At 41.0% G+C, this 141,532-nt stretch overlaps 16 protein-coding genes across 16 annotated transcripts in view; 8 read left to right on the forward strand and 8 right to left on the reverse strand.

Moving 5' to 3' along the window:
* The window catches only part of LOC106708517, a 36,699-nt gene extending 26,796 nt beyond the window's left edge, over positions 1-9,903 (forward strand). The window contains exons 3-13 of the mRNA XM_045686300.1: positions 3,792-3,922; positions 4,079-4,259; positions 4,412-4,542; positions 4,718-4,816; positions 4,998-5,089; positions 5,413-5,516; positions 6,018-6,761; positions 9,040-9,142; positions 9,298-9,406; positions 9,598-9,715; positions 9,831-9,903. Coding sequence (XP_045542256.1) covers positions 3,792-3,922; positions 4,079-4,259; positions 4,412-4,542; positions 4,718-4,816; positions 4,998-5,089; positions 5,413-5,516; positions 6,018-6,761; positions 9,040-9,142; positions 9,298-9,406; positions 9,598-9,715; positions 9,831-9,834 — 1,816 coding nt within the window. The 3' untranslated portion in view covers positions 9,835-9,903. The remainder of the gene's footprint in view (positions 1-3,791; positions 3,923-4,078; positions 4,260-4,411; positions 4,543-4,717; positions 4,817-4,997; positions 5,090-5,412; positions 5,517-6,017; positions 6,762-9,039; positions 9,143-9,297; positions 9,407-9,597; positions 9,716-9,830) is intronic.
* A 3,153-nt stretch (positions 9,904-13,056) lies between these two features.
* On the reverse strand, positions 13,057-41,970 carry LOC106708036 (protein crumbs). Its single transcript, XM_045686659.1, has 44 exons — positions 41,747-41,970; positions 32,498-32,683; positions 30,352-30,563; positions 29,905-30,094; positions 29,716-29,812; positions 29,477-29,628; positions 29,269-29,388; positions 29,058-29,189; positions 28,823-28,965; positions 28,502-28,733; positions 28,348-28,419; positions 28,097-28,225; positions 27,376-27,497; positions 27,258-27,317; positions 27,108-27,182; positions 26,811-26,952; positions 22,825-22,932; positions 22,627-22,749; positions 22,402-22,550; positions 21,957-22,152; positions 21,626-21,815; positions 21,244-21,423; positions 20,924-21,146; positions 20,612-20,854; positions 20,287-20,499; positions 19,793-20,208; positions 19,570-19,711; positions 19,402-19,494; positions 18,899-19,192; positions 18,622-18,815; positions 18,429-18,533; positions 18,197-18,331; positions 17,922-18,115; positions 17,666-17,844; positions 17,437-17,520; positions 17,231-17,346; positions 16,846-16,990; positions 16,629-16,735; positions 16,353-16,546; positions 16,143-16,264; positions 15,890-16,055; positions 14,045-14,144; positions 13,725-13,953; positions 13,057-13,643 (listed from the first exon to the last, which is right to left on the reverse strand). The coding sequence occupies exons 1-44, from the start codon at positions 41,796-41,798 to the stop codon at positions 13,395-13,397; spliced, it is 7,005 nt and encodes a 2,334-aa protein (XP_045542615.1). The 5' UTR covers positions 41,799-41,970; the 3' UTR covers positions 13,057-13,394.
* Positions 23,423-26,134, forward strand: LOC106708481 (nitric oxide-associated protein 1). The gene is made up of 4 exons (XM_045686542.1): positions 23,423-23,471; positions 23,607-24,422; positions 24,656-24,773; positions 24,930-26,134. The coding sequence occupies exons 1-4, from the start codon at positions 23,434-23,436 to the stop codon at positions 26,112-26,114; spliced, it is 2,157 nt and encodes a 718-aa protein (XP_045542498.1). The 5' UTR covers positions 23,423-23,433; the 3' UTR covers positions 26,115-26,134.
* A 1,080-nt stretch (positions 41,971-43,050) lies between the features above and the next one.
* LOC106708118 (ubiquitin carboxyl-terminal hydrolase MINDY-3 homolog) lies at positions 43,051-45,576 on the forward strand. Its single transcript, XM_014499587.2, has 2 exons — positions 43,051-43,217; positions 43,355-45,576. The coding sequence occupies exon 2, from the start codon at positions 43,442-43,444 to the stop codon at positions 44,738-44,740; it is 1,299 nt and encodes a 432-aa protein (XP_014355073.1). The 5' UTR covers positions 43,051-43,217; positions 43,355-43,441; the 3' UTR covers positions 44,741-45,576.
* A 1,141-nt stretch (positions 45,577-46,717) lies between these two features.
* On the forward strand, positions 46,718-47,725 carry LOC106708182 (U11/U12 small nuclear ribonucleoprotein 35 kDa protein). Its single transcript, XM_045686388.1, has 4 exons — positions 46,718-46,869; positions 46,993-47,123; positions 47,204-47,553; positions 47,635-47,725. The coding sequence occupies exons 1-4, from the start codon at positions 46,797-46,799 to the stop codon at positions 47,654-47,656; spliced, it is 576 nt and encodes a 191-aa protein (XP_045542344.1). The 5' UTR covers positions 46,718-46,796; the 3' UTR covers positions 47,657-47,725.
* Positions 47,682-49,039, forward strand: LOC106708046 (CLIP domain-containing serine protease 14D). Its single transcript, XM_045686389.1, has 2 exons — positions 47,682-48,572; positions 48,692-49,039. Exons 1-2 carry the CDS (start codon positions 47,761-47,763, stop codon positions 49,020-49,022), a joined length of 1,143 nt encoding a protein of 380 aa, XP_045542345.1. The 5' UTR covers positions 47,682-47,760; the 3' UTR covers positions 49,023-49,039.
* Positions 49,040-51,542: 2,503 nt separating this feature from the next.
* LOC106708056 lies at positions 51,543-68,853 on the reverse strand. The gene is made up of 27 exons (XM_045686684.1): positions 68,499-68,853; positions 65,261-68,043; positions 64,733-65,067; positions 64,534-64,569; positions 61,552-61,725; positions 61,263-61,427; positions 61,039-61,132; positions 60,275-60,346; positions 59,692-59,791; positions 59,450-59,603; positions 59,090-59,359; positions 59,024-59,054; positions 58,894-58,911; positions 58,688-58,764; positions 58,435-58,604; positions 58,244-58,349; positions 57,857-58,125; positions 57,601-57,752; positions 57,382-57,517; positions 57,156-57,209; positions 56,764-57,075; positions 54,489-54,623; positions 54,149-54,328; positions 53,461-53,579; positions 53,314-53,381; positions 53,047-53,192; positions 51,543-51,629 (listed from the first exon to the last, which is right to left on the reverse strand). The coding sequence occupies exons 1-27, from the start codon at positions 68,571-68,573 to the stop codon at positions 51,585-51,587; spliced, it is 6,276 nt and encodes a 2,091-aa protein (XP_045542640.1). The 5' UTR covers positions 68,574-68,853; the 3' UTR covers positions 51,543-51,584.
* An 825-nt stretch (positions 68,854-69,678) lies between these two features.
* LOC106708438 lies at positions 69,679-70,457 on the forward strand. The gene is made up of 3 exons (XM_014499951.2): positions 69,679-69,884; positions 70,088-70,240; positions 70,317-70,457. The coding sequence occupies exons 1-3, from the start codon at positions 69,768-69,770 to the stop codon at positions 70,455-70,457; spliced, it is 411 nt and encodes a 136-aa protein (XP_014355437.2). The 5' UTR covers positions 69,679-69,767.
* A 474-nt stretch (positions 70,458-70,931) lies between these two features.
* Positions 70,932-72,385, forward strand: LOC106708502 (apoptosis regulatory protein Siva-like). Its single transcript, XM_014500036.2, has 5 exons — positions 70,932-70,955; positions 71,069-71,227; positions 71,486-71,634; positions 71,722-71,873; positions 72,196-72,385. Exons 2-5 carry the CDS (start codon positions 71,116-71,118, stop codon positions 72,233-72,235), a joined length of 453 nt encoding a protein of 150 aa, XP_014355522.2. The 5' UTR covers positions 70,932-70,955; positions 71,069-71,115; the 3' UTR covers positions 72,236-72,385.
* A 1,567-nt stretch (positions 72,386-73,952) lies between these two features.
* Positions 73,953-80,408, reverse strand: LOC106708510 (cytochrome b5). The gene is made up of 4 exons (XM_014500047.2): positions 80,148-80,408; positions 76,734-76,822; positions 76,207-76,317; positions 73,953-74,343 (listed from the first exon to the last, which is right to left on the reverse strand). The coding sequence occupies exons 1-4, from the start codon at positions 80,262-80,264 to the stop codon at positions 74,268-74,270; spliced, it is 393 nt and encodes a 130-aa protein (XP_014355533.1). The 5' UTR covers positions 80,265-80,408; the 3' UTR covers positions 73,953-74,267.
* Positions 80,409-81,084: 676 nt separating this feature from the next.
* LOC106708137 (CDGSH iron-sulfur domain-containing protein 3, mitochondrial) lies at positions 81,085-82,136 on the reverse strand. The gene is made up of 3 exons (XM_014499608.2): positions 81,913-82,136; positions 81,371-81,606; positions 81,085-81,287 (listed from the first exon to the last, which is right to left on the reverse strand). The coding sequence occupies exons 1-3, from the start codon at positions 81,967-81,969 to the stop codon at positions 81,155-81,157; spliced, it is 426 nt and encodes a 141-aa protein (XP_014355094.2). The 5' UTR covers positions 81,970-82,136; the 3' UTR covers positions 81,085-81,154.
* Positions 82,137-82,471: 335 nt separating this feature from the next.
* Positions 82,472-90,782, forward strand: LOC106708066 (cell division cycle 7-related protein kinase). Its single transcript, XM_045686660.1, has 10 exons — positions 82,472-82,697; positions 82,839-83,064; positions 88,021-88,114; positions 88,499-88,641; positions 88,726-88,870; positions 88,997-89,134; positions 89,225-89,433; positions 89,523-89,620; positions 89,704-89,894; positions 90,042-90,782. The coding sequence occupies exons 1-10, from the start codon at positions 82,556-82,558 to the stop codon at positions 90,198-90,200; spliced, it is 1,545 nt and encodes a 514-aa protein (XP_045542616.1). The 5' UTR covers positions 82,472-82,555; the 3' UTR covers positions 90,201-90,782.
* A 295-nt stretch (positions 90,783-91,077) lies between these two features.
* LOC106708288 (protein OPI10 homolog) lies at positions 91,078-93,068 on the reverse strand. Its single transcript, XM_014499771.2, has 4 exons — positions 92,887-93,068; positions 92,430-92,682; positions 92,113-92,222; positions 91,078-91,898 (listed from the first exon to the last, which is right to left on the reverse strand). The coding sequence occupies exons 1-4, from the start codon at positions 92,923-92,925 to the stop codon at positions 91,698-91,700; spliced, it is 603 nt and encodes a 200-aa protein (XP_014355257.1). The 5' UTR covers positions 92,926-93,068; the 3' UTR covers positions 91,078-91,697.
* Positions 93,069-94,956: 1,888 nt separating this feature from the next.
* On the reverse strand, positions 94,957-97,677 carry LOC106708528 (delta-1-pyrroline-5-carboxylate dehydrogenase, mitochondrial). The gene has a single exon (XM_014500066.2). The coding sequence runs from the start codon at positions 97,253-97,255 to the stop codon at positions 95,552-95,554; it is 1,704 nt and encodes a 567-aa protein (XP_014355552.2). The 5' UTR covers positions 97,256-97,677; the 3' UTR covers positions 94,957-95,551.
* Positions 97,678-100,451: 2,774 nt separating this feature from the next.
* On the reverse strand, positions 100,452-120,046 carry LOC106708076 (serine/arginine repetitive matrix protein 1). Its single transcript, XM_014499552.2, has 7 exons — positions 119,645-120,046; positions 118,593-118,668; positions 116,129-117,555; positions 105,367-105,549; positions 105,061-105,247; positions 101,104-101,184; positions 100,452-100,633 (listed from the first exon to the last, which is right to left on the reverse strand). The coding sequence occupies exons 2-7, from the start codon at positions 118,630-118,632 to the stop codon at positions 100,452-100,454; spliced, it is 2,100 nt and encodes a 699-aa protein (XP_014355038.2). The 5' UTR covers positions 118,633-118,668; positions 119,645-120,046.
* Positions 120,047-124,579: 4,533 nt separating this feature from the next.
* On the reverse strand, positions 124,580-125,895 carry LOC106708255 (3-oxoacyl-[acyl-carrier-protein] reductase FabG). Its single transcript, XM_014499738.2, has one exon. The coding sequence runs from the start codon at positions 125,835-125,837 to the stop codon at positions 125,085-125,087; it is 753 nt and encodes a 250-aa protein (XP_014355224.2). The 5' UTR covers positions 125,838-125,895; the 3' UTR covers positions 124,580-125,084.
* Between the last annotated feature and the right edge of the window lie 15,637 nt (positions 125,896-141,532).

Here is a 141,532-nt window from a genome sequence, read left to right on the forward strand (position 1 = left end):
CCGGCTCATTAGTGCTTTAATGGGCAATTAGCGCGCTTCACTAAGAACGTCTTGCAGAAAGTGAATGAGTTTTCGCCGAGCGAAAGTACTCCCGACGTACTTCCTCCGCGCCACCGGCCGCCCCTGCCCGCCGACTGTGCACTCTAATACGCCATACATTGGGAAACGATTACCTTGTAGTGTAGTGCCGGCAACACGTGCGATGGATTTATGTGACTGATAATAAAAAGCAAAGCTATAATGTGCGATGCGGAAGTGACGCAATCAGGAACTGTAGCTTTTCATTCTTCTCTAACACTAAGTCATTTACGACAGTATTGTCATTTGGAAGACGTGGAGTGTTATATTTTATTTATAACTATCTTTTGTCCGCGACTTTTTCTGCGCGGAATTAAAAATGTTACTTAGTGATGATGAAGCTTTTTATGACGAAATATTTTTTTTAAAACAGTTCAGTAGTTTTTGAGTTTATTAGTTATGTATACATACAAAAATACAGATCATTCCACTTTATAATAATAATGATGATGATGATGATGATGTAATCCCGGCCGATATCGGCCACGGCGACTGTCTTCAGCTCCGGTTTTGACGTTATAATAATAATAATCTTTACAGCATAGAAAAAACTGAGTTTTATTTTCTTCTGATGTATTGCAAAGTGTCCAATCACATAGCAATATATCAGAGAAGTCAGCAGCTAGCGGTGCAGCAGTGCGCTGTGCTCGTCAATCTGCATGCGCCGGTTGTCGCCCGCAGCGCCGGACTCGGCATGTGTGCGGCTCGTTAATTGATGGCCTCTATAACTTGAATGTAAGGTATATTGTATACCATATAATATACCTATGTCTCTAATAGCCTTCTAACAGTACTACAATAGTTTTTTTTAATATATTTATATGTTATAAATTTGATAAGCCTTATTTAATTAAAGTAAATCGTATTTACGATCTCCAACTTCCTAAGTTAGCAAACTCTTTCTAAAAGTTCGCTAATCCATCAAAACGGACCACGATCTATACTTAAATACTCAGGTTCCTGTTATTTTTCTTTCAAAGAAAATTGAAGTATAACGTTAATCGAAGTGCAACTTTGTGTCATTTTCATTTCAAAAATATAAAAGCAAATAAACGAGAACTTGTCATTAGATTAGTGTTATCGTGTCATAGCGGTATATGTAAAAAACTGTGTCCTCATTACGAGCTACAGTGACATGGCGGAGTGTCAGTATGTCCGGTTGTACAGGCTACACATTGCTGTCGCCGACTTCATTGTTTTTTGTCTAGTTCTAGTTCGGAACTTATACAAAAACTTTCCTCATGTCACTTTGAACCGGTTTAAACATATAACCTACAAAAATATCTATGTGCAATCACAATATTGGTGGTTTATTTCAAAGCTACTACTAAAAGTCGAATTAAAAACATGAAAACAGCGGGTTGATGGCATCGTCACAACGGCATTCCGGTTCAGGCGACGGGTGGCAGGTTTGAACCCGGCTCTCCGGCACATCACCTATCTACCCCCAATCGCCGCGCTCTCTACCCCACTAGTGCATTCAGCCATAAAACAACACGCACATATACCTACCATATATAAATGGCACGGCCGCTCTTACGACAAGTTTGACCAACAACTGGTTGTTGCCCGCTCTTGTTGTTGCTGTTGGAATGTGGAAACGGCGGCGCACTGATTACGCTTGCACGCATGTCTTGAGTAATTGTTACTTGTTTCATATTGAAATTAAATTACCTACAGTAATAAATACTAGTGAAAATGTTGTAGCTTTAAATTAAATAGTTATTCATCGGATGCAAATGCTTTCCTATCAGTCGGATGCTGCACGTCGCGTTAGCGCCGGCGCCGGTCGCTGGCTTCTGTATATGTGAGTGTCAATGTGTTACTTTAAAAGATTGTGTAAATACCATTACGACGTTTATCATTGCTGAAATTTAAATGACAACATCCCTGATCGTCTTTTTAAAATTTATTAAAAACTAGCTTTTACCCGCGACTCCGTCCGCGCGGAATAAAAAAAATAGAAAACGGGGTAAAAATTATCCTATGTCCGTTTCCTGGTTCTAAGCTACCTGCCCACCAATTTTCAGTCAAATCGATTCAGCCGTTCTTGAGTTATAAATGGTGTAACTAACACGACTTTCTTTTATATATATAGAAGATATAGATGAAGAGATTCAATTCATGACTTGCCAATAGTTGCAATTTTCGCATGACTAAATAAATTATGTGCAAAATATGATGTGAGAATGATGCATAGTGCGTGGGCCGCCAAAGGCCACGGCCCACGGGCAGCGCTTCACAACGCTTGTGAATGCGGCACGACGCGGCGCACTTGTCACAACATGAGCAATAAATAAAAAATAGAAACACTTAACAAACACAAAGAAAACAGAATTTTTTTAATAACCACTGCTTACCCTTCCTTGTGTTAGTTGTTTTACAATTTTATACTATTGTTATGTATATGCATAAATCTTTTACTATTACTATAATATAGTTTAATAGCAAGTTAAATTTATCACAACGATGTCATCTACACGTGTATTTCCAGAAAATGGAGTTTTAAGCGTCTTTAAAAGGTTCTCAGTGATATTTAAATGTTGAAGCTTTTAATTCGGTCATACACTTAGTTTAATAGAATACACGTTGTTGTGCATCGAATCGAAACCGATAACAATTGTACAATAAATACTTTATACAGGAACACGACTGAATTATATTTTATTTAAATTTCCACGATAACAAGACCCGCTGATAACCCAATAATGAAAATAGGGCAGGGTTTATCGGTCATTCGGCTTCATTAGGCAACGGAAGTGCGTGCCGCGGCCTCCGCGTACCAACACGCTATCGACCGGCCAAAACCCAGGCCGTCGGTTGATCTAACTGACAGACAATACAATGTCATACATTTGTATTTATCAATAAAAAAATATCGGTAAATAATGCTATGATTTTTTGAATAGCACGAGTAATATATCCACGTGAATATAATTGTAGCTAAGTGAATTTGCAAGGAATTTGATTAAAGGCAATTTTGAAGTAAACGATATAAAGTACAAACCGAAAAGTACTACTCTGCCCGCGACATTTATCATACAGCTGCTGAATTTCCTTACGCCCTTGGGGCTTTTCTTATATCCATAAAAACAAACTTAGTTCAGATTCGGTTATGTATATGATATCTCCTGGTTTCAAATTAACTATACGTTATTTTCCGCATTACTTTATTACGATGTGAGTCGTGAATGAAGACCTTTTGGTATTTTACGTGTAGCGGACGAGTGGGAAGATCGGAGGAAGGGGAGGGGCTGGTATAGGTCGCCACCTGACCTCACTACCCGCTACTGGGGACGATCTCAAAGTTAAATTGAGAGCATCAATGGAACATATGTTACGAGAGCATATTTATATATAGAGCACTAGTTCTACAAGCAAAAGTTTTACCACGGTCGGTCGGTCGGTCGGCATCAGAGGCGGGTTAATGGAAAGTGGCAGCGCATCCGCGACAGATTTAGTGGCCGGCGAGCGAATTCCTTTCCCAATATATTTCCCGTTACAACTGTTGCATCATTCTAATACATTTTCACTTTTTTAAACGTTCCACAGCCAACTTTATCATAGTAAATCACTTATTTTATTGTAATCGCTTTCGTCTTAGAAACGATAGGTGTAAATTTAAGATGCCATGGTAATGCGGAAACAAGAGTAAAATAGCCGGGAGGTACACTTAATGCAATGATAAGCATAAGATTGTGTGTGCGTTACAGGGAGGAGGTGTGCAACCATTCGGTGCGGTGGAACGCGCAGTTCTCCTTCGTTTGCAAGATGTGCGCCAACGCCAACACCGGCGTCCTCGAGCCGGCCCTGCTGCGAGTCTCCGTGCGTAAGGAGTGCAAGGGTACGCCACACTACGTCATCATCTCTCATATAATATCAAATGAATTACTTCCAGACTTAAATATTAAAATTCCCTCCAGAGTATTACTTAGTATGTAGCGCGTTGTTAAGTGTGATGTATAGGTTGAGGTGACGTGGGAAAGTGTTATATGTGCAGGCGGGCGGTCGTACCAGAAGCTGGGCTTCTGCGACGTGAACCTGGCGGAACTGGCGGGCGCGGGCGAGGCGACGCGACACTGCCTGCTCGAGGGCTACGATCCTCGCCGCCGCCAAGACAACTCGGTGCTCCGCTTGCGCATCAAGATGAACATGATCTCCGGCGATCCTCTCTTTAAAGTGTAAGTAACGAACTCTTGTAAATGCTGACCTTGAAAATAAATGTGAAACCCGAAGTCTGTGCCATCTGAGTCCGAAAGAATTGTGGTCAGAGATGAAGCATTGTCAGCATTATGAATTTGTATTTATGTAGAATCCTATATGTGATGTGCAGGCCGGAGCGCAAGCAAGAGGCGGCGGAAGGCGGCGACAGCGGCGCGGAGAGCGCGGCGCCGCCCGACGACGACTGCGCCTGCTCCACCAACAGTTCCGGCTTCGGCTCGCTCACCGGCGCCAAGCCCCACGGTGAGCCCTCGCCCATATCAGATCATCATATCAGATGATGTCACTTTACAGTCCAATAAGAAGGTTTGCAAGGTATTGCAATAGTATATAGACTTAATTGAATAATACTGTGTCGTCGAATACACTTGTTTTAATTACTCGAATGGAAAATAATAAATGAATCGATCGGTAACAGTTCCAGTGTCGGAAGGCGTGACGCCGCCGACGATAGCCGCGCTGGCGGCCTGCGAGCCGCCGCCCGACCAAGAGGACCCGCCCGCGCCCGAACATGCGGGTATGTCACACACAAACTGTACATATGTATAGTATAATATTATACTTTGTTGTATTGTTTCACATAACCTTTGAGAATACAAGTCTGGATCATCGACTTCTGCTGTATATTAAGGAATAAACTACATGCATCGATAGTCGATATAATGTAAAGTTAATTAGTACCATTTGTGTATTCCCAGCGGTGTCAGGGGGCGTTGCGCCGTGCGCATCGTGCCAGCAGCACACGCATTCGCGCAACTCATCCAACACGTCGGGCGACATGAGCAGCAAGGTGCGCTCAACTTCTTATTGTTTTGCACTCTACGCCCAGCAGACGATCTGGCATCTAGAGCACGAGTTTCTCCTAACTATTATTCCACTTTCTTCGAAATCTGTGGCGACAGTCACTATACATAGAAGGTGCAGTGAGCCTAGCATGAATATTTGTGACAATCGCCATCGCGACTACATCGATGAAATTCGTAATAAAATGTGCCTGTGATCTGAATACCATCTGTAAATATAGATATATATGTTTTAATTTAACTCGCACACGTTTCCGTTAATGGCTCGGTCCTTCGAGTCGGATAAAATAAATATAATAATAATATGCAGGCTTCGGGATACGGCAGCTCGGTGTCTGCGGCGTCTGCGCACTCGCGACAGAGCTCGGAGGGCGAGTGCGCGCCTGACTCCCGCGACACTCGGCACCACAACAGGTGCGTTGTCTGACATCACACAACTCACACGCATACAAACAAGCGCAGGGTACAGCTGCTGTAGCATCCTCGGCAATGAATACAACATATCACGTTTTACCCTTTCATTTTGAGGACAAGTAGCTATTAGAATGTAAGGTGAAATACTCTGTGCTATGTTTTTTATTTAGTTATTATTTATTTTCCCAGGATACTTTTAAGTTTATGTATAAATTATTTTCTTTATAATGTATTTAAAAATGATGTGTTGTAATAAGCTATGGGATGTAAATGGGGCTGCAGGGCAGGGCAGAGCAGGGCGGGGCGGGGCGGGCGGTCTGTAGAGCGACCGTTGGCGGACATTGGTCGAGCGGAGGACGCAGCCTGTGCACACATCTTATGCTTCTTTCTCGGTCTTCGTCTTGCGCGTGACTAACGAGAGCCCCGGCTGTGACAGCTTTATTAATTTATTTTGATTTCCCCCCCTCCCCCCTCCACGCGCTCCCCGCACCGATCCCGTAGCGTACGCGTCGAGCGCACCTGCACCACCAGCACGAGCTGCACGAGCAGCAGCACGCTGCACGTTCCCGCGCCCTCCGGCAGGCACTCGGGCCGCGCGCTCGCCAAGCTGCTGCTCGAGAAGACGCTCGTCAGCGAGACCTCAGACCTCTACCTGACGCCCAACACCACGCTCACCGGACCCCCCGACGTGATCCCGCGACACGCGCTGCACTCCGCCAGCCCCGCCAGCGAGGAGTACCGCACGCCTGACTCCACCCTGCTCGAGGAGAACACCTTCGCCATGCCCACATACTTCGACCACAAGCGGAAGGCGGCGGCGGTGGTGAGCGCGGCGGTCGAGCCGCTCGCAAACTTTCACATCTTCAAGCAGAAGTCGCTCAACACCATTCCCGCGCTGCTCGAGAGGAACAAGAAGAACGAGGAGCTGTTCACTAACTTCCCCTTCCTCACGCCCCTCGCCCACCGAAAGAACTCGCTGGTGTCCAACGCGAACAGACTGTCGGGGTGCATCGAGGACGAGTTCTACTGCATCCCCTCGGACCCCGAGGGCGACGCCGAACTCGTGGACCGCATTGACGTGCGCCATCGCTTCCGCAGCCTCTCCAACCAGGCCCTCGACGACGACGTCCACACTTCCACGCCGAAGAACGATAGTAACGCAGAGGTTTTGCAAAGGAATAGCTTCGCGTCGCAGAGAGGTCGAAAAGTGGAGGTTCTACGGCACAGCTATACGGACTACACGAGGTGAGTTCCGCCTCGTGCTGCTCTCCTCACCCCCTCCCCCCTCCCCCTCCGCCTCGAGTAATGTCCGCCGCGTACTAATATACAGGTTATGGGTGTAACTTCATCTTTATGTTCTTTTTTTCTGTTTGTTTTTGCGTCTTTTCTTGTTTGTTATGAATTTTTTTCCTACTTCTATTGAATATGTTCTACAAGTATCATGGTGGTGGTTTGAGAAATGGTTTTTTGTATATGTGTAAAATTTATTTTTATTAATTTTATCTGTTTGCAAAAAATATACTTAAATAATGATATTTTGATACAGGTTTATAACTATATAAAAGCGATTATATGTTTATAAAAAATCCGTCGTTGTTCGGTTCAAGTTTCGCAAACAGTAGAACATTTTGTTGCAAATTGTCAAATAAATGTTATGTCAGGGTCCGTTAGCACAGACTGGACCGGAGAGGTGAGCAGATTTTTATCGCAAATTAGAGAAATACACGATTGAGATAAGGTTTAACTTCGCATTTTGTGACTTTTTTATCAAGAGCAAGCGTAATCTGTAGTAAGAGACAAACAATAAGAAAAGCCGACCGAGTGCCTTTGATAACGTATACTTCCGCGTCCGCGCAAACGACCGGATCCGATTGCGTGCTTTTTTTGCACTTGCGCAGTCGACCGGCCTCGATCGCTTCCTCTTCCCTCATCGCGGACACCGCATCCGCTGACAGCCGCCATTTCACTGCGCGGTATTAATCGTAAACCGCTTTCGAAGAGCACCTGTTCGACTCCGTCGGGCTTCGAGCTGGTCCGCTTCAAACAGTGCTCTTCCTGGTCTGTGTGAAACGAATCGGTCGGTTGTAAGTGGATAATTCGCGCCGGTCTTTGCGAAAAGACCAGCTCCGGCCCGGTCTGTGTGAAGGGACCCTTACGAGACATGTGTATGTACACTGTGCGCGCGCACGCCGCTCGCCGGGTGCGGGGGGCGGCGTGCGGTGCGCGTGGCGTGTAACGTGACGAGTGCGTGCGCGCAGGCGGGAGGCGGGCGAGTGCGCGGCGTGCGGCGCGCGACGTGACAACTCTCTGCCGCGCCGCACCCACACTGCGCGGTCAGTCGCCGCTACCACACAGCATCCTCACTCACCACACACATACACATCTGTAGTCACTGTCACATTTATCTCTCGTTTTACCAAACATAAAATACATATAACAAACAAGAAACATTGATTACAATACAATATGTTACAGTTACTATTGTTCTATTGTCAGGATGCACTGAAACAACTCCTACAAATATATATTATATTAGTTTTTTCTCATTAACATATGTGAGATATATCCAATTCAAATGCATCAATACCACGTACACGCACAGTATTTTGTATATACATAGCCGTGCAGCCCACACACACACAAACACACACGCACACACTTTGCCCACGTTTGTCATAGATGTTGTTCGTGCCCACGTCGCTTCTCGCCTTTCAGACGTTTTGTTGTTGTCGCTATTAGCCGCCATATTATTAATTATTATTATTATTTAGATTTATTTTGACATTTCCAGCGATTCTATTTTTCGTTGCGGCTTAGATATTCTGTACTAGTATACTCTCACTTGTTTCACCGGCTGTTTGCCTGCAATGTGGTGTGCGATGTGGTGCAGCCTCCCCGGCTCATTCAAATATCTGAAATATATTACTTTATTAATCCAAAACAAAAGAGAAAATCACACCTTAATGTAGTCAAGAGTCTTTTTGACAATTTGCATTTTTATATTGCATATTATGAAGCTGCATGTTGCTCTCTACTTCATATAATGTGACAAATTAAATAACATTTTAATTATTTATTTGCATGCGCTTTGCTGAATTTTGAATCTGTGTGCATGTGTTTATTTTTATCTGTTTATATTATATATGTTTATTACAATAATTATATTATTTTAGGTATGACTTATAATCTCATTGTAAATAATTGTAGTATAATTAGATTAAGAGAAATAACACTGGTCTGGAAAAAAATATATTTTAGATAAAGTGCTCTTAAACCGAATTATTAATTAATTGAAAAAAGGAATGTCACTAAAATCTAATAACAAAGTATTTTGTGACAGATCAGTGTAATTTGAAGAACTGAAAATATACTGGACAAGTGACAAAAACACAAGAATATTAGTCTTAAGTTGCTTATGTTAGTTGTGTTTGTGATCTTCGGTGGTTGTTTTTGTTGTTATAGTTGACGCTATAGATGTGTATAAGTGAGAGGACAATTGTACGAGACAGAGGTAATCCTACAGGAACCCGTCCTCCGGCTCCCTCACCGCCTCCGCCTCAGAGAGCGGCTCGCTGGAGCGCGCCCGCGCCCGCCGCCAGCGTGCGCCACCGCAGCCCCCCACACACGCCGCACACACCACGCACGTCACACACGCCCCGCCCGCTGACGACGTGCAGGTACTACATACATATACATATATTCTGCTGATGATTTATTTCAACAGTCGACCGATGTCATTATATAGAGTACTGTATGTGTGTGCGTGTGTTTGTGTGTTCAGCACGCGGTGTCGTGTCGTGTGGAGAACACGCGCGTCAACCCCGACTCCCTGATCGACGAGCTGCTCGCCGCCACGGACCTCAAGCACGCCGTCGACGACGCCGCTGAGAGTACGTACACCCCCCACACACCTCCACACCCCCCACACCCCCACATCTCTCACGCAATCACATGTAAATGTGTTCAACACCGTGATGAAGAAAAGAATCAAACACAAATCCTACATTTACTTTATTACTATTCGAAGCTCTGTACTGTGGTGAGTGTCATCTGTATGTATGTATGTATATATGTGTTGCAGCGTCAGGTCTGCAGCTGTTCATAACGCGCGACGGCACCGCCGAGCTGGGCAGCAGGCAGCGCCAGCAGCTCGCGCGTCGCGACTACCAGCGTGTTGTGCTGCATCCGCACGATAACAGGCACGTTCACCTTCTTCTTGTTTTATTTTAAAAAATCTAAGATAGATTCTCATTATGACAACCCATATTGTACAATAAAAAAGATTTTAGATTTTATTAGGAAATTTCGTTACAGGTAGCCAATGGCGTGGGAGAGCGGCGTCGGGCGTGAGGCCGCGCGGCGCCGCCTGCCCAGCTAGCCGCCCCGCCCCCAGGCTCGCCTCGCCCCGCCCCCAGGCTCGCCTCGCCCCGCCCCCAGGCCGGCCTCGCCCCGCCCCCAGGCCGGCCCCGCCCCGCCCCTACGCGCTATGGACTTGTTGAAGGCACGTCGCGCGCCGCCAGCGCACGACCGAGCAATGCATATTTATTATTTCTATTTAAAATTATGCCATAAAATGTTTTACAATTTGTAAATTGAATGTTGTTTTTATATAGCACTCGTGTAGCGTCTGAAAGAATGGTTGTGTCTTCCGACTGGTCCTCTCCCACACCAGACCTCGCCCCAGTGTCTCGGCCGCGCCGCTCACTAAAATATTTCTTAGACTACCAGTGAATAGGTCGCGGATGTTAATTCCCTTTAATTAATTCGATGTCATTTAAAAGATCGAATTTTCTTATGAATGTAAAGGTGGACTTGTGAGTCGCCGGGACGTCTCCTTCCATACTACAACGGTACTTCCCGAACACTCCATTTATTTACTTTAGTCCTAATGTCTAATAAGTGTAACGAGGCGCCAACGAGCCGCAATATGTGAGTGTTGAATGCAGCTTTTGCTCTGAAAATTATATAAAATAGATTATCAATTTGTGAAGTATTTTTTCAAAGTATATGTCTATAAGATTTTAAAAAATGCTTGCGCTTGTCGATCCTCCAGACTGTGTACAGTGTCACTGTTGCGAGAAACGTTTGGATCTTTGTTGGACACTGGAAGTTGTATCTTATGTAATGTTTAGTGCAAAATGTTTTGGCACTCGCAGTGTCAGGTGTCAGGGCTCGCCGGCGGTGCAGCACAGTGCGAGGGGCGGGGCCAAGCCCTAGCGCGCCGCCCCCGAGCCGAGGCGACGCCCCCGTGCGGCCGACACTCCTCGACGACGTATTTATTATAGCGTATGGCGCGTTGTTGTGTATCATAGTCACGTTATGTATCAGCCTGTACAGTATTCAACGGACGTGTTAGAGTTAAGCTCTGTTGTTTTATTTATGAATAATTAAACTTGTGACCTGTATCAAGTTGTTTTATTTCACAAAATCATGTTTACCTGAAATTCAATATAATTGTTGAAATAAAACAGCGATTAGAGTGGGACGTATATTTATTGAGTAAATGCCAATAAGCTGCCAGTGGGGGGCGGGGCGGGGCGGGTTTGGGGGCGTGGCGATGTCGGCCCCGCCCCGCCCGTATGTGCACAACTCGACTTCATCGTAACATGGACACTAATATATTTTTATAATAGTTGTTTATATAATCTAAAATAAGTACATTGTAAAGTGTGTTATGTCACTTTGATTCACTATTAAGTAATAACTTTAGGTTAAGTTTATTGTTTCGATCTAATTAAGATAGGATTACAACCGCGGGGTCTGTGTCGAGTGCGGCAGATAGTCATATCAGTTCATGTGACTACATCAAAGCATCTCAGTCCTAAGTGTATACAATAAAAACAAGGGTCAAAGTTATGTGGACGTGTGTAGAGAGAATAAATAGCGTTAGCCTAAGTGCGCGGTCAGCTGCGAGCTCGCACACACAAATATATAACATTACTCGTTAAGAATATCACAATATCAAAATCCATGAAATAAGTACAAAGATATGTCCTCGGGGGACTGTCTCACCGGGAACTGAATGCGGAGGCAAAACATTGAGCAAACGAGTCGAATGTAAAATACTGTATGTGGTAAAAAGTTAAGTACACTTCGCTACTCCTCGATGTAAAGTTACAACTACACTAAATGTACTTAGAGCTATAGAAGGCACGGGCGGGCGGCGCTCGCGGCGCTCTGCGGGACTCCGCCTTCACTTACATCTAATTTAGAATCTTGCACGCTTTCGTTTTTTTTATATTTATTACAAAACTTACTTAACACTAATCGCCGACGTGCATCGAAACCCCGACCTCGCAATGTTACATCTCATTTGTCAGTTCACAAACTGTCGGGGTGCGGGGGGGCGTGCGGGGCGGGGCGGGGGGGAGGGGAGGGGGCGGACACTCGCCGCGACACAATACATATAAAAAGGAGTTACAAATATAAAAGAGTAAAGTTATAGTTTCGAAAATATAAAATAAATTCGTTAGTTTACAATGTTCACACCGAGTTAGTTGTAAAATGTAAGATGTGTCCGGCGAGCGGCCGCCGCACACAGACAGACAGACAATATGACAATCTTATATTTATATATTTATTTACAATTTATATTAATTTAAATATAACATTTTATATCTAGTCAACGTGATGTCGACGTCGCCGCTGTGGGAATAAATTCACTTTGGTCCTAGAATTATTATTCTAAAGCAACCAATTTATACAAATTTATCATAATTTACAATACAAATGGTAAATTTCAGTTATATACAAATACATAAACTTAACTAAATACATTGAGTGTGGAAACAACATTAAATTCAATGTGACTCCACAAAAATATACTTATTATCTAATCTTCAGGTGAATAAAATCTAAATTAGATTAACTTGATAAATGAAATTGTTCACTTCCATTCACATTCCACGAGCCATGTACATAAGCTTCCTCATATACAGTTTAGTTTTCTTAATTTTATATTAATTTATTTAAATATTTAGTATTCCATATATTTATTAATGATTTAATATTCTTAATGTCAAATAAAAGATCTTCCATTAATGATGTGAGGCGAGAAATGTGGGAGGGGTTCGGAAAAAAACACGAAATATCACAAGACAAAAATAACCTGCAACATTGATGTCTGTCTGGACATTTTTATCACGATGTTTACTTTTTTAAAATTTAATCAGATTATATTTGTCGTGGTAATGGGTTATATTACAATTGGGGTTAAAATAAAATTTTATCAAATATCACAAACAGAGTGAGCGGGTTAAAATTTACTAAAAACCTCACGTTATTAATGGACGACCTCTGAGATGTAAAGTGATGCGGGGTAAAGGGAGCAACACTTTACATCTTGCAACTGAATTATAATAACTTAGATTTATATTTTATTTAGACACAGGTACTTAGATCATAACATCAAGTTCCTTCACATAAATATACTTTCGATTCACTTATGATTACAATAAAATTAATTAGTCAAATGGAATCTGGCCAACCAGTGCACGGGACAGGCTGACGTCTTATATAAATTAAACGACCCCCTTTTTTGTTCACAAATCATACGTAACGAGTAATATCTATGAACATGTCCATTACATCATATAAAAAGGTACGAGAGGTGGAGCAAAGCGCGCGCGGGGCGGAGTCAGCCGACACCGCCCACTGCTGTACAACACACGCTTATTGGTAAAGGCTCAGCAGAAAAAACGCAAACTAATTAATACATTGTTAGGGTGTTTTTTTACATCATATCGACCACAAATCTCAAGAAAAGTCCACTTTAATACACTATGAGTTCTTCTTAGCGTCAAAGTAATTCTGATTGTCACTGCGTTATTCGACACAATTGACTACAAATAAATGTGTGTGAGAGGCGGCGCGGTGTAACTATATGAGCCGTTCCTCGGGCGGCGGCTTCAGCGCGTGGTGCATCATCTCCGCGCGAGGGTTGCAGTACTCCTGGCCGGAGGGCGAGTACGTGCCGCGCGTGGCCCGCTTGCGGCGCGCCTGAGCCGCCAGCGCAGCCCCCGCGCCCGCAGCCAGCGCCAGCGCCAGCAGCGCGCCCCCCACGCCCAGCGCCACGCGCGCCGCGCCCCCGCCCCCGCCGCCGCCCTCGAGACCCTCCTCGTCCAGCGCCTGCGGACAACACCACATCATCCTCCACATTGAGTACGAGAAATTCGGTATTATGTGGAGCGATGTGAAACGACAACGCACCTGCTGCGTACAGTTCTTGCCCGCCCAGCCCGCGCTGCAGTAGCACGTGTAGTCCACGTGCGCCCCGCAGCGCTGCTCGCATCGCCCGCCGTTCTCACACGGCCCCGCCGCGCCCGTCTCGCTCCTCGTCGACTCGTTGCCCGCCGCGCCCTCCGCGCCCTCCCATCTCGTATAGCACGGGTCGGGCAACTTGCACTCGTCGCCGCACAGACCCGGCGAGCACTCGCATCTGAACACATGACCAAACATCGCAGGTAGAGTTTGTGAAGCAGTGTGTGTGTGGGGGGGAGGAGGGGGGCGAGTGGGTCGCGGAGACTCACGTGTAGGAGCCGGGCAGGTTGCGGCAGCGGCCAGGCTCGCAGCGCACCAGGCCGGCCGCGCACTCGTCCACGTCCGTCTCGCAGCGCGCGCCCGTCCATCCTGCGAACACACAACATCACACTCAGCTCTCGCGCTTTGCTTTGCTTCATTACTTATACACGATGAAGTATATACGTCGAGTGACATTCATTTTATTTCATTAATTGTACATAAATAACATCAACAAATGAGTCACTTGACCCTCATTCTATACAATTACTGTAAAAACATGACTATAACTTAAAACCATGATAAACTTATTTTTATAACAAGTTATGTCCTGTGACTGCGGGCAGAATAAAAAAACTCAGTATACTTACTATACTAGACTACTGTTTATGTGTTATTTCAGACTAAGTTTACATCTGTGTCAAATTTGATAGGAACCATTGAGTCATTCCGGAGATACCTTTTAAGGATGTATGTTATCCATCTAAACTTTCGCATTTAAATTAGTAAGATAGTCATAACTGAGGTAACGATGTCAAATCGATATAAATACAATTTAACTGCAAGGAATTCGGAAGTGGGTTAGAACACAAAAACGGTTAAAAAAAATATCGTCTGCTGCGGCTCGTGACGGCGACACTCCAACGTCAGTGACGTGACAAAAACTATGACATTGTGTATGAAACGTAAACAAGGACACGATTTATTTAATACAAGATAACGTAATCACTGAACACCTTCACTTGTCTTAAATATTTAAACATATCACTTGTACACATTGTATGTATATTGTACATCGGACAGCGGTATCTAGTAATATCTATAAAACAACACACCAAATTAATAAAGCACCTGAAAAATAATTTAATTGAACCTGTGCATTCTTATGTAAGAATGTGAAAATTGAAATAAAAGAAATTAAAAAAAATGTAAAAAATCAAAGTAATCGGTCGGCGCGTACCCAGCAGCAGGAGGAGGGCGACGGCGTGTCGCATGCCGCCGACACCCTCACACGGACCTCACGCGCACTCACTGCGCACTCACTGCGCACACTGCGCACTCACTGCACAATACACACTAAGACACTTGGCACTTGCCGCGCTGCGCAGACTACACTGGGCGCGCCCTCGCCGCAGCAAGCAGCCACTCGCCGCCGGCCAGTGATTCACCAACCGCGAGGATATTTGTGTCGGCCGTTTCCTCGAGCTCCCCCCCCCCCAAGTGTCGCACACAATGAGATCACTCTCGTTGAATTATTAGAGAATAGATCAGGTCGCGGCATCGCTAAACTATTATCCTTTGTAAGAAACTGCCGACGTCAGCGTGTGTCATCTCACCAATAATCAGTCATCCATTATTATATGTAGCGACTACTTTCAAACGAATCAAAACCGTTGATAACTACAAAAACTGAACCACAGTCGAATAATGGAAACTTAAAAGATTCAACATGACATCTATTGTAATAACAGAAAACATAAAAACACTTGAATGGCCATTAAATATAAACAACGCGGGTCAAATATCAATAATGTGTAAGAGGTAGATTTATAACACAACATATTTTAATAAAATATAATAAAGCATCAAGTTTGAGCAGCACTGGCGGCGATATCTCGCTATCAGCTGATTGCGCGCGATATCGCCGCCGCCGCTCTCTTATCGCACGATACGCTATTGATGTCCTCGACGTCACATAACTTATTTTTACTTTCTCACCGACAATGTTTGTTGTCAGCTTGTATGTAATTTTTCCCACGTTTTAGTAAATGGACAAAACGAATAAATATTAACTCTTTAAACGTAGAAATAATACAGCTATTAAAAAATGATGATGTATGTATGTATGTACAGACCGGTGCCGGTGCAGTCGCAGAGGAAGTGTCCGCGGCGGTCGAGACAGCGCCCGTTGTGCAAACAGGCCCCGCCCACACCCCCACCTGCCCCGCCCGCCCCGCACTCATCCCGCGCAGTCTCGCACAGCCTCCCGCTGTACCCCTCCTCGCACTCGCAGTACGGCGGCTGTACGACATACACACACACAAACATGCAGTCAAACAGAGAATACATTGAGTGAGGTCTATGCGGAACTACTGCAGCGAGTGTTACATTGGCCTCGACGAGGCAGCGTCCGTGTCGGCAGGACTCCACCTCGCAGAAGGCCAGCTCGCAGTGCACGCCCTGGTAGCCCTCGAAGCAGTCGCAGGTGTAGTTGTTGCCCGTCGGCGGGTCTGCGGACAGAGGGCGCAGGGCGCGGGTCATTCGCCGGCCGGACGCGGCGGGGGGCGGGGGGTGGGTGTGCGCATGAGGGGTGCTCACCGGGCGGCAGGTCGCGGCAGGCGGCGCGCGCGGGGGCGCAGGGGGCGTGCGCACAGCCGCGCTCGCGGGGGGTGTGACAGCGCACGCCGCGCCACTCCGCGCCGCACTCGCACTGGAAGGCGCCGGGCAGGTCCAGACACGTGCCGCCGTTCTCACACGGCGAGGACGAGCACTCGTCCACGTCCACAGAGCACCTGCACGACAACGCCGCGTCAGAAGGCGGGGGGGAGTGGGGGGGATATGGCAGATACAATACGAGTGAAGGCGCATGCTCACAGTTCGCCCTCGAAGCCCTCGGGACAGAGGCAGGTGTATGAGGCCACGCCGTCCTTGCACGTGGCGCCGTTCTGACACTGGTGCGTCTCACACTCGTCCACGTCGATCTGTCACAACTCTCACATCATTACACTCCGCTAATAAAGTCTACTTGAAATACAATAACCAAATTTGTATTACAAAAATAGTTAATATATGAGTGGTACGACGTCGTTACCTCGCAGTAGTCGCCGGCGTACCCTGGCGGGCAGGCGCAGGCGTAGGAGCTGCGCACGTCTGCGCAGTGTCCGCCGCGCTGACAGTCCTGCTCCAGACACAGCACGCAGCCCACGCCCTGCGCCGCGCCCCACGCACGACCAGACCTACAGCGACATGACATTACACATCGTGTACATTACAAATAGACACCATGAACGAAAATATACATTTTGGCTCGCAAGTTATGGCCGAGTAGGTCTTTAACTTAAATATGTACCTACTGATTATGTGCCTAAATGAGAATTTATTTTGTGGCGATTACTTTTATTATTATACCAAAGTGTTTGTGAGTGTGAGTGTGGTGGAGAATGGGGGGGGGGGGTGGTGGGCGTGTTGGTACTCACAGCAAGGCGTAGTACGGCTGGCGCGCTAGCAACGAGGCGGCCGCGCCCACGAACAACTCCTCCTCGCTGAAGAAGGGCAACAGCAGCTCCCCCACGTGCACCGCGCCCAGGCAGCCCTACACACACACATACACGCACATTTTAGTACATATAATTAAGTAACATTTATCATTAAAAATATTCAAATAATCAACAATCGAGCTCACTTTGAAGTACTCGCCGACGAGGTTGTCTACGATGAGGTCATCACCCTCCGCGTACTCCCACACAGCCTCTGTACCGCTCTCCGCCTGCACCGCACAATGTCAGCGTGAGTCATACAATTATATTACATTGTGCTTTGTTATTGAAAGCGTTTCATTAACTGATAACATTTCATTTCAATTTTCTCCACGTATACAACAAATGTTATAAATGTAGAAAGAAGGCGCTCACTAGTGCAGTGGTGGAGGTGGGAGTGGTGGGCGAGGCGAGGGCGGCGGAGGGCGCGGCTCGCGTGCGGCGCACCCCGCCCAGCTGCAGCTCGCCCTCCAGCATGAGCCGCTGCCACGCCGCAACGTCTATCGGCGCCGAGAACCCGACCTCCTCCTCTCCCTCGGTTTCCAAGAACGCACCTGCAGACGGAAACCTTCAGAAGCGTCCGGTCGACCACAACGATAGTACCTCAAGTTGGTCAAAGTGGAGAACGTACCGGTGATGTGTCCGTCGGCGAGGCGCAGACGCAGCGTGCCCCACTGCAGGTGGTTCCGGCGCGCGCGCATGCGGCGCAGCGCCGGCAGCCCGCCGCCCAGCCGCCACTGCACCGCCACCTGCTCCTTGAACGCGCCCACGCTGAACCACGACTCCCCCAGCTCGGCGTGGAACAACGTGCCGCCCGTCTTGCTCCTGACATCACACAAAGGTACAGCGTGCGAGTGTCGCGAGCGGCGGAGTGCAGCAGCTCGCGGCTGGGGGTGAGCGACGTACCTGTAGGTGATGGTGAGGGAGCGCGGCGGTGCGGGGTGCTCCGCGGCGCGCTCGGGGAATGCGGGCGGGACGCGCAGCCGGTAGCTCAGCGTCGTGTTGGCGCCGTCGAAGGTCGCGTTGGACACGCACTCGTACCTGCGACCACACATACACACACGCGATCACAATCGAACGACGGTACAAAGAATACGCGTTCTTTGCGTGAATGTTTTGCGTCAAAGCGACCACTTACCCGCCATCGAGGTTGCGGCAGTGCGAGTTGAGCGGACAGCCCTGCAGCTGACAGAACTCCACCTCCGCGCACTGCTTGCCCTTGTAGCCGCGGGGACACGCGCACCTGTCATCGCACACCTCACCAGTTAGAGTGTTGCCGGGGGGCAGTGGGGCGGGGCAGTGGGGCGGGGCGGTGGGGCGGGGGCACTCACGTGTAGTCGTTCCATGTGAGGGAGCAGGAGGCGTTGTGCAGACAAGGGCGCGAGGCGCACGCGTCGTCCGACACCACGCCACGCATCACCCCGCTGCCCGAGAACGACACCTCGCCGAAGGAGGGCGGCAGCTGCAGACCCTCCGCCTTCAGCGGGAAGAACTCCACCACCCACACGCTCTCGCCGTTGGACACCTGCACCACACACACGAATACAACACGACCGCGTGATGCTTTCTGTGAGTTTATGTGAATATAATGTATAAGTAATATCCTACCTGAACATCTTGTATGACGCCTTTGAAGTAATCTGGGTCATCGTCCTGCTGAGGGAGGGTCGGAGGCTCCGAGCTGGAGGGGGTGGGCGGCGGCGGGGAGGAGGGCGGGGCGGGCGGGGCGCCGGGGCCGGGCGGACTGTCGCCGGGCGCCGCGAGGGTGGGGCCGGGGGCGGGCGCTGCGGACGAGGGCAGCGGTGAGATGGGCGCAGCCACGAGCGCAGCTGCCACGGGCGGCGCGGGGGTCGTATCCGCTACCGGCTGCGGCAGGGGCGGTGGCCCGCCCAGGTACAGCACCTGTGCAAAGGAAATCACCGATGATTGTAGTTCAATGTGACTCGACATATTTTTATCTCAGCCTTTTCAGAGAAAACGAGAGAGACGACAATATGTTTTCTTATGAAAGTGTCGGAGACGGAAAGCCACGGTTACGCATTCTTCATCAGGTTACTGAGTGAAATAAACGCGTCGGGTCAACTTGTGATGTGAGAGCGCGAGGTACCGACCTGCGCGTCGAGCTGCCGTGCGGCCGAGATCGACTTGCGGAAGTACTCGGTGCCGTTCAACTTCACCTGCACCAACGTGGAGTTCCTCACCACCTGCACGAAAAGGCACAAGTTTTAACAAACTATCAGTGTTTTTGCATCAGCATCACTTGGATGACGAGCGCCGACCTCGATGAGATGCAGGTAGCCGTTGTCCAGGCGCGTGCCGCCCACCGTGTAGTTCTCCGGCGTGAGGTTGAAGCGCAGGTGCAGCAGCAGCTCGCCGCCGTTCAGCGACGCGCCCACCCGCGTCTCCTCCGGCTGCCCGTCCCTGGGACGCCGCATTCGGTTAAAATAAATACTACGTACGGATGTATCGTAACAAAAAGAAAGCACAGTGAAAGTCGGTCACCTGGGCACGGAGCCGAGGTAGAAGATCTGTCCGGTGGGCTTACGCGTGCGAATGAACATGGAGATGTCGAGGGCCGCGCGCACAGCTCGGCGCGCGGCGGGGGAGACGCGCACGCGCACGGTCTCGCGGCGCGGCGCCGCCTCGTGCGCGAAGGTGGCGGGCGTGAAGGCGTACTGGCAGGTGGCGCCGAGGTGCGGGCGCGGGCAGGTGCACACGAAGCTGCTCCACGCGTCCTCGCACGCGCCGCCCGACTGGCACGGGTTGGGCTCGCACTGCGCCACGCGCGGGCACGACGCCAGCACGCCGTGCAGCTCGGCGCGCGCGCCCTCCTCCTCCTCCTCCTCCTCCCCGCCCGCGACCTGCGTCTCCTCGGTCGTCGCCTCCGAAGACGTGGCGTTGGAATCCTCCGGTAGCACCTACAAAGCAGACGGAGAGTAAAGCGGTGTGCTTGCGGTCGGGCGCGAGACGAGGCGGAGGTGAGGAAAGCGGCGCACCCACTGCCCGTTGACGACGACGTCCTGGAAGCAGCCGACGAAGTAGTTGGGGCCGTGCGTGAGCGTGGCGTAGGAGGAGCCGGCGGTGCCGAGCCGCGTCGACGGGAACGAGGTGACGGACGCGTTGAACGCCTCGTTCTGGCTGATGGGGTAGATGGTCTGCTCCTCGTTGGCGGCCAGCACCAGGTGAGACGAGTTGATGGTCACGAACACCTGCGCGCACACGATATGCCCATGTCTTTATACATTGCACTGATTACGCTCGAGTGCAGCTCCAGGAGACATACGAGATATCGTAACGACTGTAATGAGATGTATCGGCCACCTTTTGCCAGTTGCTGTCGTTGAGGCCGGAGCCGATGAAGACTCCCTCCCACTTGTTGAGCAGCGAGGAGTGCAGGTTGAGGCGGCCGCTGGACAGCTCGAGGAAGAAGTAGGTGAGGCCGCGGCCCATGGCCAGCAGCCCGTTGCCCAGCGTGGTCTTGAAGCGGAACGAGATGTCGTAGCCCTCCTCGCGCGACGTGTGCACCTCCGCGTAGCTGCTGTTCTCCAGCGACATGGTGGTTATCTGCACAAAGACACGACACTGGTATTCCGGGCCCGAAGCGGAGACGTGTGCGGGTGGAGGGTGGCGGACCTTCTCGCAGGTGGTGCCGTAGTGTCCGGGCGTGCAGGAGCAGTTGAAGCGGTGCTCGGTCTCGCGGCGCAGCCAGGGCAGGCAGGTGCCGTGGTTGCGACAGGGCTGGTCTCGGCAGCCCTCCAGCACCACGGAGCAGTTGCGGCCGCCCCAGCCCGCGTCGCAGGCGCAGTAGTAGGAGGCGCGCAGGTCGTAGCAGCGCCCGTGCGCGCACGGCTTGTACCTGCGCCCACGCAATCCACGTTATAGTAGCACGGCTGCGTGTGCCGCGTGTGCCGCGTGCCTCGCCGAGAGAGCGAGCGGTGTCCGGTGTCCCGTACCTGAGGCACTCGTCGATCTCCTGGTCGCAGTGCACGCCCTCGAAGCCGGGCGAGCAGAGGCAGCTGTAGCCGCCGACGCCGTCCAGACACTTGCCGTGGCGACAGGGCGAGGAGGCGCACTCGTCCACGTTCACCTCGCAGCGTGCTCCCTCAGTGCCCGCCACGCACACGCACTCGAACCTGCGACATTACCCACCTCTATACTACATGATCACAAATTACAGTACCATTTTGACGCTAACTTTTTCACAATATACTAAATCTTTTACTAACTACGAGTTAATTGATACACACTTAATATTATCTGAGATAATATTAAGTGTATTATTTGAAGAAAAATAAAGGGCCAAGACGAGCGAAGCGAAAGAAATTGGTCGGGTACCCGCTGGCGTTGTCGAAGGAGAAGGGCTGGTAGAAGTGGTCGGGCAGCAGCATGTGGGGCTGCGGGCCCAGCAGCAGCGGCGGGGCGTCGGGGGCCCGGTACAGGCTGGCGTTGCTGCGCTCCAGGCAGATCCCCTCGTACTTGCACGGCTCGCCCTCGCACTCGTTTATGTCCACCTCGCAGTTCTTGCCTGAACATGGAAACCTCTATTGCACACTTCTAACCAGCATACCACCTTAACTTAAATATGGAGAACTGCGGTCGGCCCTCGCACTTTGAGGCACCTTCACAACACAAATACGCATGCATGCGGTGTTCGTGCGACACAAACCGGTGTATCCAGCATGGCAGGCGCAATGGTAGTCGTTGAGGTCGTCGAGACAGGTGCCGCCATTGCGACATGGCTGCTGCGCGCACTCGTCGATGTTGAGCTCGCAGTCGGCGCCCTCGTATCCGGTGCCGGCGCACTCGCACGTGTAGTGGTTGAGGGCGTCGGCGCAGCGCCCGCCGTGCTGACAAGGCTGCGACTGCAACACGCACGGACCTTCGCTAAAAGACTCTACCAGAATATCTTCCCCGACAACTCTACAACTGTAACGGTCGCTCAATCATCTGAAGTAGGCACGGGACGCAGGTAGACAACGATGGGAAATTAAAATCCGGATAACTTGCAATTAACAGGAGCATGCAGTACTTCCATCTATGTCTCTAATGTAATATTAAAATGTTATAAATGTGTATAATGTATATAATGTTTAAAAAAAAAAGTACAGTACCTTACAATCGTCGATATCAATTTCACAATTGGGTCCGGTGAGGCCGTCTTGACAGACGCACGAGTAACTGGCGACGCCATCGACACAAGTGGACCCGGCAGCGCAAGGGTTATTCTCACATTCGTTTATATTTATTGAACAATCTTTGCCTGAAATTTAAAATTATTTTTAGCATTTACTTTTCTACAACTATTTAAATGCAGACAATGAAATATTATGACTTACCATCGAAGCCGTCCATACAAGTGCATTCGTAATTATTCTCTAAGTTCTGACAAGTGCCGCCGTTCTTACAAGGCGAGGAAAGACATTCATCGATATCTTGTTCGCAACTATCACCAGTGTATCCTTAAATTTACGATTATAATTAAAATAACATTTTCATTAGAGTCTAACAACTTAAATAACAGTGACATGAATTACCTGGCTTACAATAACACTGATATGATCCCGGAACATTTACACAAACACCGTTGTTACATATCTTAGGCATCAGTGAACATTCATCCTTATCCGATTCACAGAACCTTCCTAAAAATAAAATACAACATTTATTTATTTAATAAACCATATTTAATTAACAAACTTTCAGACCAATTAACGAAACAGACCGTTAATTAAAACAAATAAAAATATATTCAATAAATTATGCATCGGTATAATATTAACAGTACTGGATAAACGAAGAGGCTTAATTACAAAAATAAAAACCATTGAAGTTAATATTAGTCACACCGCATAACACATCGTTTGCACAAGTGATTTAAATCCGCTAGTGTACTTGTGTTATTGTATACTAATTATATTTTATCGCTTTGAAGCGAAACGTGAGTAAAGTTACAAAATTTATGAATAGTATGCCACCTAATTATCGTTATTTGTTGAAAAATATGCGAATAGATAAATTAAATAAAACGACACTTCATTTACATTAAAAGAATTTGCAACCGGAAAAACCGGCAACACAGTCACGAGTCACGTTACACAATGACACGGACATCACTATAAACGTCACGCCAACGCCAAGACATCATGCGTCAAAGTCAAAACTATTTGTGTAATAACAAAAAGTAACAATAAAATGTTTATCGATTTATTTTCTCTTAATTATAAATGTAAACGAAAGTAAATGAAGTGAATAAAGATTAAATACAAGTTTTTAAGAAAACTTAAAGTATGACGTATACGATGCGGAAATTTTTTAGGTTATACCAAAATCAAAGTGTTATAAGAATTCGCGTAAATCAGTTTGTGAGAAAAAGAAGTGCTAAAGTTAATGAAGAAATTGAAAAAACTGTATCAAGTTCAAGTTTTAATAATCTTCTCGTAGAATATAGGGATAAAATAAAATTCAATTCTTATCTGGAAAGAGAGAAATTAGATTTAGGTTATTACAGATTTTACGTGAAATCGTTAAAAAAAGCAGAGCAGATTGCAGCTAAAAACTTTAAAGAAAAGTCATTGCCGCCCCTACCCGTATCATTAAAGTATATCGATAATAATAAATTATTGTGTGATAATATTGAAGTGGATGCTTCCACAGAAGAAAAAACATTTCAACTCCCTTTCTCAAATCTGACAAATATAAACATTTCCCCAGATAATCAAGACACTACTAAACAAACTCGAATCAATTCAAAAAATGAGTTAACAAAAGATTTTGATCGCTCAAATATAAATAGATGGATGACCAATTATGAACATTTTGATGATAGTAAACTGAATGCCGTTGAAGACTTAGAGGATGATGACATAGATGGATTAGAGTGGTGTAAGAACTACGGAACTCCCGACCCAAAGGTAGGCATTAGTCGAGTGCCATGTGGAGGCTGTGGGGCTCTGTTGCACTGCAGTGACCCTGCCATACCAGGATATTTGCCCAGTGAGATCATTAAAGGCCGTACAGATGAAGATTTAAAAAACATAGAGTGTCAACGATGTCACTTCCTAAAAGAGTATAACATAGCATTAGATGTGACTGTACAGCCTGAGGAATATGAAAATCTTCTACAAAATATTAGGTAAGAGGCTGAACATTTTTTAACTCATAAACTAATTGTTATTTAATAATTATTTCTAGGTACTGTTGTATCGAGAGGTTCTAATTCTAATGATGATTTGTGAGCATATGATATTATATCCTAAAAATTAAAGCTGTTAACAAATTATTTTGATATTTGGGCTTTTATCAAACATGTACGATAACCAAATTAATAATTTCATACAATATTCTTGAATAATATTTTGTGTGCAGAAATGTCAAATCCTTAGTCCTGCTGATGGTGGATCTGCTGGACTTCCCATGCTCCATCTGGCCGGGTATTGTTGACATCATTGGCACTCAGAGACCTCTCATTGTTGTCGCTAACAAGGTATCAAACTATACTATACCTATATATCCTTTTATTGACGTTTTCATTTTAAAAGAACTTTTTATGTTATTAGATAGTTGTAATAACTACTATCTTAATAAATATTTCATTTTTTTACACTATATATTTTTACGAAATGTATAAATTTTTTTATAGGTTGATCTCCTGCCTGGTGATAGTGTGGGCTATCTCAAGCGAGTCAAAGAATGTCTTATGAGGGAACTTAACAAAACAACATTAAGCAATGCCAACATCAAACACATCAGTCTTATTTCTGCAAAGACGGGCTACGGAGTTGAGGAGTTGATATCAGCCATGTTCAAACTATGGATGTATAAGGGTGATGTGTTCCTCGTGGGCTGCACCAACGTTGGCAAAAGTACGCTGTTCAATGCCCTTCTGCAGTCTGATTACTGCAAGGTACATGCTGTGGATATTGTAAAAAGAGCTACTGTCAGCAGGTGGCCGGGGACTACATTGAATTTGTTGAAATTTCCTATAAATAGACCTTCCGGATGGAAAATACAACAAAGATATCAGAGGTTAAAGGCTGAAGCTAAAGCTCTTAAACTTGAAAATGAAATAAGGAGGGGCCAAGTGAAAGGTAAAATATTTAATGAAGCACCATCACTGATTGGTCACATCGGAAGAACCTTTGCTATGCCATTGACAGATGACAGCATTGACCAAAAACAACCCATTGACATCCTGGATGATAAGCATGAGCTATTTGTTAACAGCAAATGGTTCTATGACACACCTGGTGTAATACATCCAGATCAGGTGCTATCTCTGCTGAGCACTGAAGAATTATTGATGACAATACCAAAGAGTATAGTAAGACCTCAAACTTACTACCTGCATCCGGGCTATACTTTGTTCATAGCCGGTCTGGCACGCATGGACTTTGTAGATTGCTCCGAGCCCTGTAGATTCACCATATTCTGTTCGGAACACCTTCCAATAACAGTTGTAAAGACTGAAGATGCAGATGAATTGTATGAGAAATTTTTAGGTACAGATTTATTTGCCGTACCCACAGGTGGTACAGAAAGAATAAAAAACTGGCCCGGTTTGAAAATGGGAAAAGATATCCTGGAATTTACAGGACAAGGACCAAAATTGTGTTGCGGAGACATAGTTTTGTCTTCAATTGGATGGATTTCTATAACTGGCAAGTACAAGTCAGTATGTAAAGTTGCTGGCTGGACGCCCGGCGCACGAGGTATATACAAGCGGGAACCCTCACTGTTGCCTTACTCGATCAATTTGAAAGGCAAACGAATCCGCGACACACCCGCTTACAAAGTAGGAAAGGTATACTCTGATGAAAATAGTTAATAGATTTATTTCAGGCAAACAATGAATATTTGCATTTAATTAATAAAGTAATACAAATAAAGATTTTAGTTTTACTTAATTGTTCAAACGACATGATATTTTGACTATTATTTTGTGTTATTTGTGAAGGCATTGCATTTATTCTTGTGAAATTGTTAGACAAATTTCATATAATTGAAAAATATTATATTATCAATTTGTAATCCCATTTTTATTTTATTATTTGCAAAAATAAAAGGACCATCAATTCTATAAAAACATCTCACTGATCTCTCGTGTTGTTATTCACGGTTTTACATAAACTACATTCTAGAATGTGAGGTCCGAGGTATAACGATACCAAAATTGTGGATCGATTATTATTAAAATCCAGTTTTGACACGGGTTATTGAAATCACGTCTTATTTATACCTATAGTAAAAATTCTGCCTTGAACAGCATTTATAAAAGGTTAACTTTTATTTTTTTATAGCAAATAATTAAAATAATACCAAAATGTACTTATATATTTAAAAATACACCAATCAAATATTACTGCGTACATTGATTTGAATTTTTTCAGACAAGCCTTGCTATATAAATTCTTAAAACATGTATTATGCCTAATTGTGATTTTGGGTTCTATATTACAATTAAATCCTGTGTCGGGAAGAAACGGAAAATCTTTCCGAATCACTTACTTCATGTGGTACTAACCTGTGTAGCCGGCGGGGCACTGGCAGCTGAAGAGGCCGGTGTCCAGCGCCAGGCAGGTGCCGTTGTGGCAGGGGGAGGAGGCGCACGCGGACTCCGCCCCCGGCGCCGCGCAGCGCCACGCCCCGCCCTGCTCCACGCACTCCTGCACAAGCGCACCGCCTCTCAGTCTGACCCTCGCGTGCCCACACTTTCACTACTTCACTTCGACATATTTATATTACTGTGTCTCAAAACTTGATGGAATGTTTACACGTTACAAATGAGATGAATTTAAAAGTAATATGTAGGTACCTGTGCGGAGCGGTGCGGGCAGCCGAGCGCGCGGCAGTCCAGAGGCAGGTCGCACTGCGCCCCGCCGTACCCGGGCCGGCACTCGCAGCCCGAGGGGGGCACGCAGCTGCCTCCGTTGAGGCAGGCCCGAGTGCACTCCCCCGCCCCCGCCCCCACCTGCACGTCACAGCGCGCCCCGCCCCACCCCGCCTCGCACTCGCACCGGAACCCGCCCGGCTGATGTCACACAGTACATACTTAGTACATACACCGGAAAGCGGCCATTCTGTATTGCTAAGATAATGCTTACCAGGTCCCTGCAGGCGGTGGCGTGGGCGCAGGGCGCCGAGACGCAGCGCTCCGCCTTCAGCTCCGAGAGCGCCTTGCCCGCCGCCGTCGCCAGCTCGCAGTACACGCCTGCGCACACGCAACTCACACGCGTTATCATCTCTGTATTGTATCGCATTGTATAGTAACGACAAACTAAATACACCGACATTCGACAACATCTAATGCATTACACGGACGATTCCACTCAAATAAATAACTAATATATTACTAAAACTATCTGCTAACAAATACATTCATTATTACGTTTCAAAGTCATTCCATGAAGATATTACGATGATTAAAGTGGGTAACAAAAACACGGACAAAGAAAGCTCAACATCGATCCAGCGACAGAGAAAAACGAAGACATGCCAAAATGACTCAATCGATCGATCTATTTGCACATCAATATAAATTGTATTTCAAAACAATGAAAGCGGTACATCTGAGAGGCAAACACTGCAATGCAATATGCCGCACTAACTATTGTGCTCTGCGGCCGCCGCTCCCAAAACAAAAAAAATACTTCAACCCCTTTGCTGTTACACCCTCTGCAAAAGGAATACATTTATTTATATATTTAACTAGGATTTGACACATGTTTAAGTATTAATGTTTTGATTACGTCTGTTTGATCAGTACTGTGCCTGCGTGTGTGTGTGTGTGTGTGGGGGGGGGAGAGTTACCTTTGTACCCCGGGGCGCAGGTGCAGTTGATGCGGTCTGCGAGACGCGTGCAGGTGGCGCCGTTGAGACATACGCCCGCCTCGCACGCGCCCGCCGCCGCCGTGCAGTTGGGCGCGCGCCCCGGCAAACCTGCGCACAAGCCTCTCATATTATACCGCTCTCTACATACACTCTCTACACGTTATAAAGTATTATAAAAGTACATCTGTCTATAATTCAGCATTCAATTGAAACGTAGAGTGAATATGTACCGTAGTATCCGAGATCGCAGACGCAGATGACCTGCTTGGTGACCATCACTCCCGCCACCATGCCGGGTAGACCTGTGTTTCGAGTCATAAGTAAGCATCAATATGTTACTCGTTAACTTGGACCAGCAAAAAGTATGACATATATATGATATACCCAGGGAGTGGGCGTCGCGGCAGTGCGAGTGTGGCGGGCACTGGAGGTCGGCGCAGGCGGGGGGCTGCGGGGCCGGGGCGGGCGCGGCGGGCGGCGGCGTGCTGGCGGCCAGCGGCGCGTCACACAGCGGCGGCGCCCAGCCCCGCGCGCACACGCATCTGTACCCCGCCCCGCCGCTCTCCTCCACGCACGCGCCGCCCGCACCGCACGGCCCGGATGCGCACGCAGACATCTGCACAAAGGAAACATTTGCTCAGTTATCCATCCGGCTACAAGTTCACAAACGTTTAAAAAAGAAAACAGGTGGAAACACGTTCGGACCTTCTGGCACTGGTCGCCGGTGTATCCGGGCAGACAGGCGCACACGTAGCTGCCGTACGTGTCGTAGCACACGCCGTGTCCGCACACGCCGCGCTCCTCCTCGCACTCGTTCACGTTCACCTCGCACCGCGGCCCGCCGTACCCTGTCGATCATAAATTCATTATAACATTTTGAAACTGTTCCGGAAGCATACAGGTGCGGTCGTTGCATCGAGCGAGGGTGCGCGAGACAGACCGGTGCCGCTGCAGTCGCAGGTGTAGTCGTCGACGGCGTCGAGACAGCGGCCGCCGTTGAGGCAGGCGACGCCGGCGACGCCCGCGGCCGCGCACTCGTCCACGTCCGTCTCGCAGTTGCGGCCCGTGTACCCTGCGCAAAGTGCGACACATGCGTCATTAGTGAACCCGGAGCTGGATGTGGGGGGGTCAGTGTGAGCGCGGGCAGGTACCGGGCGGGCAGGCGCACACGTAGACGTCGGCGCCGGGCGGCACGCTGCAGCTGCCGTTGTTGCGGCACGGGCCCGCCACGCACTGCGGGTCCAGCGACACCTCCAGCTCGCAATACTTTCCTGTGTAACGATCGCATATTTTGTGTATAAAATAAAGAACTAATGCAGATTATTGACTAAAATGTATTAGACAATGTGTGGGGCTGACCGTGGTATCCGGGCGTGCAGAGACACATGTAGTCGCCGCGCGCGTCCTCCAGACAGCGCGCGGCGTGCCGGCAGGGCGCCGAGGCGCACGGGTCGCCCGCGTCCACCTCGCAGTTGTTGCCCGTGTAGCGCGCGCTGCAGTGACACTCGTACCTGCACAAACACACATACACACACCGAGTAAATACCACGAGATAAAACATTTTAAGCTATCACTATGCATATTATACTGAAAGAGACCTGTCGTGGCGAGAGATGCAGGTGCCGTGGCGCATACAGGGCTCGTTATAGCAGTGATCTTTGGGCGGAATGCGCAGCACATCTTTCCTGTCGATGCCTGCAACAATAATATAAATATAATTAAGAGGGAAACCAAGAAAAATAACATAAAAAATTGTATAAGATTATTATTGCGCGTTTTTGTGTTACATTGGTCGGTGGTGAGGGGGCAGTTTCCGAAGAGCACGTTGTGGTCCTGCGCGTGCTGCGCGTGGAACTCGAGCTGCGGCCCCTCGTGCATGCATCCGCTGAACAGGTTGCCCACGAGCAGCACGGCGCCGCCCGCCTCCAGCGCGCCCGGGCTCAGCAGCTCCGGGTTCCACGTCACGTTCGATATCACCTGCCACAGCGAGGCGGAGTCATGATGACGTCACAATGTCGCTACGACTACATTGAGATTCAATTAAAGGATATCACGGTATCTTAATGAGTCAACGTAATCTTATACCGCTCGACTGGACAACAACAAAGGTCTATTGAATCTGCATCGATTTAAATTTGTGATAGTTTTTTAAAGGGTAATGATTGTAAAGACTACTTTTTCTTGACGAATTTTAAAGATTAATTTTTAAAGACCAATGGACCGGCTCGAGTCACCTGTGTGTCCTTATCGACCTCGAGAAGGAGGGACAGAGGCTCGGGGCGGTAGCGCAGCGCGACCCAGTGCCAGCGGTTGTCGAGCGTCTCCTGCGGCAGGCCCACTTCGCGCTGCGGCTGACCCGGCCGCGCCCACGACACCACCACCTGCTCGAACAGCGCCGTCACGTGCAGCGTGTACCCCTCGAACCGTTGCGAAAACAGCTCCCCGCCTGCAACGCGACACACCGCTGCTGAACCTCGCCTCACTTTGTCATTAATGATAGTTACAATATCATGCTCTAAAGGAAGCTGGCACTACTACACCATACCGATTTTATTTTCGTTACCCATATTATGAGTGCTCGCGTGGAAACGTCACCGATTTATCTTAACGAGTTATGAAATCCATAAAAATAACATTGTTTCACTTTTTTTTTTAATTTTTGAAACATTGCAGCGAACATTTGTGACAATCTACATCTACTAAATTTGTATTAAATATCGGGCGTAAATTAAACCTAAATTCTCTTACTAATCTTACTAATTATATAAATGCGAAGGTTTAGATAGATGGATGAATGTTTTTTTAGATAGTATCTCCGGAACAGCTCAATGGATCTTGGTGTAATTAGAGCTCAGATGTAAAACATAGTCTGTTAATTCCAAGCGGACCGAGTCGCGGGCGACAGCTAGTATTGACATAAATGGCGATACGTAGGCGCTTTTGTTAGCTGCATGTGTTTACATGATACGACCGAATCAATGATTTGTAAATAAACAAGCAACAAGTTATTGCAACAGGCAGGGGTGGGAGCTTGTCTCAACACATTTGGGATCGTAAAGGTTTAAAGGTGGTACGCATATTACATACACTTTAAAACTGAATCAGAAAAAGATTTGCATCCTTTTCTCTTGATTTGTTAATCAAAATGTATAAGAAAGTGTTGAGCAGTAATAAAAAAAACTAAATGAGTCGCCGCGGTGCTTACGGTCGCGCCGGGCATCGGGAGCAGGCTCGGCCCCCAAAAACCCGTGACGGCCGGCACATGCGCGCTGCCGCCGACGCCGCGCTGTCACCGCCGCCGCCGCCCCACAGTCTCGTGACCGTTGCTCACTGTTGCTACATGACTTTATATATGCATTCGGAGTCGACGCTTTTTTTTCTTTTTTGTCATCGTCTACTATGAGTTTTTGAAGTTAAGACGACAGCTATCCATAATTATAAGAAATGTCTTTTAAATAACTGTTACAATTTAGTTATGAATTAATTCAACCTACAACTTGAGTAAATGAATGGCATGCGGCTAATAATTGACAAACATTCCGATAAAAAATGAAAGTTTTAGCCTTGTATTACAACGGTTATGGATAGCGTCTAATCACTGATTGATGTTTATTTGATGACGTGTTCATTAACGGTAAACCTTGTTATCTGCATATACACAATACCGGGAATCAAACTGAACACAATTGTTAACTATTTTGTTTGCGAGCAGCAGGCGGTAGCTGCGGCGGCGGCGGCGGTGCACTGAGTCACTGACCTGCCGCAATCGCACACACGCGGCGGCGGCGGCGGCGGCGGCACAGCAGACAGAAGACATCAGCGAGAGCGCGCCGGCCGCCGGGCGCAGTCAGGCCGAGTGCAATCAATACTCTCGTCCTCGGCAATCAATCGTCCGTGCAATGCGCTTTACTTTTGTGTAATATTTACAAGTACGGTCATCTATGCAAACCTCGCCTCTTGCGTCTCGTAATTCGAGTGATACAAGATAGACGAATAGACTAAATATTCGCAACGTCAACGCAAGTGTCGACGCAAATGTGTCATTAAATGTAATTACAATCCTTCACTGAACAGTGACCGGCCGGCGGCGGCGGCGGCGGACGCTCGGTATGTCTCGCGAATACGACTCAATCATTCATCATGAATAATAATCATTAATAGTGATTCAAACGCAGAAAAATCATTGAGCGTGTAATATACCGCATGTTATGTTATCAATGACAACATTAGTTTTACTTTTTCATGTAATACTACGCTAGGATTTTCAGATACTAAATGTTAATCTAGATACTAAAAATATTAGATTTCCGTATTTAAATAAGAATGTAGAAAAGTTCAACATGAATTTTGAAGTCGGCTCTATATCTGTCGGTTACCCACCGACGCATGTGCGGAAGCTGAGACCGACGAGCTGCTTGAGGGAGATGGGGCGTGCCAGGCGGATGTAGGAGCTGCCGTTGAAGTAGGCCTCGGGGCGCGCGGAGGGGCCGGCGGGCGCCGCGGCCTGCACCCCCGCGCTCGCCGCCGCCCATGCCCCCAGGCACACCCACAGCCACACGTAGCGACCTGCAACAATAGGCGATAGCATTATCGCATTATATGATATATCTTTACAAACAATATTGCTGATCGATTTTTGCTTCCAATCAATACTAAATTGGATATAAAAATGTTACAATTGGAGGAAAAATAAACCAAAAACATATTATGTATTGATGACAAGCACCTGCAAAAAAAGCTGAACATTTCTTTTTATAATAAAAAATGGATGAATGGATGGAAATGGATGAATGGAAATTTATAATAAAAAATCGACACTTTGAGGTATATGTCTCCTTGAAGGTTCTCTTATATCCGATGACCCATTGCAATCTAAATACTTCGAGATACCACAATAAATAATTTTGCATATTGTTCGCTATTATAATATTTATTTACTTCTAAAGTCCGCTGACCTGTACGATTGCCTGCGAGAAAAACTTTCACCGCAACTTAGCTAATCAACGTTAGTGGTACCTATCTGTTGACCGACACGTGTCGTATAACATCAAGAGATTATCTAACCGAGTGCAGGCACGGGTAGGGGGGGTGGTCGGTGACTCAGCGCAGGCTGGTCTGTTTGGCGACCGGTTACTATTGTTGCCCAACTTACATGTTCGCTATTATATTATCAATCTACTGGACTCATAATACACTGTTGCAATGCATCATATTAATCATTTTGAAAACTATATCAGAAATAACATATTTTATGGCACTGTTTTGTAAGTTAGGCGCAAGACATGCTATAAGTAAACAATAGGTTATTGCATTGTTGGATTGTTACACCCACTTTGCATACTAATTCAAGGACAAGGTACCTATATAACTTTAACGGCACACTGAAGTCACACCGACACGACAGGTCGTGTGCACATTGCAATGCGTGTCGCGTCTCATGTTTGGTGATGGTGCGAGGCGCTTCCTTGTCACTCGCTATTCAATGTCAACGTCAGAGTACTTTGACACTGGCCGGAATCCTATAACTTTATGATTCATTAAAACTATCAAGGCTCTTGGCGCACAACAGATAGCTCCTAGACGGTAGTCATATGATCGGTTATTTGGTCTTATATTTTTACCCTTAGATCCTACAAATTATCCGCAAAGTTATTCTTTAATAACTTGGTGCGTCTAGGCTCGTCTATTTACATATCGGATTGGTACATCACCCGTCTAATGTCGCCATGTTGTAATCACATCGCATTGTTGCGTTTAGAACAGTAGTGTGATGTAAGCACAACATGTTTAACTAAACGCATAAGTTCGTATACGAAAACTGCATCAATGATTGAATGATTTATAAACTTGCATCATTAGTCAGCATAACGGCAATTTATCTAGTAATTTTAAGGTAATTACACAAGTATGGCTGTTGGTGGGTGCGATGCATAAAAAGCGATAGCGACTAGCAAGTATGCGATGTAGTAACGTAACATACTTCAGTAAACTGTGTACATGAGATGCTGGGCAAAGGCATGAAGAAAGAAAGTAACAAGATACTTTTACATTGCACAGGTTTAAAAAAAAAACATTGCACAGTATATTATATTGCGGGAAAATGCAATAAAAAAGCGCAGTTAGACAGCGTGTCGTTATAACATACATACATAGCAATGAAGTACCCTTCACATTCTTTTACAGTCACTCTTGTACAACAGACATGTGACCGAGGAGCACAAACAGTTAATCTAATCCAATTTACGTTAACATTACGTTAGCATATTAACGATTATAAAATTTAAATCACAATTCGATAGTTTCTACAATACCAGTATCCCATTCTACATCATTTGTGATTTAAATCTTACTAACATTATAAATGCAAATGTTTGGATGGATGTTTGTTTGAAGGTATCTCCGCAACGGCTCAACAGATCTTGATGAAATTTGGTACAGATGTAAAACATAGTCTGGAAGAACACATAAGCTACTTATTAAGTGTTTTGGGAGGATGGTGTCGTGGGCGACAGCTAGTCTTATATATATGTCCATTGAAGTTTTAACATTTACGTAGGTATGTTAAGTGCATTCTTGTTATAAATAACCATAGTAAATCGTACTTCCTTGGCATGGCAGTCGTAGGCAATCAATATCATTTCTATGGTTTTACGTTGACGTCAATTATTGTGTCGCTAGCATATTACAATGTATGTGAGGAATTCAGTGTTCACGTTTTTTAATTCATAGACAAAACCAAGTGTGTAAAGTGCGTGGTGGATTCGTCTACACTCAGCCAGCAAAAACGAATAGTTTTCCACATTCAACTTATAAGAACTCAATCAATGGATGAATAAGTAATGTATAAAACACAACAACTACTAAGTTTAAGTTGCACTTGATAATTAAAAAGCTATATTAGTTAATATTGGGTAGTGACGGCACGGCGCGTGCTTGAAGCGTGACGTCACGCGCTGACTCACCGCCAGGTATACCCGCGCCCCTGCACCGGGAATCGCACCTTTAGTTTCGGAAAGTCCTGCGGCCGCGGCACCGTGCGAGCCACATTATTCATCGTACACAGTACGTATCTCTAGCGACCGTTATTTTTTATTTTCGACGCTCAAAACTCAAACGATTTTTTAATGAATGGCGAAGGTTTTTTCACTTTGTCGATTCTTTTACTACGAAACACTCACTACTCGAAAATATAAAATACAAGTGCATTCAAAAATAGATTTCGAGAATAATTTCGAAATATTAAATTAAATTCTAATAATTGTTTTGGTTAATTTTCAAGTAATCATGCTGTAGGTAAAATATTTAATTTTCTAATACATACAACTTAAAGGAGCCGTCTTGATGGCATTTATATTACAAATTTATTTACATAATATATTCCCAGGGAACCATTCTTTATAGTTCACTTTATTATCAGTGAGAAATAACGGAAGCAACAGACATAAATAAATGACAGAAATAATAGTAGTAACCGCTATAACACCGGGCCAGAACACTTTGCGGGACTATACTTTTATAGCAAATTATATATTATAGCTATCGCCCGCGACTCTGTCCGCGCGAAATAAAAAAACGTAATAAGTAGTCTATGTGTTCTTCCAGACTATATTCTACATCTGTGCCAAATTTCATCAAGATCCCATGAACTGTTCCTAAGATACCTTCAAACAAACATCCATCCATCCATCCAAACATTCGCATTTATAATATAAGTAAGATTGAAGTATTTCAGTTAACTAAAAGTCTGTGTTGTATTAGTTTTTCAAACAATCTATTTAGAAGCCGCTAGTTTCGAGTGCACACAGCTCTTGTATAAAGCAATGTTTATATATATAACACGATTGTTGTTATGTTTACATGTACTCGTAACTAACATTTGTCTCAACATCACTCCATTTCTCTTCGTGCATTTGTTTGTATAACTATAAATTATGACAACAATAATTCTTGATCATTGACTTTTAGCTATTAAAAAAATGACGTAGCGAAGACAGCATATTAGTACTTGTATCATAAAAGAATAAATTTTACAAAAGTTAAACTTTCCAACTTTGCACGTTTAATATTCTTTGGCTTTCGTATTCGTATCGACTTAAATAGTACACAAATTTTAAATAGGAATACAATAGTAATGTTCAAATCTCAAAAAAGTATCAGCTAAGCACGTAGATGATGGCGTCGCGCACATGTCACGTATGGTGAACGATCAAGGTGGCCTTGTTGCTGCCGACACAAACATCTCGCTGACTCATCACTTGACGGATATGCTAAAAGCCTTTAAATTGGTGCTAGTACTGTTCCAAACAACTTCATTATTACAAGTACACACAAAGATGAAGGCGCGTGCCGCTACTACAGTATGTTACAATGATATATTACAAATAGTGAACTTAGATTCCTCCACTTTCTCTGAAACGTGATAAGTCATTTGACTGACACCAAAATTTAATCGACTGCCAAGGTTATTGTTCCATATTTATAAGCTCATAAAGCCGTTTTACCGTCATAAAACCTCAACTAATGCTATACAGAAGCTAATTCGTGACAGTGGGACAAATCAAAGAGCATGGCGAACCATACAGCGGGTACAACAACGAAAAGCGCTAATAATAATGCGAGAAACAATAGTGCCGCTGTACCATGCCTAGAGATCGCTTTGCTCTCAGAGGCCATTACAACAATAGCCAGTAAGAGAAATTCGACGAACGGCTCGAGGGACAAAATGAAGCGATTTACATTTTGTTAATTTTACGAAATTGAAACTTGACCCAATGACCCGGTGCGATCCTGTCTTGTTCCTGTAGAGGAACTATACCTTTTACAGTTTTAATAAATAACAATAACACATTGACAATTTCTAAAACCTTGCTGAATAATTTCCTAGAAAGACTATTGCCTCGATCGGTATCATTTGTCGGTACCCGATCTAATGCAGGAACTGTTGTAAATGTTTCGGTTTACAAAATGTATAGTTAGCTTCCGCTGGATCTTGTGTTGTGAGTCAAACAATTGAGGGTAACGGTAGTGGGCGGTGCCGTTGCGGGCGGCCATTGCTGCGACCGCCGTCGCCAATTTGCTCCGCTACCTGCGGCAACACAGCCGGTGCTTTGCCGGTGCTTTGCCGCCTCCATACCAAGCCGTTCTCAATTATGAAAACTTTAGCTATGTATATATATTACTATGTCTAACCTAATAGCAATATTCATACAGTCTTCAGTACTTACTGCCGTGGTCGTTGCTCAACAAACTTAATGCACTGCTTACTGTATATATACATTAACTACTTCACGAAAATATATGCTACCAGTTTTAAGTGTATTTATAACAAAGCTGAGTTAGAACACAACCCTACAAACAGTCAAACTTTGCTTGTATATTACTTAAAAAATACCGCAATGACAGATATTTACATTTTTACGTACATAATATTTTCTTAGCGGCGTATTTCTGAATAAAAAATTTGTTTCGAATTCTCACAGTTTTATGAAGCGAACTCACTTACATTAAGAATAACGGATAAATAAAACTGTGGGAAAACTAACGACCAGGAAAAGAGTTTGCATATCTGTGAAACGTAAAAAAATGCTGATGATTATAAGTGGAATAACTTTTACCGCTTACGTACAAAACTAACTGCTACGTTTTTGACGGGCATTTTTATCGTTCACCACAAAGTTACAATAATTTGAAGCAATGTTTCAAACCGGGGTCGAGTGTTATTGCTCGTTTGACTTGCGCCAATTGAAGATAAAATGTTTAAAACTCAAGTAAATTATCAAATAAACAGTTTTATGAAATTATGTTTAAACGCTGTGGCTGCATCAATCTGCGAAGTTCTTTGCTATACATCGCGAAAATGCCTTCTTTTGGAAAGAACTTCATATGTAATTAGATAATCATGTAGTTAAATCGGTACTACAATGACGTATGTGAGATTATGTACGAATAGCTCTCTACATATTAATTGCGCCTGAGTAGATACGTAAGCTGCGTCTTTCCTTTGTTGCCCCACTACCCTACCTAAAGACTGGAAACAATCCCCTGTTCCTCTAGACTTATATGACATGTCTTCCTTTCTCGTCTACCATTGGACCTTGTTAGGTCTCTCTTGCTTTCTCTAGAGATGATCAACACAGACAAGTTAACCGTATACGAGAAAGTCCGGTTGCACTGACTGGGCCGACTGACCCGTGAACTGTGACGGCCGGCGCTCGGGTCGCGTGTACTCGGCCTTACTTAAGTAAGTTTTGATGTCTAATGTAAAATCGACAACTGTTTTCAATGTGAAGAGCCTTTTAAAACTTCGCTATTCAATGAGCTGAGTCAATAATAAAAAGCATACAGATTGTTACCATTAACGGTTAAAGATGCAAACACAGTATGATTGCCAAAAATATGAGTCACACGTGGGGTAAGCAGAATTTCTGCCTCATATACGTACAGTTACATCAGTCGATTCGGGTCAAATAAATGTTTAAAAAGCAATACAATTTGTTGCAGATAGCGAGTACCTACGCCACGAATAGCAATACTCAAGGATTACGACAAAAAATAAAGGTTAATGGGCAAAGACATTTTAGTTCAAGGAGATGTCACAAAAAATTAAGATTTTCGGTAAAGACAACTTTTTCATTTTAAACGATAAAAAAAAGATTCTACGATTTTAAGAGCACTTGTTACTGTTATATGAAACTGTGGCACGCAACTGTGCAATGTTGACGTTTGAAAAATGGTTTAATGTACCATAATATCTCGTATAAACAATATAACTTTTACTGTGTCTTACTCCATTTGGTTTCCCCACAGTAAAGTTCCTGCCAGTGGAACAGACGGGGTGTAGGATCGAGCCACTAGTAGCCACGTTATTATAACAACGTCTGACATGTCACAAGAATGTATGATTAATGTAAAAACAATGATGTTTACATATAGCGGCATTGTGTACAAAGTCGCCCATGTCATCTCTGTAGCGGTAATGCGTTTTACCTTGTCGCATACATAAGTCAATTATTATATAACATTTTACAGGTAACGCTGCAACGTCCTGTATGTCGTACCGTGTTGAGTCAAGAGTACATTATTTTGGTCGTATCGTATTACTTATGTCTATTTACTTAGTTCTATGATTTAAATTTTTAAAAAAGTCGTTTGGAATAGTTCTAGATTTTTTTAATATGCGATGTAAAGTGGTCAAGTATCCTAGGTGTTTGAAAGCGAGACGCATGGCGGCGGCCGGTTCGTTTTCGCGTGACTCCGTGACCCAGTGCCGGCGCGGTGAGGGGGCGAGGAAAACATCATTATGCTAAGCCATCGAGATGGCCAGTTATTACGCTTTTTAATATATTAAAACTCTCATAACAGAATGGACAAAATATAAAAATACAACTCAAGAAAACCCGGATGCTAAAGCAACGGATTAAACGTAGAATATTTGAAAAACATTGAATTATTATTGTACAATCATTATACCTGAGGTCGGCATTCTCCGTTGTTAGGCACAAAGAAGCGATTGGTTAAACAAATGAGTAGCGTACCAGTTGCTGTGGTGGTTAATTACCAATGAGGTAGAAAGCCGCGAAATGTCCACCTCTGACTCATGCATTGTTAGCAGTGCGCCGTGACTAACTTTTTTTTTATAATAGTCACTAACGCCTTGATTTTGTGATGTTGCATTAGTCAAAGTAAACAAATTATCGTAATATTTTTCCTACTTTAAACTTATGAACAATCTTTTTGAAAAGTGTTATTAATTTTTAAAATGAAAAATGTAATCAGTGGTCTTTTCCCCACAGTTCTTATGCACCTTTGCTGGCTCTACAGATACAAAGTGGCGAGGTCGGGGCGTCACGCGCTACTGACCGCCTCCAGCGCACCACACCACAACAACAAAACGGCCGTGCATGCTAATGTCGCCTCTCTCACTACGTACTACCGTTCAAAGTTGCACACGCTACCCCAACACCTAACTGTACACCACAATATTAACATCCACCTGGTGAAATTTTTTAAGTGTCAACAAACTTTATGAGAAAATTATTGCAACCAGTGAGCGTGCGCCAAAAATAGCGGCAATAACAACGATGCGCCGAATGCCTTATATGTCATTGACTTACTATTCAAATAAATTACATGTAATCATCAGTATTTTATTTGCTTCCATTAAACCTTCTAATGTTATAACAAACTCCATAAAAGGAGGCTACAAACTTCTACATTTTTAAAGTGATTTCAAAAATATTAAAAGGAAATAATAAATTTATTAAGAACCACTTTGAGCCAGCATAGATTGTTTTTAAAGGTACCAAAAAAATAATTTATTTGATTGCCACTTGCAATCATCAGTTTCCTCATCATCAACAGATCATTACAAGTCCCCACTGAGGGGCTCATTGCCTACCCAAGGTTAAGGGCAAATAGGCCACTGTGCTGGCCAAGTGCAGGTTGGTTGACTTCACACGTATCTTTGAATTGTATTTTTTGCAAACACATAAAGGTTGTATCACAATATACAAGGATACAGGGACATATGTAAATTGAGCATCGAAAAACACACTGATACATGGCTGGATTCAAACCCAGGACCTACAGTTTACAGATCAAATGCCTAACCCCCGAGCCACCGATGCTCACGCACTTGTATCCTGCTTGTATTTTTAAATTTTGATCAAAACCTATTTTAATTGACAACACCAAAAAGCTCACAGCTCCGTGGAATACAAAGTAAGAAATTCTAATTTAAGAAGTCTATACACTACTTTTTATTTTATTTTTAATTTTTTTATACACTAGTGATGTTGCATGTAATATTAATTGATATTAATGATAATGTCAGAACTTTTGTATATTGACAATTTTTTAAAAAAAATGCATATATCCTTCTTTTCAAATATCTTGGCATCTCAAGGTCATCTGCATTCAGTGTAGCATTCCAAGCCACTAAGATACTTGACAACATCTATAGCATATTGTTTTTTTTATTAGTTACAACTAGCATATTGTTAGCAATATCAATAGAAAAAATATTTTAATTATTAAAAATTTAAGCATTTCGTCTTTATCTAAACAAGTTTTAAGCCTATTTTTCTTACACTTAAATCTGAATAGATAACAAATTAATATTCTTTTTTTATATCTATTCCTTCAGTTAAAATATCTATCAGTCAAGTGCTAGCTTATTCAATATAAAAGATTAATAGTTTAATTGAAAATAACTTCACTTCACACACTAGACCTACATATACATGTACACAAATTACTTCTGGTCCAGAATGTACAACATTTCAAGATACATTTCATGAATCGATTTCTACAAATTAATAAAAACAAAAATTTGTGTGATAAATATATTTGTAAAATTGAATTTCTCATTAAGCAAGCATTGGTGTAATTAGCAAATGTACCTGGCTATTTATGTGCACATTGAAATTGGTAATTTTTATATGAACACAATTCTTAATTAAGGAGTTACTCGTATTTCTTATGTGTTCGCAGATATGTCCGTAGCGTAAATTTATTCAAATACAATTTAGAGACAAGTGTTTACAACAATAATTATTATTGGTATTTAATAAGTGAATATTGTAAATTTGTATATAAATATAACTGTTTATAAAAAGTGAATGCACAAACTTGCTACGTCGAGCAGTGCGCGTCGCCTCCTACTTGCTGTGTCCACCTTCATTATGTTGAAATAATCAACAAAACACATAAACTAATCACAGACCGCAAAATAACACAATGAATAACTTAAAACATGTTTCCGGCGATAATTCAGAGGTAACGTTAATTAAATTAAACGAAATCATATAATTAACACAAGAAAATGGTTACGAAAATAAAAACTAAAAACAAACATCACCGTGTAACGTCCATGATTGACTAACAGTGACGGCGACGGGACGGCTGACGGCTGACGGCAAAAGGCAAGACAGTTGTCAGTGCTGCTAGATAGTTGGTTCGAACTCCCCCATTTTTTTTTATTCAAACAATTTTTCTTCAACATCTCAACGTCATTTTCTTCTTATTAACTAGAATTGATTAATATTCAAAAAAGTACAGAAATTTGTAATAAGAAAAAACTTTTCGTCTTAATTGCTACCAAAATTATTCTTTGTTGATGCATTTGTTTTTTTATCTACTTATCTTTAAAAACAATATTCAATTTGAAATGGAAAAAATCACTCAATGTACGAAGTTATAGCATAATAAAAGTTGTTATTGAGCGTTGGCCTAGTCACCCCTAAATTGGGGTAGGCTCCGAGCCCCTCGGTGGGGACGTACAGTGAGCTGATGATGATGATTGAGCGTTGGGATTTGTTATGGTTTGACGATGAAAACCACTATTGAATAGTTTTAGTATCATAGTGCTTTTATTTCTAATTTTTAAATTCCCCCAATTCCTTTAAAAAAAAATCCGCAAATAATTCTTAAAATATTTTACCCGAGTCTTCCTCACGAGCAAAAATCTCCTAATTTGTAGGAATTCCTCCCCAATTATTGGCATTATTGAAGTTATTGAAACAAGGGGTCAAAGAACAAAGAATAGATTGAACGGCAAGTTGAGTTGCCACACAAAGAATAACTGTTAATTTTATGAATAAATTAAAAACGTTAAAGTCCCATTTTAAATTGTTAACTTTATACTTTTTTATCCTTAATCCTAATTTTATACTAAAATAAAAATAAGAAAATCAAGGAACATATAAACTTACAGTTTTCAAAAAAAGGCATAAACAATCTTTTTAACTTTTATGTATTCAAAGTATTTTTAATTAATTTGCTTATTATTTCTACAGAAAAAATACTCATTTGGAAAAATCTCTACAATAATAAAACATATAAATTCAATGTAAAACTTGAACGAAATCTCTATGTTTTATGAATTGGAACGGAATGACATGAAAATAAATGTTGCTATTTTTCTTAAAAAAATGGCAGCCTTTATCTCGTAAGCTTTTCTTTTTCTATATGAAAAGTTTTTAAACATCAATTTATGTACGATTTATAATGCAATTTGAGAAGATTCATATGGTTTTCTTGTATTCAAAAAGGAATAAATAATTATCTAATGTTGAAAGTTACTATGACTGTGGAATCCGCAGTAAGTACATCCTACGTGGTTATATTCTTTTTATAGTTGTGTATATTTGCTGTAAATTAATTTTTCTTGTAGTAAAATTCCGGTTCTTCTTTAACTTTCTTGTTAGTTTTTGAGATGTTCAATTTTGTTATTTTTAGGTGGTGTAGTCTATTCTGCAGATGTTGAAGGGATAACACGACAAAGAAAATAGTGACATCACAAAAGCTAAAGAGAACAAAAATAATATGAGCGCTGGAAGTGCGACGCTGGAGCGAGAGCTGGCTAGCACTAGGCGGTTGCTGTGGGGCGATCACGTCAAGGAGGATGTGTTTCGGCGTTGGGCGCAGGGGTTCCAGTTCAGTCCGGAAGAGCCCAGCGCACTAATCCAGCAGGAGGGAGGGCCGTGCGCAGCCATCGCGCCAGTGCAGGGTTTTCTCCTCAAAATACTGTTGTCTGAGACACCTGGACATAGTTTTCAAGACTTGACATCGGAAAAGTGCAATTCTTTGCTTGTTAGGGCTGTGTGTACAATAATAAGCCAGTGCCTAGTTTCTAAGTACAATGTGGCTGTGTACCGCAAAAACGATACCGAAGCAAACACTAGCGCTGGCAACAATGTTAGTGCAGAAGAACAATCATGTGATGCAATCGACCATTTTCACCGTAGAATGGAAGTACACTCTTTTCAAACTTTGTCTGAAGTGGAGGCTTTCTATACGAGAAACATACGCATTTTAAAAGATAAATATGGAGTGTTGCTTCTGTTATACAGTGTTATCCTCAGCAAAGGAGTGAGCACGGTGGAAGCAGAATTAGCTGAATTATCTGATCCTCTCATACACTCTACTTATGGTTATGGATCTCAGGGACTTATTAATTTAATGTTAACTGGACGGGCGGTGGCCCATGTGTGGGACCATGACCAAGTTGTTGGTGGGTTACGACTCCGTGGCATTGAGAGGCAGAATGACATAGGTTTTCTTACCATAATGGAGCATATGCAGTACTGCACAGTTGGTTCCTTCTACAAAAACCCTAAACACCCTGTCTGGGTCCTGGCTTCCGAAACACACTTGACTGTCCTGTTTTCCTTGGAGCGGCGGCTAGCAGCACCAGAAACTGCGGGGGAATCAGCTGAACGAATTTTTCGCTCATTTGACCCTGAAGGCAATAATTTCATACCATCAGCTGCGCTACAAGATGTTTTGTGTGCTGCAGATCTTGTCAGTGAACCTGAGTATGTGGAATTGATGCGACGAAAACTTGATTCCGAGAATTTGGGTATAATTTTACTAAGTGCATTTATGGACGAATTCTTTCCTGGTTGCGAACGTGGTGCCCCGGATACATTCACATTACACCACTACAATGGTCTACTGAGAAGTAGCCCGGGCGGGCGAGTAGTGTACAGGACTGGCCGCGCCGCATTGCTGGAGTGTCCGATGCACGCAGCCACCACGGACCCTATGCTTACTTGTCTGCAGACTAAATGGCCCAGCATTGACGTAGTGTGGGATGACGGCCAGTCACCTTCTCTCAACTAGCGTGATTTGCTTTTGGAACAAACTGTGCTCGGAACTGATGCTGTGACACAGTGAGGAGAATCAAAAATGTAACTTTGCATAGTTACAGAAAATTCCATTACTTTATTGTATTAACTTATATATTATATATATAACATAAATATATATATATATATACATATAAAAATTATATTGGATAATGACCTGTGGCCCACATGTAAACCTCGCACTGTTTTGGGCAGCTATTTTCCATCAAACTCATTCTGAACACAACTGCAGTGAAAGCAAATGTCCGCTGTTGATTGCTCGAGGTGGTATCTGGTAATTCTAAACAAACTTTGAAGATAGGTAGCGTTTAACTTTGTAAAACTTTCATTTGACAAAAAATGCTTTAAGCAAGGGAAATTGTATTGTATTGTAAAATGTGATTTTACAAAACCACTTGCTTACAATATACATATATGTATAATATTTGAATTATTTTTTACTTACAATTTTGGGTTAGTGAATGTTTTCTGTCTTACTGTATTTTCTCACTAATATGAACTAAAACAGATATGAAATCAATTTGTGTATCTGCGGGGAGTGTTGCTTATCAAATATTGTCAGAAAATCTGCCAAAAGACTTAAAGGTTCCAGTAGCCATTTTGTCCCCTGTATCTGCCCCTTGTGCACTTCACACATTCTGATTTCAAATAAAATATTGTGATAATTATAAGATTTATTGTTAGACCCAATTTATCAAGTGATGGTCATCTCATGTGTTTGGGGCCTAAATTCTAGTAGAGGTTATTGATCTCCCTTGGCTCTCAGCAATGACTTGAGTTTTTTAATATACAATTTAGTGGCTAAAGGATTGATGCCTTTTATTTTAACTTACGTTTTTCATTTGCTACTGCTATATTAAAAAAAAAAACTTGAATTTGCTTGTTCATTTTTATTGCCTAACAATATATATTTAATAATATAATCATTACACGTTTTTTGTTGAAACTTTTTTGAAGTATAAATAAATATTTAGGAACTGTCAATATGCCTTAACTTATCATAATGTCTACCAAGAAAGATTTCCATTTGTTTGGTGTGAAATATATAGATGATTTGTATCCCACATCTCACAACCCACAAATAATCCGAGACTGAGCCCCTTTGTGCGTGCAATCTGACGGCGAAAAGCCTTTGACTTAAAGGGGCATTCTTTCTCTTTGGAAAATTGCATCTCATAAACCAAAGTTTCAGTTGACATTGGCCAAAGAATTAATTGCAAACTATAGATGGTAATAAGCAATGCACGTTGAGGGCAGTACTAACGGCCCAATGGTCCGAAAGCTCCTTAAATAACAGTCAAATACATCAATAGACAGACCTCCTATAAGCTTGACGGTCACATCTCGAAAGTTTAAATTGTTTTATTTTTTGAATGAGAAAATCTTTAGATCTTGAAAAAACCACCTAATATCAGATCAAAATTTACTATTTTCAGTAGTAGGTGTATAAATCTGTAATTTACTGAGACGATACTTCAGAGTCAAAACCTAGAAATGCAATAAAATGTTTGTGATTCCGATCCGATAAAGTATATTGTAAGAAATGAGTAAATTGCGTAATGACTTAGACTGCTTTTGTTGCTTGGCTTTAATAACTTGTGATTGTGATCCAGTATTGCAAGCAGTATTGGATTTTTTCACAGCTTGGGACTTTATATTTTGTAGAATGGCAACACTGCAACTGCAAACGTCAATCGCAATAGGGATGGGGCGTCAACGAAACGGTTAATTTGATTTTTTGAACTAGTCGAAAAATTAGATTTTGTTAACTACAAATAGTTAGTTAATCCTACATTCAATAAACAAAGACTCGAAGACTGGCGGAGAAAACAAATAGAACCAGTGATTCCTATGTAAATTTATGTTGTATTAAACTAATTAAATGAAAAACTGTAAATAGTTGAAATGTTGAATCAACGCCCATCCTTATGTCAGTGTCACAAACCCAAATGACCCAAACCGAACCAACTTTGGCAATTCGCTTTCGTTAATTCGGTTAGGCATAATAATATAATAAAGAAAATTGCACGATGTCTCGCGATGATAATGAATATAATAGACTAGCTACAGAATATGATCCAATAAAAATAGGTTCTATTGATGGTAAGTAAATAAAAAATATTGTTACACTTATACATGCACTGTTATTGTTGTTCATATTGAACATAACAAATAATTCCAGGAATATAAATTACTCTAGTTTGTAAAAATTTTAACTGTTGTTAGGCACAGACAGTGAGGCTCACGATCGTGCAGTCCTGCGCGCTTTATGCTCGGAATATGCTCCCAACAAGCAAGTCCGAGGTGACCCCCACCATACGTTGTTCATTGGCCGATTGAACCATCGAACAACACAGGTACAATACATGATAATAAAAATGTACTGTTATAAAACAGTGTGTAATAATATTATTCTGTATAGAACATTATGTTTCAGGAAACAATCCAATCTGAATTTTCAAAATTTGGAAAAATCTTGCACTGTCGACTGGTAAAAGATATTGTAACAGGAAAATCAAAACAATATGCTTTTGTAGAATATGAAAGTAAGAGCTCTGCTGATACAGCATGGAAAGAGATGCATGCAGAGATACTGGATGGGTCAGAGGTGATAGTGGAGCGGGAGGCGGAAAGGCGTTTGGCAGGCTGGCGGCCCCGCAGGCTAGGTGGGGGGTTTGGTGGCCGCAAAGAGTCCGGCCAGCTGAGGTTTGGATGTCGAGCAAGGCCATTCAGAAAACCATTTGTCTTAGGACAAAATGTTGATAGTGTTCCGTCTACTCACAGAAGGTATATTTTAAATATAAAACATTTAGTGTAAATTATCATGTTATTCTTTGCTAGTTGTTATAAAATACTCTTTTTGTTCAGGGACGGCAATAATTTCCATTAAACAAAAGCTACATATGTCAGAATGTGGACAATCTGTATGGTCATGTCCTGTCAAAGTCTGCGTTGTTTGTCACAAAAATGTAAAACATTAACAATGATTGTAAAATGTGCAATGAATGTTGGAAGGAATTTAAAGGATGGCTGAGATCATTTACGAGGACTGAATGTGCTCTTGTTGCTCTGCAACTATTGCTTCTAGTTTTGTTCATTGCTTTTTTGACTTTTCTGATTTTACACCTCCTTGCTTGTTCGGCAGCTGAACCTTTTTATGTCATTGAAGCAACTAAAACTCCTCATGAACCATTTAAGACATCATCACAGACAAACTCAACTTTACCAACTATATCAATTTCTTCAACTAATCACACAACTCTAAGTCCTGACATTGAGTGCACGTGGAGACCATCAATGAAAACTGATAGTGCCGTTCATTATTATGACAATGGGCAGGTTTCAAGTTCAGTTGTAACTAACAATAGAGCAATGCCAACATGGACACCTGAACCAGCCGATGGAGATCTGACAGATGATGTTGACAAGGTTTATCTACTTGCACTAGGAAAGGTGAACATTCCACAGGATATAGTTTTTGGATGTGTTTTGACTATAATATCTGAATACTGTACACTGACGGCGGCGAGTTGTATCGAGTCTATTGAAGAGGTGGACTCTGTGGATACATTTGTCATTATAGAGAGGTACGGGGACGGGCACATTGGACAAATGCACACCGTATCTGATGTTCTCATACATCCGGAGTACCAAGGAATTAATAAGAGATACGATGTGGCGGTTTTAAAATCTGAAGACAGTTTGATCAAATACGGGCATGTTGCGGTGACGCTGCCCTCGATGCTGGATGCCCTCATGATAACCATAGGGGTGGAGTTCAATCTACTTGGATATGAAAGTCACAGGTATTTATTTTGTTTTTATAAAGAGTTTTACCTTATTTTGTTCCTACTTTACTATAGACTAAATTATTGCTCTAGATTGGTTTTAATAGAAATAAGTTTATTAAGTTAAATTTTAACAGGGGGCGTGCGAGTGGCGAGGCGGGGCGGCGCGCAGTGCGCGTGCTTGCGGTGCGGACGCTGGCGGGGGCGCAGTGCTCGTCGGGGTGGTCGCCGCGGCACTTGGCACACGGTGCAGCAGTGGGCGCGGGCGGGTGCGGCGCTGCCCCACTGTGCGCGGGTCCTGCGCGCGCTCCGCCCGCCTGCAGCCACTGCGCGGGGGCGCCGCTGCTGCGCGGCTCGCGGCTGGTGGGCGTGCTGGCGGCGGGGCCATGCGGGGAGGCGTGCGGACCAGCGTTGTACGTCAATGTTGCCACTGTCCTCGACTGGTTGAATTCTACCATTTGTAGTTGAATAAATATTTTAAGTTATTTTTATCTTTTTATTTACCTGCAACGAAAGTATGTCCCTTAAGTTGTAAACTGTACCTTAATTATTATTATTACCCTTTTTTAATTTCAAATGTAATTTTTTCGGATAACTTACAACTTCGTTCACGTGGAACATAGTAAATGTTAGTTCTTTACTTTACAAAATCTATTGAAAAAACGAGCCGGGCCCGACGGGACGTTTTTAATTAATCACTGATTGATACTAAACAAACGCTAAATTTTAAGTGAAACCTACCAATGTGTAATAATTTTCACTATAAGCACGAACAAACGCGGGCCCTTTACAGATTTATTCCGTACTAGCTGTCGCCCGCGACTCCGTTCGCGCGGAGTCAAAAAAAACTTAATACATAAGTAGCCTATGTGTTCTTCCAGACTATGTTCTACATCAGTGCATCTTACAAACTTCCATCCATCTCAACATTCGCATTTATAATATTAGCAAGATGTATAGAATAAAATAGATATAACCAAATTATGGAAAGAGTAATAACAAACATTTTTTATACTCGTCAGCGTTGTTTAGATCAAATCTTCTCAAACGAAGCTGTCACAATTGATATTTATGACATTATTTGACATTTTGGGATACGGGCGAAGTGAAACCGAGGTGGGAAGAAAAGATTCACAGCAAAGCGAAGGATAAAGGAAGCGGTGTGTGGAGGTGGGCAGTGCGGGCGGCGAGATGAACAAGGCGCTGGTGGCGTGGTCGGCAGTGATGGCGCTGTTCACGGCGGGCACGCTGGCGGCGGCGCTGCTGCAGTACGTCGAGGACGCGACCGGCGACCCGCAGCTCGACTACCCCTAGCCTAGCCCTCGTGTCACAGGTCTGCTTGCTTTACATCTAAGTGTGGACGATTTCCAGAACATGTTCGACCAAAACTTATTTCAGTTAGTAACTTAATCTAGGAGATATGCGTTGCTGAGATTTTTTAGTAATTAAATAAAAGAAATATTGTAAAATGAAATCTTAAGTTTTTTACGTCGTCCTTTTCGAAAAACCGACAAGAGTTGTGACCTAGGTTAAATAATAAAATATCATAGCGGCTTGAGATGACACAGAAGTGGAAGCAATTCCACGTTTCGTTTAATGAGTGTGCGCACCGGAGGCTTAATTTTGGTCCTCTTCCCACCCTTTTCTTGCGGAAGTTTATGGGCAATGGTTTCTTCGCCATTTTGGCGAATTTAGACGACCGCTTGCTTGTTTGCCACTTTATACTATAAAAGTGGTGTCAGAGTGGTGTGTGCGCATCATGTCACAATGTGACCGCCGGGCTTCTGTCTGGGCGACAAGAGAAAACATTTTATTATGTTTTTATTTCTTATAGTTAATATTTATTATAAGGTTTGAATTAAAACTCAGATATAAGCATTAACGTAAACAATTTATATTTGAATATTCTTCACAAGTATAATTCACCAATATGTTACAGGGCGGGGGCGGGGGCGGGGGCGGGGGCGGGGCGAGGTGTGGGCGGTGCCAATATACAGATACGCGGTGCCCGCCCCCGCCCCACCCCTCGCCCCACCCCCACACAAACGTCTATCACAAGGCATCTAACATTTTATACAATGGTCTAGCGGCGGTTCTCTCGCCTGCTGACATGAGAGACCTTCCATTTTAAACTCATTAAAAATGATAATGCGCCGGCGCAGATTGCACACTATCGTTTAACTTGCGTGTAATTATTGTAACTATAGATTGAATTCTAAACAAAACTATAAACACAACTATTCTATTAACTGATCTAATGTCACTCAAACAATTAAATGATTAATATAATTATTAAATAATATCAATTTAAAAGATGAAAAAATGTCCAGATGTCGCAGTTCAAGTTGAAATAAATGTACGACATTGTGAAGAATTAATTTAAATTCATTAACATATAGAGTAACTTAAATTTTCATTTAATTATTACAATCCCTTTAATAAATTATATTTAAATGGTCAAATAAACTTAAAGAATACAAGCATTGAATATTTCACAGAATTACATTAACAGAAATGAATACAATAAACCTTTTGACAGACAAAATAAACATCGGCTCGACTACGACAATGTCGCTATATAAATATAATCCATTATATATTTACAAAACAATCCATTTTAAAGATATTGATTAAAAAAAAGTAAAATAAATTAATTTATAATTCAATATTCATACAATTTAATAAACATTGGAAATAAAATAATGAAATAAATGAGCAAATTGTCCGCCGGCTTTCAACTCACAAACTCCTAAATATATATATAATGTCAATATTATAGAAAAGTAAGATAACATAATGGACAGAGAAGTATCACAAGACTTTATTAAAATGAAGAAAAATAAAAATATATTTGATGCAATCAATAATTATACTAAATGTAATGTATTTCAAAACCGAATGTATACTTGGAGTTAATTCCATCACGAATTTAACTAACGCCGGCGATGTCGCGGGGTGCCGCGTGGTGCCGCATGGTGCCGCGGGGTGCCGCATGGTGCCGCGGGGTGCTGCAGGGTGCCGCGGGGCGCACTAGCGGGACACATCCTCTGCCTGCTGGCTAGGATCATAGTATCCCTGCAAACAACGACTTTATTATATACTAAGTGCAATTATTATATTTGTTAGTATTCAGACACAGTAGTAAGTGTAATTGTAACATCAGCGTCATACATTTGAGTGTATGTTACCTGCTAGTGGCCATTGGGCACTACCTCCACCTCGCCCTCCTGTCCCGCGGCACACAAATACATCCAAAATATATTAATAATAATAATAATAATAATAATGTTTATTTAATTCAGACTACAAAGATCCATATTATTATACTAGGGTTAGTAAAGACTTAATAAGTAATGTTAGTAACAAAAATAAAGAGAAAAAATAAATAAAAAAAAATAAAATAAACTATAGACTATTCGTGACCGGGATATGGTTGTTACTCAGTGATACAAGAATACGCTAGTCTACATGTATATTTATCCAGCGAGCCAGCATCACTGAGTCCCACCTATCCAACAAAGCATTCAGGATAACGTTATGGCTGTCACGCATTCGGCGCAGTAAGGAGGCGCAGCGCTTTCGCATGATGGCATCGAACCCATCTGTACGAGCCTCCGCGAACATGCCGGAGGCGCTGCAGTAACGTGGCAGCCCCATTAACACCCTGAACGCGTTGTTATACTGAACCCGCAGATCGCTGTATGCCCTCCGCGTATAGTCAACCCACAGACCGCAGGCATAGAAAGATTGACAGTATGCCTTAAAAAGAGTCAACTTAACATGTTTGGTACATTTGGCAAATCTGCGGGCCAACATATTGCAGCGAACAGACAGCGATCTACGTTCTTTTTCAATATCTAGATTATCTTTCATATCCTCAGTGATCCAGTGACCCAAATACTTAAATTTGTCCACCTTTTTTAATTGAGTTCCACAGAGCAAAATGTTTGGCACGTAAGTGTAGCGTTTACGATCCGGACAGAAAATCATAAATTCGCTTTTCACTGCATTATATTTGAGTCCATGTGACACCGTATAGGATTCACAGATCTTAATAAGCTGTTTCAAGGCCCCTATCGATGGGCTCAGCAGTACCATATCATCGGCGTAACTAATATTATTAAGACAAACTCCGTCAATATGACAACCGATTCCCGTACTGCTAAGCTCATCGATCAATTTGTTCATGTACAGATTGAAGAGCGTGGGTGAGGTCAAACCGCCCTGCCGCACTCCACACTCCAATCTATACCCTTCCGAGAATGCACCTGCCCATCTAACTTTATTATTTTGATTATTGTACCAAAACTTAAAAAGTAGTGTTACATCATCTGTCAGATTTGTTTCGGTTCTCATTTTATTCCAAAGAACATCATAAGCTACAATAAAGCTTAATAACATATTGTTATATTACATTGACATTGCTCAAAGGCGACATAGTGAAATTTTAAAATAGCATAGTTTTATTTTATGAAATGGGAAATAATATTACTTGTGCGGCGATGGGGGCGGGCACGAAGTATGTGGGCGGGGCTACGGCGGCGGGGGGCGGAGCGCCGAGCACCTCGGCCGCGGGGGGCAGGGGCCGCGTCGCCGCCCCGCTCGGGTTGAACACGTCCACGTACGACTTCTTTATGTCTGCGAGAAAGAACAAATTATTATGAAATAGAAGACATAAAACCTGCAGCACTCGTGACCTGATCGCGTTATGTCATACTTTGTCAATGTAATGTAAAACAAACAAACATTTGATACTCACGTCTTCCTTTCTGCATTTTAAAGATGTTGGTGACTGGCGGCGCACCTCCGCCTCCACCTCCGCCCGGCCTGCACATACATACAACATTATTAAAATACATTGTTACTTATTTATTGTATCGTGTGTGTGTGTGTGTGTGTTACTGACTGTGGTGCGGGGGGTGCGGGGGGTGCGGTGTGGGCGGGGGGCGGCGGCGGTGGGCGGGGCGTGTCGTCTTCATCAGCCTCCAGGTTGCGCCAGCGCTTGTGCTCCGCGTCCCACACGATCTGCAACACTCACTCACATTGTACACTCAGACATAGCAACAATGCGACAACAAACAATTGTTATATAGCAATATAGGTAATAGTTTATCTTATCTTACAATACATGTGCCTGTAGCTGTGCCGTGCTGTGCCGTGCTGTGTCGCCATCTCACAACTAGGACAGTCACATGTCACCGAGACACACGCGAGTGTCACATTACAATACATTAGATAGGCTCTATTTATGTCACTTACGTCCGTATATTTGCATGTAATATGTTAAAATAAAAGAGGAATAGAGAACAACATCTTTTATTTTGATAAAACAAAAAAACAAACCCAAAATTATAAGCAAAAATAAATACAAATAAATATAATAATAATATACATTAAATTATATAAAATATGATTAACAAATTGATATACATAAATATAACAAAATATTGAAAATTTAAAAGAGAGAAGAGGAAGCGAGTACTCGATCGTATAACTTGGTTGAGAACAAATTGCGTAGTCTATAGCAGAGTGGGTGCGGGGCGTGCGGGGTGTGGGGTGCGCGGGGGATGTGCGGGGTGCGGGGTGGGACTCACCGTGGGGTTGCTGTCGTCGGGCAGAATCATCTGGTTGGGCGGGCGCAGCGCCAGCTTGGTGAGTATGCCGCCCAGCCAGCCGCCCTTTCCCTTGCCCTTGCCCTCCGCCTTGCCGCCCTCCTCCTTGCTCTTGCCCTCCTGCTCGCCGCCCTGGGCGCCGCCGTCGCGCTGCCCTTGCGCCTGCGAACGTTCAAACTGTATAATACAACGTCATTTTCCAAAGAATTTTCTTTCCTCTCCTTGTTTCTTTGACATTACCCCATTGTTATTGTTTCGTTTGTTTGGATGTTGCTCAGCTAGTTATTGATGGCGTAGGAATGTAAATGTGTAGTATATTTACCGCGGTGTCGGCTTTGGTCGGGACGTCGTCGTCATAGTGTGAGTAGGGGGCGGGGCGCGAGGGGGCGGCGCCCGGCATCGTGATAGTGGGGCGGGGCTCCGCGTCGCCCGCCTCGTCTCCCGCACTCGTCGCCGTCTGCAATACAACAACTCAATAGGATTAATATAAGCGTTACAAACGGGTAACCTGGAACCTGTAATTTTTGGGATGCGAGTACCTCTAGTGATTACTTAATATTCAATGATAAATTTTCATTTCTCTAGTGAATCTCCATCATGTAATCAAATTATATTGCAAAATGTTTTCTTAAGGTAATACAAACCGACGATTCTAATGATCTGACGGAATACAAAATAAAACAACAGTTTTGTAAAACGTTTTATATTGACAACATGTAAGATTATAAGAGCACAGGTTACAGTGTGTTAATAACACAACACAACACAACTTTAACAACATAAAGATTATTGTATATTCATAAAAACGTAAATACATCTTATAAAGGAATAAATAAGTTATTAATAAATAAAAACAAGCTGTCATGTGTGCAACAAGGGCTTCAAGCCTACAAGACGTAACACTACTTTAAAAGGATTTTCCTTTAACTTTCATTATTACAATACAACCGAACTTCTTTATCATTTACAAAATAAACCTAAACAATTTAGTTGCTAGAAATAAATAAAATATTATATCAGATCATTATAAATTATCACAGCGAATTTTTTTCTTAGAACATGACAACAAAGGCATAGTAAAGACAAAATGTGTGAACGCGGTTTTTCGGTAGAGAGACGTCTGCGTTGAAGATACCAGGGGGGGGGGGACACTTCACAATATAGAGGACTGTTTTAAATATAGGTGTAAATTTAAAATAAATATAAATTTAAATACGGATATGCAAAATTTAAGGTGCTCATCTATAGCAAACCTACCTACAATCGATGCAGAGTTAAAATGCAGGAGAGAGACAAACTGGTTACATGTTGTATAACTACATACATTCCTATACTTTACATTTTGTACTACTTGTTATTTACTCAAATGCAATTAACAAACAAATTTTGTTATTTGATCATAAACATCACATACAATAGAGTTTTTAAACTTCATGTAACTGAAACCGGCGAGTGAGTGTAAAGGAAAGTTGAGTTTTAGTTTATTTCACTACGAATTTGGTAAATAAAATCTTACATAAAGAAAAGTTATTGTGAATACAACAAACAAGAATATCAAAATGCAATAAACAGGCGTGTTATATGAAAGATGTCGGTTCATCTATGTCGTATGTGCGCGGACCGGCCACGTAGTAGCGGGCGTGGTCTCGCCCCGCCCCAGCCCCAGCCCCCGACCACGCCCCCGCCCCCGCCCCCGCCCCCGCCAGCTCCACCGGCTCGTCGATGTCGAATGTGCGCACGGGGCCGCGCGTCGCCCGCCGCCGCCCCTCGCGCTGCGCCAACATCGCCTCGAAGCGCTCCAGACTGCGCTCCACAGTCGCCCGCAGCGCGCGCCGCCGCTCCGCTTCGCCCCCACCCTCTCCCCCGCCCTCGCCCCCGACTACGGCGAGGCGATCCTCCTTACACATCGGAGCGGCCGGCTCGTCTATGGGATACGTGCCGCCGAAAACGAGAGGCTTGAAAGCTCCATCCACGGCGGTGCGCGACCACGCGTCCACCGTGCCCGTGATGAGCGTCCCGCAGCGCGGCGGGCGGCGCGGCGCGCTGCGGGACGGCGGGGGCGGCGCGCCCACGTTGGGGGCGTGCGCCACGTGGATGTCCAGGTCGGATAGCTTCGGTCGCGGTGTGGCCGTGGGCGTGGGTGTGGCCGTGGGCGTGGGTGTGCGGGGCGCGGGGGGCGGCGGGCGGGCAGCCCTGCGGTGCCGCAGACCGGCGGCGGCGCGCTGCCCCACCACAACACGCGTTAGCACCACACAAAGCACATTCACGCCGACTAGTTTACGAGAGACGCGGTGGTGATCGCGGAACAAGTATCGAGTTAAATATCGTGAACGCGTTCGCTCATCTTTTGGAAATACGATATAAATATACGATACAAAATATTTATTCAATATATAGATTCGTTCCACCACCGAGTAAGTCTTAAGCATTCAAAATAAGAATAATTTTGGCATGCACGTCATAAAAATAGCATATTGCACAAATTTACTTTATATATTCCTTGTCACACAAAGTAACCGACAGTTCCAAAGTGAATCGCACACAATCTTTCCTCCTAGCTACATACTGCAGCAGTAAATAAAAGAAAGCAGACTCACATCTCCGTATCCGTAGTGCTGGTCGTTTTGCCAGTAGGGGTCGGCGTAGGATTGCGCCGTGTCGTCTGCGCGGCCCCACTCCTCGCCGTACGTGTCGGGGCCGGGGCCGGGGCCGGTGGCGGGGGCAGGGGGCGCGTGCTCGGCGAGCGGCGGGTCGAGGTGCGCGTAGGCGAGGTCGTGGGGGCCGGGCTGGGGGCCGGGCTGGGGGCCGAGCTGGGGGGCGAGCTGCGCAGGCGGCTGGTAGTAGAGTGCGGGGTGCTCCGCCCCGCCCGCCTCGTGGTACGCCGGCGCGCTCTGTTCGTATTGGATCGTCTGCAAGGAGATATTTGTTATGCAAAGTTTACAAATAATCAAAATTGTAACCACAGTTCCATATGATAATCGATGAGTACCTGATCTTGATAGACCGGCTGGTGCTGCGGCGTGCTGTGCTGCCAGGCCTCCGCCTGCAAATTGTTCATCATTAGGTTTTTACATTTTTAACAACAATCAAACATGTTTTTAATTGAAAAATTTGGAAAAATCAATTTTAAAGCTTGAAACGAGTCCAGTTTTGACCAATTCATTATTTAAAACCGCGGCGGTGTCGTATTGAGGTATGAGGCAGCGAGAGGTGACCTCTAGCGCGCTGGCGATGTTGGCGAGGTCGTCGATCCACTGGTGGTGGCGCGGCGAGGGCTCGGCGCTGTCGGGCTCCGCGGCCTCCTCCACGAGCGGCGGGTCCTCGTGCAGCGCGGGCTCGTAGTACTTCAACCTGCGCAAACAAATTGTGTTTGACACCGTGTCCGGTCTCGGCACACCACTAGTGGGGGGTGGGAGTGGGGGTGTGTGTTGTACCTGTCTGCGAGGCGGGCGAGGGCGGCGGGCAGGGCGGGGGGGTAGCGGCGGGGGGCGCGCGTCACTGCCCGCGCGGCGCTCTCGGCGTACCCCAGCGCGCGCTCGCACAGCCCCGCGTCCGCCAGCCGGCACGCCGCCACCAGCTTGTACACCTGCAACACGGTACTGTATCTTACCATTCTCTCTACACTTTGTACCAGCTGTGTTATCGAACAGTAATACGAGAGTTCGCGTTCACATCGGCGCGGTGGCACACCTGGAAGTCCTCGATGACGTAGTCTTCGTGGCTGAGCGAGAGCGCGTACTCGTAGATCTCTGTGGCGAAGATGGCCCGGTTGGTGGCGAGCTGCGACAGCGAGGCGGCGCGCGGGTCCGCCAGCAGCAGGCTGAGGCGCGGGGCCGGGGGCGCGGCGGGGGCGGAGCGCGGCTGCAGCGGCGCCAGCGGGTGCGGCGCGAAGGACACGCCGCTCGACAGGTAGCAGAACTGCGCGCTGAACACCAGCCCGCGGGACGCCAGGCTGTCACCTGGTGACCGGTCATTATGTTAAGTAAAGACAAAAGGTTTAAGCCTATTACATTGCAAAATGATAGCGCTCTCTAATTATGTATGAAATGTCGTAATACGAGAAGGAGGAGTGCTCACCGAGCTGCGTGAGGGCGCGGCGCTCCAGTTCGGGCCGCGCGCCGCCGTTGGCCAGCAGGATGGCGGCGTGCGGTCGCCAGTCGCCCCAGCGCTCCTCCGCCGCGCACTGCCACATCACAACAACGTCGGTCATAAAATATGAATTATTAAATATATTAGAGATTACACATTAAAGACATATTTGTACGCACTGTGGCGGCGGGCGGCATGCGCGCTGCCAGTGCGGAGTAGAGCGTGTGCAGCGGGTCCGCGGCGGGCACGGCGGCCAGGAACCGCGCCGCCACCGCCGCCCGCGTGCGCCGCTCCCCGTGCGCCGCCAGCTGCAGCGCGTGTCCCCACAGCCCGCACCGCATCGCCCACTCTGCGGACACACGCCGCATCGCCGATGTCACACGTGTTCACCAAACAACTACCGGCTCCACTCCGATGTGCGCCTACACTCACCGAGCGCCTCCTGTCTGTTGCCGTATATGAGGAGATCGCGCAGGCGGGCCAGCGCCTCCGCCTCCGTCGCGGCCGGCCTCTCCACACCCTCCCCGACCTCCTCGCCCGCCGCGCCCGCCGCGCCCGCCGCACCCGGGGACGCTGTACGAATGACGTTCATTCATATCATTACGAAGAACAATGATAGATGTCATCTCCGAGCCCACGGAGACTCCGGCTCCTCACTCATCGGAGCAGCTGAAGATTTATATTTGGTATTAATATATTAGAAAAATGTAATATGTAGTTACGCGTAAGAGTTTGGTCGGGGCGGACGTGTCGTTCGGGAGAGACGACGCGCTCCCTCTCGGCGCTGGAGCCGGCGCGGCTTTCTGCAACGAGAGAGCCACAGTGAGTGTCCACAGTGTGAGTGAGAGGGAGTGGGAGAGGGGGGGGGGCAGCAGTAGCGACACAGACCTAGGCGCGGAGATAGCGCGAACTCGTGTTCACGCACGTTCTTCATGAGCAGCTCCGCGATGTCGGAGCCGACCACCACGCCGTTCTGACGCAGCAGCAGCGCCAGCAGCTCCCACACCAGCAGCTGGCCGAGCGGGTCGCACGCGTCTTCGCCGGCCGCCGCCTCCGCCGCGCGCGACATACAGTACTCGATGACGCTCTTCTTGTGAGTTACACCTGTACGATAAAAATGCAAACACATTATTCCTTGTATTTATTACAGGACCGAATTAGAACGAACAAACTTGTTTCGTCTGTGAACATCACCTCTGAGGAGGGGGCCGGGGTAGGCGAGCAGGTGGGCGCGGTCGGGAAGGCGCGCCGTGGCGACGCCCAGCGGCACCAGCTGCACGGTGGCCGGGCGGCCGTCCGCCGGGTACGCCGCGCGCACCAGCACCACGTGCCGCGCCGACAGCGTGCCCTGCGCCCACGCCCACGACATGTTACTCTCCTCTCCAGTACGCCACTGGACACATCGCGCGGATGCACAGAGAGTGTGTACAAGTTACCTTGACGTGCGCGGTGGAGTACTTGAAGGGCGTCATGCGCTCCGAGCGCACCGTCGACTCCTCCAGCTGCAGGTTGAGAGAGGCGTCCGTGTTCAGGTCCCTGTGGGCGCGCACACGTTACATTCTCTCACACGGCCGCCGGCTCCGACCACACAACGAACCTACTGCTACCTACTGCTACCTAGGGCTAGTGCCGAGTGCCGCCGAGCGACGACTGCCTACATATCATACATCTATTGTGTACGAAATGCAAACATAAAACAACTAGTCGCTTCATTGATCTAAACTAGAAATACTTTTGTTTATGTTTATTGTAAATAATTATGTCTAAAAATATTACAGTGTCAGCAAAATAAAGTTACATTAAAGAGATTACGTGAAAATATGAAACATTGGCCAATGATCAGAAGTATAAACAGGTCTGTTAGAAGCAAATGAAAAAGCATTAGCAAGTGAAAGGGCAATCATATACTGGGAACATCTGAGCACAAACAAACTGGTGTTTGCAAAACTATTGCGTGCAGATGTCGGACGTGCGGTGTCGTGCGATGTCGTGCGGTGTCGTGCTGTGTGCGGAGAGTACCTGTCGGACAAGTCGGTGCGCAGCGAGGGCGCGTCCCGCAGCGAGCCGCCCTCCGCCCGGCACCCGTAGTACCTACGTAGGCACCACGCACGCCTCACTACTCGCCCGCCCCGACCCGCCCGCACCCCACCTTCACCCCGCCCTATCCTCACCAACGATGCGACCTCATGCGCCTACAGATTGTACCCAAGTTGTCCGCGCGCTACAGCCGACTGCTGTGTTAAATGTCACGAAACAAGCAAATATCTAGCGCTCGGTGAAGCAACAAGCGAAACTTAATAAGCTAATAGAGTGAGAGCGTCGCATCGCTAAAATGGCGGTGTTCCGTATTAAAATTTAACACGAGGTGTGCGGGCAGTTCGGTGCTGTGATTTTATATGAACTAAAGTAGATGCAATTTACGGTACAATACCAGGTGAGTATAAAGATCCTTTGTATTTTATGTATTATTATTGAATTATTAAAATGAAATGATATAAGCATAAAAATCGTATGATATGTGTTAAATGCCATGAGTTAAGTGTATCAAATATGTTCAAACAATGATATTTGAATGAATGGTTGTGTGAACACAGTACGATGCTGTATGTATGTTGTTGTAAGTGCTAATGTCATTGATATCAATACATTACAAGCAATTCCTGCTTAATATCACTTTATAAGCGTTGCAATTTAAAAATTTAAAATTTGTGGGGGTTTGTGGAGGTGTGTAGAGGTGTGTGGAGGTGTGTAGAGGTGTGTGGAGGTGTGGTGTCAGTACGCACGTGTCCGTGGGCTTGAGGCCGGCGGCGCTGGAGCGTCCCGAGTGCACACTGCCGCGCTCCTCGCCGCGCGCCTCGTACCCCAGAGACCCGTACCCTGCGACTGGCACACACACCGAGCTATCAATATATTTCTGATGATTGAGACTCTATTTGTGATGGATCGTACTTTCAAAATTTACGATAGCATTTGTGCTGATGTCTATAATATTGCTTGTGGTGTGTACCGTCTGCGTAGGCGGTGTGGGGCGCGTGTGGCGCGGCCATGAGCTGCTTGTAGAGACGCATGTATGCGGCGGGGTCTGTGCGCCGCAGCCGCTCGTAGTACGAGTACTGCTGCCGCTGCAGCAGGAACGGGTCCCCGTACCCGCTGCCGTAGGCGCCGTACCCGCCTGCAGCACACAACGACACACCTCTAGACTATCGGCTAATACTGCTAATTATTTTAATGTATTTTATATTTAATCAATTGTATCGCTGTGACCTGAGAAACGGGGATGATTTAAAAGTGCTCACCGAGATAGTAAGGGTCTGTTTCGCGGTCGCGGTCGGCGCGGTCGCCGCGTTCGCTGCGGTCGGTGCGCCAGCGACGGTCGCGGTCGCGCCGACGTCGCTCCACGGCGGGCGGCTCCTCGTCGGTGGCGGTCGCCTCGCGCGACCCCGCACGCGAAGGAGACGAGTACGTCTCGCCTGTTAACAAATACCACGACGTCTCAATTAGATGACAAAAGTATCAGATTCAGGAGCGAACCTTCCCAACTTTCGTGTCATAGTACAAATTCTAAAAGTACAATTTGAGTTTTTCATTCCTACACTGCATGGTGTCAATAGAAGTCAATGACAAATTGCAAATTACCAGATTTACAAATTGTTCCATTCTGAATGACATTCGACGAGATAGGATGAATCGCAACAATGTTATCGTGAATTTTTCATACAATAACAATTATGATCATCACATCATTAAACACTATGAAGAAATGTTTGTTATTATGTTTATAAAAGTTTTTGTTATAAATGTACGATAGACATGCAATCATTATTTCTCCAGTTTGTTTCGATTGAAGCAAAAGTGAAGTTAATTTAAATTATGTAAAATCGGTCAAGAGAAGCCGCAGCACGCGTGTGCAAGACCTGACCACTGTGTCAGTTTGCTTTCGGTGGCATCACCGATACTGCTCAGCACCAAAGTTCAATCTCATCGCGGGAAACAAATGCCCGTTTCCTTTCATCTGAGCCCGTGTCTTTTTATAAATATCATTTTTGCGATATCGTCTTTCATGATTTAATTTGTTGTGCAACAACGTCAGTCGGTGACAAGTGACGAGCGAGCCACTCTTTGCAGTTATAGTTACGACACGCTTCAGCTCTATAGAGATTAGATAAAATAAATTCTATAAAGTAGCGTAATACATTTGAAGAATTTTTTTAATGTAAACCAAGAATACGTAATATCTAATATATACTTGGTAACTATTTTAATAAATTTTTGTTTGTAACGAATTTAAGGATAAGTAACAATATAGTGTAGGGGAGCGTGGCCAGTCGTGTCAGCCGGCCGGCCTCGTTTGCTTTGCTTTCCTTTCACTCGCCGTAACTACAGTGACGTCCGCATGCCTGCCGCACTAACACTCTGCATTCTAATGTTATTTTACTTATCGAGGACAAGGAACAGCCCTCCTAAGAAATTTAATTATTGACGTCGGCCATATCTATCGCTTTCCTACAATCTTATGATAAAAGTCAGGAAAGACGTAATCACGAATTTCTTTCTTGATTCTTATATATATGTATCCAAAAAAGTAATTTATCCTATCAAAAATTATATAATTAACCTGTGACGTACAATATATCGGTTCCATAAAGTCGTAGGAAACCTCAACTAGTATACAGGGCGGCGCACAGCTAGCGAGCAGGTACTGCTCTCTTATATGTTCAGTAATTGAACTTGTGTGCAAATTATCTGACGACAAGCTACAGTATTAATAGCTTCATGTGTTTGAAATGTTTTTGATAATGAAAACATTAAAAAAATACTTGTTAAGTGGAATAACACATTCAAACAACAAAGGTTTATATGCAAGTTTTCGTAACGTCAATAAGCAGAGGTCGGCTGCAGTCTGCAAGCAATAATGTTGAATTTATAGCGGTAACGGATAATGAACCGTAAAACGTATCATACGACACGCTGTTATGGAAATTTCTACGCTAAGAAAAAAAAAACATAACTTAGAAACAAACACGTACAGATATTAATATTACTTTAATGTTAATTTAATTTAATCACGTTTTATTTTATCTGTTGTAGAAGCATATCAGCTTTATTTTAATGATATAGTAGTATTAGATATTGCGGAGCAAATCGGTAAATAGGTAGAGAGATAAGACGTGTTAACAACAGCGTTCTTTTGCTGGCAAGTACTAGTCTTCCGCACAACAAAAAGAATAACATTTACGACATTTTCAACAAGAACTGTGTCAACCGTGAAGAGCATACGTAATATTTAGTTTCGCTGTAATACTCGCTCGAATACTCTGCAAGTCAAATCTAAACATTCACAAATAAGCGCAAATATAACTCATAACTTTTGTCTGTTAGCAAGTTTTAATGATTTAATAAAAAAAAAACTAAGGGGATAGGTCACTCACTATAATTATAGTTTAAGCATCAGCGCATTGGTTAATTCATACTTGCAAAATACTTTTTAATGCAAAATTAAAAACTACATTCCTTACATAAGTGGTCTGGTCAGATATTGCCTAAGGTCAAGTTGACATTTGTGGGAATATATATCTTCTATATATATAAAAGAAAGTCGTGTTAGTTACACTATTTATAACTCAAGAACGGCTGAATCGATTTGACTGAAAATTGGTGGGCAGGTAGCTTAGAACCAGGAAACGGACGTGGGATAATTTTTACCCCGTTTTCTATTTTTTTATTCCGCGCGGACGGAGTCGGGGGTAAAAGCTAGTTTAGTATAAATCATCTCGAGTACGTCTATACTTAGCATAGTGAAGACGAAATAGTACACTTTTAGTATTACTGTCGACCTTCCTGCAATTATTAATGATTCCAAAAAAAAAAAATGTTAAACCTCGATGCGAAATATGTATTAAACAAGTTGGCGTTTATATTTGCACTGCGGACACATTCGGTTGTTGTGAACAGTTTTCAACTTGTTTTGGTGATGACTACAGTCGGGACGAGAACATTCAAGCTTTATATTTACAGCAACATATTGAAAATATTTTATGCATATAACTTGTTTGTAATTCATCAAAAATAAATGTAGTGTTGCAAAGTAATGAGTATTGAGCTGCGTAAAGTGCAGCTTGTTACTGAACGTGATAGTGGTGCGATGATGAACAAAGCGAATGTTCGTTGCGAGTCACTCCGTGGCGCATGCAGCGAGCAGCGAGCAGCGAGTCGCGCATGGCCCCTTCGCAAACTCCCGCACAACGCACACACACACAAAAATCTACCTTATCTCTTACAATTATTACATTTTGCGTCCCTCGAGAAAGTCACAACTGAAAATAAATAAAACAAAATCATCCAAGTTCTTGTACTGAATTGGTAGCTAACTTATCATTTTTTCATTCATTACATTTGACAAAAAAAAAAGACGACGAAGAGACACGAAACCATTCCTTTCTTTTAATATGTAATTTGTAAGATTTCAACAGTGCTCACCTCTCCTTCGCTGCTCCTCTTCGCGCCGCAAGTTGCCGTACTTCCTGGTGGGGTCGATGTCGCGGTAGCGGCGCTCGGTGCGGTCCATACGGTCGCTGCGGTCTGCGCGGTCGCTGCGGTCTGCACGGTCGCTGCGGTCTGTGCGGTCGCTGCGGTCCATACGGTCGCTCCGGTCTGCGCGGTCGCTGCGGTCTGCGCGGTCACGGTGGCGGTCGGCGCGCCGCCTGCTGCCGCCGTCGTCGTCGTAGCGGTCGCGCTCGGTAGTGTTGTACCGCCGGCGCTCCTTGTCGTCAGGTCGCGGCGGTTTCGATGTGTAGGAACCCTCCCGGTAGCGCCTGTCATACACTACTATTGTAAACACAATTCACACAGTTCAAACATTAAATCTGCACAGTCCTACTCTTTAACAAGTTAGCGGGTTTCGATACTAAAATTATTAAGTACATTCAACGAATTATTTTGGAATTGAAAAACGTTTCCATAAATTAATTAACTAATAGAGATAACTAACTCGTTTTATTTATTTACCTGCGCTCTCGCTCCCGGTCGCTGTAATAGTCGGTATCTTCGGTATCGTACCGGCGGGCGCGCGCGCTGCGCCGCTGCCGGGGGGCCTCAGGGCTCCCGTCCCGCTCGAGCCTGTCGCGCTCCTTCCCTTCCCTGTCTCTCCTATCCTTTTCGGATCTTCGGCCGTCCCTTCCCGATCTTCTATCTGGATCTCTGTCATATTTTCTATCGCCCCTTGAATATCTGCCGTCTTTATCTCTTTCCCTGTCGCGGTCGCGATCTCTCGAAGACTTCTGTTTTTCTCTGTCCCTTCTCGGAGACGACTTGAACGTTCTGTCGCGCTCGGAGTCTTCGCCGGACGTATTGACGCGGTTGACGGACTGCCTGCGCGACCCGTTTGCGGGATACTCGACAGACTCTGAAGCGTCGTTCGCCAAATCGGTTACGTTGCCACTGACTACATCGAACATCTGCTCTCTTGAGAATGTCATTTCCGCTCCAGATATGACACTCAAGTCCTGCAAGTTTTCTCCCTCCATGGTGAGCTCGCGCTCGCGCTGCTGTTCTCCTGGTGCCGACACGAAGTCTACGGAAGAGTCATTGGTAGCTTCCCTTAGTCCTATTACATTCCTAGTTGGGTTACGCACAGCAGGTTCGGTGTAATCAGAGCCGTCGACATTTTGCTCTCTGACCTCCGGTGGGCCCGCCTCTACATGCAAAGGATAGTCGTGATCGACTCCCGTAACAACCCTAGGTTCATTGGAACCACCATAGTTTCCGGCCTGATACTGCATATATTCATTGCTACTGGGTTCTCCGGGGACCATCCTATCCAAACCTATTGGTCTTCTGTCGGATCCCCTGTTTGGTGGCGGTTGTGAGTAATTATCAAGGGTCTGTTGCCCATCAGCCTGCCTGAATGGACGACTACTGTTATCAGTGATTTGGCCATCGACATGGCGTTCCATGTAATTGTCGTTAGATTGATTATACCCGTCAGATTCTGTTTGTTGGCCTGGAACCATTCGTGCTAGTCCTGGAGGCGGTTCATCTCCAGAAATATTTAAATTTTGGCTGTACTCTGTTTCTTGCTGACCTACTACCATTCTTCTTAAGCCAGGCGGTGGAACATTTTGGCTGAAATCCGTATTTTCACCAAAGTCAACACTGGACAAGTGTTCCGTTTGTAAATACTCATTTCTATCATGTTGTGGAGCAACTTCCATATTGTCAGGTATCTGCTGAGATACAGGAAGTGGTACAAAGCTTGCAGTTTGTGGTTGGTCTGGTCTTTCTGAATTATCGGGTGTTGTTTCTAAATTGGCTCCAAATCCAACAGGCATTCTGTTGCTTTGGGAAATCTTGCTCACAACTGAAGGTGATGTTAAATTTGTATTGGCCATTTGTGGTGGGAATGGCTGAGGAGGTACATTTGCATGATTTTTAGATATGTTTTTGTGTGAAAATGGTCCCGCATGTTTGAATGGGTTCTGCGATGCAGATGGCGGGGGAAAAGAAGTTGGTGGAGGCAATGTCCCTGCTGCCATTGGTGCAGGTTGATTGGTAGCGGCAGAAACCGGTGGTGGTGGAGGCATAGATGATGAAAGAGAAGAATGAAGATCTGGATGCGGCTGTGCAAGATCAGCGGGTGAAGTGGATGGTGGTGGCTGAAGAGGTGGTGGCAAACTATCATGTAATGTTTGTTCAAGGTCATTATCAGGTGCTGGAGCGTCAGAAACTACATTATCAGTATTAGATATACTCATATCTTGCAAAGAACTTGATAATTCATCATGACTTTGCCTTCTGCTGCTATTTCTTTTGTGACTATCAATTTTAGCTGAATCTTCATTAGAATGATGCGACCACTCTGTGCTCTGAGGGTACATCTCATCTATGTGAGATTGAGTGTAATTAAAGTTTGAATTGTCAGTGTTCAGACCGGGACTACTCTTGTTGGAATTTCTAGACTGATTTTCACTTCTATAAGTCCCCTCAGAATGTGTATGAGGTCCATCACTAGATTCCTGTGACATTTGGGACTCTATTGACCACTGGGGTGTTAAGTTCTCGAGATGAAAACGTTTACCGAGGGCCAAATTAGGCAATCGTTCCTTCACAATGTCTTTGTCACTCAAGGTCTTGACTTCAGATGAACTATGTTCTGGCTGGCTAGGACTGCTTAAATTGTCCTGTGTATTAGAAACATTTTGGGAGCTAAGCTGTGGTTTATTATCAGAAGGCTGTTGAGGTAGATCTTTGTTTTCTCGGGTTGAAGTACTTGATTGTTCTAGAATTTCTTTTTTCTCCTCCATTGTCCAATTCCAAGTGTTTGTTGATGCAAAGCTTTCTTCTATGACATTTGCATTGGTACTGCAAACTTGCGCTTGGGAAGTATTTAATTGTTGGGCAATCTGATTAGTAACTGGTTTTTGTTTACTTGAATCTTCCCAACCCCAGTCCCAATTATCTTCCCAACCATCATTATTTACATTATTTTGTGGGTAGCTTTGTTGAGCCATACTCTGATTAGGATAATAATTTTGTGGATATGCCTGCTGTGTGCTATTATAATTTTGATTAGAAAAGTTCTGATTGTATTGTGTTGGCTGTTGATAATACTGGTTGGCATTGTTAGCATAGCTTGGCTGTTGGTACATTTGTCCATACTGCTGATTGTATGTGGGCTGAGCCGGCTGCTGCTGCTGCTGCTGCTGCTGCCAATATTGTTGTTGTTGGTGTTGTGCTATGTTAGATGATGTACCCTGATAGTTTGGGTACATGTTTTGTTGATTCCCATAAGGCTGAAATACACAAATGAACATGTTGAGTTAGAATACAACTTAACTTTCACTTCATTTAAATTATTGTGACACAACAACAACAAGTATTACACAAATAAGCAATATATTTTGCACAAATTAGTCAAAAGAACACATAAAGAAACAACAATAGTGTTTATCTAACTAGTATTATAAATGCAAAAGTTTAGATGGATGGATGGATGTTAGCACATATCTCTGGACCGGTTCAATGGATCTTGATGAAATTTGGCATAGATGTAGAACATAGTCTGGAAGAACACATAGGCTGTTTAGTAATTTTTTTACTTAATACCGCGCGGACGGGGTCGCGGGCTATAGCTAGTTAATCATATGATTGAACGGGTGTGCGGTTGAAGGTCCACGTCATTATTTACGTCGGTGGCGGGTGGCGATCGACGAGTGGTTAGGGGCGAGGGACGACATAACCTGCTCACCTGGGGTGCGCCGTACTGCGACTGGTCTGCGTTGGGCGGCGGCGCACCGCCTTGCGCCCGTTTCATCCACGACATACCACGCTACCGCTGCTTACGTAACATTCGCCAAATATTCACGCACATATGCTCCTAGCTGCACAAACAGCCTCGTCACTATCATAGAACAAACGATGCAATACTTTCACTATTACTTGTAAATTTTGCAACCGTCGCAAATTTTAGCGAGATGAATGTCGTTTAGTAATTTTATATTAAATGTGCAAAATTTTATTTTTATGGTAGTTTTTAGTTTTAGTTTTGATACATTTAAGAAAGAATTTGTTGACAACAACCCATCGATCGAAGGTGCCTTGTTGGCAGTGTAGCCATGTCAAGTTTGATTGACGTTTCCGATTTAATCGGTTTTTATAACTTTTCCGATTCCCTTTGAGATTACAATACATAAATATGAACGTATTATTTCTATGGAATGGTAATTTTATTTAGCACTTTGTCACATACTAAAGTAAAATGTTTAGATTCGTAAGATAAAATTGAATTGTATAGTCAAATAACACTGACCTCTATTAAGATCAGTGTGAAATAAGGTTCCGAACCGGTGGGAGAGATGCTGCTATGGGGGCGGTTGGTTTTGTCAGTATAATATATAAAAACTACTTATCATAGAAAATGATATAAAAGAAAAAAATTACGATTACGAAAGACAGCTGCAGTAAATACCAAAGAGTACAGTAAGTATAGTCTAGCACAGTACAAACAGGATCTCTTGACATTTTTTGACGTCGGCGAAGAAGGCCATTATCATCAAGGTTCAGACAAATATCATATAAGATTGTCTTCGAAATAAAACTGTTTAATGTTAAAGTATGTTGTAAAATACCTTTTGTTAAGAGGCAAATGGACCTAATTTGTATATATAGCTATAAAATCCGAAAATTCTAAAGAAATCTGAAAATTTTAGGTATTAGACATAATAGAAAAAAATAGTAACAGAAATAGATTCAGTGCAAGAAACTCTCTGTATTTATAAAAAGATTTATCAAAGGCGGTTTTGTTGCAAACCATTGTTATCGATTTGTTCAGAGGTCAGTGATTAACGACCTTATGACCCAATTTTTTTTATATCTACTTGACGGATGACATTACATTTCATAAAAAATTTTTACATTATTTTGCATTCTTGTAACTTTTTTAGTTTTGCCAATTTATGCCTTAATAGCTATTATTTTTGCATAAAAGTATCCCATTTCAGGATTTTTCAGTGAATAAATGGAATTCTTCGGATATACAATGTGTGGTCCACAAAATTATATGAAAGATATATTGAAAAAAGACTATTTTGAACCAATGACGGAAACAGAAGTTAAGGAGTTATTCATGAAAAATGTAATAGTTTTCCTATTTATAAGTACTGCTTTATTGTTTATATGATGACAAATAAGCTGGTTCCTTGTGGTTTCTAAAATAGTGCCGTATATTTCGATACTTTTTATCGCATCAAATTATAAATGAGTAGACCTACTGAAAAAAACCTACAATTGTTTTACAAAATTGCTTCAATTTTAAATTATCTGTTACTATTGTTACAGTTAATGATACATAGCGATAAAGATAATTCTCGCGGATTGAATGGTTTTGCGTACGGTTCATTTGAACGATTTTTGGACATGAAAAAAAAGGGTATGGTCAAACCATTTGGTCCTTGTGATATGTACAGATTTCCTCCTACGTCTTGCCATGAGGTGTGTTTTTCCTTTATATTTCCATTAATTATTTTAATGATACAAGAAATTTAAAAGATGTCTTTTTGTTTTAAAGTTTGGATGGTGGCATTATGACACAGTACTAACTGGGGAAAATTGGTATCAGGTAGTACCAAGGTATCCACAGCCTGTTTCTCCGAATTCATTAATTCTTGACAAAGTTCGGAAAAACAATAAATACGCAACACTGTTTTAGAGACTTTAAACTTATAACTGTGACTATGAAAAAACCATGTATATAGAAAAAGTTAATGTTTGTACATTTTACATGTTTTAAATAAATAAGATTCCTTTTGTTGTATAAGTTTTTATTTTCACCATACCAATGTGTTTTTCTTTTCTCGATTTACATAATATGAACATTTATCTGACGTTCTTACGGTGAAGGAAAAAATCATGATGCAACCTAAATGTGAAATCAACCAGCCCGCACTTAGCCAGCGTGGTTGACTATGGCCAAGTCACCCCTAACCCCTAACATAAGGTAGGCTTCGAACCAATCAGGGACGTATAGTGAATTGTTGATGATGATGATATCGATGAAGTAGGTTTTCTATATATTTTGACAGATAGCAGCGCCTCCCACCTCTCACCGGTTTTAACGAATATTTTTGACAATGGTTTGATATTCGCAATCTAAGCTGAGAAAAAAAAACAGTCAATAATTGAAACGTCACTTATGACATTGACAGTGGTATCTTTAATTTTTTTATATATGATCTTTGATTTGCATTATTGATTATTGTACTTAAAATCTGGCGTTTTTATCTAATGTTTTATAATTTTTTTAATTTAATTCGATTTCAGTAAAATCATTTGAGTAACCTTAAATCAAATTAATAAATTAAAGGGACATGGCTACTAAAAGATCAAACCCTTTTGTTGAAGACTTCATGCCCCAAAGCAAGGTGCATTTGGGGGTAAAGCAATTTAATAACAATGAAGAAAGACTTCAAAAAGTGTACGGTAAACATCTTTTCTATCTTAGAGAATTTTGAACGAGTATATTTATTTTAACTCGGTACCAAGAATACCGATACGGATTTTATCGATCGTGGTATTTATTGAAACCAAACCTTGTGTTTAAAGATCTTGCATGTTTAATAGTGCGTTTAAAATAGACAAAACAGTTTTTTATACTTAATAATTTTTAACAATTACCTTGTGGGTAGTTTATGGGTCATGTGATTGATATGTGCTATTTTGTATGAACTGTTTTTTTAGAAAAGACCTTGGAACTTCTATTTCGCGGAGCCAAAAAGTCATGTCATGATTTTATACGGAATCAAGAAAACAGTGTAACAAATAAAAAAGATGGAATGAAACAACTTGTCATTGGGAAAGGTGGTTTACTTGTTCCATCTGAGCAAAAGGTAAGTAGTTTACCATTATCAATTGTTTGTATGTTTTTTTAACACAAAGAAATGTCACTATTTCTATCATATATCCATTGCTATCAGATTGAAGACAAGCCTTTAGATGTGCGGCACTGTAGCTGTGGTGCGTGTGAGGAGGCGATCTGCAAGTACTGTGAGAGGTCACTGTGCACCTCCTGTCAGCACTACTGCTGCCGCTGCCACAGCTACCATTGTTCAAAATGCTCTTTAATTGGGTAATGCATGTTTTTTGTTAAATAAAAATACCAGTTAATTGAAAACATCAATAAGACCAACTAACATTATATGAAGGGTGTACCACATCACTGGACTCAATTGAATCAGCTCTTGGCTACAGGTGACAATGTACAATTAATGTACTCAATGTCTTTCTGTCAGCGAGGCAAAACAAAATGAAGAAGCACCCTTTTATAAACAGTATTCATTAACCATTTACACTTGTAGAATTAGTTCCCTTCAGTTATATTTTTCGTATTGTACCGTAGTTTGACTGTGTGGTCATCATTGCTGATTCCAACATTTCAAATTTTGTTTCAGATCTGAAGGAGATGAGATTTGTGTCTCATGTTATGGTTAAAAAAAAAAAAGTTTATTAAATATAAATTGCTATGTTAAGCCATATTGTTTATCATCAAATTGCATAATTATAAAATAAAGTTAAATGTAATGATTTAAGGCAATGCATATCACTATTGTATTATTGATTGTGTCTTAGAGAAATTAAAATAAAACAACATTTCACTTTGTATGTATAGTTTATATAAAATATGTCAAAAATAAAACACAACAAAATGTGATCTACAGTTTTATATAAAGAATAGATCATTTAATGGGAAAATGATCACAAAAGTACTGTTCTGTTTAAAGATGATGAAACAATGTAGAACAAAATGCACAACACAAGCCTTAAAGTTTACTAACAATATTTAAAAACAAAATAGCACTGATTGTTTTATTAGGAATGTGTTTATAAAATATGTTTCCTAAATTATATTCAAAATGATTGCGGACAAAGTTCGCTTAAAATAAATATACTTTTGTGCAATAATTATAGTTGTAGTACAATATAAGGGGACAAGTGACACAGCTGCTGCACCACCACCCACCCAACACATGGAAATGTTTGAGAAGCACTCGCGTAAATAAACAAATTCCCAAAGATATAGCTTAATTATTTCAAATTTTCCCTAACATATGAAAAATATCTTATATTCTAGGAAGGAACAATGTTCAAAACAATATTAGCACTTTTCTCTACCTTATTATATTATACTTATATAAAGTGAACAAATTAAACATAGAAATGTAATTATAACAAAATCTTTGTAAATCCAATAAAAACCAATCCACTAAATCAAGCTGTATGAAATGCTATATATTTCTTAAAATATTAAAGTATAGATTTGTTGAGACACAATATCTGTATGTAGGCATTAATTATATCAGCTGAACTAAGGGCAAATTTTATATATGTTGGGTTATTTTTGAAAGTTTTCTATATTTCTTTTTGGTTCACTCTTTAAACATTATTCTTAACAAACACATATAATGACGGAATATATTACGTCAGTTTTCGGTCACAGGAATTATTAGCATAAAGTAAAGTCCGTAAATGTACAATATTACGGTAATGTGTAAATAACGTTAATTCACCTTGCAATGTAAACATTCCAAAAATACAAGCAAACTGTCCGGACAGGGGGGACATCACTGACTACCCTCTCCATGTAAGGAAAAATACTTTGAACGTATACTCAACATTAAATTGATTTAGCATGAACAAGCATACAATTCAAAGAGCTTACTTAATATGGAACTTTTCACAACTTGAATTAAAGTATGTTTTCACTCACTTTGGGCGCAGCCTTTTTTTTTTGATCAAAAAACAGAGTTTAGTAACAAAAATAACGGTACATTGCTAAAGGGATACAATCGAGTGAGGTATATTTCTTGGCAAATCGCTTAAGCTAAAGGCTCGGCTGCGCCCCTCCCACGTCTTGTGTCGTAGAGAGTATCTCTCTTCAGTTCTATTGTTCTTTTATATAAAAGGCACTAACCGCTGCTTCCCGCCTCCTCGACGACGAGGTTTTCTTAACATTCCTAAATGAAACTAGTGAAAACACACGCAGCTCTGAAGACGATTACCGTTCATGTTCACATCTGTGGGCCTAGCTCGAATGTTTGTCACAATTGCCTTCGTATCGTCATCGACAATTATGTCAAAATTAGTATGAGATTTTTGTTGTAATTTACGCCCGATAACAAACTTTGTCGATGACGATACGATGGCGTTTGTCACAAATATTCGTGCTAGGCCTCATTGGACATCGACGGATCATACCACGTCCTAGCGGGTACACACTACACGTTTTTCTAGTTATCCATATTATTGTTAAACGTAGAGTGTTTACCCGATGTCCACCGTAAAATAGGTTTAGTGTAAGTTCAGTAATGTGAACGATTACTACCATTTCAGTTGATTTTTCACCCCGCGATCTTGTTTCCGCACGGTTACGTGAACTTAGCCATAACTGATTCTTAACCCGTAGTATAGCTAGTGGAGCGAGTGCGGAGGTTGCGGCGGCGCGCTGGGCGGGGCTAGGGGGCCACTAGGCGAACAGGTAGCGGTAGAGCAGCGTGGCGGCCAGCGCCAGCGCCAGCGGCACCACCCACGAGCTCCACGCGCTGCAACACACACACACGCACGCGCTGCTTTACACTGCACGACACACCGCCCGCTGCCCGCCACATACATCCCATACACCACGCCATGGCGCTATATCACTAAACTCATCAAGTATAATGTTATTATTATTACTCTTTTCAAATATCTTGGCAGTCGAAGGTCATCGACGCACTGCGTAGTACCCTCTCCCCGCATGCAGCTACAACAAAATCGTGTTCAGCGCAGTGAATTGCGCGAAGTTAGGAACCAGCAAGACAGACAAGGTTTTTTTTAAATAAATCTTTTACAGTTCAAAATTCAAATAACGTGCTTTAGAGTGTATTTTTTATCTCTTGTTCTTGATATATTGCTTTGCAGATATCTTGGCGGCTCTTAAATTTGCGCGAGCGGCTGCGCAGAGCAAAATTTTGGGTGTATTAGGTAGAACGCATCACGCCGATGACCTTGGGCCGCTAAGATATATGAAAAGCATAAAACGTTACGATTTTTTTCAGCAAATGATTACGTGATAAAATGTATTAAAAGGAAAATGATGGAGAAATTGAGCTGTTCCACACTAATCGAGTGACTTTGATGACATCTAGTTGCATTCTGTAATGTATATAGTAATAAATAATAATGATGTATGGATCAATAGATAAGATGTGTACATTGTCACTGGACATGGTATGAGAAAATGTTGCTTGTAATGGGCATCATTAGCATTATACAATTTTGCAACAAATAAAACTTGAAGGAAACCAATTTATTTAACGATGCAGAAATGTTTGCTTCTAATTGTAATGGAAGGTTACAAAATAAAGTGGATGAAGAAAACAAGAATGCTTATGTGTTCTATATGTAATTTATTGACACACAACGTTACAATAACAAGTATATATGTACTTCAACACAAAAAGCAGTGACAGAGCGCTCGCTCGCCACTCACCACTCACCAGTTACATTACTTAGCTTATGACAATCCTATAAACAACTTTCAAGATGTAGCATTTCACAAGCCTACATAACAACTTCATAACAAGAAAAGCGTCCAACAAACCTACATTTCAAGCTTCAAACTTCGTAAAATATAACGTAGTAATTTGTGTGTGTGCGTATACTGTATGTTAAATATAACTACATATATATATATGTGTTGTGACATACGTATGTTATATTGAAGCAGATCTATAAAATCACTATTATGCTTAAACACTAACTTAATTGAAAAAAAAAAAAACTAATGAAAATCAAAAAAAATAATGTAAGATGCGTGTGAAATGGAATGATGTAGTTCCGTCTCTGTCTGCGATTTAGGCCACTTCAGATCTAAATTTGTATATGTAAATATATAAACTATAGGAAGCAATAATTTTAAAGTTAATTAATCTAAAAAATCACAGTAGTAGTAGTTAACATTTATGTAAACTTTTTATAAAATATTCTGTTAAATATATTTAAAAAAAAATAAGTATACACTGAGATCCAAATGAAATAAGGAACTTAAATTAACGTAGTAATATTTCGTTCTATTTTGATACAATCCTCATTTGTATAAAATATGAACAAGTAACACAGCATTTAGTTTTACCAAAACTGCAGTTCGATATCGGAATGTGATAAATTGTTGTAATGTGTGTGTTTTATTCGATGATAACACGATATATTAATGATAAAAATAATCCAACTTTATGAAAACAAATCCACTGAAGGTACATCTTTTTAGCTACTATTTTTACTTCCTATCCATGTAAATACGTTTTTCAAAATAGGATTACTCGTAAGTTACAAGTGTATAGAGAATATGTGGTGGTGCAGGATGTGTGCGGGGATGTGCGGTGGGGTGCGGGGGATGTTTTGTGGGGTCCTAGGAGATTACGCACTTGCCCAGCTCGCGCGGCGTGTCGTTGGACCACTGCTGCGGGAAGGCGGTCTTGTTCTGCGTGCGGTCCGCTTCCACCAGCTCGCCGATCTTGTACTGCTGCATCAGAGACCTGCATCACATACACAAACTCACATTAAAATAATATCAACACAAGTAAGTAAGGAACACAGATTCGGATTACGCAGAAACACATACACAGATTAGATAGAGAAAATTGTATAAAATTAAATGTTCAAAGTGCAATGCTAATATTCTGAGAACATTAATTATTTTTTCAACTATGAACGATATCTGCAAAATATAGGTCGCAGTGATTTATTTTATTGAAATAACTACACTCGAATTTGTACATTCATACACTACAGTATAGCAAAGATAGCGGCCGGCCTTGACGCCCGACACCTGCCCTTCGCCCCGCTTTGGTGAAGTTAATCGTTATATTTATCTGATTTTGTATATTATTTATAACTTTACAAATGAATCGATATGTAAATAACTAATAAGTTTTATAGCAAGAAGTGTCACCTGGCGTCGGAGCTGTGGCTGACATCCTCGAAGGGGTCGGTGCCGTCTTGCCCCGCGCGCTCCAGCAGCACCTCCTCGCCGCCCGGGTGCTGTGGAAAGACACAAGTCACTCACCTAACTAACTCTCTAAGAAGCCTTGCAAATCTCGTTCATCAACCAGCAATGTTGTAAAGCGAATTTTCAGTTAACTCACTTAACCCTTTAGACAAAGTAAGATTCCATCAATGGTGTCGTCGATGGAAAAGTCAACAAACTTTCGATATGTCACGTGCACCTTATTTATTCCTATGCATTGCGACACATTTTGTGTATTCCACTTGTGACATCGCCAATCGAATGTTACGTTGTCTCTCCGGGCTCACATATGATATATTAATAAATATAATCATATTCAAAAATACAAAGACCATCAAATACATCCGGTCTCGCTGATTGTTATCGTAGGTGTTTATCTGCTTATCTGTTTGTATTGAAATCCTTTGCGCCTTGACCAATTAATACAGCGCAACAGACGTTTTGGTGTGCTTAGGCTCGAATGAGACTGTCTTTTTGTGTATCGGCTATGAGTAATCACCTTGCCGAGGGTTAAATAAAAAGGTTGGGGATTAAACATAAAATAAGACATTTGTCCTTTCAAATCATTCACAACAGCATACCATCATCGCTCATCCCGGGCGTGTCCTTGTTTATTATGGCAATCAGATTCGTTCTTAATTTATGAATTCAATTGATAACTTGCGTTCTCGTCAATTAGCAATGGTGACATTAGTTAAACTATGATAACCCATGTTATATATTATAAAACAAGCCGTGTTATATAACAGCGATAGCCTCAGTACCATGGGGGTTATCAGAAGCACTTGCGAATAAATCGATTGAACCAGATCACATCAATGCCAGTGCTGACTGACCCGCGGTATTCGTACGACCCTAACAGTACTGAGAATGCCAATGAACCAATGATGCGACAATTTTGACGTCATATAATTTTAATTCTACAGCTTACACACATATACAATGTAATACAATGAGGTGTGTATAGCACACACAATACTGAAGGAATAACTTTACAATGCTGATATTTGTACGTGACGTATTGCGTACGGAATAAATGAATAAGTTAGTTCGTCCGTGCGGCGCGTCGTCGTAGCATTTGTACTGTTTGTGCACTTCGCACTCGACTCACTGATTACGTATATTGTTATCACTTCTTATTGGCAAACTGAATACATTATAATCACTTTTTTATGGCAAATACATGTACGGTATTACCACTTAACTAAACTACTAACTTACCTTTAAACTAACTACTAGCTTACCGTTTAAAATCAACAAAAAAATCTTAGATAAAACCAGAGTCCTATCGTTTTATGTTTTGTACCCACATACTGTACAATAGCTGTTATAGTGTAATTGTATTATAAAACATATTCGCATATTTCGTAACAGATCCGCTGTGAGGAGTGCAGGCAGGGTCATCGCGTGGTGCGAGTCTCTCCTTTACATGAATAAAAAATGACAAGTCATTGTCGTAAATGTTTTATACAACAACATAAAATTATTTTTAATTAAATATATTATTAGATATTTCTTATTGTATTAATATTTCTTATAACTATTCAAAGTAAGCTGTAGCTTTGTGCTAGGATATGATTTCCAACAATAGTCGAGTGTCAGGTTTCGAACCCACGATCACGTGATCCAATGTTATAAAATGATTTTACTATTTTTAAAGTTAATTAAACTAAAAAAAAAATGATTTGTAACCGCACGTAATATCTAGTGAATACCAACATGGCGTACAATTGAGAATTCAATAAAGCGCGTGCCGAGTGGAATGCGGTGACAATGGCTGGGCTGGCATTGGCATCTTTCATTAAATTTTATCGGAATTTGGCGCTGGCGTGCGGAATGCTGCAGATGACTCTCTAGTAAGGAATAATGGGGTGTCGTTATTCCATATTGCATTCCTCATTAGAGATGCAATGATCAAAGTCTTGCAGAGAAGATTGCTCTGGTAAATCTCATGCATATTGTATTGATATGACAACTTACATTAAGTCCTTAACATTTATGTATAGTGTATACCTACATATAAAATTTTTCATGGTAATTCTATAAACAATTAGATAACATAATCTATAGTTTGTTTTCTATACATTTTCGTCGTCATAGATAAAATAAGCTCAAACTCTCAAAAAGCAGTAAAATATTGCTATCTTACTAATATTTTAAACTTGCTTTTACCCGCGACTCCGTCCGCGCGGAATAAAAAAAAAAAGAAAAAGAAAACGGGGTAAAAATTATCCTATGTCCGTTTCCTGGTTCTAAGCTACCTGCCCACCAATTTTCAGTCAAATCGATTTAGCCGTTCTTGAGTTATAAATGGTGTAACTAACACAACTTTCTTTTATATATATAGATGTGAATGTTTGGATGGATGTTCGTTTGAAGGTATCTCCAGAATGGCTAAACGGATCTCGATGAAATTTGGCATAGATGTAGATCAGTCTGGAGGAATACATAGGCTACTTATTACGTTTTTCTTTTAATTCCGGGCGGAGGGAGTCGCGGGCGACAAGTACTACATATAAACATTAAAATCTATTTTTACTATCTCTATTTTTCTTTTATGCATAACTAGTTGTGTCCGCAACTTCAATCCATCATACAACTTGTTTCCATGTTTAAAAATGCCTATGTCTTTTTTCAGGCTCTAGACTATCTGTGTTCCAAACTCAATTTACATTTCAAGGTTCAGTACTTTTGGCATAAAAAGCGAGCCTGACAGACAGACAGAGTTACTTTGGCATTTATAATATTAAGTAAAGATAAATGTATTTCAAGATATTGATATATTTTGTTGAAAGTAATCATGAGGTTTGTAACAAACATGGTATATCTGTAATTTAAATTTATTGATAAGGGCAAATCTATGAACCACTTCAAATTATACACACATAATTTGTAGTGAATGAGAAATCATACAAATTGGGTCATGCTGACGGCTTCAATCAAACTTGTAAATGCATATTCATGAATACAATAATTGTTGAGCGCAATTACAAGTTAACATTGTAAATAAAATAATATAAAACAACTAAAACACTCATTTTCACTTTTTTTATTCGAAAATATTGTGACCCAAAAAAAAACTTTAAAAGAAAGTAAATGACATCTTAAAGAATATATTTAGTTCAAAATTAATTTTATGAAAATTCGGCATTATTCGCTATTGTAAAGTTTTATCATTTTTTTTTAACTGGGTAGCACTGAAAATTAACATTTTTATACATAAGAGTTCGCTAACCTATTATCTGATATTTTTGATGAACACGAACATTCGTGTTAATGTAAATGTGGGCGCATGATTGAATATGAAAATAACACAACATGGCCAAAGTGCCGACTCACCTCTTCAAGAAACTTTGTCACATCATAGACACCGTTGTGGATAATGAGGATCGCGTCTTCCCGTGTATTACGGGATTTGAGTTCCTCCCGAGTGAACAGTTTGATTTCTTGTTCCATTTTAAAAATAATCGGCCTAGACGAAAGCGCTCACTTCGCGGTGAACAAGTCAAACTCAAAGTAAGAATAATGAAATGAAAAGAACTTTTTACGTGACTGGTGGATCTGCCAACCGAAACCCACTGTGACAGATGGGCAAGGATTCTGACAGCTGACATTGACAACTCACAATTAAAATGCATAGATAATAAGAGGATGCATCACAGGTTATATAATGCTTCACCTTGTAATAGACTTAATTCTCTCCGAGCTATTGTGTAATTTAGTGTCATTTACGCCCATTAGGTCACATATATAGGTATACGCACGTCTCCATATCTAAAGTCTATAAAAGTGTAGTGTGGGGAAGTATTAAAGGGGACAGACGTTGGTAACGCTACGATTAATGTATCACAATGTTGAAGTTCGTAATATAATATGAAACTGTAGTTCTTCTCTTTTTCTGGGGTACAAACTGTACCATGATGCCAAAGAGACGTGCCAAAATTTTGCTCTTCTGTTTATAAGTTAGCTTAAATACAGAAAGCATGCCGACTACCGAAAATAAAATGAGGAGGAAAAGGAATATGATTTGGATGACATCTACAGGTCACATTGAAATCAAAATATTGTGTTGTAAAATAGGTAATTAAATTTTACCTGAATTTGTTTGAAAATTGTTAAAAACTGGCATAATTTATACAAGTAGATACAAAACACACATTTTTTAGTTATGTTGTAGGATACAAAATAGTAACATATGCACTTAATAAGGCACTGTTTTTTATTTCTATGTTTCTTAAAATATTGATATATAAAATATAAAAATAAAATAAACAAGATACTTTAAGATATATTTCCTCTATATGTGACTAAAACAACATTATTCCTACAATCCATCACACTATAAGCTAAACTTTGATTGTAGTAGCCTCTTGAATTTCTTTCTGCTTGTGGGTGCCATCACAAAATGGACGATTTTTAGTCTGTTTACAGTTGCACAGCCAGTACTCTTTTGTTTTATCAACAGTAAACCTGATGGGCCTAGAAAAAAATTAACTGTGTGATTATATATTACTAAATAATGTTTGGTCTCCAAAACCAAGTTTTAAAAAAAAAAAATTAACCGTTGAGTAATTTTTAAAAACACATCCTTATGAGTGCCATCACACAGTGGCTGAGATTTGGAGCGGCCACATAAGCACCAGTGGTAGGTCTTCCCTTCCTCCAGGGTTAGCTTAAAGGGTTTGCGGTCATAAACAATTCCACTGTCTTTTTGATCATCAGCCGAATACACAGATGCCAATGGATTTTTAGGAATTTCTGGCTTTGGTGCTTTTGTCACATAATTAGCCTGTGTCAACTGTAAAATAGAATTGAGGTTCTAAAGTATATAAAGATTAGAAACTAAACAATTATATTTAAAGTGGTTTATGCATTTTTTTAGCGCTAACAGTTCATATTTTTTTAGTGTCAAAGATTTCAAAATTATATCTCGAATGCAAATAAAAAAGAACATTTAAGGTTAACAGTTAATTCTATTATAAACTTTATTAGTCAGACTATATGTAACATGAAATGAAATAAACAAAATGGAAACAACGCATTTCTTTCGACATACTCAATAATAATTGATAACTGACAAAAATTACATTACTTTCAGACTAACCTGTTTATTTACTAACCGAAGCGAACTAATTAATCTGATACTCCTATTCGCATACATTGTAGTCTTATTTGTGATATCCTAATATAGGTAATTACCGCATACCACTATCAAGACTAAGAAAATGAGAAATTACGATAAAATATAAACAAACGATTTTTTTGACTTGATTTATCATTTACCAATTGAGTAAATTATGATTATGCCAGACACAGACAAAGAGTATATAAAAGTTGACATACGGTGAATTTGACAGACGTAGAAAATAGTAAGATGTGTAGAAAACAAAACTTACTTAATTTTTATTCAAATCTCTGTTTCATATTATAATAAATATTTTTTAATCAATACCAGAGGGCTTATTGGCATGAATATTCGTGAGAACGTTTCCGTATCATCATCGACAAAGGATTTTTGCAGCGGCCCTATCGAGCGTAAAGTCGTATGCGTAAAATATATTTGGCATGTCACTAAATCACTGACATTGACGTTTTCTTTTTATTTTTCACATGTTTTTCGCTTTTGATTGTTTTAGTTTTTATAATTTTTGAATAATGATTAAGGTTATTGATATTTTATAAGTTAAATAATATAAAATCGTGTCGCATTGTTTAAAAATGAAATATGAAACTGTTTAGTTGGAATAATGTCCCGAATAAGAGGAATTGAGACAAAAATCAAAGTACAGAAAGATGTGTTTCAAATTCAACAAGGATTTAAAAACGGTTATGCTAATGCGATTAGAAAAAAAAGCGATGACGACTCTTTTGATAAAGACGATGCAGAGAGTGAGTACCATAATTATATTTTGTCGATTTTCGTTTAGCATAGTAACTATATATCTATCTTTTATAACATGGATATTTTATAGATTGAATGACATTTAACTTGGCATTTTATTGCTAAATGTGAATATTATCATTATGTAGAACATCAGATAGATGAGCTGCTGCATAAGCTTCCAGCTTTGGACCAGATATTTGAAGTCCACCGCAAGATCGGGGAAGGAACATTCAGCTCAGTGTACCTGGGCTCCTTGCGCCGGCACTCTACGCTGCCGGCCGCCGACCGTCGCTGGTTCGCCATCAAGCACCTAGTGCCCACTGCACATCCTGCCCGCATAGAGCATGAGTTGCGCTGCTTACAAGATATAGGGTAAATATAACTTTTTTCAGTAGTATAACAAAGTCAATGTACTAGCAATGCTAGAAGGCAAGTGGAATAATACTTGTAGTTTTGTGATATCATAATTTTATATGAAAAAATGTTAAAAATGTGTATAATTTTCATTATATTCATTGTATCTTTTAACAAACAAACTTTAATAGAGGGCAATATAAGAAATAAAGGACAAAAAAAAGTTATGAAATAATTAATTTAATTATGAATGAATAATTAATTTGGATGTAAAATTTGTTTCAAAAGGTAATTGTTAGAAATAAAATTGTGTACAATGTGCTTGTATAATTTGATGTTATATTTTGGGGGGATATTAGTTTTCAATTTATACAGTACATTATGCAATGAATGAAAGCTTTAAACTCTTGAAATGGTAGATGTGGCTAATGGGATCACTTTCAAACCAAAAAGACACTTAAGGACTGATTAGAAAACAATTTATTCCAACTTAAACATTTTGAGTTTAATTTAGATGATACAGTCAGCTTCATAAATATAGTGGCAGTCAAGATATCCAAATATATAGGAACACCTAAAGTGATCAATTATATAAGTACAACCAAAGTCATCAAATTAATTGAAGCATCCACTCTGCTCAAAAAGATCGAAGCGTTCACATCGTCATATATATGAGTACATTCAAAGTGCCCATAATTATAGTAACAGACAGAGCGTCAATAGTAACGAAGCATCGAAAGTATGCAAAAATATCGTAACATTAGACAAAATTGAACTCTATCTCTATTCACTTAAGATACACTTTGAAATATACTACGTCTGTTAAATTCATTTGACATTTTATAATCCAAACATTTTTTTGCTATTTACTACAAGTTTACGTCCCGCATGACAGATACTAGATAGATAAGCAATATCAAATTTTAATTTGTCACCATACATGCCAGTTTGGCCTTACGGCTTAACTGTTCGCTGTAATACGCAGTTTTGGCGATTCGAATCCCAAACTTTTTTTTACATTTTTTAAGGTTTTTAATTTTATTATCAAAGCGTTATATAAAAAACAATTTCAAACAAAATTCACTCAAAAGTAACATAAAAAAACAATTTCAAACAAAATGCATTCAAAAGTACCATAAAAAACAATCTCAAACAAAATACACTAAAAAGAAACAAAATAATGTCATGAAAACTTCTTTCTTTCTTTCTTCTCTCTTTCAAAAACCCTCTAAACTCTAAAGAAAGTTCTCTTCTTTCTTGTAACATGTCTATATTGTATAATTATTGTTATTTCGCAGTCGGTGTCGGCCGAAGTAAACAGGTGACATTTTATATTTGAGATGTATTAGACATACTTACGTTTATGTCCCTACTTAGGCCGAAACCGACTCCAAAATAACAATAATTATACAATATAGACATGTTACAAGAAAGAAGAGAACTTTCTTTAGAGTTTAGAGGGTTTTTGAAAGAGAGAAGAAAGAAAGAAAGAAGTTTTCATGACATTATTTTGTTTCTTTTTAGTGTATTTTGTTTGAGATTGTTTTTTATGGTACTTTTGAATGCATTTTGTTTGAAATTGTTTTTTTATGTTACTTTTGAGTGAATTTTGTTTGAAATTGTTTTTTTACGTTACTTTTGAGTGCATTTTGTTTGAAATTGTTTTTTTACGTTACTTTTGAGTGCATTTTGTTTGAAATTGTTTTTTTTAAGTTACTTTTGAGCGCATTTTGTTTGAGATAGTTTTTTTTTTGTTTTGAAGTCGGCTATTTTTTTTTCTTAAAATGTTTGTTTTATTTCTCAATTTTTAGTGAATTTGAAGTTTAATTACAAATTTCCTTAATACGTATAAGGACATAAATAAGACAAATAAAGAAAAGGACTTTCCTATTTAATATGTGTGTACTTCAATTCAAAAACTAATTTAGAATACACCAGATAACCACTTATCCTTTAAACAATGAAATAATTATCAAAATCGGTATACAAATTGAAAATTAACGAACTAATACATCGTAGCGTGCCTTTAATTTTGTCCAGCCGCGCGCCGCAGTAGCATTTTTCGAATGCGCGTAGTTTTTAATAATTTAATATCTTCCAAACTATTGATCAGAATTACATAGTTTAAAGGCTAATGTAATCTGCATTTAATACTCTAGCCATCAAACATATTTATTTGGATAAGGATTCATATCGAATATAATATAATAGCGCCGTAAGCTTACGACGCTGTTTTTCGTGTGCATTTTAATCGAAGTTTGTTCACAATAACATGGTTTTTGTGAGACATCCATAGATGATAGATATATGCCACCGAAGACTGTTATTTAGCAAATTTAAGGATCTATAATTACTCCATACATCATTTTAATGTAGGTCATATAGTTTGACCTACGTAAGCCCAGAAAGCAAATTTGTGCTATTCATTGTAACGCGATGTAGCATTTTTCGTTTCCGCGTAATTTTATTCTTACGATATCTCCTAAACTATTAGACAGAATGATATAGTTTCAATTGCAAATATAATCTACATTTAATTCTCTTGATAATGAACATATTTATTTACATAAGGGTTAATACTGAACTTGAATAATAGCGTCGGAAATAGGGCATGAATTTAATTAATGTTTCTAAAGAAAAAAATGGTTATTGTGAGAAAACTATAAAAGATAGATATATGCTATCGCGGACTTTTATTTAGCACATTTAAAGAGCTACAATTCGCCATACATCATTTTTATGTAGGTCCTATAGTTTAGCCTACGTAAGCGCTGAAAGCAAAAATGTCCCTAATTTCCGCAACAAATTTTGAAGCTATATTCAAAATCTACTAGTCTTCTAGTTATTTTAAAAAAAAAACAAAAAAATGGGACCCACCTGCAAGCACTTCCTTTCGATTAAAATAATTTTTATCAAAATCGGACCACCAGGGGCCGAGTTTCGCGGTAACACACATAAAAAAAAAAAAAAAAAAAAAAAATACAGTCGAATTGATAACCTCCTTCTTTTTGAAGTCGGCTAAAAATTGAACTTTATCGCAACAATTATTGGTTACAATAGTAGTCGAATACGACATCTTTAAAAATTAAGGAACCACAATATTCCTTGTCCCTGTTTTTAACCGAGTCGTCATTAGCATGTTTTTTCATTGTTCACGTTTGTTCTTGTAAGTTTCGTCATTTAATTCCGCGCGGACTATGTCACTGGCGACATCGAATACGTGTAATAAATCTATGCTTGGAAAATTCTACTGCAACCGGACTGAAGATACCTAACAGTAAGAGAAAAATAATTTGATACAAATTGTCAATTAATTTAACAGAATTTGTATACTTACAAAGTGTATTTCAAGAATATGGATATACGAGTAGAATTCAATTTCAATGACCGCAATGACAAGTGAAAACACTCTCCGCCCACTCGCTTTATTCCGAGATGGCCGAACCTAATCGTTATTAATTTTATATAAATATTTAATACCCCAAAAATTAAAATTTAAAATTGTTTTTGTTAAGTAAAAAACATATTCTAAGTACATTACCAGATTTTTCCTTTTCATTAAAAAAAAAACAAGCTCTATATGTGATTGATAATATTGAAAAATAAAAACCTTGTAAGCCTGGGATTCGAACCATTAAACTTACGTACTGCGGCGAAAATAGTAAAACATTGAAACTAGCACATATTGTGACAGAGTAAAATTTGATATTACTTACTAGCTTTTACCCGCGACTTTGTCCGCGCGGAATAAAAAAAATGCTCACAAGATAAAAAGTTCCTATGTCCGTCTCCTAGTTCTAAGCTATCTCCCCATCAATTTTCAGCTAAATCAGTTTGACCGGTCTTGAGTTATAAACAGTGTAACTAACACGACTTTCTTTTATATATATAGACAGATTAGGTATCTGTCATGTATCGTCAATTTATAAATTTTAAACTTTATAATAATAAGAAGAAAAATGTTGGGTTGTCCGATAAGTTCGTGCCCATTTTAAGGGAAGTTTTAAAGGCCCTTAAGTTTTGGAATACGTCTTTTAAATTATATTTGTTCGATTTTATTGCAAAACGTCTTATGTATTTCGGCAAAAATTAAGTGAATCAGTTTTTATAAAACTGATAGAAATGAACGAATCGTGTCCTACCATTTGTCAAAATATGGCTGAAGTTATCCTCGTTTATGTACTAGCTTTTACCCGCGACTCCGTCCGCGGGGAATAAAAAATAGAAAACGGGGTACAAAATTATCCTATGTCCTTTTCCTGTTTCTAAGCTACCTGCCCACCAATTTTCAGTCAAATCGATTCAGCCGTTCTTGAGTTATAAATAGTATAACTAACACGACTTTCTTTTATATATATAGATGTGTTATCTAAACATGTCATATGTTTTCAATAATTGTAATATATTCGGGTCTATTCTAAGCTACCTATTAAAAATCGGAACGAACTTATTAGACAACCTATTATGTTGATACAAAGCGTCAAATGAATTTAACAGAAGTAGTATATTTCAAAGTGTATCTTAAGTGAATAGAGATAGAGTTCAATTTTGTCTAATGTTACGATATTTTTGCATACTTTCGATGCTTCGTTACTATTGACGCTCTGTCTGTTACTATAATTATGGGCACTTTGAATGTACTCATATATTAGACGATGTGAACGCTTCGATCTTTTTGAGCAGAGTGGATGCTTCAATTAATTTGATAACTTTGGTTGTACTTATATAATTGATCACTTTAGGTGTTCCTATATATTTGGATATCTTGACTGCCACTATATTTATGAAGCTGACTGTACAAGATCATTATGAAATATATATATAAAGGTTAAACAGTTATTTCAGATTACTAGACATGTTTCTTCTTTAAGTATTTTAACAGAATTAATTATGTCATTATGACTTACTTCAATCTGACCAAAAGATTACCAACCAACATAAACTGTATTTTAATGACTCATTATGTATTTTCAGGGGCAAGCACAATGTAATTGGTGTGGATCTCTGCCTGCGACACCTCGATACCATTGTGTTCATAATGCCTTATATACCTCACAGGAAGTTCTCAGTAAGCATTCTCACTCATGAAAAAATTTACTACGTAAAATTAACTCTATATATTTTTAGCACACAGACATGAATAATCTATAAAATATAATCTAAAAAAAAAAGATTTCTTGTCATACAACACATCACATGTCTGACTACAGGGTTAGGTACCTCAGCAAGCCGAGTTTGCTCCAGGAGTTCACCAACTTAAAGGTGTTGCTGGAGCTAGTTGGTGAACTGAGTTGGCTGGAGTGAAGAACATCTTACCCTCAAGCAAAATACACGTCAATCATGCAGTTTAGGAAAGCATAGCATTCTAGACTAGACAATATTCATATTTAGACTAAACAGTATCAAGTTGAATGATTAGTGCAATAATGAAGAATGGGGTGTTGTGTTGCAGGAGTACGTGGGCGAGATGGACTGGGAGGAGCTGCGGCGGTACATGCGCGCGCTGCTCGAGGCGCTGCGCCACGTGCACTCCTTCGGCATCATCCACCGCGACGTCAAGCCCAGCAACTTTCTCTACGACAGGGACAACAAGAGGTCACCTATCTCTGCTGGCGGCCCAACTATACATGTCTCCTTGCAGACATAGATTACATTTTATATAGCATATTTGATCAATAGATACTTGCTGGTTGACTTTGGTCTGGCGCAGCGCGTGTGCGTGTCTCCCGATGAGCCGGCCGCGCCCCGCCCCGCCTCAGACCCCGCCCAGGACTCCGCCCCCACGCTCGCGCACTCCAACAAACGCACAAGGGACCAACTAGAGGTATGTATCACTTGACTATATTAAAAGTTGATAGATTTTACATATCGCAATACGTATTTAAATATGATCTAAAAGGGTACTGAGATGCACTTATAGAGTTTACATCTCACCTATATTTTCTTACAGGACGATTCCTCGCCAGGAGCGAAAAGAGTAGCCCTCGATCTCACCGTGGAGTCTAAGAGAGTCAACGTCAGCACCGATCTCTCTAAGAAACTAACGGGACCTTCGAAGGTCCAATTACCGAAGGCTGTGGCTCTAAAGGTAATTATAAACAGTTAGTGGTGTTCAATGTGCGTAGTGTAGTTGTGTGAGGTGCGAGGTGAGAGTGGTGCGTGTTGCGTGTGCGTGCAGCGGGAGGCGGCGACGTGCGCGTGCGCGTGCGCAGGCGTGGGCGGGGTGTGCGCGGGCGGCGGGTGCGCGACGCGGGCGGTGGCGCGGGCTCCGCGGGCCGGCACGCAGGGCTTCCGCCCGCCCGAGGTGCTGCTGAAGTGGCCGCGGCAGAGCGCCGCCGTCGACCTGTGGGCCGCCGGCGTCGTGCTCGCCACCGTCCTCCTCAACAGGTGCAGTGTGCTAACATACAACTTATACGTGTGTATTTCTCGGCCTAGATACAAATACTTGTTGTCGATTGCAATAATGTTTGTCGCAGGTACCCGCTGTTCCGCGCTGCAGACGACGTGTCAGCGCTGGCGGAGGTGACGGAGCTGCTGGGCACGGCGGCGGTGCAGCGCGCAGCTCACCACCTCGGTACGTGTCGCCTCTCTCGTGTCATTGCCTCATGACACATGACACATGACACTTGTCTCACACGAGGAGCGCTTCGGCGTCAGGTCGGCGCGTGGTGACGTCGGTGCGGCGGCCGGGCATGTGCCTGCGCAAGCTGAGCGCGCACCTCCGCGGCGCCGCCCCGCCCCGCCCGCCCAGCGCACCGCCCCGCCCGCCCTCGGCCCCGCCCCGCCCGCCCTGCGCGCGCTGCCGCCGCCCCGCCGCCCGCTGTCTCTGCCCCGACGAGAACGTATCGGTACGAATATTTTTTATTATATTTCACGATGATCATGAAGCACATTAGAAAAAAATCAAAATCTGTAAACTAAATTTGCACATTACTATTTTTTTGTAAATTTAATATTAAAATATATGAGAATAATGATAATGTGTCGGACCGCAGGCGAGCAGCTTCGAGGCCGGCAAGTGGGTGGCGGGCTTCCCGGACAGCGCCTTCGCCCTCGCCGCGCACCTGCTGGAGCCTGCGCCCGCGCAGCGCCCCTCCGCCGCGGCCGCCCTGAGCCACGCCTTCCTCGCAGACCCCGCCCCCCACACTACATGACACCTCCCACCGCGCCGTACTATCTAACAGTTTGCTGCAATGAAGTAATTCGTGAGAAAGACCTACGAATAGTGTGTGGTTTATTTATTTGTTACAATTGTATGAAAACGATGCCACTGTTTTGTCGTAAAAAGTTAAAAATATTCTCGGCGGGTCCGGACCGATTGAGTTTCCACTAAAACTTTATTTTATTCAAAAATTATACACGTCTGAACTAAAACTGGAGCTTCAGGTGCCGCGCTCTTATCAGATAATCGTTCCTATTATTCTAAGATACATTTTACCGAGATGAAATAAGATGATGGTTCTATATCTCGGCGAGGCTATTTTTAGTTTGTACTGTACTTATTTCCTTATCGAGTTACCAAATAATTACATATGAAGCGGGCGAGCGTCGCCGCCGCTGGGTATAGTATTAGATTAGCGGTTTGTTCGCGCTCGAGTCTTGTGCGCGTTTATTCTCTGGCTGATGTCCGCGCGCCACTCTCAATCTTCAATCAGTTCACCAAATGGATTGAGAAACTTAGTCTTACTTCCTAAAGTTTGCAGTTTATACTTGTTGTCGATGTTCTGGATCTGTCCGGGGGGCGGGGTGGGGCGGGGAGTGGGGGGCGAGGGTGAAGGAGAAGGCGAAGGGAAGCAAGTTTGTACGAAGTGCCTTGGAGTATTGTGTTCATTAGGTGTTGTGTTACCTCATTGTTAAAATTCTGTGATGAAATAAATTATTATATTATATATTCAATGTTTCATATTTATTTCATAGATGTGTTGGTGATGGAAATACTTAATTTGTCAAACAAACAACAAAATAATCAATTTATACCAGCAGTAAAAAAAAAACCAAACAAATAGAAAAAAAAAAACATTTTATTGTAAAAATATAACTATGTAAGCAGTCTTGAAGAACATAAATATTATGCCAATAATGCGGTAGACAAGTTGCAGGCGAGCACAAGTTATATTGTAATGTAACATATTATGTATCATTTTATAACAACATTCACTGTTTTGTAGCTACAAGTTTAACAATCTTTCAAATCCAATAAAAATACATATTAATATTTCAGCAACAATACTGTAAACATTTTCCATTAACATGTGTACAATGTATTGTCATTACAATAGATGTAGTATTGGCAGGATCACTTCACTTACATGTAATTACTGAATGTAATAATGTATGAACAATCTCACCTCCATCCTGTCACAACATGTACAAACCAATCAAGTAGCAAATCTAATATTTATTTGCACTGATCCTGCCACTCACATCAAGCTAATTACTTTTTTTACCACTTTGTAACTTAAAGTTAATAAATTTAAAAGCAAATCTAATGACAGAGGATATTTTGTAAATTCTCTTTCTTCTGCTCTGCATGAAGCACATTTCTATGTCCACCAAAAATGTACTTTTATTTTTCACTCAATTCACTCAAATAAAACAAATTACACAAAATTGTCTGTCCACTGATACAAGGTTCAAATGCAGTGGTGACATTAATTCTTCCAGAAGTTTGGGTTCTGCTGCAGCCTGCGCTCAAAGTTTTGGTACCAGGTGTGAAGAGTGTTGAGGGGGATGTAGGAGACGCCCGGTGTGGGCGTCATCTGCTCCTGCGTCACGGAGAACGACGCCACAAAGTTCACCAGATTCTCCAACATCTTTTGTGCAAATGTTACATACTGATTTGTTTCCGCCGCCTGAAAATTTGGATATTTATATAACTTGAATTTAGAAGTATGAGGTGGAGGTATTTTCTTGAAGTTAGCAGAAGTTTGTTTACATTCAGTATAATTGTTTCAAATGATTTGGACAAGTTCATCCATTTATATGGATTAAAGATTTATGTTGTCAAAACATTTTATTATATAGCAATATAATTGAAACAGTAAGAAATGTACAACAAGTACTCACCACAGATGATGCAAGCAACTCAACATTTGACTCTGGTTCAATGGATATTCCAATCTGAGCATAGTTGCAGATCTGTTGCTGCCCAAATGCACCCCCTATTTTGTTTTCCGCTGAAACATTCATATTTATTTTTTTCATTAACATTTACTTTGGTTAAAATCCCTTATTCCAATCTCATTTATTGCAAAATAGTAATTTTGCTTATTATATATGCCATAATATTCAAGAAACTAGAATATAAATTGTGAAGTGAAATGAAGAACATGAAGGCAGTGAGAGCTAGTTGAGAGCAGCTTGCAGTCAATCAATGCATTTACCAGACAACTCGTGGAGCTTCTTGAGGTTGGATATTTTAAATATGGCAGAGGGCTTGGTGTTGGAGATGTGCCCTAGCAGCTGCCAGCTGGGCGGCGCGGCGGGGTCGGGCCAGCTCCAGTAAACCATGCCCGCCGTGCCCGCCGGCAGTGGCGCCACGCCCGTCAGGAACACTGCCGCGTGGTTGATCGACTCCGTCTCCGGGATTGTTATGATAAACGTTGTCTCTGTCAGCGGCGTAAAATCTGTTTGTACCTGACAATTTTAACAAAACATGTTTTATCGACAGGTGATAATATTTTTTAAAACGTTGTGCAAATTATGGACCACCTGTAAATTATATCATTTAATTATTGCGTATATACAGTAAATACACAAATATTTACAAACATGTTATTCTAACCTTGTACGATTGAAATTGACATAAACTAACCGCGTTAAGTGATAACATTTGCTTACCAGTCGTCCTGATACAATTAAACCAAAAACGTTAGACATTGTGTATGTTACAAAATTTAAAATATACTTAAAATTAGTTATTATGTACACAAACACTAAATGACAGTTGCCTTATTTTTCTTAATAAATTTCTACTTCATTCTAGAAAGATGCTCATTTCACGTCAATGTCATGTGTCAGTGTTGCCAGTATTTTTTTTTTACCCTGTGTAATAAAACCGTAGTGCCAACAATGTTGCTTGTGCTAATTTGATGCCTATCCTATTGCAATGCCACAAACTTTTTTGGCCGGTGAGAGAGGCACTTCTATCGCTGTTAGTAAATCTGTGTGCCGTAAAGACCGACAAGGAAATCTGGCAGGGTGCGCAAAAGTTTAGATATAAACCCGGAACGACGGGTTTATATCTAAACTTATCAAGTGCATGGGTTTATATCTAAACTTAACCCCGGAAACTCTGACTTGTATTTTAATCCGAGTTGCACCCGGTTGACCGCAATCGACCAGATCCCGATCCCATAATTTATGTAAATAATAGCTATGGGTTAGGTAGTTTCTTGTAACAAAGAAATAAACATGTAAGGCTGTTAAAATGGTTCCTTAGTACAAGTTATTACTTACTGAATTTGATTTAATTTAATATTGTTAATTGAATGGAAAAATAAAAAGTTAAACAAGTTTTCATTTAATTTTATTAACTGATTAACAATTTTTTTTTCTGGTTGGCGCTATGCCGCCCTCTCGTTCCCTTAACATATTGTGGTCAGGGACTTTAGGGTACATAATTTCTTTATTAAAAGATAAAGATCAATGATTACAAAGTTTCTTACGGTCTGATATCACAAAATTTCTTATTCTTGTTTAAAAAGTCAAAATCAAATTACTAGAAAATAAATAAATACTAAAATCTATACTTTATTCCTATCTATTACAGTTTTGGCCAAGGACCTACAATACTCGACGAAGTGCCCGCTTTTATATTTATGTATTACTAATTGATTTTTACAAATTTTCTTCGTTAATCTTCTGTCTTCATTTTATTTCTAAGTCTGAATAACTAATATTGGATTTATAAAATAAAGCAAAATTACTTGTCACGAGAACAGATATTTCATGCAACAAGAGACTTTAAATTTAAGTTTCTTCAATCAAGTACAGAGAATTTTTTTTTTTTATAAAATAAGGGGGCAAAAGACATCCCCATGGACATCTGCAATACTAGAGGAACCGCAAATACGTTGCTGGCCTTTGAGATAGTGATACGCCCGCTTCTTGAAGGACTAAGTCCTAGCGGTATATAATTTTAATAAAGATGTAAGTGAATAAAAAAAAGTATGGAAGTGTCCGGGGTGAAAGCTCCAAATTCGGAGGAACTTACGCTTCCGGTCTTGGGGGAGAGGTTTTAGAAATGGCATGTATTTACGAGTATGATGCCATGACGCTATGACAAGGTTCCATTCTTGTACTGTTCTACCTTATATTTGGAATAAAAAAAATACAACGAAATGAGTCTTGTATCGATCTACACTTGAAATTTATTGGTTGGCACAGTATTTTCTGTTGGCGACATTTATAATCCACAAGGACATAAAAACATATGACGATATTGTGGCTTTTTTACATAACATAGTTCGGCAAATCAGTTTTGTATTTACTATTATTTATTCAATCTCAAATCTAAGTTAAACATCTTGTTTAGCTTATTTTATTTGCTCAAATATTTTACACATACACACGTACATATAAGTAGACCAACTCATATCTCCCTAACAACATTTTGTTGAGAACTCGCCTCATTTTTATGCGGCGCTGCGTCTGCGCTCTCCGTGAATAGTTATGTTCTCTTTGTATTAATTACAGTATTTTCAATTGCGATTTCCCAGCACCATGATAATTCGAGTCCCACAATATATTTAATACGCAAATTTTTAATTAATAATGGTATTAAAAGACGAGTATTTTTTATTTTAAATCAAAGACCAATGAAACAATATGATTATTTATTGATTTTTCATAATTAATAATGACAACAATTTTCTAAAGCGATTACTAATAAAAAATATGTATATAAAGCAACATTATTGTTGTTTGAGAATCGAGCAAGTGCTCCATAAACTTAAATCTTTAAAAAACAAGCATAAAATTTACAACAGGGTCACTAACAATTTTATATTTAAATAAGTAAATAGAAAAAAGTTTAAATGCAGTTGTCTCAGAGAGCGGACTGATAAGATATAAGCTGTGAGTAGCGAGCATAGGAATGATAAGCAAGGGCAACGCAAATAACATTTGATAAAGTTAGTTAAGGCAGGGTGCCCGTTGTAGCTCATCGTGCCACAGTGGCACTGGCTGCCGGACTAATGGCAGCAATTACATCACACAAACTGACATCTATGATTCTATATCGCAAGGTAACGCAATTAAATCTAATTTAATGTAATTGTATTAACACATTTTTGTCTACTCAACATGTTAGCTAATGTAATAATTTAAATATCAGTTTTTGAAATTGTAACAACAGTACTAATGATATCAGCGGTTAGTTGATATATGTATTTTGCTCACTATAATACTTCTACACCTATTATTGTTTGATTCTTAAGCTATGGTTTTATTATTGTACTCCAAGTAACATAGTGGATGAGCATAAATATTACTAACTCAATGCTTAATCTCTCATGTAAGGGTAGTCAATCTCTCTGAGAGGAACAAATGTTTCCTTGATGGATTGCGGTGAGGTCCAGCGCATGACATAGTTGGGTCCCCCGGCCTTGTCATTTGTGCCAGACATTCGGCCACCACCGAATGGCTGTTGACCGACAACAGAGCCGGTTGACTTATCATTGATGTAGAAGTTGCCCGCTGTTGTTTTCAATTCCTCCAGTGCTGTTTGCTGGAAGCCTTTATCATTTGCAAATACAGCTCCTGTTAGAGCAAATTTAGTGGATGAGCCGACTAAGGAAAGAGCCTTCATAACATCACGGTCTTCATATACATATATTGTTAGGACTGGGCCAAATATTTCTTCTGTCATCAGCTTGTCATGGGGATCAACAGTCTCAATAATAGTGGGCTGGACAAAATAGCCTTTACTGTTATCATACTCTCCACCACCTAAAATCTTATTCTTCGCATTGTTCTTTGCACCTTTGATGTAACCGGTAATTCTGTCAAAAGCCTTGTTGTCAATTACAGCACCAGTAAATATAGAGAAATCATTTGGATTTCCAACTTTTAGTTTGGATCTCTCCTCCAGTAAACCTTGTTTAATAGGTTCATACAAGGACCTCGGAATATACATCCTGGAGCAAGCGGAGCATTTCTGCCCACAATACTCAAACGCTGAACGGATTGTGGCAGTCACAACTGACCTAGTGTCTGCACTTGGATGAACAAAATGATAATTTTTTCCTCCACATTCACCTATCAATCGTGGATAGTTTTTGTAACGGTTGAGGTTTTTCCCTACTTCATTCCATAGCCAATTGAAAGTTGGTACAGAACCAGTAAAATTAATACCTGCAAGGTCAGGTGATGAAGTGATTGTGCGCCCAAAGGTTGGCCCATCAGCGGGCACAAAGTTAACAACTCCGGCCGGCAAGCCCGCCTCTCTCATGATGTTGAATATCCTCCAGTTTGAAAGCAGAGCTGTATCTGATGGTTTCCACACAACACCATTGCCCATCAGGGCAGGGGTATAAGCTAAATTGCCTCCAATGGCAGTAAAATTAAATGGGCTGATAGCTGCAATGAACCCATCAATTCCTCTGAACCTCATACTGTTCCTGGTTATTGTAGGGTTTTCAGAAATTGGCTGATATTTTGCATTTTCTTTAAGAAAGAACACATTGAATCTGAAGAAATCAATGAGTTCTGCAGCCGAGTCGATTTCAGCTTGCACAACAGACTTGGACTGCCCGAGCATCGTTGCGGCGTTGAGGCGCTGCCGGTGCGCTCCCGCCATCATATCTGCCGCCTTCTCCCAGATACGTACACGCTCTTCCAACGGAGTGCGGTCCCATTTCTTTTGAGCACTCACAGATACCTGAATAGCTTTTTGGATCGTTTTCTCGCTAGCATAGTAGAACTTGGCCAGCTTTTTGCCGTGGTCGTGAGGCATCACTTGGTGTTGTACATCTCCATCTTTGATAAATTCATCCCCTATGACGATTGGTACTTCTTCGGTCACGGCCGCAGTGCGTCTTAGTTCCTCGGCCAGCTCTTTCCGCTCGGTGCTGCCCTCGCGATAACCCAGAACGGGCTCGTTTTGAACACCGAAATCTTGGAATTTGGGTAATTCCACTACACTAGACGCGGCGCGGTGCAAGGGACGAATCCCTCGTAGGGTTTTCACGCACAGCGCTGTCAGCATTGTGCTGCCGCTCAGGTATCTGCTCAAAATTTTACAATTATATAAAATATGAGCTAGCCTGCGATTGGTTAAACCTCGGCAGGTATGCGGCGACAGAGACGTCGTTACGTAAAACTTCTGACGCGACGCGGTTGCTCGCTTGCAATCGAGACTGACGGTGTGACGATTTAATACGACACAGTTAACGTAATTGCCAACTGCAGATGACCTTCGCTAATGCCCATTTTGCAGCGAAAAGAAAAACAGGTATAGTTGTCTCAACTACTGATACTGAAGATGAACAACAAAAGTATGACAGTTCTTATTAGTGTTGCTGTAGTCCTATTGAAACTCCAAAGGTGTTTAATGGAAAAATTTTAAGCGGTAACGCAGTCCATCGAGATTTTAACAACTAGCTAACTTAAAGCTGAGTGCTCACTTGACTTCTCTTGCTCTGAATTGATTTCGATTTTTTTTTATGTGGCTATGGCCTACATTTAAGTATGGATTTGTCTAGTTCAGCTGTCATAGGGTCACGGAAAACTATCGATACTTTGTAGTATCGAGTACTTCGTTTTCGATACTGATACTTTTTGGCAGGCATCGTATCGAGTAAGTTAAGCTAAGCTAAGAAAATATATTATCCGTACAAATTTTCTTATATTTGTTTATCGTGAGGTCGTATTTTAAATATAGAATAATTTAAAAAAAATATTAAATAAGCCACTATGCAATATTAGTTAATACAAAAAATATTCTTGTCTTATTTTCGAGAGAAATAAATGTAACTATGGTTTAATGAATGATCCGATTTTTAGTAATACATTAATTTCCTTTTTCTCTAAAATAAAAGGATAAATATTCGCTATCACAAGAATCGAACTTTTTCCTCTCCCAATGTCGACTCTTCCCTGCGGTCATTTTGCGCATGCGTTGTTTTTTACTTATATTATCGTTATTGTATCGATTAAGCCTGTTCTGCTGAAGCTAACATCAATTGCTGACGTTGCCATACATCAAGTCAAGTATTTTATACCTATTTAATTTTCGCTCTATTGGCGCTGATGCTAGCAGTTGTGAGAACTCGAATTGCTAGTAATTGAGATTAAATGTCAGAAACATCAACAGGCGCGTTAAGTCAGAACTAAGGATGTGAGGGGAGAACTGGATGGGGAAGGAGAGGCGACATTTTATAGCAAAGAGGAATATACTATTTTTATGCGTCCATACATATCAATTGGCCGAACTATTATGTATGTGAAGGCACGTTGTGAACAAGGTAGAAATAAAACGAGCTTGTCTGCGCAGAGGTTTATTAGCGCTGCAGCTGCTGCAGCGACGTCGCCGCTGACCTGGCACTTACTATACCTTTAGGACCTATAGAATGCAAGTATCACTTGTTATTCATAACTGATGTTGTTTTGCAATAAGATAAATATTTTATAAACTACTGTACTATGGTGTTATTATCACATATATTACAATGGTTATTGTTTAAGACATTCACAAAAATACTCTTAAACTTGTATAATTGAGACACATTTTAGGTAACGGCCAATATGTGAAGTTGTGAAGTGTCGGCGCGCGGTCGCGTCGCTCACAACACTGAATACCTTCTTCGCAATGAATAATATCTAATGCTAACAGCTATGCTATATATCGTCAATATGCACGCAGCACGATACAACTAGGCATTAGCAAGTGTTGGCCGCACACAGACATACAGACACATCACTTATCACATAACTATGTTGTCGAAACTATCAACAACTCCTGGAACTGCGAGAACTCGTTACAAATACTAAAGTAAAATATGTATTAGAGTGTGTAAGTGTACGTTTGTTTGTGTGCGGCAATATACATATATAATACGAACATAATTAATATGACACTCTTGAAGCGTGCCCCAATCATATTAGCTATACGAGATGAACGCTACGTTAAAATAAATGCTACGTGACGTCATCTCCCCGCCCCCAGCCTCCAGCCTCCAGCATCCAGCCTCCGCTCACACCACACACAATACAGCAAACAGCACAAGATTATTACGTCAATGGCAACCGACACATATAGTTATCCCTCTCAATTTTTATGGAAAAACAGAGAAAACAATAATTGTCACTACAAATGTCAAAGCCGTAGTCTAAACTCAAAATCTAGAGTGACAATATCTGCTGCACCAGTCACCGGCGCCCATCAGAGCCCACACGCGCCCACACGCGCCTTCACGCGCCCACACGCGGCGCTTACAGTACTTCCGGTGTTAGCACAATAACAAATGTTCTCAGAATACTTTGTTTCAATTGGGCTGAGACAATTCATTACAAACGAACTCTCGCACAAATTAATATTTAGGAATGACGTAACAATCACATATGGTTTCATCTCTGGCCATCGCACAAACATACATCGTTACATTTCTACACTAACTTAGTCTAAAAATTTCTTAAAAATGTCTCAAAATGCTTATCAAAGTTATTATCAGCTAGTCAGTCAGCCTCGTCGTCTCAATACAATGCACATTTGTACCGAGCGAGGTGCGAACTGCGTCGCCCACAGCGCCCACAGCGCCCACAGCGCCCACAGCGCCCACAGCGCCCACAGCACCCGCACCTCGCCCTCCTCATAATACAGTATTCGTGTTCAGCACTTGAGCAGATTTTCACTTACATTAATATTAATATCAATACGAGGAGACAAAATTTTCTTTATAAAAATATTGTTGTATAAATATTGACTTGACACAAATGCAATCAAACTTCATTTGGTTTCTCATACATCCACAGTGATGTGGAAACGTCCCCCCGCCGCGCGTCTCTCCCCTGACCAAACATCCGTCCAAAATCATATCGTCTTCCCTGTCATACAAGAACAATATGCTTTGTACGGCTGAACATCTGCGCACGCGAGCCCTAAATATACTAAATATACCATCTAAATTCATCAAAATACAGTAAGTTACAACTATCGCTAAATATATTATTATAATACCGTTCATTATCTCATACGGACAAGTATTTATACCAGGATTCTCCTCCTCGAGTTCCTTCTTCCGGGAACAAGACCACACTTTTATCACTAGAAAGCAAAGTGTATATTGCAACGTGCGCTCACACGAAAGTGATAATATTGTCTCGTTCATCTCTTTGACAAATAACTGATTTGAATGTTACACAAGTGTCGTTTAAACAATCATGCGAGGAGTTCCTCCGCCGCACTAGAACAGCAGGTCCGTGGAGAGGGCGCGCGCGTCGCTCCACGAGTGCGCCAAGTCCGCCGCGCACGGCCGCACGTCCTCCTGCCCGCCCGCCTCCGCCTCCGCCTCCGCGCCGCCCGCCTCCGCCTCCACCTCCGCGCCGCTCGCCTCCACCTCCGCCTTGTTCTGCTCCAGCGCGCCATCTGAATTACATACATGAAAGCTTTATGTTCAACAACAATCTTACTAATATTACAAATGCGAATGTTTAGATGTATGGACGGATGTTTGTTAGAAGGTATGGAAGAACACATAGGCTTCCTCTGTGTCTGGAATAGTGTTCGTTTCACGTTTAATATGTTGTTGTTTGCGAATACGCAATAGTACATAACATGTTATTGAAATTTGGTAGATACTTTTAACTCTTGCTTTAATTTTGTACAGACGAAGTCGCGGGCAGAAGCTAGTAAAAATAATTCTACATTTATGCCTCTATGCGTTTATGAATCACAAATTGGATTGTGATGAAATTTTGGTAAGGATATCCGAGGCAGCTCGAGAGTGTTTCTGCCTAAGAGGGGTGGAGGTGATGGGGGGCGGTGTCAGTGTGTGCAGTGTGTGCAGTGTGTGCAGTGTGTGCAGTGTGTGCAGTGTGTGCAGTGTGCGGACGTACCTGTGCGGGGACGCGCGAGGCCGAGCTGGAAGTCATCGGCGTGCGTCTTGCTGGGCGTGTAGCGACCCAGCGCACCAGAAGCTGCAATACAACATTAACACATATTAAAGCGCTGTCGGGACCGTTGTCGTCCTTTGTCCTCAAACACTGCCGGCGATGTGCACTGTGTTAGATGACATTATCACAGTCAGATAGTCCTCCGGCGCAGAGCTTACTTAATGTATAAACATAAAACTATAGAATCAAACAAAATTATTCTACACAGTGATGCGAGCATTAAAACAACATTTATAAATAATGTTTCCAAGCGACACCGCTAAGAGGTCAACAGTAAATATTTATTGACAACTTCTGAGCTCGTACGCATTATACGAATACGAGATGGGCTGTGTACGACGAGCGCTAAGTAATCTACGGATTATGAATGATTGCTAGCAGTAGAGCGACGTCAGACAACAGACGCGTTACATGCGGGGGTGTGTCGCGGCGGAGACGGGGCGGAGGCGGGGCGGAGACGGGGCGGAGGCGGGGCGGAGGCGGGGCGCGGCGGCGCAGCTCATACGAAGGTCTCTGGAGCGCGGCGCGTGCGCAGCCGCAGCGACGCCGCCCGCCGCGGCCGCACTACGCGTGCGTGTACGTTACAATAATAATTTTGTTTATGTATATTCTTTCTTATTATGACACGAGTTTGTACTAAACGTATTCCTTACAGATGGAGACTTGTAAATGAATTTACGTTTCCCTTTATACAACATTTCGTTACCGAAATCCTATAAAATATATAATAAAAAATATGTATCAAATTCCCATAAGGTGTGTAATATGCATAGAAATAATATCACGTGTCTGTCTGTAGTCGTGTTACATCATTGTCAGATTTTTATCATTAGCGTCATCAATTAAACACCAGATATTCGGTATTTTCAAAGGTGGGCATTAACTCGTTAATCCGTTAATCGTTAATTAACGAAGTTAAAATTTTCCTTAACGGATTAACTTTTAAGTTAAATTCAAAAAGTGTTAACGCTCTTGTTAACTTCCGTTAAATTCTACTTCCGTTAATTTAGTCCGTTAATTGTTACAATAGACACTTATTGACGTGTTGTCATTTTATTTAAATTATGCATCAGGCTACATTCGTAAGTTCGGCTATGTTCGGCGACCGTCGGCGAGTCGAATGGTGAACGAGAACGAGAGAGAACGAGAACGAGCGAGTGTGATGCATGTTATACAAATACAATACACCGAGCGGCCGGGATAGACGTGATCAAAAGACTACCACAAAATCCTTGTTAGAAAATAGTGACGATTTAAACAAACTTACCTCTATCAAATATTGTGAAGCTTAGGCGCTAGACACCTTCAAAGTTTAATAATTATTTCACATTTACACAAATATCTCTAAAAGTCTTTATTACATTTTATTCACATTAAAACTGGTTTTCATTTATTTAAAATCACTTTTTTTAGAAAAAGACTTTGTTATAAAATCAACATAAGGTTCGAAAACACTTTACTCTTAATACAATAATTGTTATACGTGAGACGCAAAATCTATTAAAAGAGATAAACTCTGCGTTGAATTGCAATCAAAATAACCGAGAGTACTCTTCAACGTCGTACCTAAAATACAACTAAACTTTGTTGCAGACAAAAATGTTTATTTTAATTTTGGAGTTTAAAGACAACAAAAAAAACTTGTGAGCCGTCATGGGACGCCTGGCAGATGTGAAACATCGTGTATGCACAAGTAATATGCATAAAATATTAAATATTATAATTCATTAAATGATAATGATAGTAATGATAATAATAATAAAAGTAATAGTAATAATAATAATAGTTATAGTAAGTAATAATAATAAATCATATTAAATATTATTAAACTAAACACATAAAATATATATGCTTATACCTTAGTATAGCTTGGCGACCCGTCGCCACGGCAAGCGTCGCCACGCGAACGATTCGGTTTACAAGTGATCCTATAGATGTTTCACATCAAAAAATTAAAAAAATAGTTTATGGTTCATTTGAAAAAGCGTACAAATAGGATTTTTTGTCATTGCGTAGATAAGAAACAAACAATGAAAAATAAATTTATAAATTCGAAAGACGAAATGTGCACGCAATAAACGTTCCTCAAAAACAAAATGGATTTAGGTGTTTATTACCGTCGTTTGTTTTTTTGGGGCTTCTTCATAGTCAACGAAAAATAATTTTAAAAACAACAAAAATATGAACAAAGGATCAAATGGACAGCCGCACAGAGAACGCGGTAACGAACTCGATGGATTTATGGCCACAACCCTTCTAATGGTCGGGGATGCACGTGCGCTGCGCATAGACAATAGCGAAGATAATTTGTTTGTTTATAAAAAAAGTATACGACAAAACGAGAAGGAATGAGGAAAAAGATAAAATAATTATGTTAGTGAAATAATGTTAAACTGTGTTATACTAAATTTAATATATGAAATGTTGCCACAAGTGACCTTTACAAAAAGACATCGATTTTATTACGTATATCGAAAGTTTATTTTAAAACTAATCGAATGTCGTTGAAAATAATTCAAAACCATATTCTTACTAATTAACTATAACGTTTTTATAGGTGATAAGAAAGAGAGAAGACATCACCCGCGATCGGTTGTTTTCGTTATGTCGTGTAACGTATGCTCTTTACGCTGAGAGTAATTTAACTTTATTTAACATATAACAATAGATCGGACGATAGATCATTAGATGATAGAAGTTATCGAAGGCATCTCAGTTGTATGGTTTGATGCGTTGAGATGTATCACTGGATTGGTTATATGGTTTATTTATCAATGTTATAATAAGTTTCCTCTGATGTTAGAAGTTTTATTAATAAATCTATATTAATAAATAAAAAGTACGTAAAAAATGATAAGTCTGTTCGTGGGTCCTTAGCTAAAATAAAATAAAAAAAACTTGAGAGGTGTCAAGGGACACCCGGATGGAACGAAGTTCCTTTCGATTAATTAGTGAAGGAACCAATGTTTATTCTATGAATAAAAAACTTAAGTCTTCACAAGAAGTACATTTTATTTGTAAATTGTCACGTCGTTGCCATGGTTACTATAGCAAAAAGTGTCGTGACAACTTTTCGTAAGAATTTTTTCCGTCTAGCCCCATTTCACAACGCGCGATAACGAACTTCGTTCCAAAAATATTATCAAATTATACATAAAAATAAATGTTCAGTTGTTGGAGTATGAGCAAATGAATATTCGGGTGCAAATAGTAACAGATAAAAAATGTAAATACTGCACAAAAGTTTTGATTATTTTCTTTTGAATGTTATCACATGTCGTACTGTTTAATAGAAAATTTGTGTTGTCTAAATTTAGTTAGCTCTCTAATTCCGTGACGTCGGATTGTCGATAAAAAAATTGACTGAAAAAGTCAATTGTCCATCATTGTCAGTGTAGTATATAAGTGTGTGTAACTAGTGCATGCTACGTCATTATTATGGTACAGGCATTAGTACATCGCTCATATTGTCTAAATTATATTTTAGTATTATATAACTAAATTATAGATAGGATTAGCGATCGCCCGAGATTTCGTAAGGGCTGTAAAAAAATAGCCTAAGTTCTATTGAAAGTCTCGACAAAATCGGTCCATACGATTCGGAGATTATATAGGTACATATGGCCGTTTCCCGCTTGCGCCTTATGCTCGTAATATAAACAAAAATTAACTTTAACTGTTAACTTTAACTTGCGTTAAGTTTTCGTAAATTAAACGCTTTAACGATTAACGAAGTTAAATTTTTATTTAACGAATTAACGATTAACGAAGTTAACTTTTTGATTAACTGTGCCCACCTATGGGTATTTTTATATCAAAAACTGTGCGTGGGCCCTCTTTCAATGAAATTGTCTTAATATCAAAGCAGTAAGTAGTGATTACATAGAAATGTACCCTTACCGAGGTGAGTGTTGGCTGCGAGCGTGCTGGCCGCGGGTGCGGAAGGCGCGGAGGGCGCGGAAGGCGACAGTGAGGGCGCCAACGAGGGCGACGGGGAGGGCGCATCCTGCGGCGAGTCCTCACACAGCGACGTCTCGGAGGGGTACTCGAAGGTGCGCGTCAGCGAGTCGTCAAACTGCAACTTCAGCTGAAACACGCCGCGGCCATACATCACTGCCTTGTCTCATGAACGACTCGTCTCTATTCACTACCTTTGACCGATATAGGTAATTGTTAGAGAAGCTCTATCCCTGCACAAACCTGTACCTTGGCGATGCGCTGCCGGTCTGGGCGCATGGAGGAGCGGCCGTTGATAAGCACGTTGTCGTTGACGAAGCGCACGCTACAGGGCGAGGGCGGGCGCTCCGCCTCGCCCTCCGACTCGGAGCCTGAGTCCTCCGACGGTCCGCCCGCCGCCGGCCGCAGCACCACCACGCCCGGCTCGCCCGCCTGCAAACACATGTTAAATAGTAATGTCTGTTGACTGTTTACTTCTAAACATTGCGGTCCTCGACGGAGGTGTTTTTGTAAAAATTCCAACATGAAATTGTGTTTACATTATTATGTGGGAAACACTCGACTACGCATGACTCGGCCGCGAAACGGGTTCCGAGCGCACAAGTTCAAGGGACCGCGAACACGCACTCGGCGCGGCGCTTCCCTCCCGGGCGAGGCGTGCACTAGTCGGGCGTATTCAATACAAAATATTCACTTCCTAAGCTCTGTACTACACTTTCGATTCTCGTTACGGTTCGCACATATACAAAGAAATTACTCAAGAATTAGTTTACTTATTGAAAACAATAAATTAATTATATTGTTTAATCCTTAATCGCATCCTTTTCATTTTTTCCCCTTGTTTTGTCTAATAACGCTGGACACCGCATCTGCAACGCATTGTCTTGGTTTACATACTTTGCCGAGATGACAATATGAAGAATTCAAGACAATATGAATTTATTTAGATAAATAATACTATTTCCTGTTTAAGGGAACTGAGCAAGATTCAATAACAGGAAGTTAATTTTTTCTCTGCGAGTGTAATGTCAACAACAGCGACTAGCGTGATGGAGGATGGCGACGGGAGGGGTACCCCTTGTGCGTACCATGTGGCGCGGGCCCACATTAGCGTGTTTGTCATTCATCTGCTGGGCCATCACGTTATTGTATGTATGCTTTCAAATTGAATGTCAGAGTATGTAATAACTGGATACTGTTACGCTGTTGGATAATGTTGACACGTGCAATGCACACCGGTACGCGGATGGGCGCAGTCAATGATGTTTACAATCAGAATCTCTCACAAACAGCAAGCTGTGTACACAATACGTGTTTTATACTGACTACATCTAAAACATTATTACAATGGAGTCTTTATACTTTCGTGTAAAGTTCCTATTTTAAATGTTAACGTACTCCCAAAAAAGAATTTAATATTCGAACGGTTGGTTTATAATATGTGAAAAAATAAGGTTTTAGCATAGAACAGGTCTCTATTTATATTAGAAGATAGCTATCTAGATTACCTTAGTGCAGAGTACAGAATCCGAGAATTGAAGCGCAAAAGAGGTAAATATCAACCTAGTTATTATTAATTTTATATTAAATATAGAAACCAAACACATATCTTAATGGAGGAAAAATCGTTAGCATTATTGAAACATTATTTGTTGGCACTAAGGAGGCTATCGCGAGGAAAACCGCCGGCCGGTGATCTCGTGTGAAACAAACAAACAAGTCGATTCATTTTAGCCCCCTTTTAGTTTTCAAAGCGCTTTGCATCTCTGTACAAAGAAACAGTAGCAGTTTATTTATTTACTGAAATATATATCTGTTCGGTTATCCCGCTCACTGAGAATATATCAAAGTATCCGAGCGATGTCGTCTACATTGAGGCATGCGGTCCATTCCGAATGCGGGTGAGGCGAGGCGCAGGCGGCGTGCAGTAGTTAGCGCTAAAACGGTCCATGTTTTTAGCTGCATTCTCAGTGGCCGCCATTGGTACTCACTTTTTACCTTTTACAATTATTACTACTTGTTAACTTCATACATCATGAAACCTCTATTTAAATATCGGAATATACCTAAAGGAAGAACTGGTACAAAAGGAGTAATAGTGATAAAGGGCCCGTCAGTTTATGTGCGTGCAAAAGAGCAGGGCGAGAGGCCTACCGATTGCAACGCCTCGGAGATTATCCGACGCAGTCTGACGGTCACGCTCATACAATATGAAACTGTTAACACGGGTACACATATGTACATACACACCGAGACATAGACGAGCATGATGCAGGAGCTGCGACAGATTATGTTAAAGTCGCTGGCAGACTGGCACTAAAGCTGGATATATCAGGACTTTGGAACTTGCTTTACAAAAATGTTATTATATGTTAATGTAATTATCAGTAACTTTAAATATTCATATCTATGTAGATATGTATGTATGTATATATGTAGATAAATAAATAATCCAGCAGATATATGGATTAACATTGTCGAATAAATACGATCGATATCGAGCTAAGTTAGTGACGTCACTTCTTGCTTTTGATGTGAAATTAATATAAAAAAATATTGTAGCAATAAAAGCAGTATTCGCACAAAGTTACGTAAGTGGCAGTAATATTATGATGGCTTCGGTTTCGTTGAGGCAGAGTGGTGTGGGCGCTGGCCGTACTGTAAAAGTTGTCAGGCAGCTCGCTGGTTAGCTTTTACTAAAGGCCAAATTTACAATTCAACAAACATCTCTCTGCTAATCGACTCTTGATAGTCATTGATTACGACTTTGAGCGTATTCATATAAAAAAGTATATTATTAAAGATTGAAAATGTTAATTTTCAATAAAATTGTGTATATTTCTTACACTTAGCGTACAGGTTAATGTGTGGTTGTCTCCGGCTGGTAATAAACAGATGTACTAATATTGGTATGAATTAGTTCATCACAACTTTGCAATTGATCTTTCTAGTGAACTTGTTTTTCGTTGTATATTGAAACATGGTATACAACTTTCCATATAAAATTATGTTTGCTTTGTTTATCGCGTTTTAGCAAAGCTAGGGAAATTCGAAAATTCACTTCTAAACTCAATGCCGAGGTCGTGCCGAAGGCTGACGGCCTTTCCTAGTACGTCACAGCATTCACTCTGACGTTATCTACCTAGTTACAGAGCTAACTAAAAGTAGACAAGACATTTACTTTGAAATTGTAACATTTGCTGATATTACGAAGAAAATAATTCAAACTTTTATTACATTTTTTTAAATATAATAATAATTTATGCTCGAATTAATGCTATGTTTTTTATATTCTACCTACAAAAAAATAATTAATTATTTTAATCACTTACGGACAGTCTGACAGACACACAACGAGACACAAGTTTTAAGACAAGACGACAAGATTTTCACATTACATTAATCCATATAAATCAGTAATAAAATTACTTTACAACAGAGATAAATTATTACAATTTTAGAAAATAATCCGGTCTATAAATATGTGTTAAATGTCTTTGTCAGAGGACATAACGATTATTTTTGGAAAGGTCAATTGTTTACGCAACTATAGACAATACGAAATACCGGAGAGCGTAATAATTTGGTTGATGAGCAACATACTACAGATTAGTATCAACAGATCGTCGTCAATCAATGCAATGCGGCGAGGCGCGATCTGGTGTCGGGTATCGGCTCAGCGGCCGGCCGCAGACCCTGGGCCGATGTAACGCGATTCCGACTGAGTTAATTAACCTTGATCTGTTACATTATAGTTACAAGATTGTTATTGAAAAATGCAAAGAACAAGTAAGCAGCTATATAAATAGCATGAGCAAACTGCTGCTGCTGCAGCCGGTGCAGCGGTCTTGCAGTTCCCTCTGTAGTGTATTAGCACTCGACTAATGCGTGTATATCAAGGAAAGTATGAATCAGTCTTCATTATTCATACCAAATGTGTACAAGATAAATAATAGGAATTTTATCATGTGATTATTTTATTATTCATTTAAATATTATCTCAGATTATTTCTAAAGCTATTTGATTCCATTTAAAATGAATTCAACATGAACATTACCTTAGTCAAACCAACCGTATCAGATTAAGTGTAGGCACACGAGGTTCTCTTTGAAATGAACTAGTTTGTCGTCGAGTAAGTGTTCAGCAAAGGTAAAAACATGTATGACGAGGCACACACGTATACATACATGTATGTGTTAAGCAGTGGGGTGCACTACCGCAACGAGTGAGGCAAGCCGTGCTCCATGAACTGTGCAGGGTTCTATACAGGGGTTCAGGGTAGTGACTTGACTTGTCCCACGACGATGGTGCTGTGTCACAGTAGCTACTAAGCCTACATAAATGTCTTACTGTGGGTTTCTGAGACCAAAATGTCTGTTTATAACTTATTATTTCTATTTTGTCAAAAGTAAAAAATGATAGGGATGAAGATATATTTTATATAGAGTGTTTGAACTCAGAAACCCCCGGTGAAATAACAAGCACATTATTACCATGATACGTCGTTTAGACGGATGTGAATCAACGCTTACTGATTACTTCTATTATTCATCTGTTACGTACATATTGAGACAGGTACGTGTATTAGAAAATATGTCAATGTCTCACAGGTACGTCTTTTTCTATTTGAAAAGAAATACATCTTTAATATAATAATTCTAATATTTTTCCGTTATAACGCAGAAAAAAGAATAACATTTAGCAGCGTAGAGGAACGACGGAACGAGACTAGGTCCCAGCAAGTGGCATTTCATATTAGTAGCCGTATGTCCCCACAGAATTAATTTTATTTATTTTATTTAGTGCGTAAAATAATAATTCAGCTCGGACATTAATTATATACACGTAAGTTCATTTGTGAACACGCTTGTGATTATGTAAGCACGATGTGCGACTTATTAAAATTTCCTAAAATGCTAGCAAAAAGAGAAAGTCTCATCGAAAGTGGACTTGAGATATTCTGAAAGAATAAATTAAATAACATTTATATCGGCGTCATATCAAATGTTTATAAAATATCTAAGAACGTGTGACGTAACTTTTGATACACGTTTTCTTTGATTAGAAACGAACAGACGCGAGATGTGATTGTGACTACGGTATATTGGATATTACTGAGAAAAAAATAAATCGCACTTATTTATGTCTGTTAAATAAATAAGATGTCTCTACTAGCTGTCGAAATAATGTAATAAGTAGCCGTGTGTTTTTCCAGAATATGTTCTACATCTTCGCCAAATTTCATCAAGATCCGTTCCGAAGATACCTTTAGCATTTATAATATTAGTAAGAAGTAAGAATAAAATGTTGTCGACGACAGTAATATACAATGACTAGTGTTGTGTGTATGTGTGTGTTTTATTTTATTTTATTGGAATTACATCATGTTTATAATTCGATTCCAATGGCGATTTCTTTTCGATTCGATTCCTAGAGCGCTCGAACCCGCGTCCGCGGCACCGGCATGCGTCCGTCGCTGGCGAGAGGTGCACTGTCGCTGTCGCTATCGTAACGCGGAGCAATCGCTGCGATAACGACACACAAGGACACCCTCAATCAACAAGTATTTTAATCGATACGGATGTATAAATACAAAAACAAATTACTTTTAGTTGAAAATCAGACTGGGAAGTGTAGCACAAGGCAAATAAATTACTAAACTCGAAGTTGTTTTTTTTTTAAAACAATGAGTATGACCCACGAAGGCGACTTGGTTGCGGTTTTAGGGATCGACTTTATCAGTAAACACACGGCTCTGCCCCCGGCCGAAGCCAGGCCAGGAAAAGGCATCTGAGAATAGGTATCTACTTGAAGAATATCTGGAAGCGGAAAACAAGGTTAAGTTCCTACAGATTCAACTCCGTAGGTATATTAAAAATATAATAGTCAGCGTACTTGTTAAGTAACTTGCTACAGATATGTAGTTTGATCTTATATGTGGTGATTACTCCTCATTCCAATATAAACTTTTATTACAAAATTGGCAGCCAGTGATTGGACAATCAGCAATCAGCTTCAAATGTCACGGCTAGCGACGGTCAGCAGAAAAATACAAGTGACAATATTTTATTTGCAAGAATTCAACATCGAACAACGATTGGTGCATGCCGGGTAGCGACAAGTGCGGGGGCGGCGGCGGCGGCGGCGGCGTGTTGGAACAGCTCCGTTACATGGAAGTCATACAATTGACGTAATTTACACGATACGGCGAATGCTTGTGGGGTTTCTCGACCCCGCCCCGGTGCATAGAGTTATCACATGTCGCTAGTACTGATTGATTTGCATGTGGGGGGGGGGGGTGCGCCGTTACACTTGGTTATGCATTAAGGAATAATTAGCGCGTCCTCATATTAAGTCAGGTTTAATGCAATTTTATCTTTTTAGGGTGAACACTGTGAGGTCGACTCAGCGATGTTTAGGGCATTGTGAGCACTTTCACAAAAATATAGAGATGCCGTCCGAGATACATCTCGTACACGTTTAACACTAACCCGCCAAAGTTATTGTTGACACGCTACAGCAGTTAACACATCAAAGTTAAGGGAAATTCAAGTGTTAATATTAACACAGCGCGGCGGCGACATCTTTGTGCAATTACATAAATACATATATAACATATTTTACTGCTAAAGAACAATGTCTATTTCATTTACATTGCGAAGATGACACTGCAGCGGCTGGGCCGGCATTTTGTCTGTGTGGGCACAGACACACAGACAAAAATGTTAAAAATTGGTTCCCTGTTATTGTTGTACAACGCACGTATACGAAATATTACATATATTTCGATATTACGTACAGACATTCCTATTTTATTATTATGTATAGATAGACATGCATTAAGCTCTGGAGAGGATAATACACAGAAATATCCCTTCTTTATATATATAGAAAGAAGAAAACAGCAAAGCGTAATGCTTTGTCACTTCCTAGTCTCATAATAATTACATCATCTACAATACGAAAACCCGCGTGGCTTGAGAACAAATTCCCAGCGGTCTCGGCAACAGTGACAACTCTGTGTGCACAAATGTCGGACACTCGAGTGACGAGACTCGAATACCAAAAGCAAACATTCCACTTCATTAGATCACGGAAATTACAAAACGAGTCTAGCCGCTGCTAAATGTCGTACACAAAGTCGAATAGCCATTTATGAATAAAACTAGCTGTCGTCCGCAACTCCGTCCGCACAGAATTAAAAATAAGCCTTAATTAGTAGCCTATATGTTCTTTCAGACTGTGTTTTACATCTTTACCAAATTTCATCGAGATCCATCTAAACATTCGAATTTATAATATTAGTAAGAAGTAAGATTACGTGGAATTTTTAAAGTCGGTGAGATGTGTTGGTGAATAAGACAAGAGTCGTCAATGTTAGACAGGCGTTTGGAAGTCAACCGACATCGACCACGACTAACATTACCCCAATGGTATCCAATCATTATACTATGCTAACTAACTATTACCTTGTACTACTATCATACTGTATTAACTTAAAAAAAAACTTGAGAGGTGTCAAGGGACACCCGGAAGGAACGAAGTTCCTTTCGATTAATTAGTGAAGGAAGCAATGTTTATTCTATGAATAAAAAACTTAAGTCTTCACAAGAAGTACATTTTATTTCTATGAATTTTCGTTATATATTGTCACGTCGTTGCCATGGTGAAGTAGCGCTAATTCGTCGTTAACATACTTACTATAGCAAAAAGTGTCGTGACAACTTTTCGTAAGAATTTTTCCGTCTAGCCCCCTTTCACAACGCGCGATAAGGAACTACGTTCCAAAACTACGTTCCAACAAGGAATATCAAGGTTTTTTCTATGACGACGTCGCAATGTTGTTCGCAACAAACGTGATTTGATGTGATTAAATAAAAATAAATATATCATTAATAATATTCCGCAAACGAAACATTACGACGATAAGAAATAAATTAATAAAAACATGTAAATCCAAGCTTAAAAGGTCAAATCGGTTGGCAAGTGTCGTGTGTGATTATAAATAATATTGCATACTTTAAGTGTTACGTTCTTCGGCGATTAATTATCAGGTTTGAGACCACCTCATCATAATTGTCATAATATCGTAACTATTGTTGTTGTCACAATGTTTGTTAAACCAGGGCTAGGCGAGGCGGCGCGCTGCGGTCGCTGGGAGCGTATTTTTTGGAGGCGCATTGTGTCGTAGAAAGCTAACACTCCGCTGCCGGCTTCCGTGACATCCCATCACCGACGTTAAGAATACATTGACTCATTACAACTTACCTTTCTATTACAGATTTCGTCGGAACGAGTCCTATTTAAATGTTTTGTCTCAATTAACTGATAAGAAACATGTCACACATGTAGGTACGTGTCGATTGATTATTCGGGAGGCACGTACATACGTAAAGTAGGATCATCAAATCATCAAATATTGAAATGTAAATTGGGCATTTTATAATAACCCAAAGCGATTAAAGTTAACGTTATGGCTACCATAGTGAGTGAATAATTAAGTTGAATAAATCGCTGCACAGTCCATGTTTGAAAACGGACGATATCGTCTATACAACGTCATCGGCGCGGCCTGTGGTCTTTGCTCGTACGTGGCCGCTGACACGTTTAACTTCTATCGCATACATCATTATAGGCAATTTAATTTAATTACGTTTATGTTCGGTTTTTATAGTATTATTATTGTATGTACATATTCTGCGTTTGCTGGTTGGCGTGCTAGCGGGGCTGTCCGATAGCCACTCAAGACATAGGTTTTTTATTTTCATTTAAATATATACATCCGGACATTGAAAACGTATAATGATTTTATCTACTAATTCTACATAACAATAACAGTATAAGGGGTGGGGTAAGCGAGCGCGGCTAACGGCAGTCGTGAATCAGCCGGACCTCTCATTAACGCGATACTCGCAAATTGGAATATTTGCCAAGAATAGCCGTTGCCCGCCACAAGCAACACGTACTGCACAACTCACTGACTCATGTAGACCGGTTCACTTCAACTAACACAAATACTATCTGCCTAAACTTTTTATTTAATGAATTAACCTACCATTATTTAAGTGTGCTGTATAACTTCTCAGTCATCAACATATTTATAATCGTTTAAACATGTGTTTATTTTATAGTTCAACAACAAATATGCGATATTTCTTACAATTAAATGTTAACATTTTACATATTTATTTTACTTAATATAGGTAGTAGACGAAATATCACAATTTTCTGCGTAAACAGGTAAAATTTAAAGCGACCGAGTGGTGAGTCAGCTCAAGTTCATGAGGTTGGCTCGTACGGGGAACGTGTGCGGTTGCCGGCAACAGATCACCGCAGCCTTGAGCCGACATACAAACGGAACCGAAGGCTGCAAGTCTCAGCCTTCGGTTCACGCTAACCGAGCGCTGGCTCACGCCGACACGCAGCGGCTGCGCCTATGCCTCCCGGTCGGTCGAGTGGCGACACCTTGCGGAGCGCTGTTCTCCAACCCCATAACATGTTATATATTTACATATTTTCAGTTGCAAACGGTAAATGGGCTCGAGGTAGGTGTGCGCTATGGTATCAATAGGTGCGGATTGCGATGCGTTCGTGACAAATCAATTCAACATAATTACCCAAGATGAGTGGTGCACGTGTTACCTACTGTTAACTGATAACGGCCGACGAGTGTATAATGTAAGAGCAGTCCTCACCTTACCTCGACTTTATCAATTTTATTAATATAAAACATCAGAGGCAGACCTATGGCTATTATTTGCATAATTATAACAAATATACTTAAGGGCACATACAATACAAGTAGTGCGAGCCAATCAAACGCGTCGAATGTTTACTTTCAAGGACGACTGGTGAATCGAAAGTTAACGTGAACTGTATCTGCGAGTCGGAGTGCGTGAGTCGTTGACGCCGGGCCATCATGGCGGTGGTGGGCGCTGCGGACTGGTTCCCACTTCCAGACAAATCACCTGCCATTGTTTTAACTAAGATAGGTAATTAAAATTGGCGTGATGGCTGAGTTAGACGATCAACGATCATGTCATTTACGCTGCTATTCAAAGAAACAAGAAAGCTATTTAACTAACGGCTTAGTGATTATAGGAGGATAAAGCGCCGCAGCGCCGCGCCCACGTCTCCAACTGCTATAATGAACAAACTACTAGTATACATTTTATTTATAGGTATATCTGTTTACTTTGAATTTAATCTTCAAAGTAATATATAGATAAGATATCATCATATCGTCATTCAAATTTTATAGGTTTTTAATGTTAACTAATGGTTACTTTAACGATACGTCCCATTTGATTTTAACTATGACACGATATCGCATTCATTTCACTACGAATTCTTCGCAAGTTTTTTATGACTATTGATCGTGTCGTGTAGTATCGATGTAACACTTTCATGAATAATAAAAGTTTATATGAAAATACGTAACACGTTAAAGGATTGTCTCACAGCAATACACGTGTGCGGCATACGATGATACCATGTCAATAGTAGTTGTATGAGGAGCGCATTATGTATTCGGTTGTCGGCGCGGCGCGGTGCGGCCGGGGCGGTCGGGGCGGCGATGGCATTCCGCGGTCGCTTTCGTGGCATCTGCCGAAACCGAGAGTGGAGCCCCATGGGTCCGACGCGACGTTTTCTCCGCGCGCACTTTCACTCATCACCACTCAACATGTTTGTACAGGCGATAGGTTTGTTTCCATTGATTTGGACAGTTCGCAACCAATTATTTGTTTAGGATTAGGACATCACGAGAATAGCGACCGCTCTGGCTAAACTCTAATTGTGATCAGATAAGAAATAAAAAAAAGTTTTAATTTGAATGTCATGCAAGTAGAATTCGTTTTATCATAACTTGTGTTGATCCTATTTGGACCGAATTCATCTATATATATTGAAAATCAAAGCATCCAACAACAATGCAAACCTGGCGGTGATCCTCGGGACAGATGTACGGTATGTGTGTATAAGGTTGAAGAACGTGTCAGTGGCACTCACCTTGATCCTGTGGCGGCGGCTGGCACGTCGGATGACGCCGTCGTTCTCGATGTAATCGGGCACCTCCTTGCGGTTGGAGAAGTTGAACACGACGGAGGTGGAGGCGGGCGCGGGGGGGCGCGGCTTTCGGCCCCACGTCGCCGGCTTCACTTCCGTTTCCTTCTTCTCCTCTACTTCCCCGGTCTTCTTGGCTTTGGCGCCGGTCCAAGCTCGCTCTATCCCCGCGGCGCCGATGCGGGACGGCGTCCGGGCTCTCGGCTCGGGCGTACGTCCTCCCTCCGCGTGCCCGTTCATCAGAGCCGGCTTCGGGATGGTTTCCATCACTCTCGGCTCCGACTTGGTTTCGATGGGATCCGGGGTGCGCTCTCGAGGTGGCGGGATCGGTTTCGGAGAGGGAAGTCCGGTAGTTTCTGTCGGAACGATTTCAGACGGTGGCGACCGCAGGATCGGTTCGACGACGGCGGAAGGCGGCTCGCGTTTATCCCCTCGAGTTTCCGGGTCGGGCGTCGGCGACGCGACGCGAGGCTCCTCCGCGGGCTTCTCGATACACTCCTCGTGGTGTGGCGTCGCGCTCGCGTCGTTGCGCTCGGAGCTCGGGGCGGGCATCGGGCGGATGATTCCGACGCGCCTCGGAGACGTCCACAACCGAGCACGACTCAGCAGCACCGGGTTGGCGGCGGCGACCGTAGGAAGATGTGATCCATTTTTCGGAGATTCGAAAGCATAGCGAATCGTGGAACCGGCGCGAGCGATGCCCTCGAGTGCAGCGCGAGAGACGGGCTTAGAGGAGATCGCGGCTCCCTCCGGCTCGTCTATAGCCGAGAGATCGGCTGCGGCGGGGCTCGGGGAGCGCGCGCGAGGCTCGGGCGTAGAGGAGCGCGGGCCCTCGAGGCCGCGCAGAACCGCCGACACGCGGGCGGCGGGCGCGGCGCGCCGAGGCGGAGCCGATTCGAATTTGCGCAGGGCGGCGCGCACCACGTCGGGCGGCGGGCGCTCGGTGTCGCGCAGCAGGGGCGCGGGGCGGCGCGGAGGCCGACAACGCGGGGCAGCATCGGGCTCGTCCAGGCGACTCAGGGCGTCTACGGACCGAGCGCGTTTGACGGAGTCCCTTCGCGGCGGGGTCGGGGGAACCGCGAGCGAGACGGGCCGCGGGCGAGGCGGAGGCGGCTCGTCCAGCAGGTGCTCCAGGGAGGCGGCGCGCCGCAAGACCGATGGACGCCGGCGCGGCGCGTCGCGGAGCGCCAGGCTGAGGTAGCGAGACTTGAGGCGCTTGACGATGCCAGGCCCATAGCGCAGCTCCTCGTCGTCGGTAGGGGGTGGCGGGGGCGGGGGTGCCGGGGGCGCGGGCGGCGGCGCAGGGCGGGAGCGCGCAGCGCGGCGCTGCAGCAGCTCGCGTTTCCATTGCGGCAGGCTGCCGTTCGACATACCTGCAAGGAGCACGCACATCAGACATGGACACACATCAGAATGTAATACAAATCTTTAGAAAATGTAAAATGATAAACTATGCTGCCGTGAAAATGTTACATATTTAAGCTTAATATTAAAAGAAGATATTAATGTTTTGAAAGAACTCAAATAAATGTTATATTTTTATTTTATTGAATGAACACCTTTGCACAGATGTATTCATTTCAAGTTCATTCCAAATATGTATTTGTAATTAAACATTTTATTTATTATTATTGATGAAGCATTATCCATTCTTACAGGAAGTAGTAGCGAAGCACATAAGAGGCTGTGTCTGCTTGTGATATTACTATATGCAAAAAAAAGATATGAACATACTATACAATGCTTTAATATTACAAACAACACACAAGAGCAATTAGGCAGTGCTTGTCAACAAACAAAATAACGAGCTAAACAATGCCCCCCTTATCAAGCTGACCTAACACTGGCACACTATCAATTATCCCAGTTACAGCAGGAAAATAACTCTGTGTGTGTGTGTGTGATGTGTGTGTGATGTGTGGCTGCAGCTTGCAATGTAATAAATAATATTAATAAATGACACAGCAATTAGCATTGTCTATATCAACATTTGACCTCCGCTGCTGGTGATAGTTTAAACATTACATATAGATACACACTTATTTATTATATTAATTTACTAAGAAAAGTATTACAAAAGTTATACACATACATGATTTATGAATGAGAAAATATACCAAGATGTGATGTTCAGGAATAATAATAGTATAACAGTAAATATAAAAAAAATGTAGTGAGTGATCAATTCTTTTGATACCCATATTTTGGTTTTGGTTTTACTGAAGATAGACAGAACTTTACCATGAAGATTGCAAAACTAAATTTGCAATTGTATCTACATACTTCCATTCACTATACAATACAATATCAAAATATTATTTGAAATAAATTAAATATGACTATTCAGTAATTTAAAATATTAAGAAAATATGACGAGATGATTACAAATAGTTCATGTGGATGCACTTACCAAAATCCTGCGAGGACTCCAACATGGTCTCGACCATCATTTTGGTGTGGCGGGCCGGCGCTGGGGCAGTAAGCAACTACACCATAACAGCAAATAAAAAAACATTAAGCTTTTCACTTGGCTTCAACAAAATATGCAATAACTCATAGCGTCTGCCAAAAAAACAAGCACAAATACAATCCACATCAACTTGTAGTTGAAATTATAATTAAAACATGCACAAAACTTTATTTAACACATATGTCTTTTCAAATATCTTGGTGGCTCAGATCTTCTACACAACGCACAGTGCCCGTACCCCAACATGCATGTACGGCAGCTGCACCTAACATTTAGTTCTGCAAAGTGACTTCCGGGCCACAACAATATATGATAACCTCTATAATAGGTATTTTAATCAGTTTTTTTTTTTCAAAAACTTGTATTGTGATAGCTGCATCAGATTACATTCACTTGGAAAATTATGACAAGCAATCGATAGCTGGGAAACCTCTGCCAGTTTAGCTCATTTTTGCATTCAATTTATTATTTGTTTTTGCTTGGTTAAGTTTAAATTTTTTTTTATAGTTTTCACTTCTAACATAAAATAAATTGATTTTGGCAACATATCCAACATATCCAGTATATGTACTATACTGTCTTTCTTAGTCAAATATTGGAGCATTTAAATATTGTGGATTTTTCAACTAAGAAAAATACTCTATCATGTCAATTAATACCGGAAGCAATTACTTTTTACACAACTTGTTTTATGGAATGTCCAATAAGAAGCTATTGTGTGATTTGGAATGCCGCCGTACGGCAGTATCCGACGACGACGACGAAGCGATAACAAAGTAATTTGCTGTGACGTCGTCGAGCCCGCGCCCGCGTCACATTCAGTTTTATCTAACTGTTGTCTCGCCCTTAATTTACCAGAACAATTGGAACAAACAGTCCGTGGATCGCGGATCGATGTTGGCCGCCACGGAGTGGTGTATTAAAAAACAATAGCCGCCATCATCTACCGGCGCATTCCGATCCGCCATGCCTTAAATTTTCTGATAACTCACCTGTTAAAAGTCCATCGAACCGATCCAAAACATAACAATACGTTATTTTTATATCGTAGTCGGTTCAACAAAATGCCATCGAAGCGTGAAACCGAAAGTATTAGCACTCGCAGAAGCTACAGCCTCATTTCTGAAATTCTGGACCGGACACCCGTGGGTGGTCGATCTTGTTTTGATTTATTTAAACTTATTATATCACATGTTCCAACTTGCTGTCAGTATCACATCGCACTGTAAAATATCACTCATACACTCTTTTTTATTCAACAAAAACAGTTGAGTCTACAAAACTAGACGCACAATCACTGAACACAACCGTTACCAATAGCAAATTAACTGACACTAGAATTTCTTACTTATTTTTATTGTATTTGTATCGTATGTGTACATGTGTACATATACACCACTGCCTTTAAAGATATGGACAGGACACCGCTTGTATAAAGACAGCTTTTGCCTTTTGCTTCGTTCCGTAATTACTGACTGACAGCTAAATCTATTTCTACGTCAAAGCCGATTTACACCAGACGAATGAATGCACGTTCTATGCCCTCTTCGACATTTTTTTAAGTGTAAACAGAAACAGAATACTCGTTATTCTTTCTGAGCTCACATAGATTATATGGAAAATTCTATGAAAGAAGAATGCACTACATCACGCGAACTTTTAAACGTTCTTATGTGCTCGCTTGTACTAGCGATTTGTATAAGTGTAGATGCAAGAATCCTAGTTCTTGATGCTCATTCTAAATGTTTTCTTTTCTTTTCTTTCATTCTTGCTAGTTGATAATTTGGTATAAACGCTGAGAAAGAGCCTTCGTTTACGCTAATAAATAAAGAAAGAATATCTCTTATTTTAGCTCTTTGTTCGTTTAGTGCAAACCCCCCTTAAGAGTAAATAAAGAAGGATCTATATGATCAGTTCAATTACTCAACACCGTCAGCGCAAAAATGGCGAAAAACAAATAGGCACAAAAACCACGTTTTATAGTCTGTCCATGCATAGAGGTCAGTGATGTATGCAGGCCAGGCAATTAACAACGGAAGTAAGATGACACAGGTAATATCATTTAGTTAAAATTGTTTACTTAAGGAAGTAGCATTGATGTTAAAAATATCTAAGTTACTATCTTTTCTAATATTTTGACTAAACTTACGATATAATGTTTCAATCTTAGGATGATAGTAACTGTAAAATGAGTTGTAAATATAGTCAAACAAGGATGTCTGAACCGCTGAGAGAGGCGCTGCTGTCGCTGTTGATTCTGTCAGAACATATATAAAACCTACTTGAACATAGAAATTACTTAAAAGAAAAAATTACAAGACTGCTATACTTCAAAGAGGATCTTGTAACATTTTTTGACGTTTACAGAGGGGCGCTAGTGAGCTGTATGTCCACCGATTAAAATAGCCTTGTCGGTCTATATAAGATTACAATATAGCCAGAACTAATTTATTTTTAATGACATCTTAAGAGTAACCTATAGGAATAATTAACATAGAATAAGTTTATGATATTACATTTGATTTTTAAATGACATTAGCACGTATTGACGTAGTACTGAGTTGGTACCATAAATACAATTATTCATAACAATAAATTTGAAAAATACTGTGACGTAAAATGCTATTTACTGAGACTTAATACTGACAATACTGAGACTTAAATTTTTACATATTTTTAATGAGAGCAATCCTACTCATTGCACGTATGTAGCATAACGCCATCTATTGCGTTGCCTAAACATATTGTTTAGCCATTGCGTCGTAACTCGCTTAGTGAATTTATATAAGTAAAGATGGCGTGCGTGACTATTTTATAGATTGAAACATGAAATAGAAAGAAGTAGAAGGAACAAAGGAGCATTCGTATAAAATTTAAATGTATGTCTCTGTAAAGAAAAATTAATATCTGTACTCATTGAGTAAAAGAGTAAAATATAAAGTATTTTTCTTTAACTGTTATAAATTATATTTGTTAAATAAAAGTTGACGGAGGGTCGTGTCGTGCCGGTGTTGTCGCGTGTCCGGTTGCGAGCAGCGCCGTTCGTTAGCCGTGTGCGGCCGAGTGTTACAAACTTGCCACTTAAACAAGCCTTGTTATCTCTATTGAATTAGTTCTATGATTAATTCAGTAGGTACTAACCCTTGCCTGTTATAATATTTATTTATTTCTTTAATTGTATCGTTGATAAAATAGGTATAACGGCTTTTGTTTGTTATTTTGTTACATCGGTAATATTATACAATATTTATGTACATATTATGATGCAACGATAAATAACTAAACTCAAGTTATTTGAGATAATTATATTATAGACATATTTTGTCTACGGGCTGTTTCTTCATCTAATTTACATTTTTACTTAATATTTCTGCCACAATTTGGCTTTCTGCAACAAGTTGTTGCTTTCTAGGCTTGCCTTCTCCAATCTTTTTGAATTGTCGAAGATAACATATTTTGTAGTAGGTGTAGCGGCAGTGAAAACGCACTGTTACTAAACTTCTATATTGTCACAAATCGACTTTAATTTTGGATTTTAAGAGAAATTCTACCAACTTAAAATTTGACATTTAAATTTTAAAAGACAATGCGTCAGCGTCAGCCTGGCGGGCACGATCCCACAGCCAAATTAATGATCTTACACTTAGATAATAATTAAACGTTCAGTTAATTTAATTTAGGTTCAACAAACTTGATATATTTATTAAGTCAAAGTTAATATATAGTCGGCGAAGGAAAGATCCATTTGTATTAATTAAATCAATTTCACCAAACAATTTCTATTTCAATTACATAGTTTAATTTGGTTCATTTATGAAAACAGGCCACACTTGAACTGCAGGGGTGAGGGGGGGGGGGCGGTTCGCGGTTATGTTTGATATAACATACCTACAATTTGTAAAACTCATTGGCTACTGCTACTTGGCTCAAGTATTCGTTATGTATGTTCTCTATAATGTTAAAATTATATTATTATACATTAAATTACCATCCCATAATTATTTTACGATGTAACGAAACTTTTTGTGAACACGCGCCGATGCCGAGAACGCTCGCGTGAACTGAACGCGTTCCTCAAAGTTTTACAAGACAAGCATGTTGTATGAGCGCAAAGATTTCCACATCAAAATGTAGCAAACTTTGAACACGCCGCTGCGCCGTGGGGGGCGAGGCCGAGGCCGGGGCCGGGGCCGGGGCCGGGGCCGGGGCCGGGGGCGGGGGCGGGGGCGCACCGACACATCTTCAAATGGATGTAGCTCACAGCTCTACTATACATGTTTACGTTCTCCACCTCTGCCGCGAATCACATTAACTAAATGCGCTTAACTCACTACGTTTGATATATTTTTTTAATTTTGAAGAAAGAATATTTGAAGTTTAAATTATTCAAACTTTCGTGAGACATTATTACTAACTTATATAATAATAATAATAATAATAATAATAATAATCTTTATTTCAAGCCACAGATACAAGCTCATTAATTAGTTAGTATATATTATTATATAGAAACGGCTAAAACACTCACGTATATATGTCCGGTGTCGTCACCGACTAGTTTCGAGCCCTTCGGGGGCTCTTCATCAGGGTGAGTGGGATTGGTATTATTTCGCGGACGCGGCCCGTCGCGTATACGTGAGTGTTTTAGCCGTTTCTATATAAGTTAGTAATATTTGAAGTTTCACAATTTATGATACTGGCAACCCACGCAAATACAACGAACACATACAAACAATGTAACTCTCAATAAAAAAAAACATCATAACAATTAGTTTCATTGAAATGTTCATGTTTAATTGAAAAATAAATTTAATTGTTTAAATAAACTAAAACAAGTGTAACTAAGTTCACCGGGACTCCGATCATACCTCAGTTATACCGGCAAATCTTACGATCTACCGGAGTCCATGTTGTTACAGTATAAGAAATATATAAAAGAGTAAACTAGTGGACTTACTGTTATATCAAAGCACAAGCAGAACAACTGAGCCTAGAGTCTTGAAAATGATACATACGGAGCAATGTTACTTCTTCAACAGAATTACTTGAAAATTGGCACAAACATTTTCATAACAATTAAATGCATCTTTCAGGCTTTTTTCAAATTTTCACTGTAACTCTCCTATGGTTAAGTTTTTTGAACTTTTAAACTCATGCGGTCAAAGTCGACAATACAATCTATAAGAAAATATACTTCCATTAAACAACATTTCGTAAAAATGCAAAGCAATGCAAAAATCTGCTGAGTAATGAGGATAGTCTCGAGTACTTTTATTTTTAATTAAAACTGTCGACCGGCTTTCCAATAACATCGAGGTACACGTTTTCCATTTATATTTCAATTAATTAAATGGCAAATTGGTTTTTTAAGGTTGTGGAGACAAGATAAGGGATTTTATTTTATTAAAAAAAAACATTTATATAGAAACTTTTGAATAAAACTACATATTTGATTAATATTTCAAGCGAAAACATCGCCACTTTTAACAAATTGCGAGAACTAGAAATTAGACACAGTCAATGTGGAGAAGTGCATGAAGCTATTTATAATCGAAAATAAAAAGTCTTTAATTGTGAATGATGACTGACTTCCGTCCAATAGATGTGACCACTAATGAATGGTAATTTAATTTCATATTGAACTATACAGATGTCTGTAAAAGACGTGTGCAGCAAAAGATCATAGGTTTTTTTCCAAATTAACAAAGCCCTGTAGCGAGCAAACAATTCAACTTTGGGTAAAGAAATTTGGTATAAAACGTCTTAATTTCGGAAAAAGTCAGTGGTTATCCTTTGCCCATCACATTACATATTCAAAACCACTCAACGTTTTTGTATAAAAATTTATATGTTATGTACAATCTTATACTATTTAACTTATATCTATATCTTTGCTTAACTTGTTCCTTGTTTACATTGTTTGCGATTTTTTTTAGTTTGTTGTAGTCGCTTGTTGATCGACGGGCGGCGGCGGACGGCGGCGGGCGGCGACGCGCGACAGGAGGTCGTGGGCGTCAGCGGCAAAATTTTTCAACAAAAATTAATTAAATACATGATTTATCTTTAATCTTTTTACGATCTACACAATAAACTTTCTCTGCTAATATACATCTCGGTAAGCAAAACAAAACAAAGTTTTCATTTAAACATTTCGCAAGGTATCTTAAAGTTTTTGGTATCGTCGCAAAGTTAGCCAGTTGGCACACCATTGCCACGAGGGCAACGCTTGTGACTAAACCGTCAATATGACTTATGAATCTTATGACATAAAAACATGATAACTTTTTTAATTTTTTTGTGCTGCTGTGGATTGTACTACTTACTGTTCTTGGACACATATATGAACAACGTGATTGATAACTATATGGATAGTTTATATACAATATTTATTTTTACATATAGTAGGCTGTACAGTTTATTATTTGAAAATAATTAAACAGGTAGCAAAAGATATCCGTTGTCGGACACATAGTTGGACCCGGTGATGGCCTTGGCTCTGTCGCTGCAAAGAAACAGGATGAGGTGCGCGATCTCCTCCGGCTGCGAGATGGTGCCGAGCGGCGTCTTTATGTTGCTATTGTCGACAGGGTGGGGGCCGCCGCTGTCATAGATATCGGTGTAGACGGGCCCGGGGCTTACAGTGTTCACCCGGACGCCGTGCGGCGCCAGTTCGCGCGCTGCGCCGCGTGTCAGGTGTTCTAGCGCCGCTTTGCTAACGCTATAGGGCACTAGCGGCGGCGGTACCGACGAGGACCCGTCCACGCTCGACACGTTCACGATGCTGCCACGAGTTTCCACGAGGTGCGGCGCAGCAAGCTGCATCAGGTGCAACGCCGCCCGGAAATTTATCGCCATCAGTTGGTCCCACGCCGCCAGCGCACCGCCATTCAGCAACGTCCCGTATCTCAACATTCCTGCGTTGTTAACCAGAATATCCAACTTTCCGTACGTCTGTATAGTCGCCTCCATGGCACGTTTAGCTTCCGCGTCCTGAGAGATATCGGCTGTGATCAGTAGCGGTCTCTTGCCGTGATTCTCGCACTCGGAGGCCACTTGTTTCATTTTGGTTTCATTTCTGGCGACGATGACAACCGTGGCGCCCTCCTTGGCGAACTCCCGGGCGGTGGCGGCGCCGATGCCTGAGCTGCCTCCGCTGACAAACACTACTTTGCCACTGAAACTCATTTCGTTAAATGCCGCGTCCGTCGAGTGGAGTCTAGGTATTTAAACTGTTTCAACTTTATGTTTACTTACGTTTATTATTACTTTATCTGCAGTCGAGGTCTCGTCGTTATCGCTACGTGTCTATTTACATTGTGGATTATCTTTATGAACTCACACATTTTGGTGCAGTGCTCACATATTTTTGCATACTTTAACCGAAAAAGTCTTAAAATTAAACCACGACGACATTAAATTCAATTTAATTCTCTGCGACATTCAAATACAATTTAATAAGAAGTTTGCCCACTCGTAATTAACTCGTGTAATGACCGAATACTTAATTTTTTTAAATCTTTTGTGCGATAAAACTAGAATTGAATAGAATAGAAAACAGAAAATAGAATTGTAGCGGTGGATACTTTTGAAAAGTAGATGAGCTCTACGCGAATAGCCAAGAGATAAAGTATATAACTTATTTGTAAGAATGTATCGACAATTCCCTCGCCGTACCCCGCTACCCCGCTACCCCGCTACCATGCTAGCCATAATGTATGTGTAGTAGTCTGACCATAGCCATTGATGAGGCCGCGCGGTCGCGCTGAGGCCCTCGGGGGAGCCACTTCCGGTGCGGCCGGCTTATTGCGGACCTCTTTACTGCTTCTCCAATAATTTTTGTTTAGCGGGCCCTCTGCCCTCCGCCGACCACCTCCCGCAGCCCGCGCGCTCCGGCGGCGGCAGCGGGCGTTCGCTTTTATGTTCACTTTTATGGGCCGTCTATATGTATATATATATCTTAACTCACAATGGCTCAGATAACACGAATGTACCTAATGGTGAGGTACCTTTAATATCTAATGTAGGTCTGAAGATATGATTTTAAATTATTCAACTGTTTACAGGGATATTTAAATTAGTTTTATTGAAATTGTGACAGCGATGAAAAGTATGTAAGGAGTTTTAGCGAGAAATGCTCAGTGCCGGTGACCGGTTAGTTGCAACTTTGGTGTGGATTATATTCAATATGTTGGAGACATGACCGAGTCCTAAGTGATCGGTTTGAGACTGTCATGGTCTAAATTAGGGAAAGGATTCACAGCACGATAAAAAAATTATGGAGGTGTCAGTTATGAATGAAAGAAAAATATGGGATTTTCAGACTTTGTCTAGGAAAGGGATCGGGTCTTTTATTTGCGTATAGTTAATCACAGAAAAATATCTAGCTTATCGAAGCTTTCTCTGCTTTTATTAAATGGAAAAGGCTTATGATAAACTACGATGAGATGTCAACATTGAATACTTTCAGATTGGTCAGTGAAATAATAAAAGCGCTAAAATCTCTTTATAGAGATAATAAACGTAAGGTAGCTTTCACTTCTCTACGTTAACATAGTCGCTTGTTTGTTTCCTAAGTTATCAAATAAAGGAAATCACAGGCTTGTGGCAAGTAATGTCTATATTTTAAAGAAAATGAATGGGAAAATGGAATAATTTAAATTATCTTCCGTAAAATGGGCTGAATAGTTTCCGCGGCTTTTGTGAAGTCTGTGCGCTCGGTCGCTTGGGAGGTGCGTGAGCATTTTAATTCAATCCCTCGGAGATGCGGAGTCTGGGGTGCGGGGTGCGAACGGGTGGGGTGCGGGGTGTGGGGGTAGCGCTGGAAGTATTTCAATTCGCAGAAGTATCCGTACTATCCCACAGGCTTCGCCGGCCGATGCGATCACCCCATCACTTCAACTAGAATTGTGAGATTGTGAGCTTTTCAATGAGCAGATTTGACGAGTTATTCTCTTTTCCAGTCGTCACACTCATCAATTACTGTTTTTTTATAATAAGGTAACAAACGAGCAAGCAGCCACCTGAATTCACAGAAATCGCTTACTAATAATACTGATAGAATAAACTGTTAGTAACATTAACAGGCTCAGGGGTTAAGCACTTGACTTGCAATGTGCAGGTCCTGGGTTCGAATCCCGCCATGTACCAATGTATTTTTCGAGTTCCGATTTACATATGTAGATTTATCCGACGTTCTTCCGGTGAAGGAAAACATCGTGATGCAACCTGCACATATCTGAGAAGAAATTCAAAGATATGGTGAAGTCAACCAACCCGCACTGGGCCAGCGTGGTTGACTATGACCTAGTCACACCTAAGTTAGGGTTGGCTCCGAGCCTCTCGGTGGGGACGTATAGTGAGCTGATGATTATGATGATGAACATTAACAGACACGTTTAAGTCCGAACAAATTAAGAGCTGTCATTTCATAGCAATGACCTATCCATATAAAAGTCAGTTACGATAGGGCAGCCCGAGTTGTGGATAGTTAGTAGGCGGGCGGCAGTCACTTGCTAACTTCGACATTGGCCAGCTGCGAGTCACCGGTACTTAATTGAATCGAGGACGAGCAGGAAGCTGCCGTTTTAAAGTCAATTTAAGTATTTAAGTTTGTGATAACATTGCTCCAGTTTGATTTTAGTATCGACAGTGGTTTGAACGAGCTCCAAGCTTCAGGTCATCGATATATTTGTTTTTGTTTTCCACGTTTTGGAAAAGGTCATTGGACGGATGGAATTTTAGAGTTATTATTTTACTTTGCAATACAAAAAAATCTCTTACGGATAAAGCTTTATAATGTAATCAATTACATTTTCACCAAATTAATGAGCTTTATTTATAGCTACGTTTCATAAGCCGTAGCTTTTTGCCGGAATTGTAAGCTCGGCCTAATGATGAATTCATACAATATGTCTAGGTAAAGCTACATTGTCACATCTTAAGTAAGAATTTAAGCTCATTCTAAATAAAAGAAATGGCGTCAAAGGAAAGCTTGTATTTGTGTGTCGTAACCATTTTCAAACAAACGCGACGCTAAGCCGCGTGAAAATTCTCGTCGTGGGACAATTTACGTTCCTTTTATTCTTCCAATATTAAATCCGTCGGCGAGCGCACAGCTTCAAAGATTTCCTGAGGATCACGGATATACTATTATCCGAATTTAGCAAACTCAGACTTGGGCGAGTTCATAGCGGCCGTCTGCACCTGCACGTGTTTTTCATTTGTTGTATTAAAAGCGTTGCCGTTGGACCCGCCGGACGGTGCCGGGCGGGTCCGGGCGGTGCCGGGCGTCAGGCTGTTGCGGGCTGCGCGCCTCATGGCTTTTTAATTTGATTCATTGTCTGCGTCAAAGCTTCTCCAATCTCAGGCAGCGGTCACTGAACGAAAATTAAACACCAGGCAAACTTTTCTTTTTAGAAAATTTATATTTTCTGTGAGAATTTAAGACTTAAAGCTACTACGCTACGTCCTTCAATTCGAAATACTATAAGCGTAACCTGAGCATACATATAGGTACATACTTGAACCGTAAAACTGTGTCTGGTTAACAGGAGCATTAATAATTTTGAAGAAAAAATAACAAACTGAGGTAGAAAGTGGTCATCATCATCATCATCATGGTCGCTGTAGACTTTTCCAGGTGACATTTCACACGTGATTTACATATTTTAATATTTCTTCAATAAATGTAATAAATAATAATGAAAAACAAAAATGAATGCGTCAAACATTTTGCTCCCGTGCTCTTAATAATAACATTTATTTGATGTTTTTTTATGGAAGATATTCTTCTTTCGTTATTAAAATCGGTTATCGGTGCCTCAATTAGTTTACTTAATAAAAATTAAAATAATGAACAAAATCACTGGGAATTAATTTTTATTTCGGATTTTTAATTTAGTTTATTTGATTTTGTACATAAAAAAGCCAATGGTTTGGATTAGGTTTAGCTTTTATGATCAGTTACAAAATGTCATTCTTATGAATAATGAACTTAGCTTAGAAATTTTATTAAATGTTTAAAAAGTTATACCGCATGATGTCATCTCCGAGCAGCACCGAGAGACGGGAGACGGGAGGCAGCATCGCGGCGGAGACAATTAAATTGTTCGTTTCGCTGAAGTGCTTTCGGTATTAATTGAATAAGTCGTAATTATACGACGTAGCTTTGTATGTGAGCGGAGAAACGTCTCATTAAGACGTTAAAGAAACACAATTACTCATCAAAAGCTAAGAAGGTACAAGGAGTTTAGTCTGCCGCTTTGTGTGTGTGGATGTTGGTTTATAAAAATAATGTTCTATATTTCTAAATAGATTAGAATAGAATAGAGTATTAAAGCTTTTAGTAAAGTAAAAATATTGTTATTTGTTTCAACAAGAAAAAAGGGACAAAAAATTCTATAGTATTATAGGTAAGTAAATACTTGAATAAGGTAAGCCAACAATATTGTTTATCGCATTGTGATTGTCTCTGCCGGGGCGGCGCTGCGCTGTCAGTCCGTGAGCGCCCCTCGGCCTCAGCCAAATGGAATCCAATAAGTGGATTGATTTTAAATCACATCTTTCATTCACCATTAAACTTCGCACGATCGCAGACACGACAAAAATATATTGGTTGTATAGATAACATTACTCGATGAACTCGAATATTTCTCTTCCTAATTTGATGTCACAACTGCGAAGTAGATTTGTACGAATCAATCTTATTAATATCATACAATAACAAACATCTTCTATTCTCTTTATTAGAGTTAGAGAATCTGCGTTAAGTTTAACTTGACGCAAAACGCATCGCCGCCAGCGACACAAAAATGAAGATCGTTCCTCGAGTTGTATCCGCTACTGCGACCTAAAGCGACCTCATCTAAAATTTGTTTTATATTTTCCGCAAAAAATCCTTTGATGTTTAATAATGTTCTTCTGCGCAAAGTTCTTAATTAACTCCGAAATAAAACCCGAAGACTGATAGGACGACGAGCCTTTTTTTTAATATAGCCTGTAAATTAGTGTAAGATCTATAAAATTGTTGCAAATAAAAGCACAAGGTTTTTATTAACTCGCCTACTGCGGACTTTTGGTGAGGACGACGTCTGATCTATTCCCAAGCTAAATTGACCCCTGTTACCAGATCACTGTGTCGTGCGTAAAGCGTTTCCATTTATATTAAGGACAGAGACAAAATGCTTTAGTTAGGGATCTCTCCGCCGCCGGCTTTTCGCCGCCGCGTCCCTGCAGGCGACTCTATGTTAGTGTTATTTGTCTCTGACAAAAACCTGTGACGAACTCAGCGTTAAAACTAGTTTTGAAATAGAGTTAGGTAGCGCGAGCGGAGCTTGAGTGTACCTATATACTCTTAGCTATGAAGTTGTATCCATCAGGTTTTTAGACATTTCTGGGCTAAGTTTATATTTATTTACTAGCGATCGCCCGTGACTTCGTTATTGCAGAATTTAGTAGTCTATAATATGACCGCGTGCATCAGCTACCTTCCTGTCCAGGTCCTGTCAAAATTGGTGCAGCCGTTTCGGTGATTACCCGGAACAAACGTGGCTTTGCGGACAGACAGAATAAAAAAAAAATAGGTCTTCGTTTTCAGCATCGTAAATATACATGTGTAGGAAATATGATTTTTTTGTATTGCATACAGACACTCCAATTTGATTAATATGTATAGATAAATGTCTGACGCCAGTTCTGAATTAAGTAATTGTGTATCGTGCCTATACTAATACTTCCATAAGAATTGGAAGGTAAATTCAATTTGATTTCTGTAACAAGTTTTTTGTGTATTCGCCGTCGAGATGAGATGAACTAGATGAGTTGCAAGTGATGGGCTTGGGACACGGACCTAATATAATTTGTTCCTCTGGCAATTGAATTTACATTACACATACCTTTCACTAGGTTTAGCAAATATTTCTATAGTGTATTTTCCTCATTCAGAATTCTGTTCTTTGGAAATTTTATTATTAATGTTTATTTTTGTATATCAGGCATCGTGTGTTTGTATGTTATTATAAATGAGAGTAGATATTGTCACAAGGAGACACGTTGTAGTGAACACATGTCACTATCTACATGTGGAGATATGTGAATATTGTTGAAACAGGTAATTAATTATTGACAAATGATCATTTATTTAATGGTAGCTTAATTGCATCGAGTACCGTTGACAGTGACAGGGGATCGGGAGCATAATAACCGCGCGAATGACCGCCCGCTCCTCTCGCTAACAACCCACCGACAACCCGCCGACAGCCCGCCGACCGACTGCCCGGTGACCGCCGGCCGCCCGCTGGCAGTCAACAATGAGTACAACAAAGCGCCGTAATTAAACACGCCGCCGCCGCGGCCGCGCAAACCAATTACCAGACATTGTGATGTCTGATTAATTTAGTCAGACATCTCGCTACTCCATTGGTTTTGTACATTTATTTACGCTAGTAGAAAATACTTGCATTGTATCACTGTTCTATTAAATGCTCGATATTGGTTACGTAAAATTTAAAGAACTATTTGTCACAGAATTGAATTTATTTGTAACAATACAATAGACAGTCTGTCCATTGCAATGACAGTAAATTGTAGTCCATTTATTACTTGCCAGGGGGCGTGTGGTGTACGGTAGGTGGTGTGCGGTTTGCGGTTTGCGGTGTTCTGTTAGCGGTTAGCGCGTGGAATGGAAGATATTTTTCTACGGACGCTTATTAGAGAAAACTTTTGCGGTAAAATAAATGTGCGACCGACTCTCTGTCCGATGGCAGCTGTGATATGTGAACTCCGCAGCCGTCGGAAACGTGTGAAATCTATTGAAGCGTACGTCTCAGACCGTCGATATCCGACAAAATCGGAGGGAGCGTTTTCTCCAATTAAGTTATTACACGTCCGCGCTTGACAGATCTTGTACAATAACTAGGATCGACCAAAGCCGAGCTCTTATTTACTTACTTTATATTTATACGGCAAATTTGGAGAACAATAAGTGCGGGGGCGGCAATAACTTTGCGCTCGGGTCAACAGATTCAATTTGTCCATGTTTATCAGATGCCCGCTTTAATAAGATTAAGCGGGAAATTCTGCAACTCTGTGTTCTCACTAAATCAATTTACTTTTTAATGCTATTGTTCGTTTATAAAGAGTATATGAAGTTAATTAAAATCACAAATTATGCTCAATATGATTGAAATGTATTTCCCTCAACAGATACTTGTAAAAAATTGTGTTACTTGAATTTGAACTAGGATAAAAATTTATTTATTTATTATGATGTAAGAGAATTCCAGAAGTCGCCTCGTGCGCCCGAGCCAGGGGCGACGTCGAACTGTTTTTTTCGTTATTGTTGTTTACGCTTACGTTAGCCGATCCTAATAAGTTTATTATAATGAATGTTTCACGAAAGTTTTAGTTAGTTCATGTTTTCAAGAAGCTTGTACTCTTATTGTGAATGTACATCACATCACTTAGGTAATAAAGTTTAAAGATGTTTGATACTGTTTATAAGTTTAAGGCTTAGCATCTTTACAGTTATACCAAATTCTAAGGAAATAGACTTAGTTTGGGTACAATTCGGAATGGTACAAGGTATGAGGACGAACATCTGTTTATCATAAATGTTTTGTCGCGGATTAAAAGTGTATCAATCACTCGGCAGCGAGCAGCAAGTAATGACGTAACAGCACTTCCACTTTTAATGCCGGCGTGAGGGTGACGGTGACGGGTCATATTCTGTCGTCGCGGGATATTAAATAATAATCAATCTTTTACATAAAATTACGATGGACGTGTCCCTCTGTAGTTTGCTTTTGTTATGAAGGTGCTTTGTGAACACTAGAATCACATAGACCCTAGAATAAATTACTATAAGTATCACTCGCTTGCACAACAAGATGGCAGCGATTTGCGATTTGCGATGATGATCTCATCCAGACTGACAAATAGTAACACATGCCTCGGGTATAACTTTTATATATCTATACTTATTTATAAAATTGGAGTGTCTATTACATATAGTGAAAATTACATTTCGTATAAGCGATGTTTTAACGAAAAACCAATGTTTAAAATTTTGTTCTGATTGTCTGTATGTCTGTTCGCTGGGTCGATTTTGACCTGACTTGGACGGGAAGGTAGCTGATGCACGCAGGCATATTACAGGCTTCTAAAATCTGCGATGACGAAGTTTGCTAGTAACAAATATAATAATCTTTATATAATTTTGTGTTTTAAATAGAAACGAATTTTTAGTATTAGTTAAGATTTTCCGAGTGGTCACGTGAAGTCTGATACTTAACGTGACACAAGAAAAGAAAGTAATCAATTACAAGCGCTCATCTCTTCTGTCGGCGCGGTTTTTATCAAATGATTGAACGTTGTTCTTGAAAAGAAATAAATACAAATAAAAAAGTAAGCCTCCAAAGTTAAGTTTCTATGCAGAGGGCCATTGACAATGGACTTGGCTCTCGTACACCACATAGATGAGTTTGTCCTTATGACATAAAGTTGTAAAAACATATTATTTATTTTTTAATTGAAAAATCTACAATAAGATGAGAACTCTTGTATTCAGTAATTTTACTAATTGAACGTTAATCAACTCGAGTGGTGAATAGAAGTTGTCCAACCGGCTAGAATTAATTCTAAGCAAATTATTCTGGTTCCGTAAACTCGGCTTAAAGGCAATCCCCTCAAGTGGGAGTCGTGCGGTCCTTTTGTCGGCCTCAGCTCAGCCTCGCTCATGTTTATCAACGTGTCATGGTTTATTGTGATACAATCGCCGCCGCCGCCGCCGCCGCCGCCGCCGCCGTCACGCTGGCTTTGCTTATGGCTATATTCATATTCAGTTATATTCATCGGCTGTAGTAACTTGGACTTTAACTAAAATCTATTTTATGTGTCAATAAAACGATAGCGCACTTTTCAAATATTAACGATCGTCCTAAAGGGATAGAAGGTAATAAATAATGTGTGCAGATGTGCTCAATGGTTATTTAACAGCTGCGGTCCCTCCGCATAACCTCATTGTAATAAAATGCATATTTTGTACATTATATATATTAAATTGATATTTTGGTATAGGAAGTAAAAGTAACAATTTTTATTTTTGAATTAATATAATACAAAATAAGTTTAATATAACGGCGTATTTTGTCTCGCAGTCCCCGCCCCCCCGTCGCCACGCCGCCCCCGCCGCTCCCGCCTGTAGAATTTCGCTTGAATATAATGAATATTACGAACGCCGATTCCATTTCAAAAGGGAACTGTTTTCAGGCAACTTAAATGCTTTTATATGTTTCACAATAAATTCATCACCATTTCATAAATGAGACTCGAGTTATTTGAGTATAGCTATATGTACATATCCAGCTGGCTATATCCCGGCAGGTTTCAACGTTTTTTTTTATTAAAAAACATAAATATATCCAATAAATAAACTGTGGAAAATAAATATATCTAGTATTATTAATCTACTTAAAAAAATCAATGATTTCATGTTTTGTTATTGAAAGTCTTCAACGAAAATGAAGTGAGGAGTTTCTGGTAGTGTGGTGTATTGAGGCTGACAGTTTTGCAAAATATCTGGAAAATAATAATAAGATGTATTAGATTTAATTTGGACCAAAAAGTTATCTTATAGAATGTGACGCAGTCTCTGGATGATAGTTTGCAAGTAAAAGCGCCCGGCGGCCATCAGCCAGCGCTCGGCTAATGATCTGTTGTTACACCCTAATCTCACTCTCCTCTTTGCATTCCCGTAGTGCTAATAATAACCTCTTCAGAATTAATGACAATAACATTTTATTAATGCTCCTCAAACTGGATGACAAAACATTTATTAATGACAAGTGAGGCGTATTGTCGCTCTTCAATATCGTATATAATGTACCTCCCGTTACTAATGTCACATCTTATGACAATACTAACTGTCGCCCGCGACTCCGTCTGCGCGCAATTGAAAACGAAGTAAGTAGACTATGTGTTCTTCCAGACTATGTTCTACATTTGTGCCAAATTTCATCAAGATCCATTAAGGCGTTCCTTAGATATTATCAAGCAAACATTCATCCATCCATCCGTATAAACTTTCGCATTTAAATATAATATTAGTAAGATAAAGTGCACTTAAGTATTTTGCAATAAAATATTTATATTCGATCATTATCGAGGAGGAGAGAACCCGCAACATTATGAAATCATGATATCATGTACTATGTTGTTTTTTACACATTGTTACCATTTATTTTGTTCATTAAAAAAACAGGCTAAGTTACAGTTGAACATTGATTTCTGATGACCCATTAAAGTTGAATTTAAAAAAAAGTTATATTAATTAATTTTTATTCCATCGAGTTAAGTTTTAACGAAGGGCTTATTTAGAAGTTTCCTTTGTGAAAGTCTATCCACTATACGAAAGCTTTCTTAATTAAAAACTTAGCAGTAATTAAAAGTTTTCAAACTTTTTCATCCTACTTACGAAATGGAGGCTCCGCGTATGTCGTCAGAAGTCATAAACAATTTGTAGATTAGTTTACAAAAATGCTCTTACTTACACGTAAAATAGTTACGAGTAAAATTGAAATGAAATGCGGAAAACCTATTAATGATAATAATGAATGTCTGTTTCCTTTCCCTTATTACAGGTAGGCTCCGAGGCCCTCAGTGGAGACGTATAATAGATCTAGAATACATCAGTCGATGATGATGATGATTTCCTTTGGTGTATTGTGTTTATTATTATCAAGAGGAGGTTTTTTACGAAGGAATAAAATTAAAGAAGTTAAATATGTGAAAATGCGGAAGATTTGAAGGTAAAGTATGTCAGGTCAGCTAGTTTACTACATAATTTTTGCATCGTAAACGCTATAACCGAATGAGGTCCGATTTAAGTCGACGATATTTTGGTCATAAATTTTAGCTGAATGGTCGCCATCAAGATTCCTCGGTGGCGCCTCACATTTACATAAAAATTTTTACGTATCGTTTCAGTTGGAATATATTAGGTAAGTACTTTCCCGCGCTCACATTCTCTGATCGTCGCTCTCTGGTTCCTTCTCAACTCAAATGAGGAAGTAGATAATGTGACGTTGATTGACTACTTCCGTTATGTTGTATGTATTGTGTGTGTGTATGTACTCAAATTAGTTTGTCGTCTTAAACCTAATAAGATTATATAATATAATATATATTGAGGATATTCATTTTTAGTGGATATCGTCAGACGTAATATTCATCGAAACGAAATCTAAAGTTTATGATTTGTATAAACTACGAAACATGAACTTAATTTTATTGAATAACATTTTAGAAAGCAAAGCCCGCTCCTGGATTTCATCTAACACAATTTAAAATAAAAGTATTCGGTCCGTGAGGAAGCACCGACCGACGGCGACGACGAGTCTTTTAGTACTCGAGGCTAATGGTTTCTAAGGTCGAAAACATTTGTTTTATGTGCCACAAAATAAAAGCAGGAATTTGTCGTGTCCTTGTTACGACTGCTTCTTACCCCTGAGCAATGAGAGCGAACACGTGCGACGCAATATTACACCCACGTACGTACATGTACAATGTTAGTGTGTTATTTAAAATGCACATGCATCAACGATAGGCGAAGTCCATACAGATAGATAAGTCAAATACATGTTAAAGCAAACATTTGCTTGAAGCAGCTGCGGGTGAGCGAAGCGGGGAGTGAGCGCTGACTTTTACTCATTACTTAATTAAAGGCAGCTCACAGACCGAACTGAGCATACTGAGCATACAACCCGCGCCCACGCCCGCGCCCGCTCTCATCTCCTTATAATATTTGTTTCCACCATTAAGTTCGGTAATTACGCTTCATTTGAGTGCAAAATTTATGAAATGTATATGTTACTGTAAAGCCCCGAACTACGGAGAATTTTAAGATTTACCGGTAAAATTCCGAAAAGTTATGTGTTCTTTGTTTTTTTGTTATCTATTTCTGTTACAGTAAAACAAAGTACTCTGGGAAATTATAAGCTACACTTTACTTTGTATAGATGTTAAATGTCGATAAACAACCAACATTGTTTTTTAAGTTGATAAATAAATTTTATTTTATAAGAAACATGAAATTAATTGTTAAAAAAATGGACATTAATCGAATATTTTTTTTAAACATAATGTTAATCATTTGTATATGTTGTGGAAATTTACCGTGTATGTGTATTACTTACATATTGAGTTTTACCTAGTTAATGATAGTAAATACTAGAAATAAACAAAGGTCACGTAAGTTTTCGGATTTTTACTTTAAGTAGTTAGTAAGACTTAGTTTTAATTGGTAAATAGTAAATCTACCGGAATTCATGCTTTTAAAGTAACATACATAATACATATACATATATATGTATAAAAGTAAAAGTAAAAGGAATATAAATGTGGGATTCATGATTCAAACAAGTCTTCTATTAACGACAACACACAACTTTATTACCGTCATATATCGTTATTAAGTATATTCATGACTGAGTTTTATATGTATTTATGTTCACATCGCTTTGTCTGTTGTTGTGATAACATTTACAAGAAAAGTATTTTATTACGGAAAATTTTAAAAATATCTTAAAAAAACGTCTACTATCGTAGCAGCATTCGTATTTTCCACCATTTCGTGTTCAACGTCATCCGATCGCGGCCGCGTCCTCTATGCCCCTCTACGAGACCTACTTACCGCTACGTGCTACGCTCGCTACGGCCGTTACGGCACGTGCTACGCCGAGCGGTGAGCTAAGCCACGTAGCGACACTGCTGTGATGCTTTCGTAGCACGCTTTAACTATAAAATTTTTAATACTATCCTTGCTATTTATTGGATATTATTTTATATGAATTAGAAAACTAATTTAGTTTAGTTTTTAAAGATATTTGTATTCAAAAGATCGCTACTCCAACTCCAGTGGTAAATCTATTTTACATAGTTTTGTAACAATAAAAAACTAAATTGTTTATACTTTCGTGAGACATAATAATAAATTAATTAAAAATTTTACGAAGACTCATAAATTTTGAACTCGACATTTTGAATCGACATTGCCGTCGCCGATGCACGCCACGGCCACCGCGCCCCCATGCGCCCCTGGCCCCCTCGAGCCGCGCGTTACGCGCACTGGCCCCTAGTGCGAGACGCGACGACACCGCAAAGACCTCAAAATAAAAACCCGCCGTTCTTAATTAATTTATAATTGAATGGAAAAAGGAAATACCCAAGTTCTGTGTGTTCCCACTTCTGTCCTTTTTAAGTATAAAGCGCGAAATGTCTATGGGCAGTGGTCACTTAGCTATCTTTTCGAAAAACATCGAACAATAAGGTGTACGGAATAATTTTAGTAGACTGCAATACTTGTTATACAATGTATTAGTCCTATGAGTTTGTAAGTAACAGTTAACTGTTACTTACAAACCAATAGAGTGTAAATATTTGTCAACGTTCACGTAACTACTTGTTTGCCTAAATTGATACTTACACAAACATTTTGTTTTCCGCGTAATCTGAGTTATTGATAATAATAATTAAAGATAGTTAATCGGATGTCTGATAGTTGATCTAAGGTCGGGTATTCAGGCAATCGAGCGGGAGTCCGGGGGGGGGGGCGCTGTCACGTGTCGCAAAAAGTCACAACTTGTAATAATGCACAATATAATATATAAACGAACAACAAAACTTATCCTTTTATATTTTGAAGCCTACACAAGATGAAACAATATACAAGGGATATAAAAACTTATTGCTATGTTTTATGACTCGTTTTATGATTCCAATGATATAAGTGCTTCAATACATACACAGGCGGCACACAGGCGCGAGCGGAGCCTGACAGTGCAGCCTCTTCACAAGCTGTCGAGATCGAACATTATTTGAAAAGTAATATGAAAGGACATTTATGTTTAACATTATGAGTTTTGAAATCTGTACACATTCTAGTTTGTTCCGAACAATAAAACATCTTCTAAAATCCGCAACACACCTTCAGTGTTAACTGAGCAGTCGAACTGTACAGTTAAAACTAATGTGTGTATGGAATTTCAGTTAACACTGAAGGTGTGTAGCGGGTTTTATGTTATATAGAAGTAAATAAATAGAATGCAGTAAAGATCACTTCGAGATTTTTTAAGGACTCAACAAAGGTAACCGACACTGATGCTTTTCTATGTCTGTTGGCGCAGCGAGTGTAGCTGCGAGTGCGTGGGCGTCAATGTGGCACAGCGATGAAACAATAGAGATTGCACAACGCGATGGTGTGCGGATATGAGCCGCGCTGGAACGACGCATAAACATTATTGTGCCCCCGGGCCCCGGACACAGCCGCTCGCCGCTCACCGCTAATATAACGCTTGCCGCTCTCCAAGCTACCACGCAATCAATAAGCGATTTTGGTGTTATTACACAATGTTGTTGCGTATATCATGGTTGGTGCCTATAATAGTGTTGGTCTTTCGATATCAAGCCTAAAACACGTAAATCATAATTAGGTTTTTTAGGAAGAATAAGCTAAAGAGGCCTGCACGCGTACGTCATATTAAAAAAACTCTTGTAACAAATTTTCATAATTAATTACAGTGTGTCAAGTTATTTAAAGTTTAAATTTATTTTTTGATTCCGGCAGAGGCACAATTGAGATTCTGGTCGCTGTTGGATTTATAATAAAGTAGATTTTGCTCGCTAAAAAAAAACATAATTAGTAGCCTTTGTGTTCTTTCAGGCTATTTTCTACATCTATGCCAAATTTCAGCCGTTCCTGTGATACCATCTAATTTTCGCGTTTATATTATTAGTAAGTGCCTAAAAATATTGAGAGCGCGCGATGTCTCCCGCCGGCGAAAAATCTGCAACTTTCAATACAAATAATTTAAATTTCATACCAAAAACTTACATTCAGTAAAATCAAGTGCTCTCATATTTATTTGTTATTTTAATTTTCGTGTAAAACACTTAATGCCTGTCATTGGTTGGCAGCTATTGTTTTTTATTAATAAAAAAATCATTTGACCTTCAACAACGCCGGTGTATTTCTTTTATTGGCTGCCAGCATTTTTATCAAAAATCAACTATTTTATGTTTGTTAAAGCATCCCTAAATCAATTCACCGATTTTGTTGAAAATTAGCTTTGTAAGATGTTCGGTGAATTCCAAAAAAGTTTCTTGGAATAAAAAAAAATGTTTAGTGAATCTGTTTGCATTTAATACTTTAAATGTTACACTAAATGATGAAATTTTAACATTTTGGTTATTTATGTATTGTAGCAAAGCATGTCGGCTTTGACATGATGACAGTTAAAGCCGCCACGAGTGAGCCTCTTCGCGAATGTCGGACGTAACTGGCGAGCTGGCCGGAATCGTCACTCCGGATAACTCTACCTAAATATATTAAAAAATTATAGATTATTTATAAAATAGTTAAGGAGGATCATTAGTGCTTTGTCAGTCAAAAACAAACGCACAAATTGATATAGCCAGCCTGTGGCGGGGCGGTGGAGTTCGTCTGCCGCAACTTGTCAAATTAATGGCTTTGAAAATTGATCATTAGTAGTTGTCAGGCGGCGGGTCTCGGCTCTCAGGCGGCGGGTCCCGACTCTCAGGCGGCGGGTCTCGGCTCTCAGGCGGCTTTCTTCTCAGTTAATCTATTAAACTTTAATCTACGAATATTTTACTGCGGCTGTGAAATATTACATGCGTCTTTTTATTGCCTAACACGTTATTGAAAATACGATCTTTCTTCATAACCCGAATTATGCTGTAATTAATGGGCTTCGTAAGCCGATGATCTATGCTAGGTCTCTTTTCAATTCTCTACAGCAGATTCCCCCTCCCACCCTCCCTCGTTACTACTACGGACACTGGTTTATAGATGTGGCTGTGCAGAATCT

Source organism: Papilio machaon, chromosome 3, assembly GCF_912999745.1.
Source record: "Papilio machaon chromosome 3, ilPapMach1.1, whole genome shotgun sequence".
Lineage (NCBI taxonomy): Eukaryota > Metazoa > Arthropoda > Insecta > Lepidoptera > Papilionidae > Papilio > Papilio machaon.

Excerpts from the sequence above, each read along its gene's own strand:
- LOC106708481 (XM_045686542.1), top strand. The coding sequence starts at position 23,434 with ATGCGTCAAAGTCAAAACTATTTGTGTAATAACAAAAA. Across the intron at positions 24,423-24,655 it reads AATCTTCTACAAAATATTAG|AAATGTCAAATCCTTAGTCC; the intron begins GTAAGAGGCTGA and ends TTTTGTGTGCAG. Across the intron at positions 24,774-24,929 it reads TCATTGTTGTCGCTAACAAG|GTTGATCTCCTGCCTGGTGA; the intron begins GTATCAAACTAT and ends ATTTTTTTATAG.
- LOC106708288 (XM_014499771.2), bottom strand. The coding sequence starts at position 92,925 with ATGTCTAACGTTTTTGGTTTAATTGTATCAGGACGACTG. Across the intron at positions 92,683-92,886 it reads TAATTGTATCAGGACGACTG|GTACAAACAGATTTTACGCC; the intron begins GTAAGCAAATGT and ends TAAAATTGTCAG. Across the intron at positions 92,223-92,429 it reads GAAGCTCCACGAGTTGTCTG|CGGAAAACAAAATAGGGGGT; the intron begins GTAAATGCATTG and ends TGAATGTTTCAG.
- LOC106708182 (XM_045686388.1), top strand. The coding sequence starts at position 46,797 with ATGTCTCGCGATGATAATGAATATAATAGACTAGCTACAGAATATGAT. Across the intron at positions 46,870-46,992 it reads AAAAATAGGTTCTATTGATG|GCACAGACAGTGAGGCTCAC; the intron begins GTAAGTAAATAA and ends AACTGTTGTTAG. Across the intron at positions 47,554-47,634 it reads GTTCCGTCTACTCACAGAAG|GGACGGCAATAATTTCCATT; the intron begins GTATATTTTAAA and ends CTTTTTGTTCAG.
- LOC106708137 (XM_014499608.2), bottom strand. The coding sequence starts at position 81,969 with ATGTATGCGAATAGGAGTATCAGATTAATTAGTTCGCTTCGGTTAGTA. Across the intron at positions 81,607-81,912 it reads TTCGGTTAGTAAATAAACAG|TTGACACAGGCTAATTATGT; the intron begins GTTAGTCTGAAA and ends TCTATTTTACAG. Across the intron at positions 81,288-81,370 it reads TTTTTAAAAATTACTCAACG|GCCCATCAGGTTTACTGTTG; the intron begins GTTAATTTTTTT and ends ATTTTTTTCTAG.
- LOC106708510 (XM_014500047.2), bottom strand. The coding sequence starts at position 80,264 with ATGGAACAAGAAATCAAACTGTTCACTCGGGAGGAACTCAAATCCCGT. Across the intron at positions 76,823-80,147 it reads TGACAAAGTTTCTTGAAGAG|CACCCGGGCGGCGAGGAGGT; the intron begins GTGAGTCGGCAC and ends GTCTTTCCACAG. Across the intron at positions 74,344-76,206 it reads ACGCCGCGCGAGCTGGGCAA|CGCGTGGAGCTCGTGGGTGG; the intron begins GTGCGTAATCTC and ends TGTGTGTTGCAG.
- LOC106708036 (XM_045686659.1), bottom strand. The coding sequence starts at position 41,798 with ATGAAGGTGGACACAGCAAGTAGGAGGCGACGCGCACTGCTCGACGTA. Across the intron at positions 20,209-20,286 it reads TCGTCGTCAACGGGCAGTGG|GTGCTACCGGAGGATTCCAA; the intron begins GTGCGCCGCTTT and ends TCTGCTTTGTAG. Across the intron at positions 19,193-19,401 it reads CACGGCAGCTCGACGCGCAG|GTGCTGTACCTGGGCGGGCC; the intron begins GTCGGTACCTCG and ends TCCTTTGCACAG.
- LOC106708502 (XM_014500036.2), top strand. The coding sequence starts at position 71,116 with ATGGCTACTAAAAGATCAAACCCTTTTGTTGAAGACTTCATGCCCCAA. Across the intron at positions 71,228-71,485 it reads AAGACTTCAAAAAGTGTACG|AAAAGACCTTGGAACTTCTA; the intron begins GTAAACATCTTT and ends CTGTTTTTTTAG. Across the intron at positions 71,635-71,721 it reads TTGTTCCATCTGAGCAAAAG|ATTGAAGACAAGCCTTTAGA; the intron begins GTAAGTAGTTTA and ends CATTGCTATCAG.
- LOC106708438 (XM_014499951.2), top strand. The coding sequence starts at position 69,768 with ATGGAATTCTTCGGATATACAATGTGTGGTCCACAAAATTATATGAAA. Across the intron at positions 69,885-70,087 it reads AGGAGTTATTCATGAAAAAT|TTAATGATACATAGCGATAA; the intron begins GTAATAGTTTTC and ends CTATTGTTACAG. Across the intron at positions 70,241-70,316 it reads CTCCTACGTCTTGCCATGAG|TTTGGATGGTGGCATTATGA; the intron begins GTGTGTTTTTCC and ends TTTGTTTTAAAG.
- LOC106708118 (XM_014499587.2), top strand. The coding sequence starts at position 43,442 with ATGAGCGCTGGAAGTGCGACGCTGGAGCGAGAGCTGGCTAGCACTAGG.
- LOC106708046 (XM_045686389.1), top strand. The coding sequence starts at position 47,761 with ATGTGCAATGAATGTTGGAAGGAATTTAAAGGATGGCTGAGATCATTT. Across the intron at positions 48,573-48,691 it reads CTTGGATATGAAAGTCACAG|GGGGCGTGCGAGTGGCGAGG; the intron begins GTATTTATTTTG and ends AAATTTTAACAG.
- LOC106708255 (XM_014499738.2), bottom strand. The coding sequence starts at position 125,837 with ATGAGTTTCAGTGGCAAAGTAGTGTTTGTCAGCGGAGGCAGCTCAGGC.
- LOC106708056 (XM_045686684.1), bottom strand. The coding sequence starts at position 68,573 with ATGTCGTGGATGAAACGGGCGCAAGGCGGTGCGCCGCCGCCCAACGCA. Across the intron at positions 68,044-68,498 it reads CGCAGTACGGCGCACCCCAG|CCTTATGGGAATCAACAAAA; the intron begins GTGAGCAGGTTA and ends TGTGTATTTCAG. Across the intron at positions 59,792-60,274 it reads CGCACCGACTTGTCCGACAG|GGACCTGAACACGGACGCCT; the intron begins GTACTCTCCGCA and ends GCGCGCCCACAG.
- LOC106708076 (XM_014499552.2), bottom strand. The coding sequence starts at position 118,632 with ATGATGGTCGAGACCATGTTGGAGTCCTCGCAGGATTTTG. Across the intron at positions 117,556-118,592 it reads GGAGTCCTCGCAGGATTTTG|GTATGTCGAACGGCAGCCTG; the intron begins GTAAGTGCATCC and ends TGCTCCTTGCAG. Across the intron at positions 105,550-116,128 it reads GCCGCCGCCACAGGATCAAG|GCGGGCGAGCCGGGCGTGGT; the intron begins GTGAGTGCCACT and ends ATGTGTTTGCAG.
- LOC106708066 (XM_045686660.1), top strand. The coding sequence starts at position 82,556 with ATGTCCCGAATAAGAGGAATTGAGACAAAAATCAAAGTACAGAAAGAT. Across the intron at positions 89,135-89,224 it reads CGAAGGCTGTGGCTCTAAAG|CGGGAGGCGGCGACGTGCGC; the intron begins GTAATTATAAAC and ends GTGTGCGTGCAG. Across the intron at positions 89,434-89,522 it reads GCCACCGTCCTCCTCAACAG|GTACCCGCTGTTCCGCGCTG; the intron begins GTGCAGTGTGCT and ends TGTTTGTCGCAG.
- LOC106708528 (XM_014500066.2), bottom strand. The coding sequence starts at position 97,255 with ATGCTGACAGCGCTGTGCGTGAAAACCCTACGAGGGATTCGTCCCTTG.